Raw genomic sequence first — 121,166 nt, 5'->3', positions numbered from 1 at the left:
GTGGCACTGAGGACAGTGTGGGGGACAGTGAAGCAAGTGCCTGCTACTGTGAAGGAATAGAAAACGTGGGGTAATAGGCAGAATGGAAAAGAGGCTTATAGGCCAGTGAAGCTACTGTTTCATTTTATGAACCAGGATGATGGGGTCCAGTGACATTATGACTTGCTCAAGTCTGACATCAAGTTTTCGGTGGATCCTGAATTTAAACCTGGGCGTCAGGCTCAGTCTTTCCACCTTGTTGTGGAGCCAGACTGTCTGGCTTCACTTAAGAGCTTTGTGACCTTGGCAACTTGCCTAACCCATGCCTTGGCTTCCTCGTCTAAAGTAACAGAAAATACTACCATCTGCTTCATGGGGATGTGGTGAGGAGGGAGTGAGTTCCTACGTGGAGAGTGCCAGAACATTGCCTGGCACACAGCAAACAAATTGGAGCGCCTCGAGGTCCGAGGCAAGGGACTTAGATCTGATGAGTCGGCTAATAAGAGACTCCTGTGGGTTCTTGGGTGGATTGCCTGTTTTAGGAAAATTAAATGGTAGCAGAATGATTTGGAGGGAAGCTGGATCAAAGGCCAGGAAATCTAAGTAGGAAGAAGATAACTGATTTGGACCTAAGATTGCTTCAGAATGGGAAAGCAGCAACATCCTATGAAGAACAGGAAGTTGAAGAAATGATGGAATCACTGACAAAGGGGAGATCGTTGGGGTGGGAGCAGGTTTATGAGAAGAAGAGTTTTGTTTTAGACACTCGATCTCTGCTAGGTCTTGCTTCTTCAAGTGTGGGCTTCAGTCCATCTCTAGCACCTCGGAGCTCGCTGGGAATGCAGACCTCATCCCAGGCCTGCTGAGTCAAGGTCCCCAGCTGATTTGTGTGCCTGTTCAATTTGAGAAGCACCTGTACAGGCAATTCTTTTTTTTAATAGAACTTTCTACTGTCGGAACTCCTGTTACAAAAACCAAGGAAGGAGGAGGGGTCAGATGTTTCAGACACAAACAGAAGAAAATGTTATTGAAGAAAATTTCCAAATCCGGTTTGCCTGCTTGCTTCCTGTCATGAATTTTCTCCCTTTCCTGCCTGGAAGTAGTCAGTGGTGCTCTCTTTGCAAGTGTCCTTGGAGAACAGGGAGTGGTGGTGGGACCCTGTCCTCAAATGAAACGTGTAGTTTTCTGGCCTCCCTCCAGATTATTGTGAGAACAAATAAGACGATCCTACAAACTTCTGTGAACTGTGAGCTCTGAAAGTACATGGTTTCAATAAAGACTGAATTTTGTGTCACGCTATTGTAATTGTGAAGCTGGAGCTTTGCGTTTTGTTTCAGGGTCAGGGATACAGACAGGCTCTAAAAGAACACAGTTATCCTGTGAGTTGTGTTTTCAGTTCTAGAACCTTAGGGCTGAGGACCAGGAAACCTTGAGCATCATATACTTAACTTCTAAATCCTCTCTAGTCACTACACACAACTCAGGATTCCAAACTATCCCATCTATTAGGACGTCATGTCGAAGTTTTTACCATTTCACCTGGGCGAGGTGTGGCAGACATTCAGGCCAGAACAGGGATGATCATCTCCAGTCTCTAGTCTGTGCTGCTTCGTTTCACTGTGATTGTGAGTAATGATCAGCACGAGTGTTTTGCATGTATCAGTAAGGGAGTTTTCCACAATAAATTGCAGACTTCGCAAGCTACATAGGGGTGTCTTCCTTAACACCGCTCAGAGGTGACCCTGAAGGAGCAGACAGTGCTTTCCCAGAGGTAAGTAGTGGTGTGGTGGTGGGAGCGAGCACTCTGGTTAGGGCAGCAGCCATGCATTTGTTCAGGAACACTTTGGGGGAGCAGGCAGGTGCATGGGATTCAGCAGCAGACCAGGGGGTCTGCAGACTTAGCAGAGCCATGTCACAGGCACTGCCTGGGCATCCTCGGGACTTTGAGAGGAGTCAAGCTCTAATCCTTTCCCATGGCAACTATTCCCCAGGTCCAGGATCAGGGCAGATAAGAGTGAAAGCTTCCAGATCTGTCATGGCCGCCACCTGACGTCAGAATCACCATGATTCATTTGAACAAAGGACCTTCCAGCAGTCTCTCAGGTGAGATCCAAAGATTACCTCCAAATAGGATTAAGCTGAATTAAGATCTTTGCAATTTGATAGAAGGGGTGACAGCCGTGAGCACTGAAACCCACTTACAGCTGGGCTTAAAAGATGACATAATCCTCTACAAACTCACGCTACAGTGGGGTTCAGTGAAGGTCAATGATTTCTTAAACTGACTTTAGTTGGAGACTATGGGTAGTTTTATCAGAGCCACTTGGGCTTATGGTGTTGTATTAGTTTCCCACTGCTGCTTTAACAAACCAATAATTCAGTAGCCTAAAACAACACATTTATTATCTTACGGTTCTGGGGATCAGAAGTTCAAAATCAATTTCTGGGCTAAAGTCAAGGTCGGTATGGCTGGTTCCTTATGGAGGCTCCAGGGGAGAATCTGTTTCCTTGCCTTTTCCACCTTCTGTAGCTGCCTGTATTCCTTGGCTTGTGGCCCCTTCCTCCATCTTCAAAGCTAGCAGGCTAGCATGTTCAAAGGTCCGTTTCTGTCATCTCATCATCTTCATTCCAACACCCGCCCTCCTGACTCTTAGAAGGATCCTAGTAATTACACTGGGCCCACATGGATAATCTCCCCATCTCAGTAGCCTTAATCACAATCTACAAAGTCCCTTTTGCCATGTAAGATAAATCCTCAAGGTTTGAGGATTCAGACATGGACATCTTTAGGGACCATTGTTCTAGCTACCACAGGTAGGGAGCCACAGGACATTTTTGAGGCATTTCTGAGAATGGGAATATGATCCAGTCCAGGCCACACTGTTGATTCTGGAGCAGGAATCAGCAAACCTTACCCATAAAAGGCCAGATGGTAAATAGGTATTTCAGGCCATACAGTCTGTCGCAACTCCTCAACTCTGCCATTGTAATACAAAGGCAGACATAGATAATACAGAAACAAATGAATATGGTTGTGTTTCAATAAAACTTTATTTAGAAAAACAGCAGGCCAGATTTGGCCCTTATACCATACCCCTAACTCTAGGTCCTGCTAAAACAAAAGGATTCTGTCCAACATTAATGTTGAAGCAAAGTATGCAGGGAAGAATTAGCCGTTTTGATAGAGGAAAATGAAAGGCTAGCCAAGGTGGAATTGGTTTACAGGTTGGAACTAATAAATGTATCAGCCTGGTAGATATTTCTGGAACTAGGAGGCATCTTTATGATGCCAGAATGTAAACCCTGACAAGCCAGTTCACAGTTTACCTGCTGATGGATGCAAACCTGCAAAGGAGCCAGCAGGCAAGGGTGTTTGTTAGTACCAAGTACCAGGAGAGGCATCTGTGCTCAGAGGTGTAACCAGAAGTCTTTACAGATGGACACCACCATCTTTGTTCCCCAGTGAGGAAGAAGTGGCCATGGGCTTGAGCAGCAAATAAGACTGCTGCTTCGACAGAGCCCATCGTCCACAGGACAAGTGGATCTGAAATCAGTGACCGCAGCTATCAGGCAGGATAGCCTGATGGCTGTCATAGCGAGGACCAAGATGACTGTCCATTCAAGAGATTACCAACATGTCAGCCAAGTCCATGACTGTTAAGAGTTGAAGAAAGGAGCTCTATATTAGCCTATTTTTTTAATTCAGTGAGAACCAAAGTAGTCCTAAGTAATTTTTCTTCCTAAAATTCTTTTATGCTCATTTTACTTAGAAAATACTGTATACTTCTTTCCTCCTCTCTTATCATACTTATCAGATTGACAAAAATGTCTTAAATTGGTATTACCTACTCTATGCATTTAAACACATGCATACCCCCCATTCCTACGTTAAACCCTAAGGAAACTCTTTCTTACATGAATATCTTAGGAGTTATATACCAGAATGTTCATAGCAGTATTGTTCATAACAGGAAAAAAAGAAAGAAAAGACTTGGAAATAATCCTACTGCTGACCAACATAAAATGGATAACTGTGGTGTATTCACACACCGCTGTACCACAGAGCAGTAAGAGTGAACCGGCCTCCTTACGTGCATCAGCGTGGATGAATCCCAACTACAATACTGCATAAAAGAAGCAAGTCATAGAAGAATACTCGCAGGATGAGTCAGGCCACACTGCATGAGTTTAAATAACAGTTTAAGGATACATACAAAGTGGTAAAATTAAAACAAAAAGCAAAGGAATAATTTATCACAAAATACAGGGTGGTGGTTCTCTCTAGCAGGGTGGGTAGGTAGCAAGGAGGTTTGATCAAAGTGAAATCATCAGGTTTCTGATATAGCTAGTAATCCTCATTTTTAAAAAATCTCAAGAGGTGAGGACATGGGTATGCACTCATGATCCTTCTTTAAAACGTACATTTTACACATACTTTTGTATATTTCACAAAAAATAAAATTAAATAAGCAATGATCCTAATAGCCCTTCTCTACCCCGTGGGACTTGCTGTCAGAATGCTGTGCTGCTGTTTGTATATTCAATGCCAGCTTCTTGGGCCATCAAATAAAAGGGGCCAGGGTTTTTCAGCAGTTCTTCGGGGCTGCCGTACTCCACAATCTTTCCTTGGTCTAGGACCATTACCCTGAAACAAGAAAGCAAAATCTCAGATCCTGGCATTTATAAGGAAAACCAGGACTATGTTCATTCATACCAGGCTACTAAGCAGTGAGAACGAATGAACCACAGCTACCTGCGTCAGCACAGATCCACGCGGAATACTGAACAAAAGACCGGTTTAGGAATATATGCGGTCTGAGTCCGTTTACATAGTTTTTTTTTAAGGATACACATTGTTTAAGGATATACTGGTTAAAAAAGGAGCCTGTTCTCACTAGTTTCAAGATTACTGTTGTTACCCCCATTGTGAATATAATCTGTCAGAGTTGGAAGGAACGGAAAGCTCCGCTTACAGGGGGAGCAGCTGAGGCCCCGTTTAGCTGGGAAGGTCTATGGCTCACTATCTACCACTCGTGCCTTGGCCTCCACCTCCCGTACTTGGTTAACAGTTACACATAGGTTCCCATTTTACCCTCACGACAAACCTGTTGGCTTTCATTAGCTTGATGTATAATTTTGGGCAAATTGAGATCTCTCAGCCTCTGTTTCTTCGTCAGTACAATGATGGTGGTTAAACCTTCCACTATAAGGTATCTCACGGCAGGTGCTATTAACGTCAACAAAAGGACTAAGTTGTGTGCCTGTGAAGCGCTGTCCCCCCACTCACTTGTCACTGTCCATGATGGTGTGCAGCCTGTGGGCAATGGTGATAGTCGTACAGTGAGAGAACTCATTTTGGATGGTCGTCTGGATGAGCTGATCGGTCTCTAGATCCACTGCAGCAGTGGCCTCATCCATGATCAGAATCTTGGATTTCCGAAGCAGAGCCCTGGCCAGGCACAGCAGCTGCCTCTGCCCTATGCTGCAGCCAATGGGAGAAAGCAAGCATTAGCCCCTAGGGACCAAGGAATGAGCTGGGATGGGGAGTAGGGGGCAGATTTCACGTTCCAGATCAGGCTTTCAGAACTCACTCCTGAATTCCCCTTTAGAATGCCTTCGCCTCTTCCACCAGCTGTTCATTGTTGCAGAGTAATGTTTTCCAGACTTTCTCAATTACTTGGAAAACCCACCACAGGTTAATTTAGAAATTCATATTAAGTGTTCACTCTACTCCGTCAGAATGGGGAGGAGCTAGGAACATGCACTGTGAATAAGCACCCCAGGACATTTTCGTTTAACCAGGTTGGAAAACACTAGCCCAAGAATAGTGCTTTGCATTTGGCTACAATATCTCAGTACACCATCAAGTTTCAAAATAAGATGGATGCCACCAAGTTCACTTCAGCAACATCTGGCTTGACACCATTAGTATGGAGTGACGCCACACAAGGATGCCCAGAGGCACTTCTTAGTGGCCTTAGCAAATCCATTAGTTATTTTAACGTGTGATTATAGTCTCAAGGCTGATTATTTGTTCGAGGCCTTCTGCCTTGATTAGAGATCGTAGCCATCTAATGAACGCGATGTCTTGGTGTGAGACGCAATGTATGTGGAATTCGAGTATGTCTGTAAAACGCAAATAGCTTTAATTTGCTAAAAGCCAATAACGAATGCTGGCCCTCTTACACAAAGAAGCTTTGGGAAGCGATACGGAGGAGATATTCGGGAATTCGCTAATTGCTCTCTCCTGCTGTGGCCGTTAGGGGACACATTAAACAGGGGCGGCTAGACTAAAGCTCTATAATTCTCCGTAAGAGAATTTCTGCAGGAGATGAGAAGTCACCCAAGATGAACTTCCAGTTCTTCTCTGTAATGTAAGAGCAGAGACGCTGCAAAACTATTTACCTAACTCGTAGCCAGCTCCTACCTGGCTCGTTCACAGTAACAGGCTGTTGCCAAGGCGTCAACTTGCCTTTCAGCTGCTGGCTCTCTCCCCAAGCTGATTGCTCTCCGAACTCTGATCAGAGAATTTGAAGTTTCAGAACTCCCAAACAAGGTCTGAAATCAAGGCGCTGGTAATGCCACGTAAGTGCCTCCCAGCACGGACAGAGGTTTTGTTCTTAGAAAGCAGACGGGTCAAGGCCCCTGTATTATCCTGCCTGAGCACCCCACGTGGCCCCACACACCTGCAGCATTTAATGGCGCACAAGCCGGGTCTTTCCCCATCACGCTCTTAAGTGTGGGGAGGTCACAAGAGTGTCTGCAGCATTTCCCTCTGTAGCTCCAGTGGTGCTCAGTATGTACTTACTTACTGCCTGAATGCCTGAATGGCCTGTTTTATAGTCCTAAAGACTTACTTCGGTCCTGCTAGTTCCTAGGTCTGTTGCTGAGGGAAAACAAACCTGCTGATGTTCTCTACCAAGGCTCACAAGTGATCCCTGGGGCTACCCGCTGAAATCACCTGAGGCCCTGATTCAACCAGTCTAGGGTACAGCCTGGGCACTGGGACATTTTAAGTATCCCGAGTGATTCATGTGCAGCCTACTTAAGAATCACCCTTCTAGGCAGAGCTTCTCGTGCTATAATGTGCACAGAAATCACTTAGGACTCTTGCTAAAGTGCGGATTCCAAATAGTACGACTAAAGCCTGAGTTCCCAGGTGAAGCCAGAGCAGCTGGTCCATTAATTTGAGCTACCAAGCCCGCCCTCCTTCTCTGAGCTCCAACTGCTAATGGTCCTTGCCCTGCCCATTACTGAAGGCACCCAGGGCCGCAGTGAGACCGCCCCTGAGCCACTGGCTTTGGCTGAGAGCTGACCTTCAGTGTATGGAGGGAAAAAACAGATTGTTGTATAGAAAATGCCAAGTCAACTTGTTAACCGACAGGAAGCGTGAAGTTCAACGTATGTAGAAACGCTTTGAAAAGTTAAAAAGGGCTGAGTCTTTGTGCTAGTTTATGGTGTTTCAGCATTGCCCAAGGACCCTGCAGACCACACCTCCATCACCCACATGCCCCTTAGATCAGGGAGGGCTTCTCAAACTGGGGTGCCTGTACAACCCCCTGGGGATCCTTTGGAATGCCTCTGTCCAGTCACTGCCTCAGACCAATGAAATCAGACTCTCTGGGGCTGGACCAGGTTTCCAGCCTGATGGCAGAGTGCAGCTGAGAACCTCACTACATGGGATTTGGAAGCTCACGTTTGTAATGTCTTGTAAGGGTTTGTTGACTAACAAAGGTTTTCAAGAGTTTTGAAGCACATTCACATCTATTTTAATCTTCACAGTGGGTTCGTTTTAAGCATTAAGTGGGAATTAGACCTGGGAGTGAAAATTCTTTGATGCCCAGGCACCATGTTGCATGAGTAATGAGAGGCGTGGTCTCGCCGCCTCCACGGCCTGTGGGGAAGAGGGTTATGAACCATTACCTCAGGTTGTCACCACCCTCTGTCACTTCGTGGGACAAGCCAAGTTGCAGGCCAGCCACAAAGGATTTGAGGTGAGCCAGCTCCAAGGCCTTCCAAATCTCCTCATCTGAGTAGTTGTTGAAAGGGTCTAGATTCATCCTCAGGCTCCCAGAGAACAGGATGGGATCCTGCAAGTCAAGGGACAAGGGGGGGGGGGGTCACTGGGGCTAACGTTGGAAAAGGAACCAGTAGCTCGTTGTGGCCAAGAAAGTGGCAGGACTGGTCTAAGATGGAACGCTGTTTAGTTGTCAAGCTTCCGCACGGTTTCCCTGCTGGAGGCATCCAGCTAAACATGGGGAGCTAAACACAGCAATGAGAGGAGGCCTTGGTGTTTTTGTGAGATTCATTTATGGATTTCCAGATTTGCCTCAGCATCTGTTAAGAAGGTAAGAGGAATGTCCCACACCCTCAAATGAAAACTCATGGTGTGGAGACGGAAGGATGGTAATAATCACAGGAGAACAATCTATTATGCTTCTAAAGAGGCTGGAGAAAGGAGTGTATCAAAAGGCAGCAAACACCAGACGAGCCAAAGCCAGCCCAGAGACCTGCTGCAGCGAGCAGAGCAGGCCAGGTTCTCATGAGGACCCACACACCCCAGAGCAGTCCTGGTTTGGGAGGGTCCAGAGAAGAAGCTGCAGGGAAGCCTTTCTTGCTGATGCACAAACCTTTCCACTTGCTGGCAAAAACCTGCCGCCAATTCCCTCCCCTCTCTTTTAACCACATCAAATGGGGAGTATAAAGCTTAATGGTTTCAAGCTTCAGCGGCGAAACTGCTAATGCTGATTGCAAAGGACCTGCCAACTGTGATGGGCTATAGAAATGCTAAATAATCATCTGCTCTGTTTGAGTTCTGTTGTGTTGCTGCCACCTACCGGTAAGATACTGGCAGTCACACAAATGGATTACCAAACAATGCAAAACTTATCTTTTAAGTTCTGGAAGCAACGTGTCTTAGGAAACTGGCTTAGGTAGCTGGCATAGACAGCGGAAATGACACTGCTCTACAAATGTGCATCAAGAAGATGCACATGTTTCCTGCAGAACAAGCTGTGTGTGACTGCACGTTTCAGAGCTCACCTGGGGGATGATGGTCAGTTTCTCCCGGAGGTCGTGGAGCCCAATGGAAGCAATATCTACTCCGTCAATGGTGATCTGGCCACCTGCAGCCTCCAGAATTCTGAAGAGGCTGTTTGTCAGGGATGATTTCCCAGCTCCTGTCCTGCCCACCACACCAATCTGTAAATATAATTCCTCTGCGTGTTAGTCCACCATATAATTCTTGGGGGAATTTAGTTAGCCTGGGGCATTCACAATCACAGGTGGGAAAAGGCAGTGATTGGCTACTTCATCTCTAAGATGTTAAATTGATTTTGGTGGGGAAAAAAGTGCCTAGATGTGAGAAAAAGGTGTCCCTCCCATCCTAACTCCTAACTCATTGCTTGCTGAGAACTACAGTGACTGTTAGAAGTGGACACAGCAGCAGCTGCCATTGTTATAATTATTCTTCTTGGAAATTATAGATTTTTAAAAATTCTTATTTAGACTTGAGGAAAAGGGCAGGACCAGGCCTGCCATCAGCTGAGAACCAGACCCAGCATCCTCACCCAGAATGATGTAGACATTTTTTGGTTCTACCTACATCAGACCCCAGTTCCTCAGAGAACAAGAACACCATAGAGGGGTGCTGGACTTTGCAGACCAGGAGAACTGGGCCATTCTCTCTGCAGAGACAACCTCCACACTGCTGTTCCCCCCCAGCTCCTTCCCCAGGCTGGTGCCTCCTGACTTCCCCTCTACACACCGTGGCCCTTACAGGAAATGAACCCTGTCAGCCATAGAAGAGGTGGCCAACAGGGACACAGGGAAGGGCTGAGCAAGAAAGCCCTTACAGCCCCCGTAAACCTGTTTAATTCTGTGCCGATCTCCTGCCCTCTGGTGGTGGCACTGTGTCCCTACACCTCCTCAGGGCAGAGGAAGTGTCCTGAACCTCTCACTCCCACCTGGTTAATGAAAGCCCAGAGTCCACTGCTCTCCACCTCTGTGTCCACAAGGACTCACATCCAGGCCTTTCTTCAGCTCCACCTACCTTCTCTGCGCTCTTAATTTCACAAGTGATCCCTCTCAGTACCAGATCCAGTTCAGGCCGATACCGTACTTGGTAGTTGCTAAACTGGATCTCCCCTTTGCTGGGCCAGCCTTCTGGAGGCCTCTTATCAGTCACCCAAGGCGCCTGGCAAGGAGACAGGAGGAGAAGTGCTTTACATGGTGACAACTCGTTCATCAGTCCCCATGGGACTCATGTCACAGAACAGGGTAGCAGTGCCCCAGCCTGTGGACATCTGCATTGAATATACTAAGCTAGACCAGTACTTCCAGAAGGTTCCACATGATTCAATTAAAGAAATCCTATCCCACAAGGTTGTTTCTCTGTGGATCTCCAGAATGAAGCCATCATTTCAACTTGGTGCATCCCAGGACCTGACTTCCCCCAAACCATTTTCTACTTTAAATTTCAAGAAGTTAGGTCCTTTGAGTTAGAGCAAGGAAGATTTTCAGAGAACCTCTATGACCCCTCCTTGATTATCTCCAAACAAGTGAAGTTGCTTTCTGGAAGCAATCACATTTTTCCCCCTTTTCCCTGGGTTCCTCTGATTCCTTCTTACCTCATTTTCTACTTTTATGTACTCATTTATTCGCTCAACAGCCACAATGTTGGTCTCTATTTCTGACGTCATCCTCACTAGCCAGTTCAGGGTTTGTGTGATCTACAGAAAAACCAGAAGACTAAAGATCATCTCAGGCTCAGAAACCAACTCAACTAGTCAAACCACAAGGTCAATCTAGTGCCGCCTTTGTACCCAGTACTATGCCAGACTCTGCAAGAAGGCAAGGAAGCGTGTAAGTGACAAACTGCACCTCCTTGTGGGAGGAAGTGAGGCCAACGCATGGAATGGCTGGAGGACAATTAAGTGCTCAGCTGTGTGGTGCTCACAGGAAACTTGGAGTGGCCTGGGGCCAAAGCTGAGGCTGGTGATTGGTGGGGTGGGACCTGAACTCTCCTGCCTATAAAACTCTTAGTGGGTAGGGGTGGCATTCCACCAACGGGGAAACAAAAGGAAAGACACAGGGTAGGAAAAGGCCTTCCAAAAAGCTGCCTCCTGTCTGCTCTCAATTAACAGCAGCTTGGATGAGAACACAACCCCCAGAGTGGGACATCCACATGGACCCTTGTCCTCCTTTATACCAGTAAACCCCAGGGGCCTTCCTGCCACTACAAAGAGACATCTAACCACCAGGAAGAGAGTTATCATGATCTGGGCCAGTCTAAAGTCAGATGCAAACTTCTTTCAGGCAAAGCCCGTAGGCCAGGCACATATGCACAGCGAATTTTTGTTGAGCTCATGGTGGTTAGAGAGAGGAGAGTGCAGGAGGGTGGGGACTAAGAGTACCACTTTATGTAGGCTGAACTATATGAATTGTTGATATTTGAATGTTTTGGTTTGGTTCAATCTAATAGTTGTCCAATTCTTTGTCTCATCCGTCCTAGGATAATGAGCCTAGAGATGGGGAGATGAAAGGGCAATGGCACAAGGAACCCAGTGATTCTGGTGAATGACAGAGTCCTTCTGGGTATCCGGCTATGATCACCTTGGGCCTTATTAACTCCTACTGAAAACAGCACTATACAGAGCCTGTTGGTAGCAGAAGTTATTTGTTCAAAAGACTTTCTGGCTACTTCTATATTATAAAATAAACTCATCTATTCTCTTTTAACTATAATCAAGCAAACAGGCAAAGAGATAGGAAACTACTAAATTGAATTATATGAAATTGCTTCCTTAACTCTCAAGGGCAACAAAATTTATGTCCATTTTCCCAGGTGGCACTGGTACCCACTTAGAAAGGGTAAGGAGTGTGCCTGTGGGTTACACAATTAGTAAGAGATGGAGCCAGGGTTTGAATCTCAGTCTCCCCTGGTCCCTCTGGATCTAGAAAGGAATCACAAGTCCAGACTCCATGGTACACTCTAGACTCCATTTAAGAATGATGCACTAATTCAATCAAATTCCCAACCTCAGACTCACATTGAGTGAATTGGACAGAACAAAACCCACAGTGTCCCCATCTAGGGTCTTTCTATAAATAACCATCATCAAGGATGAAAAGAAGACGATCAGGTTCCCAATCAGCTCCAGACGAACTGCAAGCCACCTGCAGGGCAACAGAACCAGAGAAAGAGGTGTCACTAACAGGTGTCCACTTCCTTACCTTACCCAGCAACCTAGGTGTTCACAGAACATTCTCAGAGGGCTCGAGTTGGTAGGGCTGTGTTCTTAGGAGGTGCCTCAATTTGACTATACCATGATTTCCTAAGGCCTCATAAGTTGGGTTTTAGAAAATGAATTACATTTTAAAGATAGTAGAGGAGTTTGCTACACTAAGGGAATCCTATAGTTCAGTGTCTCCCAAACTTGCCAAATGATAAGAATCATCCAGTGGCAATTGTTAAAAATACGCAAATTTGTGCAGAAAAATTCCTGGACTCTTCCCCAGGAGATTCAAGAGATGGGTTCCAGAAATCTGCATTTTCAACAAATGTTCCAAGTTATTTTGTTTGATTAGGCAGGGGAACAATGGCATAAAGAATAAACACCACAGGAAGGTCCAATGTACTCTATCTGATTTCATGGCCTTAAAAAAGTGAGGGAGAAGCTGGAGAAAGAGGGAAATTAGGTGAGAGCTGACCACAGGGAGATATGTCAGGGCTTTGTAGAGAACTGAATAGTATGTAGATTGACATAATTTATAAAAACTGACTTTCCTAAGTAAAATGTACTTAAATAAATTTGCACAAATAATTCTAGCATATGTACGAATAAATATGATACATATTTCACAAAAGGGAGGAGTCCTAGAGAAAATTGACTTATACCTGTTTCCTTCTTGGAAAGTATCTAAGAAATAGAAAATCTTTACAATCAATTTCCTGACCTCTTCATATACCAAATAATACTAAGCGTCATTAGCCTTCCCTTCACACCTCAAGACGAAATGGAAGCCACCCAAGAGTTTTCACTCCTGAAAAAGACCTTCCTCCTCCAAGGACACGCCACTTCTTGCCAGGGTGAATAAAGCTGGAGGAATAAAGAATGCTGACTCTTCTTGGAGTCACCTCACAGGATGCGAGCTTTTCATTTCTTGTCATCACTGATTCGACCTAAAAATTCCCAGCTCTCCTCCCTCCCTCCCTCTCTGCTGCTTTCACCACCCTATGACGAGTGTCCTGCCTGGGGAGAAGCCCACATCCGTTCTCAGGGAAGCAAACAGAGGAGGTCCAGTTCACCGAGCACTTGTACAGTACCCGGGCTACAAAATGCTCACAGATGGCATGTGACTTCCTCCGTAAGCCTGTGAGATAGGTTGTGTTCCAGCCATTGTGAAAACAAAGGAGATCTTCCTGAAAGGGGTCAAGAGAGTTTGCCCAGTTTTGTAAGTGGCAGAGCAGGCGCAGGGACCCAGCCTCTGACTCCAAAGCTCATGCTTTCTCTCTACTTACACAACAGTCATGTTTGGCCAGAGTGAATTTCACATCACTGGCCAAGCCTGCCAGCCCACAACTAATATCAAACGTGCAGAACCCCAAAATACATATTTAGGGAGAATACCTAAGGGCAGCCTCACCTGTTGGAGGTGATCCAGGAAAAGACACATTTTTGGTTGGTGTCAATTGACATCTCATTGTGTTTTAGAAATCGCTGCTGGTGCTCAAAGGCACGGATAACAGACAAACCAGATACCGTCTCACTGAAGTGAGAGTAGATTGGGGACCTTGTGACAGAGTCCAGTCGTCTCAGCTGGCGAGAAGTGGCCACGTAAAATATCTGGAGCCAAAAAAGTAAAGAACCAGTCATGCAATCACGTCACATATGCTGGACCTCTTCCTTCATGGCCAGGACCCAACATTCTTTACATGGAGGTTGCAGCCCACATCTGAACAGAGAAGAGGCCTCAGGTCTCATCTCTGACTAGAGGAGTGATGAGAGGCTCAGAGGAAGAGGATGGTGGGAAGAGCTGGGGCTGGCAGAGAACAGAGCAACTTGAAAGTAAGGACACGATACCATAGCCCTAGAGGTTTGAATTTTCCAACCACGTAAGTTTTGTCAGCCTAATCCATATGCTCCCCAAGAACCTGCACACATTGTCTAAATAACATTTTTATAATAGTTAGAAAAATGGTCTCCAAAAGGATTTGATAAATGCAGCTGGGAACGGAGGGGTGTGGAAAGTGGAGATGGGCAACAAATGGCCCGAGAAAGGTATGCTGAGGTTTGGATAAAAACTGAATAGAATCATGTAAGTGACCAAGACTGTGCTTTGATGGCGTGTGAAGTTAAAGATCACTCTGGAGGTGTGTGGAATGTTGAGGGTCTAAGAACTGGAACTGGATGTCACACAAGTGCAGGCAGGCTGTCTGAGATGTGAAGGCTTAGTGGGAGGTTCAGTGGAATGGGATAGTGGTGCTACTAGATTCCAAGAGGATTTGCTGAGACCAGGGAAGAGCTGGGTATTTGAGAGTCAGAATTCAAAATGTTACACCTGGAAGTTTCCTCAAGTATCCTGCCTCTGTTCATTGGTTTGTTACTAACAGATGACAATGTACCTGAGGAACTCAACACAAACACCAGGGGGTGTCATCTTACCAGGGGCCACAAGGCTGCCCTTGGCTTCAGAATTGTTTTCTCAAGGCTCACAGTTCATCCTGAAGATAACAGTGGGACAGAACTTCTAACCACAGCTTCCCTCTCCTCATCAGGTTTTTATCATGAAGCCCCTTCCACTTGCTCCAGTTTTCCTGTGAGGGTTGGCTCTCAAGCAACGTGTGTCCTCAACACACTGGAATTGAGTCTAGGCCATCTACAGACACCCCAGTGGAAGGAGAACTGCCCTGAAGTGAAAAGAGACTGAGCCCCTGCTGAGACATCTCCAAGGAGATAAGCCTGAGTCAACCAGGGAAGCAGCCACAGCACAGCTCTTCTAGAAGCAACCAATGACCTAGCCACTGTGAAGGGTCTTACTGAGCTTCAAGACTTTATTCAGAGCCAACCTCAAAGTAGTCTTGGATCCACATGTAAATCTGCCCCACGTAAACTTGTAGGGGGCAGCAGTTAAGGTGAGATTTGCTGTCAACCCGCACCCATCAGGGCTGACCCTTCAGCTTCAGGGAGTGGCCCAGGGGCTCCTTGGTATGTTAATATATGGCTGAGTGACAAAGATGCTGGAGAGGAGAGAGTGACTAGCAAGAAAGAAGAGAGTCTCAGGAAGGAGCTTGGGCTTCTATAAGTAGAGAGAAAAGGAAACCTAGCCGTTTCCAAACCTACCTGAACAGACACATAAATGATGCCAAGCGGAATGATGATGACAACAAAGACTGGTGTGGCCAGGCAGATCATGACAAGGGTGCTAATTATGCCCAGGAAGCACAAAAGCCAGCTGCGCAAAGACATGGGAAGGGTATCATCCACTGTGGAAATATCCTAGGGACACATAAGGAGAGACAGTGTGCCAATGAGTTCCTATGACATTTTACATCTTCTTGGTTCTGGCAGGGAATTTGCTCAGTTCTGGGTTCCCAGTGACTCCTTCATTTAATCATGTCATGGTTTTCATTTGCAGTACACTGTTCTGCTCACCCCAATAACCAATCTCATTTTTGTAATTTCCTCATCTTTCTAAATCCCTCCAAACAAATTTGGCAGTCATCCTTCACCTTTTTCAACAGAGTTGGTGATAGAATTTCACTCTTCTCAGGGAAATTTCCATTTTTCAAATTTATATAACTACTGTAAGCTAACAGAGCCTTACAGGTAAATCCTCCTATACCTGAGCCAATTCAATTATTCTAACTTTACACAGGTTCTAATTCTGCTGATTACCTAGAACAGAGACTGGCACATAACATGTTTAATAAACAATTGTTTGGAGGCTCCAGTCAACAAGCTCTGTCACCCACCACTGACTGAAGAACCATCTTCTGCGTGGGAAGTTATTTCCTCTGCCGAACATAGAGCTTTCCAGGAGTGAGGTGGAGACTTAATGTGATCCGTGCCTGGCCACTATTCTAACCAAGGAACCCACAGATGATGGGTGGGTCTTAATCACCATAGTGCTTATATATCATATCAAATAAATGAGCAAATGGATGGAAAGATGGATGGATGGATGGATGGATGGGTTTGGTACACACAGGAAGCCTTGCTTATATTTTGAGTTTCCTTTGCCTTAATTTTTAGATTATGTTAATTCTAGGATTAATTATATGTGAGTATTAAGGTAAACCCAAATTATCTCTGGAGTATTCCAAACTGGGTAAGAGATAACAGTTTCCTAGAGAGCCCTGAATAGTGGATGACTCCTGAGTCTAATTTATCCTTCCCAAAGTCACATCAGAATGCTGATAACTATATGTCCAGGGTTGACAGAAAAAAAGAAATCCTCGCAGCTATTAGTTCTGTGCAGAATTTTGACCCTGACCTCGCACAAAATCTCCATCTTTCTTCCTCCACCCTTACCTTCATCTCTTAAGGGCTCAGTCATCAGCTCCAGAGGACACTAGATTTAACTTTCCTTTATGATCTGATACATCTCCCCCCCAAAAAAGTCACCATATAATTAATGACAGTTTCCTTTTTCATGCAAAAGCAGGTAGCAAAATATGACAGTTGCCTAAGTAACTCACAGTAAGATCTCTGTGTTTTCTTTTTCAGAAGATTATATCAGAAAAGAGTGTACGATCCTTGCAAAACTTCTGTGGGGAATCTCCATATCCAAAATTGGGTACTTTTTAAGGTCCTATTAAAGAGCAGGAAGCCCATTTAAGTTGTCACCAATGGCATCACGCCCACCATTTTTGTCCCAGAGGAAGGTGATAAGTGAGGGCCTGTCCACTTTTGAAGCAATCACCTTGTCCCCAGAACCTGGCTTGGGCTGTGAGCTGGACTTTGTGTCTGCTCCAAGACCAAACAAATCAGAGTTCAAGCTGCTTAGATACCTTTTATTTTTTTAAATGTGTGCCTTCTTCTAAAAACAGAGAACTGAAGACTCTGTTGGTGATGGTTGAATATTACACTGAATTGTCTGGTTTCCTCTGTTCCTGAAATATCCATCTCATATTCGCTAAAAATCAGTGAATTCGGTCTGGCCCATGGAAGAGAGCTGTCTATGATCATAACATTTACTGAGCATCCCAAAGCCTAGTACAGTCCTTGACTCATAGAAGGCACTCAATAAATGTTGAATGAATGAATGCCGAGGGTTCCAGGATATATAGTAGATGGAGACAATGTTTCAGAACCCCATTAAAATCGTAGGTGGCTCTCTTCCACAATCCAGATCTCATTTACTTTTTTTTTTCATTTACTTATTTTTAAAGCATCAAAGATGGGAGCTTCAGGAATGGAGGCAGCGACCAAGCAAAGGGTTATCCTGCTGTCCCTTTTACTCAGTCACAACCAGTGATGGTATTTTCACTTGGTTTTTTCTCTCCTCAGAAAAATCCTTCACATCCTGCTTCTACGGCCACCCACCAACCCTAGATCCCCACCATCTCCCTGGCTAACTTCTATGATTTAAGTGTCGCCTTTCCTGACATTTCCCACCCTCAGTCACTGAGGCTGAGCTGGTACCACTTTTCTCTGTCCCTCTTTTGGACTCCTGGAATGCTACTGTACACATGGTGGTTATTGGTTTTCCCGTATTCTATCCTAACCCTTTATTTCCTTGGCCATCTCCCTCATTAGATGGTGAGCTACTTAAAGAGCCAGAGTTGTTCATCCCTATACCCCCAGGATCCTTGGGACCTCAGACAAGTACTCAAGAAACATCTGCATACTGAGTGGACAAAAGCACAGGAACTGCACAGTGTCGCCTAGGGGCACATGGGAATTCTTTCTGTCAGAAACGGAAAGATCCTGAGCACTTAAATACCTCTTACAGTCCTTGAGATACTTACACCAGCAAACCTGTTCACAATCCGACCTGTGGGTGTTGTGTCAAAAAAACTCATGGGTGCTCGAAGGATATTGCTTAGTAATTGCTTGTGAAGGATGCTTGATGCATGGGTGGAACCATGGACACTCCAGAGATTTGATATGAGCACGAATACACCTAGAAATGGAACCAGTTTAGTCAGAACCATGCACAGGGATCCCTGAAGACTTATACCAAGGACTTAATGGCAAACTCTTCTGAGGCCAGGCAAAGTACATGGACCTAGCAGACTCTCTAAGAGATGGCTTTTGTAGCCATCACACATACCTTGTGCTAATCCCAGAGCTCCATAGACGCCAACTCTCAGGTCCCTCCGAGAGGCTGGATAGTTGGTGCTATTGAACATTGTAGAGTCTCTGGTCCAAGCACTGAGCCAGAGGTTTGATCCAATAAAAGCCACAGAATAAAGCACAAGCCCAAAGATGATGAAGAACATCGAATGCCACCCTATTGCTTGTAGGTATTTCAGGTAGATGGAGAACTTCACCTGCAAAATCCCCATATCAATAATAGAATTCCTAATGGATTTTGGTAAGGAATTACCTAAAATGCCAATCCTAGGGGGAGTGCAGTCTCTTAGAAAAGTAGATAGCAGGTAGCAACATTTGGTAGTCTGTGATCACCATTTCTGCACTGAGCCAGGATAATAATGCTGAGATATAATGCAGGGTAAACAGCCATCAGATAATTAATGAGCCTCTAGGTGCAATGAAGAGGGGAAGGTATAAAAACAGAGTAAGAATGATGAGGCTATACCACAAACATTAGTAAAACAAATTCCAAGGTCAAAGTTAAGACCTTAAATTTAAGACCTTGGCTTTAAGTTTTCTTACTTTGAATTGTGTAATAGGAAATTGATACACTCGTGTGCTCTGACTCCCAAAAGGTTCGATCCAATAAAAGCCACAGAACAGAGCACTTTTGTTGTTTTCACCACATCAGAATGGAATCAAACACTCATGAAGTATGGCATGAGGATATCCATAGGAAACTTGTCATTCTTCATGGAAATACGATTTCATAAAAAGTCCAGAGCCTCTGCTAACATTTCAATGATAAATTTAAAGACCTGCAAACCACGTTTAAGATACATCCCTCTGTAGATATGTATTCATGTCATGAAACTTTAAAATGTTTGAATCCCAAGCCTTGTATCACCTCTAATGATACTTTTTACTGTGGTGTTCACCTTTCCAGTTTGTACAAATTCCTTCTTAATTAGTTTTTGTCCTTTGACTACTTCTTCCTCCTCATTCAGGATATTTGCCTTCCGAGTTTTCAAGGAGTCTTTTAAGGACTTCAGACGCCTGCTGTTGGACCTAGAACTGAGAGATTGAGAGGCAGGGGATGCTTTCCTGAGCATGCAGGTGCATCCCAAGGGTCTTCCTGCAAGCAGATATCACAGTCGCTCTGCTTGCCTCCACGTGCATTTCAGAGCGGACAGCCATGGGGGGAACACACCACCTCCACCCTCCTCCCCATGCAAGGAAACAAAGGAAGAGCTGCGAGTGTCCATGGTGTCCACTCCCTTAGGAAAAGTCCACAGAGAATAGCAGAATGATCAAGTGGATCTATGGAAGTGATGGGGGCTGCCTGTTCAATAGATGACCAACCTGCGGCTAAGTGTTCGATGAAAGCTATTCTCTCTTTTCATGGACAAGGAGGCCACATCCTCAGGGATTTCCTCCACACTGGGCATCAACCCACAGTCATCTTCTTCTTCACTGTCCTCATTGACTAGGAGACACATCAAAGGTTAGAGAGAGAGCTGCATAGAGCTCTCAGAGCTCTATGAAGAAAGATAAGTCTTTTCTGATCTTGTTGGACCCCAATCCAATGTCTGATGTCCTCGTAAAAAGGGGAAATTTGGACACAGAAATGTACATAAGGGAGAACACCATGTGAAGATGAAGGTGGAGACTGATGGGATGTGTCTACAGCCAAGAATGCCAAAGACTGCCAGCAAACCACCAGAAGCTAGGAGAGAGACCTGGAACAGATCCTTCCCTATCGCCTTCAGAAGGAATCAATCTTGCTGACACCTTGATTTTGGACTTCTTGTCTCTAGAACTGTGAGACAGTAAATTTCTGTTGTTTAAGCCCCCAGTTTGTAAGGTTTTGTTATGGCAGCTAATTAGGAAATACACAGAGTCAATACTGATACAGGTTACCTTGCCCTCCTGCCCTTCCCTTTATTCTGCCATCTTGTGGTCTGTACCTTGAGCCCCAGAACCAACACAGCACCATGCCAGGCACTGGGGCTTACATCACTTCTCAGAAATGGCCTAGTAATGTTTACAAGAACAAGGGTGTAATGAGCTATTTTGCAAACTGTCTTTTGTACACAAAAGATAGGATTTTTCAAAGGGGCCGTCTACCCATGGGGGTTTATAACAGAACTCAGAAACTCAGATCCAGGCAAATCAGAAAAAAAAGTTTAGAATTAGTACGAGAAAACTGTCCAGGTTACAGTGACGTGGTTGCCTGAGCAGGGAATCCGGGAGATCCAGCATCAGACACTGCCCTTTGCCTGAGACCTTCACTCCCCAGGCAGGTGCTTTTTGTTTTCTCCAGGCCAGTCCCTGGAGCACATAAAGACTGATGGGAAGTTCTGACCCTTTCCTTCCCGCTGGTACCCCTGACCTACTTCCCGGGGCTGGCTCCCAGTCCCCATAGCCCACACCATCCTATTCTTTGTTCCTGCTCTGTGCTGCCAGTGCTTATAGACTTCATGGTTTAGGCTCTTCTGACTCTTGTAGTTTTAAACCACTACATGTCCTGACCTCAAGGCCTATATGTGCTCCCACTTGCAGGCTCTGTAGTTATTGCCTCTTCTGACTGACTTCTGGAATGTCCCCTGTACCCTCCAGACCTTGCTTTCTCAGTCCTGACCTGCTGACGACTGCTACCTGATGCAGATACCCAGAGCCGCGCACATGACTGCTGCTGAGAGGTTCTTAGGAAGAGCCCCGGGGAACTGAAGCCAATCGGTGACCCCAGGGGTAGTGGTGTTGGACAGAGGCTATTCCTGGGACACACTGTGAGACTATGCAACTGCCATCATTTTTTTCTGGTGCAAACCACTTGGTGGTTTTTGGTGTACTAGTCAAGATCCCTTTGTTAGGGCTTAACAATTTAGCGGCACACTATTAGTACTGGGTATCATGAAGATATTCAGAAAATGATTTTAATGGATTTAGGGTAGATGGGGTGGGATGTGACTAGTCAGGGCATTCCCTGAAAGGGGGCCCCTTGTGCCACTGGTGTCTCCTGTAAGAGCTGATCACCACAAACCTCTAGTTGCCTTCTTCAGAGTGCCCTCTGCATGTCACAGACCAGATGAGCAGGGTAAGCCCCCAGTTTGGCTCAGATAAAAAGTTTTTATGTTTGTATTTCTTTATAGAGATACAGAACATAGATTTTAGATCTCTGGATAATTCACTTCCAAGTCTAGTGCAATGGATACTGAACAGATCAGGAGGTAAACAGTGATGTTTACTACTCCTCCCCCTCCCACACGCAAGTGCTATCCTGCTCCAATCGTCTTCACATACCTGTGGCCTCGTCTTCAGGACCCATCTGTTTCATGAATGTCTTCAGATTCTTAGCAAACGATCCTTTCTTGGCCAGCAGAGTGCTGTAGGACCCCTTCTCTAAGATGGTGCCATTCCCCATAACCACAATCTCATCCACTTGGGGAAGAAAGTGAATGCTGTGTGTCACCAAGAGTCGAGTCTGTAAAAATGACAGTAAGCTGACCCTCTGTCCACTACCTTCCTTAGCTTACTCTTAAAAAGGAAAAAAAAAAAAGATTTACTGTGGGGCTTTGCTTCAAAATATGGCCCTGATCACTTGCCCTCTTTTACTTTCTCTTTGCTTCCCAGCATCTTATCCTAAGACCTGACCCCCGTGTGTAAGATGAGACTCCTGTCATCATGGGTATATTCATAGTTATTTTCCTGGAGTGGCAGTGAGCTTTGCACACATTTTCCTCCAGCTTCCAGGGTAGCTAAGAGCTGGGCTAAGGAATGTCACCTGAGATCAAGAGCTATCAATACAACTGAGGCATGCAAAACTAACTGCCCCTCTCACTAAACAGCAAACCCGACTGAACTAACAAGAACTGCCCATATTCTTTTAGCATGTTAGACACACCGCGGGGCAAAAAATTTTGTCTTTGGCCCAGGTCCTCCCCGATGTGGAAGACTTGGCATCCCTTGTATTCCTGTCTATTTATGGACCACGTTGACTCCTGAATCAGGGACTCCACTCAGAGAAAGACAAACACTCACGGATCAGTAATGAGGCTCAGATAGGGGCCATGGGGTTGAGATGGGCCTCTGGAGAGACAGTCCAAGCCCACTGCCTCTACAGGTACTAGGTCCCTCTTACCAGGAAGACTCAGGAGATGCTCATCCTTCAAGTCTCAGCTCAAGGCCAACTCTCCTGGTAGCCTTTCCTGAGTCCTCAGGCAAGAACTAGGTATTCCTCCAATGTTTCCACTGTAGTTTGTATAGACTGCCATTGAACTAATCCCTGTGTCATATTATTGTTTGCTTTTTGGTATATCTGCCAATTAGACAGTAAGTTACTTGAGAGCAGGGACGAGACCTTACCATCTGTGCACTGCCAGTCTTTGCAAAGAACCAGGTGCAGGGTGGGTATTTAGTTCATGAAAGAACAGAGCCAATTAGCCTTAAGAACAGAAGCTAGGACCAGGAATAGGAGGGAGAGTGAGTTCCTGTCGACTCACTGATCCAAGAGAGAGGCAAAGGGCCTCAGTGGGATACTAGCTCACCCTCTGATGGGCAGCTCTCAAAAAATCTTGAAGGGAGGCCAAATACAGATGGCGTGCTGACAGCTCGCACTCTACACTTGCTGCTGGTGAGGAGCATATTCAAACCCTCGAGGGGCTCTATCAGCCCCTCTCCCACTCAGCCCACTGTGCTAACTTGCCTGTGGTAAGGAAAGCCCACGACCTGCTCTAGTGACTTGCTCTGGCCACTTTGTCTGTACTATCTCACAGGGCATTGTGAGACTCCAATGAGACAGCAATCAAAGTGCTTAGCACATGCCTAGGACATAATAAATACTCAGAAAATGTAAGCTTTATTTCTATATTCAGGTCGGGTCATCCTTTCTAGGCACAGTGCTCCTACATCCTGCCAGGGTTTTAGGGAAATGCCTTCTTAGAGTATAGTTCTAATACTTGCAGGATGACCTGTGTCCCACCAGCAAGGTAAACTGTTGGGTCCTCTAGGGTGTTTTCTGACATCAACCGATTCTCTGAGTGTCCAACAATTCAATTTCAATTCTGACACTAGCTACCCAGAATTAGCACAAACCCCACAGCTTAAAGGCTCAGTCCCACAAGACTGCCCTGACTTCAGATGCTGGCCCAAAGTCTTGGACCACCCATACTTCTGGTCAACTAGCTATAAATTGAAGATTCTCATGGCCCCCTCCTCAGGTTTGATAATTTGCTAGAATGGCTCATAAACCCCAGGAAAATAATTTACTTACTGTTTGCCAGTTTATTTCAAAGGATACAACTCAGGAACAGTGAAATGGAAGAGATGAATAGGGCAAGGTCTGGGTGGGGGGAGGTGCTTGTGCAAAATTTCCATGCTCTCATGAGGTGTGCCACCCTCCCAGCACCTTAATATTCTCACCAACCCAGCAGCTCTCTGAATCTTCTCATTCAAGAATTTTTATATCCCAATCTCCAGCCCATCCTCCCCTCCCCAGAGGTTGGTGAGTGGGACTGAAAGTTCCAACCTTCCCATCACTTGGTCTTTCTGAGGAACAGCCTTGTCCAGAGGCTGCCTAAGGGCCCCTCCCTAAATCACTCATTTAGCATAAACTCAGGTGTGACCTAACGGGGCTCATTATGAAAAGCAGAAGACACTCCTAGTGTCACTCAGGAAGTTCTAAGGGTGAGGAGCTCTATGCCAAGAACTAGTGACAAAGACCAAATATATTTATGATACCACATATCTCAAAGGACCTTCTATCATAATCAGTCATCCTAAGAGGCTCAGTGTCGGAGCCAGAGAATACAGCTCAAATTAGCCAGTCCCTGCGTAAGCTATGACCTCAAGATGGAAGCCTTCACTGGGTGGTCTCCTGAAAGACAAGTCCAACCCTGTATCTCCTCAGCAGCCCAGGGGGCAGGTGAATAAGGAAATCTGCTTCAGGACCCAGCAGTCCTAAGAGATATGTGCCCCTCCTGTCTTCATCACTTTAATTTCTCACCTTGCCTTTCAACAAGCCATTGGGACCCAAGACCTTATTGAAAATATGTTTTCCCACATGAGCATCCACGGCTGATAGGGGGTCATCCAGAATATAGATGTCTGTATTTTGATAGGTAGCTCGGGCCAGGCTGATCCGCTGCTTCTGACCCCCACTGAGATTTATACCCTAAAGAAGAAAATAATTTCTATTAAGTACTGAAACCAAGTCCCCCTAAAGTTGAGTTCCTCTATTGAATTTATGATTCACATCACTACTAAAAGTCGATTCCCTTTCTTGTCCCACACCTCTTCCCCTCAAGATGGGGGAGCATCAATGAAAAGGGGGGACTGAAAGCAAGCAGGACTCTGTGAGGCCCTCCTGGGTACAAAAGCCCCTCTGTGTTCTCGTTTCTTGTTGTAGAAAAAAGCTTTAGTCTCCTAGGCCTTCCCTGAGTTCTAAAGAGCAGGCTCAAGCAGTTACTCATAGGGAAGTGCAGGAATGCAGAAACAAAGGAAAAACAATCAAGAAACCACAGTTCAGCAATAAAACAGAGTCCTAGTTCCTCCTCAAGGGGTGTATGTAACAATCTTGACACATATTTTTGAATTGTTCTGCAGAAACTAAGATTCTCACCCAGGTGGAAGATGCTAATTACATGCTAACCACAAGCACTTAGACCTCAAAGTGGTTGGAACCAGAAAGTTGATGATTAAAAAAAAGATTCCTGAAACACCACCCTGTTACTTTACCACCAACCAGTCAGAAGAAAGTCCACAAGCTGCAACCCTCACCCCAAATGTTGCCTTTAAAAACCCTTCCCTGAAAGCCACTGAGGAGTCTGGGTCTTTTGAGCATGAGCTGCCCATTCTCCTTGCTGCACCCTGCAATAAACACTGTAATTTCCTTCACTGCAACCCACTGTCAGTAGATTGGCTTTGCTGCAATGTGGGTGACTGGACCCAAATTTGGTTCAGTAACATAATTCCTTTATACAAATAAGCATCTTTGATTCAAATAAATACTTTAGGCCTAATAATTAAAAGTGTGCCCAACTTACCATTTTGTATCATGTAATTTACTTGTTGCTGTTGCTTCCAGCCCCATGAGAATGTAGAAGTATACCAAGGTAGATTTTCTTTATTTTGTTTCTGGATATAACTCCAGCATTTAAAACAGCGTCTGGCACATAGTGGTACTCAATAAATGTGTGCTGAATTAGTGAACAAAATCACTCTAGAGCTATATCTTCAATAGTCATCTAACATCTCAAGATCCTTCTCCAAAAGACTGCTATTTCATTTTTAGTAATAGAGAAAGAGGATTAAAACATCCTAGATATGTAGTAATCAGGGATTTCTAAACAAATTATGCTACATCCATATAATGAATATAGTAATTCATTAAAAATTAATTTTTAAAAAGGACATCTAATAACATGAGAAAATAATATATACTAAATTTGTAAATGTTCAAAGCAGATAAGAACCCTACTCTGGCCCTCACTAGTATACAGAATAGGATTAGGACAACTAGGCTCTGGTCTACTTCTGCCCCTCCACCTGTGGGGTCAACCTTGGATCTGCCGCTGGCTAGTTAACCTCTGAGGTCCTAGTCTCATCATCTTTCCTTTAGATTTACACAATTCCTATATTTTCTTCCAGTAACAAAATTTTAAATTTCTGAGTTATTTGCACAAAATATTGTGCAAACTCCTATTTTCTGGTGTTTGTTCCAGACTTGGCTACCAAAATTGGTCAACTATTTTATTGCCATGTACTTCTTCACCATCCTCACTCTTTTTCTTCACTGTTTCTTCACCCTTCAAGGTGACCCCTTGGTGTCCCAAGTACCTTCTCTCCAATCTCAGCCAGGTCTCCTCCAGGCAGCACTTCCAAGTCTGGGAGGAGGGCACAGGCCTCCAGAACTTGCTGGTATTTCTTTTCATCCAGCTCTGCTCCAAAAAGGATGTTGTCCTTTATGGTGCCATTCTGAATCCAAGACTGCTGTGGGACGTAGGCTATAGTGCCCTAGATGGGAGGGATCAGACCATGTGACAGTTTTGTACCTCTGGAAAAGCAGGATTGAAGGAGTGGGTGGCAGGAGGTGGGAGGAACAAATAGAACTTAGCTCTGAAAAGGGTACGTCAGGCTGGCTGAGCACATGCTATTTATAAATTACATCAACCAGAGAGAAAGATTCAATATCTTATTCATCACTTAACATTAACTTTTTTGGACTATCACTCTCTAGCTATGATCTAAAAATTGGTGCATGAATGCATATGCTGCTTCCAGAAAGGGTTTTAGACCCCAGTGAGGCTACTAGGACCAGCAGAGGGCTGACACTGTTGGGGAATGGGACAGATGACATCCTAGCAAGCAAGAACTAAGAGACTGACATTTGGGCGCCAGGCTGATACATGAAGCAGATCATGTCAAAGGAGAGATGGAGCCTGACAAACACCTCTGTGAAAGGACAAACTCAGTTATGACTTAGTAAGAAAACGCTTCCTGAGAGGAGTTCAGAGACAGAATTAAATCTATAGAGTCTACTCTGCTATACTGCGTGCTTATTTAATGCAAATTATCTCCTTAGTAAATCAGGGAATAATGTCACTATAATGTGGAAGAAGTGTTAGTTCTTAAAATTTTTTCAAGCATGTCTGTGAAAGCAATTAGGGGCAAGCTTTCTTACTAAAAACAAAGGCTTAGCAATATATGAAGATCTTAAGAAGAAAAGCTAAAAATCCATAGACATGCCTCTTTTTGGTGTAAGTAGTGGCTCATTAAATGATTCCAAGTACCTATAATTTGCCCTAAATTTAGCTCTCAGGGGAAGCTGAGAGTGCTGATAAAGATGCCATGAAAACATTTTTTCTCTATTTAAAATAATCATAATTGATGATGTCTGTATCCTATGTCATATTTTTGTATTGGAAGCAAATGTCCTAAACTCCAACCTCTCAAAGGAGGAGGTGAGAGGCCCAGAACTAATTGTGAAGCTGGGTGCAATTATCAGTAGAGGTTTTACAGGGTTATCGTTTTTATGATTATTGTTGTTACTGCTTTTGTTGGTACCTTGGTTACAAAGTTACATATGTTTTTCAGAATCTATACTGTTCCAGTTCTTTCCCCAGGGTCTTGTTATTTTTATTGTATGGTTTTGCAGAACTTGAGGTTTTCAGAAACGTAGATATAGTAGAATTGCCTATACTTTGAAAGAAGACAGTTTTCAAACTTCAGGATACATATGAGAATTACCTGGGAGAGGAGGGTAAAATGGGAGGGGAGGGTATAGCTCAAGTGGTAGAGCACATGCTTAGCATGCATGATGTCCTGGGTTCAATCCCCAGTACTTCCTCTAAGAATGAATAAATAAGTAAATCTAATCACCTACCCCCACCAAAAAAAAAATCACTTGGAGAGCTTATTAAAAATGCAGGTTTTTAGAATCTACACCAAAATCTGATTATGTATGTGGGGTGGGGCAAAGAATCTACAGTTTACAAGTCTCCCAGATGTCTCCACAACCTCACCTACAGAAATAAGACAGGAGTAGTTATCAGATTCTAGGCCATCCTCCCAGTGAGAAAGCAGCACTGAGAGACCCACATCTGAGTGCCAGCATCCTCCTCACCTTGATGGTGATGTTCCCGTGGATATTTTCCATTTCTCCCAACATGGCTGACATCAAGGAGGATTTCCCAGAGCCCACAGTGCCCACTATAGCCACCAACTGGCCTGGCATAATGTCCAGATTCACGCTGAAAGAGAGAAGTACACTTGAAGGAGATGAGGAGAGTTATTCAAGAGTAGCTCAAGCCACTCCTTAGGTGAGAAGTCTAGTATAGGGGATTTTCCCTCAAGACTGGAACGTTTGCCCTGATATACAAGAGTCCAAAGTATTTCTCTAATGATTATTTTTTTTAGCTCTAAGAGGTTAGAGTGAGCCCTCATCTATAAGTTGTTTGTGCCAAATATGAGTTTCCACTAGAAAAATTATTTTAGAATCAACATGGTACCATTGAACAAGACCTGAGTTCAAGTCCCATCTCTGCCACTGCTGAGCTGTATGATCTTGCAGAGTCACCTCTTTTGGACTCTCATTTCTAAACTAATGAGGTTGAACAAGATGTTTCCCAAACTTGGCCATCCAATAGAACACTTGCTGAAAGCACAGATTCCCTGTCCCCTCTCCTGGAGGTATGGCTGAGTCTGGCTGGGAGGGGCCCACACTGGGCTAGGCTCCTGGAAACTCTCTGTACTGGCCCTATTATTTGAGTCCCTAGAATGTTAGGAACATGGGGAACTTGTTCACAGGCTTTCTCAACCTGCCCATTGAGCCGGTTTCCTTCTAGACTTATATTGCTAGCAAAGTGGGAGCTATGTCTACTTCCTCTTTGCAGAGTGAGACTTCCTGGTTGGGAGGGTTCAGAGGCAGAGCTTCTGGCCTGACACCTGCTGGGGCAAGCTCCAGAATCCATGTTAAAGGATCTAGGAATAGGACAGAAGAGTGGAAAGTCCTGGGTGTAGCAGGGAGAGGGTTAGTTATGCTCAGTTGTGAAGAAAAAGATCTGGCCTGCTCAGGCTCCTGGTGTCCTCTGTTGTTCTGTGCTCAGGGGCTGCTACATGTAGAGCTTAAGGAACACATTACATGCAGCAGTGTGGCAAAAAAGGGTTGGCTTAAGGCAGAGGAGGTAGCCTACAGGGTGAAATGTGAGAATGGGTTATGTAGATGAAAAATTCCAGATATGAGGTTCTCTGGGCAAAGAAGGTCAATTATTCTTTGATTCTTCATTCTTCATGAAGAATTCTTCATGATTACTATTCTTAAATGAATAAGTAAACTTAAATTGAGTTCAGGTTCTTGTGTATATCCTCTACCATACCTAGAGACCCTGGCTACCTGCCAACCCTGCACAACCTCCATCCACCACCTGGACAACCAGTGTCTTCATGGGTTCTCAGCAGGATGTACACTGTCCCACAGTAGGAAAGCAGGGAGGCAGATGCCGTTATAGGGAAGGGGCTCGGGATCTCTGCTGTCAGCTCATCCCTCCATGGGTTTAGCCTGCACTAGGATCTAACTGAACGTGTGCACGTAGCTCATTTTCCCACGTGTTCTATTACATGAAATTTTCCAACAACAAGACTGGCAAGGAGCATCCTAAAAAAACAGCAAGATGCAAAGGAAGCAACTTACTCTCGGATTGTGACTTCCAAATCGTGGTCCCAGGTAAAGGAGGCCTCAGAAAACTGTACAGCTTTGTCTGTTGAGAAAAAGGCCCCTCTTTAAGTCAGATGTAGGTCCCCAAGTCTGTCTGCCCTTTCTCAGCCCTTGTGTGCCCTCTCCATTTCCTCCAGCAGAGCCCAAGATCACTTCTGTCACGTGCTGACTCCTAAGCTGGCAAGAGGCAAATGAAAGCTTCTGAGGTGAGACCAAAAGTTGCCTGGATATGAAGTCCTTTTTGATTTAGGAGTCCCAAGCCTGTTGGTAGCCCAGATTCTTGACCTACAGACACTCTGGGTACATCCCCGGGCCCTCTATCGCCTAGTCTCCTGTATAAATTCCACCTCCAAATATAAACCCAGCCACTCCCTGCCCTGGATTCCAGAGTCACTGTTCACTCTGGCTAAGGATGCTCCATAATCCTTAAACCTTCAGAACCTGTGTGTTCTTTCATTCCCACCTATCTTCCCAATTCCACATGCTTGGCTCCACCCTGACTTCTGTTTTCTAGATCCTTTGCAGGATTCCCTGCTTATCCTCAGAATAGCTGGCCCAGCTTTGCTTGGCAATCTGTTCTAAATGAAAGCATAATTTAAGTAATAACAGTATGCATATTATGCAAATATAGGTGCAAGATAAGTCCCCCCACTTTCTCTCCCCATCAGTTTGCTGCTGCTATGCCCTTGTATATCAAAGTTCTGGCACCAGCACTGTGAATTAGTTTAGGAAGCACTTTCCAAAATCATTTACCAAAACTGCAGTCATGTCGAATGGCAGATGTGTCCAGCTCATCTCCTCCCAAGTACTTCTCTAGCCGTTCTATGGAAACACTGGCCTAGAGAAGGACACAAAAGATATCAAGAATAAAAAATTCAATGACAAGCACAAGTAGAGAGAGGAGTTTGACTTCATCATCAGCCTTGGATGTGGAAGCAGACAGTCAACCTACCAGACTTCTTGCCCGTGATTTGCAATTTGCCATAGTCGAAACCTCTGGCTTCCCACCCCCTGACCCACACCCCTACAAATTCAGCCACACCTCAGCCCCAGGAGCCATCCCACTCTGAACAGAGGGAAATTAAGATGCTCTATTTCAGCCCCTCAAAAACACTCACCTGGAAGAGGGGGAGGTCAATTCTACTATTCTCTCTCCAGTCTTTGGACCTAGTTCCAGAAACAGTCTCCTGCCTTCTTCTAAGACAAAACTGTCTGGTTGTGGTGACTGAGTCCCTGGTGTGCTATTCTCTAACTGAGTCCATACCTTGATGACCCATGTAGTGTTCTAATTGAGCCACTACTAGGATCCTCTGTAGAGGAAGTGGCCATAGAACCACAGTGGACCTTGCACATCTCCACATAGGTCAAGCTTAAATTGCAGTTGATCTAAGCATTGGTAGAAAACCCTGTGGTCCTCCTGGAACAGGTGAACTTTGGAGGATTTACAGGAATGTTTCTCACTTGCCTGCCTTCCAGGAAGGCTGTCATGAGACAGCTTCTCACCACCACCTGCGTTCTGATGAAATATACTTTCTGCCTTGCCCCCTCCTTGGAGTGCAACTGCAGGCTATAAAACTTCTAAGCTGTTTCATGGATCAGCTCCTAGAAACAGAGTGCCTCACTGCCCATGCTGCATGGTCACCTGGCCCCTTTTTACGCAGGGAGAAGGACACAAAGGGTCCCCTTTGCTGATCTTGCTTTTGCTATGTGTTAAACCATCTGAATTTAAAAAGAGCATGTAATTTCTTTATCAGCCAAATCTATCAGGCTTCCTTAACACTCTCCAGCACCAGGAGGCCTTCTCCTAAACTCCAGTTCTTCCTATGGCCTGAGCTATCTGAAGCCAGCCACCTCTGGGATAAATGCAGGTCACCACACTTTGTCATCCTGGCTGCCTCACCAGTCTGCCACCTGCCCTCTGAATGTCCTCCTGAGGTCTGGTGCCTGATCCATCTCAGTGACTGTGCTCAGTTCTCAGGACCCATATACTCCCTCTGGCCCACCCAATGCCTTCTGGACTCCAAACTCATTGTCTGACAGCTTGAGGCTCCTGGTTATGTTAGGTTTTAACCCCCCAGGACTTCACACAAAGAGAAGCCTTTTCTCCCTTTTTGTGCCCCTATTTCTCTAATGCTATATAAATACCCCAAGAGCATTGGGAAAATGTGGAGGAAACTGAGCTGGAAAAAGGGCTTAGAAATGTTCCAGGTACCAGAATCATCAATTTCACTAAATGCTCTCACAAGCCTTGTCTCTCTGTGAGATGGATGAGATGGGTATGGTTACATCCTCATTTTATAGTCAGAAAGACTGGGGTTCGGAGACCTTGAATATACTAAGATCAAACTATTGGTCTCCAGAGACCAAACAAATCTCTCTAGTTGAAAGTTCACCAGCAGAAGCTAGAAATGTTACAGATCAGTCATTCTATAATCTAAGACTTTTAACCCGAGAGAGAGTCAGTTAGCAGTGAGAGTTCCTACCTACCTGGAGCATGGAGGAGATTAACATGGGAAGCATGCTCATAGGAAAGCGCAGGATATTGAAGAGTGTGATGGAGGTGAAGGCCTTTTGTGCATCCAGAATATTATTGCTGTCCACCAGGACATAAACCGAAAATGTGATCACAGACACCTGGAAAAACAAAGCCAACAGTGATTTATTCCTAAAAGGGATCAAAGAACCTTGTTTTAAGTCTCAGGAACAGCACTGTATCAGGCTTGAAGGAGTCTTGGGGAATATCTCAACCTTCCCATGTTACACATAAGAAATCTGAGCCTGGAAGGGAAGGAAATATCTTGCCTGAGGTCACAAAGTCAATTAATGGCACTGCTGGACCAGAGTTCGGGTCTCCTGTATCAGGGTTCCTTCCACTTCAGATTCATGCAGCCTCCCCGAGAAGATGAGAAGCCTTCTCATGCAAACCATGCCCAGATACCACATTCACGCTGAACCCCCTAGAAACTGCCCTGGGCATCCAGACCGCCAAATTGTGCACAATGCTGAGGCTGGATCTAGGGACATGAGGTAGGAATAGTAGCACGAGAAGCTGAGGAGCGGGACAGAGTTCCCTGGATTTCAAGGTCAGGCTGACAAGTGCTGGGAAATCTATCAACACAGACCTTCCTCTCCAGGAAGCTGAGCCAGCTCACTGACTCCTGTCACTCACCAGGACTGGAGTTAAGTATAAGAGAAATATTATCACAGACTGCAAACGCCCGAACATCAGCAGATTTTTTAGCTCTTTCTTCCGAATATCATAGACTTGGTTTTTGAACGAAGGTTCCCAGGTGAAATATTTCAGGATCTAATAGGATAGAAGAGAGCACAGCTCACACTGTTGCCCCCAAAGGACATCAGGTACATCTCATCCACCCAGGTTTCAGGATATGCTCCCCCAAACTGGGGAGGTAGAAATTCAGATTATAAAGTGCGATTACAAAAAGGTAGCTTGTGTTTGTTGACAACCTCCTATGTACAACACGTTTTATGCTCATTATCTTACTTAATCCTAATAACAACCGAAGTGTGACCAACTGTTCCAGTTTGCCCAGGACTAAAGGGTTGCCCAGGACATGGGGCTTTCAGTGCTAAAGCCAGAAAGTTCTGAGCAAATCAGGAAGAGTTAGCCGCTTACTTTTCTAGAATTACTGTATCCATTTTAACAATATGGAAACAGGCTGAGAGTGTCTAGGTAACTTGCCCAAAGTCACCACACTAGCAAGTGGTAGAGTTGAGACTCAAAACCAGGTCTATCTTTTCATTTTGCCACATTAGCAAGAAGGCATATCAGAGCCCTGTGTGGAGAAGTATCAGGATGTTCAAAGGGGCTATTTCATTTTCAAGAGGTTTAGGGTAATATTAAAATCCATGAATTCAAAACAACATATATATTTTACAAAGAACTTATTGGTCACCTTTGAAGGATGAAATGCATTATTTTGAAAGCTGGTATGGAGAGGAAAGACGCATGCATTTATCCTGCCTATCCTGTACAAACTTTATTCTAGGGTAACCAACTAGTTAATTTGAGATCATTCTTCATCATAGAATTCCAGCTAATCAATGCCAAAGGAATAATAGAATTAAAAGATCACTTTTTTGCAACTACTAAGGAAATAATAGACCAGGGCAAGGATCATCAGTGGCTGCTAAAACTTTTATGACAGTAGTTTTCAACCTTGGCTGCATATTAGAATCAATTAGGGAGCTTTAAAAAATTATATATATAATATATATAAAATACATATATTCTCACCACTAGAGAGTCCAATTTAAATGGTTTAAAGTAGGGACCAAGCCTCAGTGGGTTTTACAAACTTCCCAGGGGATTGAAATGTCCTGCAAGGGCCACAAATCACTGCTCTGGGTGAAAGAATGGTTGGAAACTCAATAAGGGATGAATCAGGCTGACAACGCCTGGACCCCGAACACTCATAGCTAAGTTTGGAAGTACACAACACTACCTGAAAGTATCCTTGCCTCCTCAACCCCTACCCAAAAACAAAACTCCAAAACCACAAGCCTAATTTGAATCAAGACTCTAGATCTAACTACCAGTTTAAGAGAAACACAGGATATAAGACAACCTGGTTTCTACAATTAAAAAAAAAAAAGTAGAGGAGGTGGCAGGAGAAAAGGACCATTGTAGATGAAAAGCACTATCAACTAAATGCCAAGTGTGGACAGTGTTTGAATCGTTATTCAAACTAATCAACAGTTTAAAAAAAATAAAATAAAGACATGTATGAGGTGACTGAGGAAATTTAATGGTATCAAAGAAGGCTTGTTAATTTTTTTTAGGTATTATAATGTATTATTAGGTATTTTAGGTATTGTATATTAAAGACTGAAATCCCTCTTTTAGGAATACATACAAAGTACTTACAAGTGAAATGACAAAATACCTGAGATTTGCTCTTAAATAATCTAGCAGGCATGAAGTGGGGAGCAGGGATAGAGATGAAACAAATTAGGTCATGCTGATGATTGCTGGAGTTGGGTGATAAATCCATGGGGGTTTATTATATCATACTCTCTACTTTTGTGCATATTTGACAATTTCTATAGTAAAAACCAAAAAACGATTTAACATGAATAAATAGAAATCATGATCAAAAGAGGGCCTGAGAGGGGTAGCAGAAGAAACAGGAGACTTGTGGGTTGATGAATCAGGAGTCGTGACACACCACAGGCCCAGATGCGGGAGTCCTCAATCTCTTAGCAGGGTTTGTTATGGCCCAGAATCCACTGTTGCTGTCACTGCACCCGGAGGGCCACCCACGCCCAGCTTCTCACCTTGATCCCACTGAGGATCTCATTCATGATCTTTAAACGTTTGTCTTTATTCTTCATATTTTTTACCTGCGGGGAAAAAGCAAAACAAAAACAGAACACACTTCCATGTGAGAGGGTCCAGATTTGCTGCGGATGCTAAGTCTCGGTGGCACTTGTGGCTGTCACTTGGTGAGAACTTGAGGTGCCCAATGATGGGATGTGTCTCTCCCACTCTCCTCTTTGCCCTCCCTGCTCCTGCCACACCCACCTCCTCACTGCGCCTGAACAGCCTTGGCCTGACTGTGCCCACTCCCCAGGGTGTTTTTCCCAAGGCTTCCTCCTTCACACTCAGGTTTGTGTTGTCCAGAGCTCAGCTCAATGTCCTCTCCTCACAGAGGCCTTTCCTGGCCCCATAACCTAAAACAATCACCCACTCATGATCACATTATCATGTTTAATTCTCTGCATAGCAATTATCATAACTGATATTTTTCTTCTCTGCTTTTATTTGTTTATGGCTTGAATCTCCACCCCAAGTAGAAAGTAAGTTCCATAAGAGCAAAAGCCTTGTGTAATTTGCTGTGTTCCCCCAAAACAGGATGTGCAATAAATATTTGAAAAATATTTGTAACTAATGAATGCAAAACAAATGAATGAATAAATCACATACACCACTGAGCCCACCCATCCAATCAATGATTTCTGGCAAGCTAAGGACTATCCATAAGGAGCCCGGCTACCTGGTGGCTATCCTGATTGCCAGGATTTAGGTTTAAAGTTTGGGTTACTCATGTGACTGCTCTGAGTGGTTGGTTTGTAATGCTATGGAGAAACAGGGCCAATATTACTGTTCTAAGAACAGCCCAGCAGAGCAGGGTGGAAGAGTTACATGCAGGGTCCCTGGGTGGTCTTCTCTCTCCAATCAGGAACATGAATAAAGATAGAGTATATAAACCCTAAGAGTGGTCAGAAGATGAAAGGGAAGATAAAGCCAAGTTATTTTGGGATAGTGGCAAGTCTCCTATCAGCTTTGCCTTGCCCAAACTCCGATCACAAGTCAGAATAAAGTAGAAGACTTCAGATTTTGAAGAATGTGTATACATCCCCAGTGACTCTGTTTCTTTACCTGAATAGCCCTATTCTTGGTGGCAAGTACTCCATTTACTGGTATTAGGAGCACCATCACCCCAACACCTGCTAAGACTGAGGGTCCCAGTTCTGCCCATAGGAAGTAGACAGATAAGACAATCTGTAGAAGGTTTGACCACAGCAGGTGGATGAAGCTGGTCACATCCATGAGCTTCTGGGCATCCACAGACATCAGGTTCACTGTTTCTCCAACGGTGTACTGCTTCCTGGCCCGGTTGGATAGGGTCAGCGCCTAAAAATAAAGATTGGAATTGGGATACATGAACAAGGCCAAAGGTACTGGAGAGTAAGAAGGGAAATTCAGGAAGGAAGTGAGGAGACAGTAGAAGGATGGGTTCCATACGGACACAACTTTTCCAAGGGGCTGTGATCTTCTTGCCTCTAAATCTTACAGTGTTCCCTCATTCCTGACCACTCTTTTCTGCTATTCCTACCTTCCCCAACTGCCTCCTCCCCACACGTACTTTTTGTTTCTCAGAAAACTCCTATTTATCCCTTAGTGTCAGCTTAGATGGAACTTCTGCTGAAAAGGCTTCCCTGACTCCCAAGTTTGGGTTAGATACCCCTCCTGTGGATTTTCCTAACATCCCGTGCTCACCTCTGCCATTACATTCATCACACTGAACTGTAACTGTCTTGTTTTTCTGTTTCTCCACCAGTAGTAAACTCTTTAAGGACAAGGGCTACATCTGTCCAATTCACTACTGTATCACATGCACACAGCGGGGAATCAAATACTGAAGGATGGAAGGGACGGAGGGATGAAGAGAGGAAACATGTATTGATTCTGGCCTTGCAGACTTTAATGTGGCAAGGTTATGTGGAGCCATATTATAAGGAGAAGGCAACCATTCCCAAGAAGGACAGATATCTCAGAATAGAGAGGAAGGTTTTATATATTGGAAGCAAAATGATTGTTTATTGTCAGGAATTTGAGGGAAACACGTAGATGCCTGAATCTTGGGCATGGGCCTCCTGTTCTCATGTTAGAGAGATGAGAAGAAGGCTGATACCAAGTCTGTCACTTACGGCAGAGCTTTGTACAAATGCTCCCAGCCAAGGGACTCAGGGAGGAGGGGTAGGGGGCTGCGTGAAATTGGCTTGCATATGCTCGCCAAGCCACCCTCTGGTGTGGGCTACATCTCTCCTGAGGAAGGTCCCAAAAGGCAGTGTATGGGCTACAAGTGGCCCTAGATATGCACCTTCACCCTCCTCCTAGAAGCTCTATCATCTTAATCTATCAATATACTCTTCTTTGGAACATACCAGCATTCTTGGTTGTACAGTAAAAAGAGAAATTTCCTAAAATTTTAGGCTACCAAGATTCTAGAGAAGTCAGTCTATTACTATGCCTCCCCTTTGATACTGAAAAATTTTTTTTAAAAAGTAATATATAATTACTTTTCAAGGTAATCACTATATTTTTCTTTTCTCAAAGTGGAAAAGTTACTTAGTCTTGATAGTCCTTGACTGGGGGCAGGTCCTGGTTATGCGATTCTAGGCATTGAAATGATCTAAGCCCTACTTCTCTATAAACTAGGGGTAACACGGTTACTTCACAGGGCTGTGAATTAATAATGGATGTAAAAAATGTTTTATAACATTATATTGTTATAACATTTCATAAATGAGCATTATCTAAATATATGAAATTAGGCCATTTTAAACTCTATTCTAATAGCAATACTGTTTTGAAAGAAGGTCTCATTAAGGGCTTATTTTACACATTCCTCATTGATTATAACAGTTGGAAAACCTGGAATATATTAAGAATCAAAAGAGTAGGAATGGATCACCACAACTGTAAAAGTGTACGTTCATAGAAATGTCTGAGACAGACTGGTGAGTGACCTTATATCCTGCAAACCAGCAGAAATCCAGTATCTCAAAAAGGAACAAGGGTATTAAAAAATTAATTTTGGAGACGACAAATTCCAGTGTAAAGGTATCTGGGAGTTCAAAAAACTTGACCAGACTTCTGATCTTTTTTTTTTTTTTCATTTCATTTATTTTTTGGAGGGGGAGGTAATTAGATTTGTTTATTTATTTATTTATTTGATAGAGGTACTGGGGATTGAACCCAGGACATTGTGCATGCTAAGCACACACTCTACCACTGAGCTATACCCTCCCACCTAGACTCCTGATCTTAAGACATTTGGAATACCTACCTGTCTGGGTCCCTTGACAAATCAGCATCTACTCAGGGAAGACAAAGACACACTGGAGTTTTAAGAGAGGAAAGTAAAGGAGGAAATCAGGAGCTGTAATAGAGAAGTCATGATGATAGAACTCTCCTGTGGTGGATGCAAAAGAGGAAGAAAAGGCAAAACTGTTTGATGTTCTGCCTATAAAAAAAGTCTCATCGCCTCATGTATGAGTTTTCTCCTCAGGCTTGTAGTCACTCCTCTATTTTCATTTCTTTCTTTTTTATTTATTTTTTATTTAAGATATAATTGACTATTTTCATTGCATAAGGGGACAAAATGAGATTTCACCTTAGTGTCCGGGGCAGGGGAAAATAGAGTTGCTCTGAGAAAGTTAAACACTAAAAGTAAAGCGTCAAAGGGAAGATGGGCAAAATCACCTTAAGGAAATGGAAAAGCTCCCAAGCCTGCAGAACTTAGTAACCAGGGTGAAGGTATTTACAAATCAAAAAAAAGGAATCAGGCAGAGAAAGGGTTGGTCGCCATAGAAGATTTAGAAAAAGAAGTCACTAGACAAAAGTGGGTCTGGGGAGATGGAGCCCTGGTCCACAGTGTGTTCTAATCTACAGCAAAATTGTGATTTGAGATGGACGCACCAGGTCTTACGAGCCCAATTTCAAGTACTATTTGGTTTAAATGTTGGTAGTTTTAGGAGTCTGCCTTTGGCCAGCTTTTCTGACCTTACATTCTTTCCCAAGTGTTCTCAGCTCATGGAGAAAGTTAGGAAGAGAGGGACAGTATGCAAGCCTTCAAGGCTGAAAGGCAGATCCCAGGCAGACAGCAGTGTACCAGTTTTCCCTGGCATTCAGCCTCCTCACACTCCCAATCTGTATAAACACATTCCTTATTTTAATTTCCAGAGAAACATCTAAAGAAGGCTGTACAGTGGGTCAAAATCAAGTGTTGAGGTCAGTTATCATTTCTGTCAAATTTTCCTCAATCTTGGAATAAATGCTCACATTTACTAAGGGGATTTTCTCTGGTGATGCCTGGCATATTCCACTTACCTTCTTATACAAAGAAGCCATGACAGTGGTCCGTACTTTCATGCCCAGCACGAAGCACAGTTGAAAGTAGTACTGAAGGCAGAAAGACTGGATGAGGGCCACAGCGAAGAAGAGGATTGAATAGATATATCCAGCCCACAGATATATGCTACGGTCACTTGCAAAGGAGATCAACAATCTGCCAGAGCAAAACCAAGTAAGTGATGCCCATCAATCCTCTGGGGGCGCCTCACCCTCCTCATGCACAGCCAGCTACCCAACCCTCTCCTGTGGGTAACAAAGGTGATCAGACTTGTTCAATGCTCTCAGAAGACTGAGCCCCACAGTCACACTAGCGCTCTTGCCTTTGTCTGGAGATGAGCAGCAAGAGCTTAGGGCTGATGAGCCATGGCTGTGAGGAGGGATACTACGTGCTCCCCAGAGTGGCCACCGCACTGCAAGGCCCTCTGTTTCCTTACCCTTTGGGAAAAGAGGCTGTGTGGGGCAAGCTGATTTATTCCCAGACAATGTGAGCCTGAAAATGAATTAGGACATTTATCCAGCATGAGTTAGAAGGGTTTCCTCTGGAGGACAGTTCATTCCATAGAGCCTGGCAGCTGTGAAGTCTTGTCATGATTAACCTGAACCTCCCAATGAAGGCCTGTCTGTGGAGCAATGAGGTTACAAATGCTGGGTACATGCCTTCCCTGCTCACCTCTTGGATATAGCTCAGCTCACAGCAGTTCTGTTTCACAAGAAGGTGCCCCTAACAAGTCTCTGGCTTCCTATGAGGGGAAGGATGTGGAAAAGAGGGAGGCTAAAGGACAGATCATTTTAAATCTTGGAAAATGCCTTGTGCTTTTTATGAACACAACATGGTAAGGTGGAAGAAAATTATGAGCATTTTTAAAGATGAAAACTTAAAAACAGGCTCTTGCCTGCATGTACAAGGGGCAAAAAGGAGAGTGGCAGAGGAGACCCTGAAAGGACAGTCTGGGGCTGGGGGAACTCACTTCAGCAGCTGAGGATTTAGAAACGTGAGGATGTCATACACCAGCTTCAGTAGGAATGATTTCAAGAGGATGGCGTAGAAAGTTTTGAAGAGGGCCATGACCAGCCAGGACTTGGGGAAGTCTTCCGTGGTGCCCGATTTCTTTTTTTTCTTTTTAGCTTCTTCCTAGGTACAAAACCAAATGACAACAGTGCTTACAGAGCGGTGTGGTGGAAGACTTTGCCTTGCTCTAAACAGCTCCTGAGTATTCAGCCCTTGAGCCCTGTTGTCTTCCTCGTACAGGTTTTGGTCTTCTCTCCACTGCCTGGTCACCACCCACCCTTTCAGCTGCTATCACTGTTCTGCTCCCCCACTCCTGTCTGATACTTGTGATCTATTTTGGATTAGGAAAACAGACAGACAAATAAGCCAGTGGGAATACTATGTAATAACAAAAAAACAGACTGAGTGGAGGCCTGTGGGGCGCCATGGGAATGAAGGGCATGGACATGATAATATATATTTCAGATGCTTAGAAGCCTTTTCATTCTCTTCTTGCTTGTAGCTGTTGTGGGATGTTATGGGTTGAATAGAACTCCTGCAAAAGATATGAAGTCCTGTTGAACCCCCAGGACCTTAGAATGTGCCCTCATTTGGAAATACGGCCTTTGCAAATGTAATTAAGTTGATATGACGTCATTAGATTGTGTCATAAAATGGTTCCTACTCCAACATGACTGGTATCCTTACAAGAAGAGACACAGACACAGGGAGAAGAGGCCACATGATGACAGAGGCAGAGAGTGGAGTGAAACATCCACAAACCAAGGAACACCAAGACTGCTGGCAAAAACCAGAAGGTGGAAGAGGCAAGGAAGGTTCCTCCCCTCCAGGTGTTGGATGGACTGTGGCCCTGTCAATGTTTAGATTTTAGACTTCCGGCCTCCTGAGCTGTAAGACAATACATTTCTGTTGTTGTAAGCCATGCAGTTAGTGGTGCTGCTTCAGCAACCTTGGGAATTTACTACATGGGGCATCCCCTCCCACTCACCCGCCTCTTCCTTTTCCTGTGTTTTGGCCTCCTCATTTACATGCTCAGGAGTCCTGCCATGCCCCCAGTTTCAGCTTCTCAGCCTCTGTGACATCCTCTTGTCATTTCTCTCACTGAGGTCCCATCTGACCAGTTTCTCTTGCCTGAACAACTGCCCCAGCCTGCCTCCCAGCTTCCACTTTTGCCCTCCAACTGTCCATTCTCCTGGCAACAGCCTAAATGGGCTTTAAAAAATGTAAATTACTCCCCTACTCAAAACTTTCCTCTGGCTTTCCAACAGACTTAAAATAAAATCCAGACCCCTTACCATGGGCTACAAGCATCTGCACTGCTTAATCCTGGTCCACTTCCCTGAGCTCACTGCACCCCTCACTCAGCCTCCCTCTCCATGCTCCCAGAGCCTCTTTTACTTCTGCAAACAAGCCAACCACATTCCTCTCTCAGCCTTGCCCTCCTGCTCCCTCTGACTGGAAAACGCTTCCTTCTGATGGGCTCTTCTCATCATTTGGATCTCTGCCCAAATGTCAGCTCCTCTGAGAACCCTCTCCTCTTTCTCTGTCTAACATAGCATTTCACCCCAAATATATTACCGTGTTTTATTTTCTTAATAGCACTTAGTACTCTGAAAAAGTAACATACGTATTTGGTTTATTATTTATTTTCTAGCTCTCTAAAGATGAGGACTCTTTCAGGCTGTTCTTTATACCTGTGCCCAGAATGGTCTCCGACACACAGTGGTGCTCAATAAATATTTTCAAGTGAATAAATAAATAAATTAGCTGCTAATGCTAAATCCCACCAATGCACACATTCTAGTAATGCTAAGGTATTCTTTTATTTTATTTTTCTATTTCAAAAACATCTTATTGTGGACATTTTCAATATTCCCCAAAGGAGAGATAATAGTGCGACATTATACCCTGATGTAGCCATCACTAAGGGATTATTAGTATTGTGAAAATTACTAATAAAGTAAAATGCAAAGTATAAAGTGCTGTCAAAATGGAAGGACAGAATCACCAGAACACTGATGACCTTTTGCTTAAGACACACAACACATTTGAATGGACACTCATGGTAAAGTTACCAGGACAAGGACATCTTGGCTTTGACTCTGGTTCTTGTTCAGCTCATGCAGCCTGGCTCCAGAGTTCCGCTGGGATTTCTTTCGCTGTCTTCTCTGGAACGCCCGCCTTGCCTTCTGCAGCTCTCTTGTCATGTGTGTTTCAAACTTGCTGACTAGTATCTTTGTTTTACTCTTTTCATCAACATCCCAGACATCGTCAAGTGTCAGAGGTTTCTTGTAGCCTTTCAGAACAACGCTGGAACAAGAGCGACCCACAGACTGAAGCCCTACAGGTGGGGCCAGAGGCTGTCTCCTTGCTGTCTCTATCAAAACCATCCAGTTCTGGATAGAGGAACAGAAGAATAGGACTTCTCCCTTGCCCCAATACCCCATCTCCTAGCCCTTGGACTTGAAAGAGGAGTGGGAGAGCAGAAAAGGGAGCGGGTAGGGGTGATGGGAGGTGAAGGGTGGAGAAAACAACAAGAGAAGGAGAAGGGGTACTACTGAATTAAGGAACCAAAGAGCATCACCTCCCCCTGCTCCTTCCTCCTCAAACACTGGCTGCCTCTCTGCCGCTCTGGCATCTCCTTGAGGAGCCTTCACGATGCCCTTAATGAACTGAGCAGACCTGGAGGCCACCCCTATAGTGTCTCTCTAGATCAATGCTCCTCACCCTGGGATTTGAGAACATGGATGGAAAATAAATCACATCTTTATTTTTACTACCTTCTATCTGAAATTTAGCCTTTCCTTCTAAGATGAATGTGATGCTAAGATATTACAACCACAGTTATAAAAATGAGCGCTTGTGTCGTTGTCACCAGGAGATGTCATAGATGTTTTCATGGCTCATTTACACTCACCACTGCTTTGAAACTATTAAACCCACCACTAGGTCTTGTTATTTAATGCGTTAATAAAAAGCACATGTATTACTACGTCACAAATTTGGTTTTTTAAAAAAGTTTAGGTAACTATATTTCAATATATTTGTTTTCCTTTATACTCCCATGTCTTTTATCATACACATTTAAAACATCTGAGATGGGATTCATGGGTGTTACCAGGCTGCCAAAGGGGTCCATGGAACTTCAAAGGCCAAGAATGACTGCTCAGCTCCTCTGGCAGCCCGGGACGGCTATTTTATCCTTTACCCAAGTCTGTACCACCCACCCTGCCCCCTAATTTCCCTTTGCCTGTCCTATTGCCTCCTTTTCCTTCTGCCCTTTTTTTTTTTGTGGAACCCTCAGGCTACCAAGAGCAAATCCCCCTCCATCCTCTCTCCTAGGTTCCCAATCTGCCCAGTGAAGGAACTGCAGTAAATTGATCTGAATGTTTTAAGAATCTCTAAGTAGAAAAGAAATGGAGGCCACAGGAGGCACTTAAATATTAAGATTTCCATCACCTTCAGAAAAGTGAGGGGGTTGGCCTATAGACAAGCCACAGTCCAGGCATTTCCTACCTGTCATACCAGCTAAAGGTGATCCTACTCAGAAATGAAGCCGTGGATAAAGGATTCTGCAAGACACACCAAAAAAAAATCATAAAGCAAATCAAATTAGAAACAGGAATTCTATGGTACTTTAAAATTAGAAACTGATTTTTCTAAACATGATGTTGTGCTAGCAACTAGATATGATACTGAAGCAGGCTGGTCAATGTTTGTCTGGAGACCCTAAGGTCACCGGTAGAATGATAATCAAGACTTTTGGCATAGATGTATGAATTAACGTGCTGAAGCTTACTGGGTCAATGTAAAAGCCAACATTTCCATATTCTAGTCACTCCATTTCCTTATGTCACAAAATGGTCTATACTACTGTATTCTGGGCTTGTGAGACCTTCATGAGACCTAGACATCACAAAGTTACATTTGTCAAGATACCATCCAATTAAATAATACATGAGGTTGGCATATTTAGAGTTTCACCTTTTTTTAAAACAATTTTTGAGGGGGAGGTAATTAGGTTTATTTATTTATTTACTTAATGGAGGTACTGGGGATTGAACCCAGGACCTTGTGCATGCTAAGCACGTGCTCTACCGATTGAGCTATACCCTCCCCCTCTTAGAGTCTCACTTTTGATGAGTCATTTTTTTCTGAAAATGCTGAAAGGACCAGGACCAGGATCTGGAATGCATAGCAGATGAAGAACACGCAGGAGTAGGCCAGATTAGAATTGTCACCCTGTGAGAGGAGGGGGAAACAAAGAAAATAAGCCTTTTATCTGAATTAAGTCTAAACAGCCTCCATATTAGCAATGCTTGTGATTAAACTTATTATCAAATCCCCTAAATACAATTCTGTACTGGAACTCAATTTACCTTATGTCATTTATTCCAACTTAGAAGCTGCCCAGCAGTACCTCCTCACGTCACCCTCTCTCTCCTCCTTACCTTTAAGAGTGTCCGAATCAGAGTCTGAAATTGAAAAGTGCCACAGAATATTGAGAGAATCCAGAACAGGGACAGGAACCAAGAGTTCTTCTGTACACACCAGAGCCTGCTGTGCTGGACCAGCAGAACCAGGATCTAGAGAGAGATTCACATTATGTTTTGAAAAGTACTGTCATAAACAAAGGACAAGAGGCAAGAAGGATGGCAGAGAACCGAGGGGGAAACAGGGGCTGAAGGAGGAGATTGTTGTAACTAATCTCATGCCAAATAGGACATTTCCTCCCTAATACCATCCAACTGTCTCTTTCAGGGCCCCGGTGCTTTTCCTGGGATCCTGTTCCCTACCCCATATCTACACTTGGATAGGGAGTTAGCCAAGAACGCAAAGGGTCACCACCTGCATCTAAATGGAGTAACTTCAGGAGGCAGATAAATCTTTTCAAGGCCCAAGGAAATAATTTCAGGCACTACAGTAATCAGGTGGGGGAGGCAGATTCTGCTGGATAGGTGCGAGTGTCTGTATCCTATTTTCTAAAAATATTAGGCTAAGCAATTAACAACAATAGCAAAAACTTTGCCTTGCATCATCTCACTTAGTTGTAATTAAGAATTTTTCCCAGACCCAGTGCTATGATAGTAAACCAGCATTCTGAAAACCAAGCCATGACTTGTGGCATTTGCCAATTTTCATGGTACAAATACTCCCACCATAGTGAATTTCAATCTCCTACATGATGTCACCAAACACAGGGTTCGGAAGAGAGGTACATAGTCAGCTCTTTGAGCCAGCTCCAGCACACCGCTGCCTAGACCCTTGTTTGTTTGTTTTATAAAATGGTAACAAAGTTCCTACAGGGGCCAGGCAGACCACGTTACTCAGCCAAGTGAGGATGGAGGACAGTGCTGAGCACAAACCTGGTCTAATGGGAGCAACTGCTACTCAGTCCTAGCTGACTGTTGCCCTATGGGAATGTAGGCCCACAGTTCCCAGGCATTCTGATTTTTCAAGAAAGTTTAGAAATCCAAACAATTATATTGGATTGTCCTCTTTTAAAATGATGCTAAATCAACTGTTTTTTAAATACTGTACAGCTTCCCTTCCCTACCAAAAAAACTATGTCTGCAGGAGACAGAGCAGTTTCTGCTGTCAAGTTTATACAAACAATTCTAGATTCAGTGATCCACTGATTAGAGTCACAAATCAATTTTTAAAAATAACGTTTACAGCATTTAGAAAATTATTTTACATTAAGAAACTTGGGTTTCATCTATGATCCTTAGATGGCAAGATATGAGGCCATAAGGGACACATCTTAGTCATTAAAACTAGTACTTACCCTAGGAAGGAAACATGATAAACAAGTATTAAAAAGCAAATGAAAAGCTAAAGTTTGTTTTACCCTATTACAACCAAGCTTTGCCTCATCATAGGTCCCGTGAAAAAGGCTGATGAAATTGGACTTAATTTCAATCCACCAGAGCAAATTTCAGCTGACTATGAGTAGGGAGAAGATAAACAGGGTGGAAGTGATGATGGGCCTTACCCATGTGGCCAGGTGGAGGCTTGGATTGGTGTATCTAACGGCAGGGACCGTGTCTTCTGTGAGTGCCAGGGCCAGATCTATGGCTGCCAGAATAAGAAGAAGCCCAACAATCACCTGAGAAGGCAAAAAGACCACTGTTAGGAGGATATCATTCTTTAGAACAGAATGGTTCTCAGTAATGGATGGTAAAAATGGCAGGCAGTGCAAGATAACAGTGCAACCTAAGTGTCCATCAACAGATGAATTCATAAAGATGTGGTATAAATATACAATAGAATACTACTCAGTCATAAAAAAAGAATGACAGTTCACCATTTACAGCACCATGGATGGACCTGGAGGGCAATTATGCTAAGTGAAATAAGTCAGACAGAGAAAGACAAATACTCTGTATCACTTATATGTGGATTCTAAAAAAATACAACAAACTAGTGAATATAACAAAAAAGAAACAGACTCACAGATATAGAGAACAAACTAGTAGTTACCAGTGGGAGGGAGAAAGTGGAGGGGCAACAGAGGTAGGGGATTAAAAGGTACAAATTATTAGGTATAAAATAAGCTACAAGGATGTGTTATACAAATGGGGAATATAGCCAATACTGTATAATAACTACAAATGAGTATAATCTTTAAAAATTGTGAATTACTATGTTGAACATCTATCACTTATGTAACATTGTAATCTATCACTTATGTAACATTGTACATCAACCATATTCAATTAAAAAAATAGCAGGCAGTGATTCAGATCACACACTCAATAAATATTTCTGGAATCAATGGATACATACTGTTCAAGCAATAGAATAAAGTTCAACGTGTGGTATGATAAGTGTTGCTAAGGAATGTTGAGTGCGATAGTTTTAAAGTATGTCCACAAATTCTGATACTCCTCCCTTCAAAAAATAGAGTGTAGTTCCCCTTCCCTTGAGTATGGGCTAAACTCTGACTCGCTTATAATGAATGGAATATGACAGAAGTGATGGTGTGTGACTTCCAAGAGAGGTCATAGAAAACAATGTTGCTTCCTCCTTGTTCTCTCTCGTAGACCACTCACAGCAGGGGAAACCACCAGCCTCCTTGTGAGGACATTCAAGTAGCTCTATGGAGAGGTCCACTTGGTAAGCAACTGAGACCTCCTGCCAAAAGCCACATGGGTGAGTCAATTAGAGGCAGATCTTCTAGCCCAGTCAAGCCTTCAGTTGACCTTAGTCCCAGACTACATATTAATTGCAACCTCATGACAGACCCTGAACTCAGATAAGCTGCTCTCGTATCCCTGACCCACAGAAACTGAGATAAAAAGTGTTTATTTTTAAGCTGCTGAGTTTGGGGATAATTTGTTACATAGCAATAGATAACTAATAAAACAGATTTAAAAGGGAGAATTTCTCCACCCCAACTGGGATGGCACTATTCCCTTTCCTCGGTCATTACTGCCAGCCTTTTCTCCATAAAACTTTGAAGTTAATGATTGCAAATATGTGACCCCAGGATGACTCCAAGTTAGTCAGTATTTGTCCTATGATCTCATAAGACATGATACACATTGTATTGTCCTAAAGGACCACCCCCTACCCACCCATCAGGAGGGAAAATTATTACCTCTGCTGAGGAGGTACTCCAGTATCTTAGCCCTCAAAATGAAGATCGTTAGTACCACCTGTCCTATGCTCATCACTTCCTACTCCTATCCGTCTATGCCTACTCGTTTCTGTAAGTCTCATTAATCCAGAATGGCTCAGGCAGAGATATTGAGCCCTTAGTAATGAAAACCAGCCAAGGAGGGAGATGAATGCATCTTTAACTAACAGTACCAGTGCTATTATTTGGCAAGGTGTAGCGTCAAAGACATGTTAATAAGAGAAATGAATTTTTCCCAAGTATATTGCACTTTCCTCATATGAGACATAAGAGTTTTTGAGAAAATTCATAGCTTTTTAATTGGTAGGTTATGTTTCCCTTAAGGTAAGTTAAGAGATGAAACAGAGCAAGCTGGAGCTAAAGCATCCAAACTTAGGACCACTGAGTAAAGAAACTACGAACCTGCAGACCACTCCCCAGGCCAAGGAAAAGGAGGGGACTTTGCCACAATCTTACATATATTAAACTCGTACAAATTGATTAGAAGTACACTGAGCAATCCATATCAAAAAGGACCAACTTACATTATCAGAATTTCCTACAAAGCAATTAAAAGACAGCAACAAACTAACAACCCAATGCAAAAAATGGGCATAGAATACACATGAATAAATTAAAGAAAAAGAAACGCAAATAGCTTTTAAATATATAATAAGATGCTTAACCTCACTAATAATAAGGGAGTAATTTCAAATTGTAACAACATACAATTTTCACTTAACTGATTAGCAAATAGTAAAAAGTTATTGAAACTAAGGAAAAACCTCTACAGAGCAATTTGCAGCCTGAAAATTTTGAGTCCACATGCTCTTAACCCAGTAATTTTATTTCTAGGAATTTATCCTACAGACACATGCACAAGTATAAAGCTACTTATTGCAGCATTGCTTATAACGGCAGAAGGTTAGAAATCACCTCAATTTCTATCATACAGGACACATAAATTACGATATATCCAAATAACAGCACTTTCAAAGTCGTTATTAAAAATAAGCAGGCCTTTATGTGCTAAAATAGAAGTATCTCCAAGACACAGGAGAGTGTATTTAAGATACTAACATTTGTGTGAAAAAAAAATATACATATGGAGGTGTTTGTAAAAGCATACATTATTTCTGGAAGAGTATACAAGGAACTGGTATCAATGGCTGCGAGCTCAGACAGGAGTGAGTGACAAGTGTATCATGTATCCTTTTGTACCTTTTGAATTTGGTAACCCACTGCAAGTTATCTTTCAAAAGAAAAAAGGTGAATACACTAACACCCTCATTTTAAAAAATGAGCAAGCGAAGTGAACAGACAATTCACAAATGAAGAAATATCCTTAACAAATTTTTAAGAATCAACTGCGTTAGTACTTACAGAAATGCAAAGTAAGACAACAGAATGCCATTTTTGCACACAAAATTAAAGAAAAATACATTACTCAGTGCTGGCAACGGAACAGAGGCAAGCACTTGAACACACTTTTGGTGAGACTGTAAGTTGGTAAAAACTTTTCTAAATTATAAAAATTTTCTATTATGTTTTAAAAGCCTTAAGCTGCTCATATACTTTGATATAGTAAATCCACTTCTAGGAAATAATCCGATTTGCAGGCAAATATTTATGTACAAGAATGTTAACTGGCGTCTCATTTTTAATAGTGAAGAATTTATAAAATCTACAATAACCCAAAACAGTGATGGAGGGATTATTGTGTTGACCTGAAACAAAGAGACCGCCAGATATTTCTCCAGCAAAAATGGGGGTTTATTCAGCAGAGAACTGCATTTCCAGGTCTGAAACCACAGTGAGCTAAATGCAAGTCCCCCTATGACAAGGAAAGGAGAACTCATTTTACAGAGAGGAAAAGGAAGTTGGGAAGACTATAGTTAGCAAAGAGGCCATGGCTTTTCTTTGGCTGAGTCCTAGCCAGGAAAGAAAGGAGTCTTTTCTTCTTCCTGTTGGGCTCAGCTATTGTCACAGTGGGTGAGAGCTCCTTCTTCCAGTCTCCCACCTCTATTTCATTGAGGTTTCTGTTAATTATTTCTTTTTACAGTTGGGAGGTGTTGCAAGAGTTGTTAAAATAAGTTATGGTATATTCATGTGATGAACTATTTTGTAGTCATCAAAATTATGCTCAAGAATAATGTTGATAACACTGGGAAATGCTTTTTATATCATCTTAAGTGAAAAAAATAGACTATAAAATTGCATTCAATGAATTCAATTATGTTTTTCAAATATGCATAGAAAAAGACAAGAGTTTCCAGTCCAGGATGCCAGGTTAGTCCACCTGTTTCCCATCTTTCCCAACCCCACTGAAATGATGGTAAAGAATACACAAGAAACAAATCCAAAATAGCACTGAGAGTATGAAAGGGAAAGGGTGAGTTCAGTAAACTGATTACGTTTTAGAAGACAAAAAACAATGTGTCAATGGTGTCAGATAAAAGAGCAGAGAAAACAATGGCCCAAAAGACACACAAGAAAAGGCAGCAGTGAAAGCCTGAGATAGACATTACTGGTTGCTGTGCTTGTGTTGTCTGTCTGTCCCCCCAGATTCACTCTCTACCCTTGTCCCTTAGAGCCAGGAGTGGTAACAGTTCACTGCTAAGCCCCAGGTCCCTTTGCAAATACAACCTCCTGACATCATCCTATTTTGCCTCAGCCATCTGTCTCCTGTTAGGACCCTGACAATTAGAGTTGCCTACTCAAAGCTATGTCTTCTTCCTAACAGAACCCCTCTTTTGTAAAATATTTACCCTACTCGGCTCAGCCATATGCTTGGGTGGATGCTGCACCCATCTCCAACCCTAAGAAGGGAATTAAAACCAATCATGATGGTCCCATTCCTCTGGCCTATGACTGTTTTAGCCATGGGCATGTGACACAATTATGGCCAAAGAGAAATGAGGGATAGCTTGTGGGGACTAACCACCAGGAAGCTGAGAAAAATCAATACTTGCAAAGAATACAGCTGAGATAATTAAACAGAACAACTGATTCTGGGATGAAACAAACAGTAATGAAGTGAGCAGAAGAGAATTTTAAATTATTTTAAAATTAGTGTCCTAAGAGAGATTTGAGAAGATACTGCATCCATTAATATGTTGCTGTTAAAAAAAGTTATATTCAGAAATTAAGATGAATTCTTAGGTATCAAATCCATTATTGCTAAAATAAAGGCTCTTTAGGATGATTAAAAGAAAAAAATTAAGAAACTCTCTCAGAACATAGGGGAAAAGAGAAAAAGAAATTCTAAAAAGTTGAGGAGGATGATCAGTTCAGAGTCCAACATCTATCTAAAAGAAGTTCTGGAGCTATGGAATTTCAAACTTAGAGGAAAGGAAATGAAAAGAATAATACATAAAAATTTATGTATTATGCAGGTAAGAAAGATATGAGTCTTTAGGTTGAAAGTGTAGAACCCATTGAATGAAAAAAAGAACTCATTGAATGAAAAATGTAAACACCCTCGTGAAATTTCAGGACATCAAGGAAAAAGGATAAAAGCTTCAAGAGAGGATAACAAAGAATGAAAATAATTCTAACTTGGTAACACAGGATTTGGGGGAACAACATAGCAACATCTTCAGAGTTAAAAAAAATTTTTTTTTGAGCCTAACATTCCATTTCTAGATCAACATTTTCAGAAAGCAAGGACCTAGAGACTTTACTATTGCTGTCTATGAAAATTTAATTTGAGGCTGTTCTCCAAGAAATGTGGGGGCACTAATTCTCTTGTCTTACACAAAGGGGCATCAAGATGAGGATATAATGTACAGCAAGGTGACTATAGATAACAATACTGTACTGTCTATTTGAAAGTTGCTGAGAAAGTAGATATTGAAAGTTCTCATCAAACACAAAAAATGTGTAACTATGTATGATGATGAATGTTAACTGGACTTATTATAGTGATCATTTCAAATAATTATGTTATGTACTGAAATTAATATAACATTATATGTGAATTATACCTTTAATTTAAAAAAAGAGAGACTATAAACTGAAAAAAAAATCTCATTTAGTCTCCAGAACTTATATTCTAACTACAAGTTTGTCATTGTGATAATAGTCAAAATACTGTTACATACTTAAATTTGCTAAGAGACTAGATCATGTGTTCTCACACAAAATAAGAAATGATAATTAAAGATGATTTAAAGAAATAAAAAGATACCCCATGCTCTTAGATTGGAAGAATTAATATTGTTAAAATGGCCATACTACCCAAAGCAATTTACAAATTTAATGTGATCCCTATCCAATTACTCAGGACATTTTTCACAGAACTAGAACAAATAAGCCTAAAAATTTATCCTAAATTCTGAGTCTCGCACAAAAGACCCAGAACTGCCAAAGCAACACAGAAGAAAAAGAACAAAGCTAGGGGAATAACCCTTGCAGACTTCAGACAATACTACAGAGCTACAGTAATCAAAACAGCATGATATTGGCATAAAAACAGACATATGGATCAATGGAACAGACTAGAGAGCCCAGAAATAAACCCACACACCTACAGTCAATTAAGCTTTGACGAAGGAGGCAAGAATATACAATGGAGAAAAGACAATCTCTTCAACAAGTGGTGTTGGGAAAACTGTAAATCAATGAAGTTAGAACACTCCTTCACACCATATACAAAAATAAACTCAAAATGGCTTAAAGATTTAAACATAAGACCAGACACAATAAATTTAGAAGGCAAAACATTTTACAACATAAATCTCAGCAACATTCTCCTAGGACAGTCTACCCAGGCAATAGAAAAAAAAAAAGCAAAAATTAACAAATGGGGCCTAATTAAACTTGTAAGCTTTTGCACAGCAAACCATAAGCAAAACAAAACAACAACTTAAGGAATGAGAGAAAACATTTGCAAATGATGCGACTGACAAAAGCTTAATTTCCAGAATATACAAACAGCTCATATAACTTAATAACAAAGAAGCGAAAAAGAAAAAAAAAAAACCACCTAAACAACCCAATCCAAAAATGGGCAGATCTAAATGGACATTTCTCCAATGAAGGCATACAAATTGCCAATAGGCACATGAAAAAATGCTCAGTATCACTAATTATCAGAGAAATGCAAATCAAAAAACTACAATGAGGTATCACCTCACACCAGTCAGAATGGCCATCATTCAAAAGTCCACAAATGATATAAATGCTGGAGAGGGTAAGAAGAAAATGGAACCCTCCTACACAGTTGATGGGAATATAGTTTGGTGCAGCCACTATGGAAAACAGAATGGAGATCCTTAAAAAACTAAAAATAGACTTACCATATGATCCAGCAATCCCACGCCTGGGCATATAGCCAAAGGAAAGTCTAATTCGAAAAGATACATGCACCCTAATGTTCATAGCATCACTATATACAATAGCCAAGACATAGAAACAATCTAAATGTCCATCAACAGATGACTAGATAAAGAAGTTGCAGTATATGTATACAATGGACTACTACTCAGCCATAAAAAAGAATAAAATAATGCCATTTGCAGCAATATTGATGGACCTGGAGATTGTCATACTAAGTGAAGTAAGCCAGAAAAAGAAAGAAAAATACCATATGATATCACTTATGCATAGAATATGAAAAAAATGACACAAGTGAACTTATTTACAAAACAGAAACAGACTCACAGACAGAAAACAAACTTATGGTTATCAGCAAGGCAAGGTGCGCGGGAAGAGATAAATTGTGAGTTTGAGATTTGCAGACACTAACTACTATATGTAAAATAGATACACAAGTGCCTATTGTACAGCACAGGGAATTATATTTAATATCTTGTAGAAATCTATAAAGAAAAAGAATATGAAAACAAGTATATACATGTATATGTATCACTGAAACATTATGCTGTACATCAGAAATTGACACCCAAAAAAAGAAATTGCATGATAGGGGCATTAGCTAGTATTATGGTGGTAATCATATAGCAATATGTAAATGTATCAAATAACACATGTTGCACACCTTAAACTTATATAATGTTATATGTTAATTATATCTCATAAAAATAAAATAAATAATAATTATGTGACATGGCAGAACTGTTAGCTAAAGGTATGGTGGTAATCATATTGCAATATATAGTGTATCAAATCAACACATTGTCTAATTGTACACCTTCAACTTATACAATGTTGTATGTTAATTAAGGAAGAAAGAAGGAAAAAAGGAAGGAAGAGTGTAGAGTGTAAAACTGATGGCAGATTTTCTTAGGTACAAAAGGTAACCTACAGAAGAACAGAAAATAATCATACAAAATTAAAAGACTAAGAGAAAGAGGAGGAGAGGAAAAGGAAGCTAGGGAGTTGGGTCAATGAGCTAAATTCCTTGTCTTTCATAGAGGACATAAATAGGTCTTTTTTTAAGTTGATGGATCAAGAAATATAGGTCTAAACACATTATTTGCAGATATGGAGTCAACCATCAAAATAATTTTAAATGGAGGCCTCTAAAGAACAGGACCAGAAAGTAGAGGGGTGAAAAAAGATGTTTTCTTTTCATTTTTTTTTAAAAAGAGAACACAAGGAAACATCTCAAAATGTTAATGGGAGTACTTTTATCATACTGATAAAATTATCAATGAATTTCATTTTTTCCTATTTCCATAGAGTAGACAAACTTTCTACAATAATCATGCATTATTTTTATAATCAGAAACACATGCAGGCTTTTCTAATCAGGGTCAGGGAAATATTGCGGTTGTCTAATGATTACCAGACCCTTAGTCTTTGCCCTTAATCTCTGATTCACTGGAGGAGATGCAAGCACACATGGAGTTTACTAAACTCAACTTCCTAAGGAGACACAACCTCATTGGTATTAAAAAAGAAAGAGTCGTTTGGCCATAGTTAATATCTTTCCATCTCCGCACAGTCCTCCTTTTCTCAGTGCTTTATGAATGTGCTCTGGTTGAACATTCTACCCTTTACAGAGGGTGCCTATTTCTACCAATTCCCTGGCAGACAAATGTCTAACTTCAGTTCCAATATTTTCAGGAACTATATCCACCAGCAGTCCATTTTATTATAAGAGATATTATTATGAGAAAATTCTTCTGTATGTTGGGCTAAAATTGGGTCTCCAGAAACAACTGATACTGCTTACCTTGATCTTGCTGTCTGAAACTTTTCAGAACAAGTTAGGCAATCTTCTAGATATTTTTCTACAAACACTTGAAGCTGATTACCACATCTCACTGGTTCACAACACTAAGTCCATTTTTGCTACACATCTGACCTCAGCATGTCGACAATGTTCAGAACAAAACTCTTTTGTTTCCCTGGGACTAAATATGAGCTCATTCATTCATTTATTTTTTAATTCAATGCATTCAATTACCAACTGTGCACAGGGTCCTTTCAGTAAGGGTGCACCTTTGAACAAACTGGTAGAGTCTCTTACCAGCTTAGTCAAGCAAATTGACTTAATCCAGATGAGGTAAACACTGCACTAATGGCCAAACAACAATGACAGTTCAAGAGACTCAGAGAGGAACAAACAGCCCAAAGGCAGGTAGAACAGGAGGTGGAGAAATGAAGTCAAGTTGAGGAGTGAGCCTAGAAGGTTCTCATAGAAGAAGTGAACTGTTACTTTGTGAGGAATTATACTTCTAATTCTTCCAGAGAAGAAACCAATTACTTTGAAATTTTTAAGAGGAAGCTAATCTGGGCCTGTCACTCTCAAGGTGGAGGACCAAAAAAAGGATAAATTATAAATGAAGCTCCTGAAACTATGAGCAAGGATGAGTGGATTATTAGTTGAGCAAGGGTGAATGGATTATTAGCTGCGGGGGGGAGGGGAAGCAAATTATGTTGCTTTTCTTTTTATCTATAGAGTTTCATCTATAGAGAGTTGTGTTTATAAAAGTTAAACAAAATACTGATATGTCCAAACAACGGAATATTATGGATGAAACTTGAACATGGATGAACCCTGAAAGCCTTACTCTAAGTGAAAGAAACCAATCACAAAAGATCACGTGTTACATGGTCCCATTTGTATGGAACGTCTAGAATAGGGAAGCTATGGAGACACAAAGTGCATTAGTGGTTGCTTAGGGCTGGGGGAGATGGGGAGATAGGGGTTGACAGATAATAGGTTTCTTTTTGAAGGAACAAAATACACTGTGGTGATGGTTGCACATATGAAAATAATTTAAAAATTGTATTTAAAAGGGTGAAATTGTATAGCATGTGAATTATTTCTCAATGAAGCTATTTTTTTAAAGTTAAGTAATAATTATGAAAGAAACAAGACACTGATTTACTCATTACCCAACCTTTTCTTGGAAGCAGAAAATGATAGAAGACCTCTTAATTGACTGACTCTAACCCAAAGCTCTATCTCATCCCTAAGGGTACTGAAGCATGCTGTCCAAGGTTCAGGGTCTAACATATTCTTGATTCAATCCCAATACCTGGAGTGCATTTAATACTAACATTCAACAAATGGGTACTGAGTGCTTGGCCCTCAGGTCAACAAAGGAGACAATGACTCAGCTCCGGGCTCTCAGAGACTGCTCTTTTCCTATTCAGAGTAGACAAAACCCACCGCCACTCCACCTCAGGATGTCAGTGTAAATCCAACTTCCTTTGGCCAAATTCCTTCCTTCTTTTAAGGCTGCAGTAACCTGGAGTCGTTGGTCTGTATGCCCATAGAACAGTGATTTACCTTTCTAAAGCTCTGTTTAATGATCAGGACAAACAGAAAAAAGCCTTGTGAAAAGAAGCAGATGGTAGATTTTAAGAGGCAGCTTTTACAACCTCAGCTGAGAATCTTTCAGTTCCCATAAGACCTTCTCTGCATTAATCAGTGCAGCTGGCTGAGGGGCTCCTACCTTTATTCCTCCTAGGCTTTATCCCACAGCCCCTGTCCTTTCCATTATTTCCCTACTCAGGCATGTCACCTTGAGCACTCACCCTTCCTTCCTCTACTGTGATGATCATCCAGACTCATAGAAGACTTTGGGAAAATGGAAACCCTATTTCAGAGGCAAGTTTTGGGAGATGATGTTTGGATTGCCTGAATGGTGCAGAGGACACAATATATAGTTAATTTTTACCTCATGGTAGATGCCAACTGAATTATAGTCTTCTGATTTATTATAACAGTTTAAAGATAGATAATCCAGTGTTTGCTCCTCAACTGCTGAAAAGACAACTACTTGACTGACTGATTACTCATCATTGGTGTTTCAGGAGTCCAATATCCATAAAACGTAACAGTCAATATTCTTATGCAAAAATCAAAGTAATCTTAACTAAGAAATATGGCAAGGGACCAATGAGGCATAGGGCAGGTAGAGACAGGGACATTGAGAGCATGGCTCTTCTTGAGACAACAGCACCTGGGAAAGCAGATTCAAGAAATGGAAGAAGACACTTTAACTACTAAAAAAATGTCTCTATTGTGCATCACGAAATTAGTCAGGAAAATATAATAGAGTTCCCATACCTGCTTAGCAAGGTAGAGTTTGGTTATAGAAGATCTCTTGGTCCTGGAGCTATATACATGGAGTAGCTGCCAAGGGGCCAGGAGCCAGAGGAAGCCCAAGGGAATCCACACCAGAACAGTTTGCTCAAAACAAAGTGGCAGGTCCACCTCTGGGCTATCCAGGAATGAGGAATTCTGGAAGACAAAAACAAAATGTTTGTTGGATACACACATTTTTGAAGAGAGGAAAGCAGCCTCAGCCTACTCTCACCCCTACCATTGCTTCTAAACAATTATAACACAGTTTTGTTTTTTGTTCTTAATGGAGGTACTGGGGATTATACCCAGAACCCTGTGCAAGCTAAGCATGTGCTCAACCACTGAGCTATTACCCACCCCCCACCCCAACTCAGTTCTATATCCATATTCAGCCTGACTGTAGTAGAGAATAACCTTTATTTTGTTGGAGGTTTACAGGGACACCATGACCTAGCCCACAGGGATGGCTGCAAGAACAAAGAATGCCTGCAGCAAGATTACATCAACTACATCCCCTCCCTCATTTTTTGTATAAAAGGACCCCGTATTCTGACTAGAGCAGGATGGTTCTCCAAGATATTAGTCTGCCATCCTCTCGGTCTGCCAGCTTTCCGAATAAAGTCGCTGTTCCTTGCCCCAACACCTCATCTCCGGATTTATTGGCCTGTCGTGGTGTGAGCAGAACAAGTTTGGACTCAACAACATGACCATTTAACTATTCAACTCCACTGATACAAAGTTGCCATTTAATAACATTTAGTGACCCTTCTGGCCAGTCCAATCTCTAAAAACCTTTCTTTCAGTGATTCTAAGTGAATTTCTCCAACAACTATTCTGAGTAAACTTCACCACATTTACCAAGTTGTGGCAAGAAGAGTGACCATTCCTCAAGTTGTGGGAAGAGGACCAACCCAAAGGGGAGAATATCCCTGGGTTATAAAAACTTCTTTTTCTAGCTTCTAGCACTGATTGAACTCACTGGCAGACATTCAGATAGGCTTAATGCTTAGTTTTGAGCTTAATTCTCAAAAATGCTTAGTCATTCTCCAATAACTAATCTCCTATGGCCCTGAGGGCTTCTGTCAGAACTCAAGGGCCTTAAGTCATGGGAGCAACAATGGCACACTGGAGGAAGACTTATTCCCATCAAGTTTTCTCCCAGTCTTTGCATTCTGCAAAAATAGAAGTGTCTTGTGAGGTGAAGGTTGGGGCACCAGTTCTTATATCTGAGTCATGTGGGGGTATATTTCTCTTTTCTTACAAATAAATATATTTTGCTTTGTACAGCTGTTTGCACATACTCTTAAAGATTGAGGTGCCCTGACCAAGATGATCTGTCAGATGATTCTCAGAGAGAATTCTCAGAAGGCGGCCTGGCGAGATCCTGGGGCAATCTTAAGCCCCACCTTCCTGTGGTATACATGTTTAGCCTTGAGGCCCAGGTTCTTTCCAGGATGGGAAATGCTGCCTGATCTTCTTATCTAAATTATCTAACTTCAGAATCCAAAAGAATTACCTAAGATAGTTAAACTATTTTAACAAGCTCTCTAGGTGATTCTGATGCTGATGCCCAGAGTCTTCAGATCACCCTTTCTCAAAAATCACTAAATTTCTATTCCACTAAACCATCTGGTACTCTTGCTCACCCGGTCTTGAAATTCTCTGCTCTGATGGTTCAAACATTGTCTCAGTTCTCTTTATGCCCAAATTTGCATCCCTAGCCTCAACTTCTAGTCCATATTTTTATTACTAATTACCAGATGCTCTAGAAAATATCAGTATCATTTCAACATCAATATATCTCAACAAGACTCAACCATGGACCTTCTCTTCTCTCTCCATCCTCCACAAACTATACAATTTCCCCGCATAACACTGATGAAACTGGAAGCCTTTCCCCTATTTCTCTTTAGAGAAGGCAGTTTTTCAGTTAGCTAATCTAAGAAGAAAGTCTGGGATACCAATTAAACATATGTTAGAGAATAAATATATTATCTCTCCCACATAAAATATCCTCTGGAGATATGATGACTTTTCTTGAAAAAAAAAAAAAAACAAAAACTGAGCATTAGACCAACTGCACATCTAATTTTTCTGTTTGTTATTCTAGGCTCATCTAATATGTATTCTGAGTCTGAGAAGAGTCAGTGAGGACAAATGTAATTTCTTACCCAAAAAGTAGAGTTGCAGAACTTCTCCAGCATGATTCCTGGATCACTTCTGGAATGAAGACTCCTGTATGACTGTGTTGTTTCTTACTCACTCTTTCCCTCAAAGAAGGTGGAAGGCAAGTAGCAATGTGTTATCTCCCATTCTGATGTCCTGATGTTCCAACAAAGGCGGGTCTTCTGACCTTTCATCCCAACAGTTTAATCATTAACCTTGCTGAGATGTGTATTTACATCACCCCAGTGGATAGATATGTGACTGAAGAGCCCCGAGGACAGGCAGACGCACTAATTCCCAAAGTACCAGAAGCTTCTGCTGATGTGTAGATATTTAAAAGAAGCCCCTGAAAGATGTCGAGCCAGCTGTTGCCAGCCTTTCTGGCTCCTGAGGACACCTGACCTAAAAAGAGAAGCATCACTTGGGAGGGCCTGTACTCCTAAACGTGCCATTTTACTTCTGCTCTCAGGCCTTAGAGTTTATAGAAATGTGAAATATCCTACTTCTTTACATTTTTAATTAAGAACTAGAATTTAAAATATTAAAAATAGTGTAAACTTTGTTTGAATAAGTCAGAGTTTAAAATAGCATATCCAATGTGAACCTACCTATGTATATGTAATTTATGCATTTATGCAATAAAATGTTAATTTAGCTGTTAGGATTGTGAATGAAAAAATACTGTAAGCCATATCAGTAAACAAAGAATGCTGAAGCCATCAAGTCATTGGCCAACTCAGGATGCACACAAGAAGGGAGGCCGGTCTCTGCAGCCATACTGAGAGGACTCAGAATATGAAAGGACAGGATACTGGCCTTAGATAGCTAGGTGCCTGTCAAAGGAATGATTTCAATGAGCCCAGACCTTTGCTCCTTGCCATACATAGAAAAGTGCTAAATTCTTTAACTTGAGATGTCTGGTTTTCTTTTTAATGTTCCAACTACCTGGTCTTTGCTGTAAAACTCCTATATATTCTGGCTTCTCCCCTACCTCTTGGGAGCAGTCCCTCTGAGTGATCTAGGAGGCTGTCATCCCGGGCTTGAAGGGCTTCGAGTCCTCAGAAATGTCCACCGAATAAAATGTAACTCTCAACTTTTAGGTTGTGTGATTTTATTTCAGTCGACAGGACTGTGGACCATTTTATTGTCCTTTTTGCTTGTCTGTATTTTCTGATGTTTCCATAATTGTCAGCTATTATTTTTGTAATAATATTTTTAAAGCAAATTATTTGTAGTGTGGTGAAAAAAACATGTAATGTAAAATTTACCATCCTAACCATTTCTAAGTGTACTGTTCAGTAATGTTAAGTATAGTCACACTGTTGTGCACAATCTCCAGAACTTTTTCATCTTGCAAACTTTTTCATCTATACACATTAGACAACTACCTCCACCCTCCTTAGTTTTTCTTTTAAAATCAGGGCACATTGAGGGGCAGGTATAGCTTAGTAGTAGAGCACATGCTTAGCATGCATGAGGTCCTGGGTTCAATCTGGTACCTCTGTTATAAAAATAAAGTAAAATAAAATAAAAGCAGTGTACCCTAAAATAACAGCAGCTGGACATGCTTGCCAACATATTAAAGTGTAAACACCATCATTTGGAGGATCATGTGGTACCATTTTAGTTGTTAACACAAAAAAACACTCTTCGTTCTGTGGTATATACAGACTGTATCTACAGAGATTAACAAAACAAGAGAGCAATGCATACTTTAATGTATATATACCATATAATTTAATGTATATTTTAATGTCTGGCCAAAGGTTAACTATACCTTTGGTTACCTCAAATTCACAAATGATAAAAATATTTACCACTACTACAGGTGGATATGTTCTGGATTATTAATATCTGAAAGGAATATAAATTTTATTTAGACATTCCTTTAGTTATCTTCTCATAAGATAACCATAAGATGAACTTCCACACTTTTCTATGTGTCTATAGCAGCGTAAAATGATTTAGGCCTTGGGATGAGGTAAGATCCAGGATCAGATAAAGGAATGACATCAGTATAGTGGCTTTGGCACAGACCTCTAACCATACCAACAGAATCAAGCTGGAAAGATGATGTAATTATAGCTTTTTAAAAATCCACAGTGAGGATACAAAGAAATCTAAACGAACCAAATGACAGCTTGGTTTGGCTTGTAGGCCAAATCCAAATTGACTTGTTTTCGTCTGGCCCTGGAGTGAAGAATGGTTTTCACATTTTTAACTATAAAGTGTGAAAAAGACTATTCAGCATGAACAGACTTTCAATAAGAATTTCTCAGTTTTGCCTCTTGCCCTCAAAGCCCAAAATATTTACTATTTTGACCCTTTAAAGAAAAAGTTTGCCAACTAAACTCCAGAAATGACAAGACCTTTACAAGATAGGAGAGGGGCACAGAAGATTTCATCTCTGCCTGGGAGCAAGGAGGAAAAATATACCATAAGGGGGGTTCAGGAGAAACCAGTCTATATTCTAACGAACTTTTCCAGGCCATGTGTGGGGCTAGCATTATAATTTAGAGGAGCCCCAGAAACAGACTGCACTAACCCCAACTCTTTGCCACACTGGACTTACTAAATGCTAAAAACAGTACGACAAAATGGGAGGAGGCAGTTAGGAGAGCTGAGAGTAAACACCTGGCATTCTAAGCTTTCACCTACAGAAAGTTAGGGCAGAGGCAAAAGAGCTGAGAGAAATCCCTCCAATGCAATTACACCTTCACAGAGAGTGAGACAACACCAATCATCCTCAGAACAGCCAAGGGAGGCAGCGGGGCTGATAGAGGTCTCCCAGGAAAACAGAAAGCAAGGAGCAGCAACGAGGGAAAACAACCCAGAGAGCTTTACCAAGATTTTCTCAGCTGGGTCCTACCATCAGAATCAAAACAAGTACACAGCCTCAAGGTGAATCTCGTTCCAGCTTACCCAGATCCCAAAGGTCCACAGCTCACCTTCCCTGACTCTTCTGGTGAGTGGTACAGGTAGTGATGGAGTTTTTTGGCTCTCACTAGCCGAACCGTTTTTCAGAGTTGCATTTATCAAATTATTCTTCCCCTCTGGCATCAGTGATGTGGGATTTTGGCTGTCTCACCATTCACTGGTGGTGATTTCTATCAGGTAGCGTTCAACAGGAATCCATTCTGTGGCAGGTGGCAGACAACAGGAAATTTGGGTTTTTTTAGCCTTGCTTTCTTTTGTCTTTCATAACTCTAATATTGCTGTTACTGAATCAAATTGGGTCTGCTCACTCATGCACAGTAAAGCCAACCTACTGACACGAGGTAGTGGTACAGGAAAGTGCAGCATTTATTGCTGGGGGCAAGCAAGGAGTCCAGGGCAGCCAGTACTCAAAACGTGCCGATGGGTTTCGGGAAGGCATTTTTAAAGCCAAGGTGAGGGAGGGGCTTCCCAGGGTAAGTGATCAGCTCGTGCACAATTCTCTGATTGGCTGATGTTGAGGTAACAGGGCGGTGTCAGAAGGTTATCAATCCTTAGGCGCCAGTAGGTCTGGGGGCTACGTGCTCATGATCATCAAGTACTTAATTTCTTCCATTTGGTGATGATTTTAGCATCTGTAAAACAACTCAGGAAATGTGAATCAGATACTACTATCTAGGTACTTCAGAGAGGAGCTAAAGCAGAGGATATGGGGGAGGGGTCTGTCCCAGGAAGGTCCTATCGGGTCCTGCATAGTTACATTTCCTGGCATTTATAACTATGTTTGAGACTGTTCTTATTATCATGTGCTTCTGATCAGAGTAAGAATACACTGTGTATATTGCATGAACACCAATGTGTAATTCTAAGGCTCAGAGACTTTCTCTTCCCCCCAAACCTCTAGCTTTTTTCATGTCTACCCATTAGTTGTCAATATCTGTTAAATGGAATTCCTACGCCAGGTATGACAAAAATATACAGGAACTTTTGACTCTAATAAAGGACAATATTTAAGTGGACTTAAACAGAAAGGAACAAAAATCACTAGCATACAGGTGTCAGCTTTCTTTGATTAGCATACTAAAGTTTCTAAATTAAAACAGAACTCCAATTTAGGTCCCTTCAGGACTCTTTAAATAAGGCTAGAGAGAGAAAAAAACTATGTTATTAAAATTTAGGAAATTAAAATTTTTAAAATGAGGCTCCATTACATAAATTAAGGTTTATACATTGCCAAACTCTAAGCAAGTTTTATTCTTTTAAAAAATTGAAAAACAATACCAGTATTACAGTTCCCTGCCAGATTCAAAAGGAAACCATGAAATGACTCAGAATCACTGTAATGATATTCCTCCAAGGATCTTTTTGCTGTCAACTGAAAAAAAAATGCGCAACCTAAAAGTTGAGAATTATGTTTTATTCGGTGGAAATTCTAAGGACTTCAAGCCTAGACTTCAGCCTTCCACATAGCTCTGAGGGACTGCTCTGAAGAGGTAAGAGAGTAACCAGGGTATATAGGAGGTATATATAACAAAAACCAGGTAGTTGGAACATCAAAAGATTACTGTTAATTAAAGAAAACCAGACACCCCAAGTTAGTGAATTTAGTGCTTTCTTTGTACAGGAAGATGCAAGAGTCTGGGCTCCTTGAAATCATTCCTTTGATATGCACCTTTGCTATCTAGGGCCAGTATCCTGTGCTTTCCCATCCTGAGTCCCTTCAAGGTGCACCGTTGTGGGTGGCTGCAGTGGCTGAGGCTTGGCAGCAGGCAGCCCACTTATCTCCATCCTGAATTCCCTCAGGGCTCACCATCAGCGGTGGCTATAGTGGCTTGATGGCTGCTACATCCCTTGTTTACTGATATGGCAGGCAATGCTTTTCATTCACAGCTCCTTGAACTCAGTGATTCTCGAACTTTTTGGTACTAGGGCCCTTTTTATATTCTTAAAAACTTATGAGGCTCCCAAATAATGTTTTTATGTAGGTTACATCAATTGATATTTACTATGTTAGAAATTAAAACAAAAAATTTAAAATATTTATTAGTTCATTTAAAAATAACAAATATATTTCATGTTAACACAAATAATGTATTTCTATCTAAAATAACTATCTTTTCCAAATTAATTTAAAAATACTGAAAATTTTTCACATTTTTGCAAATAGCTTTTAATGTCTGGCTGGACATCCAGACAGCTGGATTCTCATATCTGTTTCTTCATTCAGTGTGTTGTGATATCACACACTATGCGGTTTCTAGAAAACTCCACTGTACACTTGCTAAAGAATGAGAGTTTTAAAAGACATATTACTATTATAATGAAAATAGTTTTGACTATACAGATCCCCTGAAGTGTCTCATAACCCCTAGATATCCCTAGGCTACACTTTGAGAACCACCAATTTATCTTACTAATTTTAAATTCCTAATAGAGAAAAGCACCTCTGTTTCCACCTTAAATATGGCTATTTTATCACAATTAGTTCCTCTGGTTTGCTAGAGGAGTTAATTTTTTTTTCATTTTATGAGTATGAAATGTTTTCTGAGCAAAAAAGTGATATATTTTGTCTACCTCTGGAGAAAAGGAATAAAATAGATCATAATCTGTATTAGTTCTCTGTTTTTTAATATAGGTGATTACATAACAATCAGTCTAAGTTTAAACCCAGATTATTACCTCTCAGTTTCTGTGGGCCAAGAATTCAGCCAAAGAGGAAATGTCTTGTCTCTGTTCCATACTATTTGAGGTCTTAGCAGGCAGACTTGAGGCTGAAACATCTGTGGGATCATCACTTGTCTGTCTGGCAGTTAATGATGGTGTTGACTGGTGGCCTTGCTGGGGCTGTTGGCAGAACGGCCTTTTCCTGTGCCTTGTGCTTCTTCACAACATGGCACCTGAGTTCCAAAGGCAAGTGTACTAGAGAGTGAGCAAGCTGTAAACTTGTCATGATCTAGCCTCAAAAGTCACATACCTTCACTTCTGCAATATTCTGTTTTTCAGAAGTACATCACTAAGCCCTACCCACACTCAAGAAATTAGATATCACCTTTGAAGGGAGATATGTCAAATTATTTGTGGACTTATTTTTAAAACCACTGTTACAGAAATGACAGGCCAGCCAAGAAACAAGCACCACTCGGAGGGTTGGAGTACTCAGATTTATTACGCCAGCAGGCTCAGAGGGGCTTCTGCTCCGAAGCTCTGAGCACCTCCAAGATGTGCGCATGAGGTTTTATAGGGTTAATTACAAGCTTGGGGTACTTGGCCAATAGGCATGGAACAGCTTTAGCAGCATCATTATCACAAAAGTAGAGGCAGGGAGGCAGCAAACCAACATTTCAAGGCCAGATATGTCTCTTTGAAAATCCAGCTGGCTAGCAAAAAAAAAACACGAACAGGGAATCAGTAAACCGACACTAATTAACTTAGATTTACGAGTTAGCCCAGCAGAACTCAGATCAGTAATCCGACACTTGTTACACTTAGATTTGTGAGTTAGCTTGTTAGCCCAGCCCGGCTTTTGCTTCACACCACCACATAAGGCCTCTTAAAATTTAATGGAGCTCCTTTTCTGATTGGCTAATAAGACTAATAAGTGTTTATATAATTTTAAATAAGAGAAATTCAAGGATTTATTCAAATAATCTGCCATCACGAATGAGAAAAGATATTAACTATCTCAAAATTGTCTCATACTTCTTGGTGTTGTCCAAAACTATTTCCAGACTTTTTTGGTAGCAGGGGAAGGGAGTAACTGCACAGACAGTAGAGAGAGTACTTATATACCCCCAATTCCCACCCACCTCACACACACAGAGTGTCTCCTATTATAATCTTGCATTAGTGTAGTACATTTGTTATAACTGATAAGCAAATATTGATAATTACTAACTAAAGTCCATAGTTTACACTTTTGTGTTGAATAGTTCTACGGGTTTTGACAAATGCATACTGTATCCACGATTACAATATGTGAAAGAAAAATATTGCAAAGCACATTGTGAAGGAAATTTAGCTGGACTAACTCGTAAATCTAAGTTAATTAGTGTTGGTTTTGGTTTGCTGTTCATGTTTTTTTTTTTTTTGCTAGCCAGCTGGATTTTCAAAGAGATATATCTGGCTTTGGAATGTTGGTTTGCTGCCTCCCTGCCTCCACTTTTGTGATAATGATGCTGCTAAAGCTGTTCCATGCCTATTGGCCAAATACCCCAGGCTGGTACTTTACCCTATAAAACCTCATGCACACGTCTTGGAGGTGCTCAGAGCTTTGGAGCAGAAGCCCCTCTGAGCCTGCCGGTGTAATACATCTGAGTACTCCAACCCTCCTAGTGGTGGTTGTTTCTTGGCTGGCCTGTCGTTTCAGTAATGACATCAGTAAACAAAGAATGCTGAAGCCATCGAGTCATCTGAGGCTGCCGCCAGCCCCCAGTTAAGACAAGCCTTTAGCCCAGCCTCTGCTTCCACTCACAATGGTGCACTCTGAGGGGACTCAGAATAAAAAAGGACAGGATACTGGTGCTAGATAGCTAGGTGCTTGTCAAAGGAATAAATTTAATGAGCCCAAATGTTTGCTTTCTCCCATACATAGAAAAGCGCTAAATTCTTTAACTTGAGATGTTTGGTTTTCTTTTAGTTAACAAGTAATCTTTTAATGTTCCAAATACCTGGTGTTGGTTGTAAAACTCCTATACATCCTGGCTCCTCCCCTACCTCTTATGAGCAGTCCCACAGAGCGACCTGAGAGGCCATCATCCCGGGCTCAAAGAGGTTTGAGTCCTCAGAAATGTCTGCCAAATAAAATATAATTCTAAACTTTTAGGCTGTGCATTTATTTCAGTTGACAAATATCATACAGAACAGTTTCATTGCCCTACAAATGTCCTGTGCTCCATCTATTCATCACCTATCCACTCCTCCTCAATCCCTAGTAACCACTAATCTTTTTACTGTCTCTATGGTTTTGCCTTTTCTAGAATATAATATAGTTAGAATCAATCATACAGTATGTAGCTTTTTCACACTAGCTTCTTACACTTAGAAATACGCACTTAAGAGTTCTCTATGTTTTTTCATAGCTCAATAGCTCATTTCTTTTTAATGCTGAATAATACTCCATTGTTGTTTATCCATTCAACTTTTGAAGGACATCTTGGTTGCTTCCTTTTTTTATTGCAATTAAATCCATGTGCGGTTTTTGGTATGAATGCAAGTTTCAACTCATTTGGATAAATAGCTAGGAGCATGGCTGCTGGTTCATATGGTAAACTCTCCAGATTTTTAAAAATACTTACAATGCAAGGAATAACTCAAAAGACTGAGATAGCATTGCTCAAACTGTACCAAAATATTGATAAAATACTGATGGGAGAAAGTTTACCTGAGAGTGTCAATAAAGGTGAGGCTGGAATCCATGCCTCAAAGATCAGTAGAATATTTACAAATAGATTTCATTCAGTGTCCAAACTGCAAGATTTAGATATATTTTAACAATCATTTATAAATTTTACACTCAGATTAAAGCACTGCTATACAAACTGTTTGTATTAGACTGTAATGAGATGAGGATCTTATAACAAAATGTTAACTGTGTACTACTTCTTTCATTAGAAAGTCTTATTAGAAAACTAAACAGTATGCTTAGTGATATAGCTGATTTACATTTTGAGGCAGACAGTTTGTGTACTGACAAAAGTCCATGCACTTTGTACAGTAATGATCTACTTATACTTCAAAATCCCCTTAAACTCTCACCATGTGGTATCCATGAGACTTGGCTTGACTTCAGTCTGACAGACTCCTCCTTGATGTATTCTGATCTTATCATATTGTAAAAGCAAAAAGACTAATACCACAAACATAGTCCTATACCCAAACAGTAAAAACTGCACTCTGAAAGGAAGCTCACCACATTTACCCCTATAAATGTCTAAATATATAAATAAAACCTGGATAAAAAGAGGGTGCCAATTGTTTCTTATGGATTTGTGATTGTCCTCATACTTGTAGTCTTCCTCCACTGTTAAATATTTGAATGCTTTAATGTTATATGGCCATTATCCCAAGTCAACACCCAACTGATGATACTATCTCAAAAAGAAAATGAAATGCTCATGGTTTAATCCATTCCTTTAGGAGATAATTTTGACTAAAGAGGGGAAATGAAAATTCTGATGAGAGAAATAAATGGTACAAAACAGGCTTACCTAAACTAGTGATGCCAGTGGTACACTGGCAGATGTTAGACAGCTTGTCATGCCTGCACCACAGCCAAACTCCAAGGGCTTTTCATAAAATTCACAAATATCTAAAATGATTTTCCCTGATGACCCAGTTGGCCTTCTCAATACTAGACTTCCCATGCTCACCTCTTTGATGCCCTCCAGCCAATCAGCTTAATCAAGAAAAACCCTCACTCTTCCCAAACTGTGTTTTCCTCCCTTCCTGTCTTTCATAAATCCTGGATTTTGCCTTTGTTTGTTGACAACAGTGTAATGGCAATCTCCTTCTTGTATGAAACAGTTTGCATACAGACATCTAACTAAATACCTGAACTATTCTTTGACAATGATGTCAGCCCTCTCTCTCTCAAGCAGATGGAGGAGGATCTATTGACTGCATTTGTCTCACAAGTAAGTTGGTTAGAGCAAATTGGCTATGCTTGGAAATGTTCATTGGGACTGAAGAGAGGACCTGTTGAGTTAGGATGGTGTAAATGGGATCATTTTCTGAAAATAAAATAGAACTCCTTTGTGGGGCTATTGCAAGTAAAAGGAACCAAAAGTGACTAATAGAAATTATAATCATGTTTGAAAACAAGAAGCATTTGTACTTGTTTGTGCGTAAACATTTTGTGTAGCCAAAAAGGAGAAAGTGGGGGATCTAAATATTAATCAAAATAAATGCTTAGATTATAGAATATGTATTGACATGGATGGAATATACATAAGGTAGAGTAATGACTGAGAACTTCCTCCAAATAATGTCAGATGCCAAAGCACAGATTCAGGAACCCCAGAGAACACCAAGCAAGATAAATGCCAAAATCAGCAGACAAACAAAAGCAAAAACAAAACCACACCTAGTCATATCATAGTTAATTACAGAAAATCAAAGATAAATAAATAATCCTGAAAGAATCCAAAGGAAAAAATATCTTACCTACAGAGGGACAAAGATAAGAAGATAAGAGTTAATTCTTATACCCTGCAAAAGTATCCTTCAAAAATAAAGAAGAAATAAAGACTTTCTCAGACAAATAAAAATTAAGGAAATTTGAGACCAATGGACCTGAAAAGCAAGAATTGTTTTAAAAAGGTCTTTAGGGAAAAGGAAAGTAATATAGGCTAGCAATTTGGATATACATAAAGAAAGGAAGATCACTGGAGGTGGAATAAGTGAAGGTAAAATAAAAACCTTTATTTTTCTTATTCTTAATTGATTTAACATAGAAGTTTGTTCAAAATAATAATAGCAAAAATATATTGAATTTCACTTATGAATGACAGTGAAATGAATGACAGCAAAGATACAAGAGATGGGAGGGAGAAATTAGAATTATTTTGCTATTATAAGGTACTCACATGACCTGTGAAGCACTATAGAGTTATTTGGAAGCGGACTTGGATTGGTTGTAAATGTATATTGCAAACAGTAGCGCAACAATTTAAAAAGTTAAAAAAAAAGTATATCTGATATGCTAAGGAAGGAGAGAAAACTGAATCACATAAAATGCTCAATTATTGACAATGAATATTTGTATGTTCACGTATAACTGAAAAATTGTGCTCTACACTGAAATTTGACACAACATTGTAAAATGACTATTACTCAATAAAAAATGTTAAAAATAAAAAATAAATAAACTGCTCAATTAAAACCAAAAAGGACATAAAAAGAGTAGAAGACAAAAATAGAAAAAAGAACAAGGGCAACAAGTATAAAAAAATAACAAATATGGTATATATTGATCCACTGTGTCAATAATCACTTTAAACATCAATAGTCTAAATATACAAATTGAAATACAGAGATTGTCAGAGTGAATGAAAAATAAAACCCAACTATGTCTACAAAAAACTCATTTCAAATATAAAGACACATATAGATTATAAGTAAATGGATGGATAACGATGTAGCAAGCTAACACTAAAAGAAAGTGGGAATAGCTATTTTAATTTCAGAACAGGCTTCAAATCAAGGAAAGTTATGAGGGATAAAGAGGGACATTACATAATGATAAAGGGGTCAATTCTTCATGAAGACATAACAATCTTTAATGTGTACTAACAGAGCACAAATAAACTAAAAAGTTTATTAAATAAACAAATAAAACAAATAAAATAAAAAGTAACAGAACTACAAGGAGAAATCAATGAATCCACTATTACAGATGTAGACTTCAATACCCCTCTATCAGAAATAGATCCAGCAGGCAGAAAACAGTAAAGATATAGTTGAAATCAATAACCTCATCAATGAACTACATATAATGGACATCTACAGACTAATTCATGCAACAATAGCAGAATACACGTTCTTTTTAAGCTCATAGGAACACTTACCAAGATACTACTTTCTGGGCCATAAAACTCATCTTAACAATTTTCAATAAATAGGAATTATGCATTACTGCTCTCAGACAATTGTGGAATTAAACTAGAAATCAATAACAGAAAAGTAACTAGAAAATCCCCAAATATTTGAAGATTAAACAACACTATTCTAAGTAACACGTGGGTCAAAGAAGAAATCTCAAAAGAATTTTAAAAATATTTTAAATGGAATGAAAATGAAAATACAAATTATCAAAATTTGTGGGATGAGGCAAAAGCAATGCTTCAAGAGAAATTTAGAGCATTGAATGCATATATTAAAAAGGAAGAAATCTAAAATCAATTGTCTTAAGTCTCCCCTTTAGAAAACTAGAAAAAAGAAGATCAAATTAAATCCAAAGTTAGCATAAAAAAAGAATTAATAAAAATCAGAGCAGAAATCAATAAAATTGAAAATAGGAAATCAATATAGAAAATCAATGAAACCAAAAGCTAGTTCTTTGAAAAGATTTTTAAAAATCAGTAAGCCTCTGGCCAGACTAAGACAAAAATCAGAGGACACAAATTACTAACATCAAAAATGAAAGAGGGGACATCACCATGGACTTTAAAAGGATAAAAAAAGAATTTCATGAACAACTCTATGCTCACAAATGTAATAACCTAGATGAAATGGACCAATTCTTTGCAAGATAAAATCTGCCAAAATATGCAAGAAGTAATAGACAATCTAAATAGACCTGGATCTATAAAGACATTGAATCAACAATTTATAATCTTCCAAAACAGAAAGTGCCAGACCCAGTTAAGTTCTATCAAACATTTAAAGAAGAAAACATATCAATTCTCTACATTCTCTTTTATAAGACAGAAGCAGAGGGAATATTTCCTAACTCATTCTATGAAGTCAGCATTTCCAAACAAATACCAAAAACCAAAACCAAAGACTTAACAAGAAAACTGCAGACCTATATCTCTTATGAACATGGATGCAGAAATTCTCAACAAGATGTTAGCAAATCAAACAATGTATAAAAAATTATACAGCACAAACAAGTGGGATTTATCCCAGTTATGCAAGGCTAGTTCAACATTCAAAAATCAATGAATGTAAACCATACACATCAACAGGCTAAAGAAGAAAAACCACATGATCATATCAATAGATGCAAAAAAAAAAAAAACCTGACAAATCCAATATACATTCATGATAAAAAAAAAACTTTCAGAAACTAGGAATAGAGGGGAATTTTCTCACTTGATAAAGAATATCTACAAAAGATCTATACTTAACATCATACTTATGCTGAGAAACTAGAAGCTTTCCCACTAAGATCAGGAACAAAGTAAAGACGTCCCTCTCACCACTCCTTTTCAACACTGAAAATTCATAATTTATCACTAATGAAAACAACAAGAAAAGGAAATTAAAAAAAGATATACTGTTTGGGAAGGAATATATAAAACTGTCTTTGTTCTCAGATGACATGATTGTCTATGTAGAGAACCCAAGAGAACTGACCAAAAAAAAAATATGGAATTCATAAGTGATTACAGCAAGATAGCAGAATAAAAGTTGACATATAAAAGTCAGTTACTTTCCTATATACAATGAACAAGTCAAATCTAAAAACACAATACCACTTATATTAGCACCCCCAAAATGAAATACCTTGGTATAAATTTAACAAAATATGTGCCAGATCTATTTGAGGAAAACTACAAAACTCTGACGAAAAATTCAAAGAACTAAATAAATGAAGAGATATTCCATGTTCATGGATACAAAGACTCAATATTGTCAAGATGTCAGTTCTTCCCAACTCAATCTACATTATTTAATGTAATCTCAATCAAAATCCCAACGAGTTATTTTGTGGATATCAACAAACTGATTGTAAAGTTTTTATGGAAAGGCAAAAGACACAAAATAGCCAACACAATATTGAAGGATAAAGACCAAGGGGGAAGATTAAGACTATCTGACTTCAAGAGCATGATGGAAAAAATAGACAAATAGATCAATGAAACAGAAAGAGAGCCCAGAAATAGATCCATATAAATATAGGTAATTCATCTTCAACAAAGGAGAAAGGTAATACAGTGGAGAAAAGATAATCTTTTCAATAAACGGTGTTGGAACAAATCCATATGTAAGAAAGATGAATCTGGACACAGACCTTACACCCTTCCCCAAAATTAACTCAAAATGGATCATACACCTAAATATAAAACACAAAACTATAAAACTCCTAGAAGATAAAGTTAAAGTCTAGATGATCTTGGGTTTGGCAATGATTTTTTAGATACAACACCAAAGGCACAATCCCTGAAAGAAAACAAAAATTGACAAACTGAACTTCATTGAAATTAAAATTTTCTGCTCTGCAAAAGACATTATCAAGAGAATGAAAAGACAAACCACTTATCGGGAGAAATTATTTCCAAAAGACATATCTGATAAAGAACTGTTACCTAAAATATATAAAGGATTCTTAAAACTCAACAGTAAGAAATAAACTACCCAATTAAAAAATAGGTCAAAGGCCTTAATACCACATCAAAAAGGATACACAGATGGCAATAAGCATATGAAAAGATCATCCATAATATATTCATTAGGACAATGTAAGTTAAAATAATGAGATACTACTATACCTCTACTAGAATGGCCAAAATCTATAACACTGACAACACCAAGTGCTGAGAAGGATGTGGAGCAACAGGAACTCTTATTCATTGCTGGTGGGAATGCAAAATAATATAGACACTTAGGAAGAAAGTTCAGCTGTTTCTTAAAAAACTAGACTATAGTAAGCACGCTTCTTGTTTACCCAAAGGAGCTGAAAATTTATGTTCACACCAAAACTTGTACATGGATGTTTATAGAAACTTTATTCATAATTGCCAAAACCTGGAAGCAACTAAGATGTCCTCCATTAGATGAATGGATAGGTAAACTGTGATATACCCAGACAATGAAATATTATTCAGTGCTAAAAAGAAATGAGCTATCAAGCCATGAAAAGATATGAAGGAAACTTAAATGCATATTGCTAAGTGAAAGAAGCCAATCTGAACAGGCTATATACTGTATGATTCCAACTATAATACATTTTGGAAAAGGCAAAACAATGAAGACAGTTAAAAGATCAGTGATCGCCTAGTGTTAGTGGGGGAGAAAGGAATGAATAGGCAGAGCATAGAGGATTTTTAGGTCAGTGAAACAACTCTGTATGATACTATAATGGTAGGTTCATGTCATTATAAATTTGTTCAAACTCATAAAATGTACACCACCAAGAATGAACCCTAATGTAAACTATGGACTTTGAGTGACAATGATGTAATAATGTAGGTACACTTGTAACTTGCCATACTACTCTGGTGGGGGATGTAGGTAAGTTAATAATGGAAGAGGCGACATAGGTGTGGAGACAGAGGGTATACGAACAATCCCTATGTTCAATTTTGCTGTGAACATAAAACTCTAAAAAAAAATTCTATTAAAAAAAATAAGCAAGTGGCAGAACAGAATGTGTGACTTCATTTTAAATTAAAATTATGTATTTATATGTATATATTCAAACAATATAAATGTCAATTCACATAAACTATTAATATTGTTTATTATACTGGCATGGGAGAGCAGGGGTTTCAGAGACTTCACTGTTTTCCATTACACACTGGAAAGAGTCGAATGGATATCAGAGAAGTTTCTGTGGCCCAAAATAGGTTCTGAAAAAACTTACAGAAGTAAATGCAGAACCATTATCTGCAATGTTTTTGAATCACTGAGAATACGAAAGGTATTAAAAGACTGGATGAGGCAAATGCCTTGATTTTTGAACAGGAAGGTACTGAAAATCATAGGTAAAGTCTGACATTTACCATTGGAAAGATCTAGAAAGGTTTGCTAAATAAATAATGTTTTTGGAGTTTTAAAAGGAAGCTGATCATTAAGAACCAGAATGACTACGAACAAACCAGGGTACCTAATTTAATTTCCTTTTTTGATGTGATTATTACATTGGCAGCAGGTATAACATATCTCGAACTCAGCAAGGCATCTGACAATACGTCATGATTTCTTTCTATGTAGATAATACTAAGAAACTTGGACTGGATGAAAGCATATTTATATGGTCCTTTAGTTGTTTGAACCACTGTATATTCAAATAAATTAACAGAATGATATAAATGATATAACCTGTGGCAGATGTTCACTGGCATTCCAAGAGTCTGCAGTGGCGCCAGCACTTTCAACATTTTTATCGATGACCTCGATCAGGCTGAGAACGAGAGAACTCACATTTCATGGACAGCTTATATCAACCTCACATAGGTTTCTTAAATAATGAATATATTCTACTTTAGAGCACTCTAAAATTTTTGTCTCATTTAATCCTCACAATAATCCTGTGATGTAGGTATTTTTATTTCAATTTTATCAATTAGGAAACAGGTTAAGAAAATTATCCTATATCCCACAACTTACAAAGACTAATACTCTATATCTATACAGCAAAATCATCAACATGTCCTCCCACCCCCTCAAGAAGTAGAAAAGACTGGAGAAAGTATGCTTTGGGGAGAAAGTCCGGCTGGAAGGTCTCCAAGATTTTATGATTTAATGTATATAAAATATACACAAAAGACAAAAATAGTGTGATGTTTCCATTTACCTAAGGATACACCATAGGATTTCTTTAAATTACGAGCATTCTTACTGCTCTGATGATGTGATCTGAATATGTCAAATACATGCAAGTTTTCAGGAATGCTCCTATTCTAACAGATGAAGTGTTCTGTGAATTCTTTTTAAGTGTCATCACTGATATTTAAAGACTGTATTAAGAAAGACTGCAACATGTAAAAGAGTCAGGAAACCTGGATTCTGGCTTCAGCTCTGGTGGTCCAAAGTAAAATGATTTCTACCAGCATTTTTCTCAATGGTTTCTAGAAATCTCTTCTTAATAACTCAGTGTGTGTGTTCTGTAAATAATTGATTGCATAGAGATAATTCAGTAGGAGGGAATGTCTGATTATATGACTCGGGGAAAAAATATGCTGTATCATTTCTACTTAGTAAGCAAACGTTGATTAAAAAGTGGTTGCATTTAAACAACTTTGAAGAATCTACAAAAGTTCAATGTTCAAGATAACCAAAGAGTTCATACTGTTAGTTAATTATTACATATAAACTTAAGAAACGTTTTCTTTCTTCTGCAATATATTAAAATAGATATCCAGATTTAAGTGGTAACAGTAAAAAGATTGTTTTTCCCTTTGTATTTTTAAATTGGGTCTAATATTCATGTTCCAATAGTATAAGCTAAAAACTATAATATGAAGTAATAAAATAATTACTCCCAAACTTACCCATCAAAGAAAATCTGTACATTTTTGTGCTGCTAAAACAAACAATAATTTAGAATAGCCAGGGATGAAAAAGGATGTAAAAGTAATTAAGTAAACATTAATTTTTAATATTTTCACTTATTATAAACCTATTCTTTTATTAGTTATTAAAACCTGAAATACAGTCAAATTTTTCTGAAAGAATATACAAACTGCATAGATTTAAATAATTAGTGAAATTCATTGAACAAGGCTTAAAGATTACCAAAAAGTCAAGTACTAAAATATTTATGTAATTTTAAAAGAGAATATGTACTTTAAAAATAGTAAATCTATAAATGAAACAGAATAATATCCCTGGAAAAATCAAAGGATAATCTTTTAACTTGACATACTAGAGAGAATTGGATGAACAAACAGTTCAATGTTTTTTAGACAAAAGCATATTAGTATAGAAAAGAAGTAATTTAGGTCTTTACTTCACATTATCCCATAAAACATATTCTTGATAGGACATAAAACAACAGAAGAAAATGGGCTAGTATAAAAAAAAATACACTGGAAAGAATAATACTCTTCTGAGTCCTGGGGGTGGAAAAGGTGATATCAGAAAACAGAAAAATGTCTATACAATTTTTTTTTAATTTTCAAGAGAAATTTATAAAATAAATACAGTCAGCCCTCTGTATCCTTAGGTTCCACATTCACAGATTCAACAAATCATGGATGAAAAATACTTGAGAAAAAAATTCCAGAAAGTTTCAAAAAGCAAGCCATCCACTGGCAACTATTTACATAGCATTTACATTGTATTTACAACTATTTGCATTTGCGTTGTATGAGATACTATAGGTAATCTAGAGATGATTTAAAGTATACAGGAGGATGTGCATAGGTTATATGAAAGCGCTATACAATTTTATACAAGGGACTTGAGAATCTGCAGATTTTGGTGTCCTGGTGAGTCCTGGAACCAATCCCCCACAGATACCGAGGACAACTGTACTAATATGAAAGGTGTCAAGCGGGAAATACATCTGACAAAAATAACATGGAGAGGCAATATAAATAGTAATTGTCACATGGAGAACCACATACCTTTACCAGGATTAAATACAAGTAAATTATAAAAATTTCTGGAAGGATACAAAAGAAATTGTTAATAGTGGCTGCTTTTTGGAGAACTGGAGGAGTGAACAAAATAAGCTAAAAGAAAATACACATAAGATGTTGAATTCTGTAGAACACTGGTTCCCTGAAAACAGCACCAAAAGAACATTTTAAGACAAAGCTGAGTTTATTCTTATCACAGTTAGACAAAGCACTACCTTAACATATGTTGGCTTTTTACTTTGAAGTTGTTTAACTTCATAATACCAAATGCATTCTTATAATTTATGGTTGGATCATTATTATTATAGATAATTTTGTGAATTGAGAACATGAAAATGGCCAAATTAGTGAAAATTTGCTGGACAGTATTTTTAAGCCTACTGCTAAGACTGTAAAATATGCATTTCTCTGTATATATATATGTTTGCATATATGTAGAAATTTGGGGAGTGCTTTTACTAGCACTTAGCTTTTTTATTTGTTATTTGGGGATGTATTGGAGAGGGATTACCAAGTGGTATTTGCAAAAGGAGTATGAAGAGGCACATATTTTATTTAAAGGAAAAACCTATAATTTCAATTTTAAATTCTTTTACTATGAAAGTTGCAACCATAGAGCAGCAAATACAGTGCTAGGCATATAGATATGAGCTAAATAAATAAAATGTGCTATTTTCATAATTATTAACTTTTGACATGGGTTCCTCTTTGACCTATAAAGAGAAGGGCCATCTCTTTGGCATCTTGTGAGTGAACCCTCCTGAATGGTTTGAAAGGTCTCCAAACAGTATGACTTATTTATGTGTCCTATCTTCAAATACATAATTATAATTGACTGTAATTGACTTCTGAGCAATTTCAAAGTATAAAGTGCATTCTCTAAGATAGGTGACTGAAGTTCATTGAACTCTATCTTAATTAAGCTGAAAGGACATTTAGAGAACTTTGAGCTCAGTCAAGCCAGTGAGTTACCAATAAGACCGTTTTTCTAAAGATAGGATTTCCCTTGCAACTGTCACACTGTATAAAGATTTGGAAGGTTCTTAACCCTACTAAATAAGATTGCAATGAAACCTTCATACCAACTGCCAGAGGGGAAAATGACTCTCCAATTTCTTTCTGACCACCTTTACTCATTTTGACCACCCCCACCTCTGGCAAACACCAATCCATTCTCTGAGATTGTTTTTTTTGTTTTTAGATTCCATATGAGATCACACGGTATTTGTCTTTCTCTGTCTGACTTATTTCACTTAGCGTAATGCCCTCAAGGTCTATCCATTCCATCTAGGTCGTTGCAAATGGCAGGATTTCCTTCCACATTTTTAATGGGTGAATAATATTCCATTTTGCGTGTGTGTGTGTGTGTGTGTGTGTGTGTGTGTGTGTGTGTGTGTGTGTCTCACAATTTCTTTATCCATTCATCCACTGATGGACACAAGTTGTTTCCATGTATTGGCCACTGTAAACAATGCTACAGTGAACACAGGGGTGTGGGTATCTTTTTGAGATAGTGATTTTGTTTCCTGCAGATAAATACCCAGAAGTGGAATTGCTGGATTATATATTAGTTCTATTTTTCTTTCTTTCTTTTTTTTTTTAGAAACCTTCATGCTGTTTTCCATAGTGGCTTTACTAATTTACATTCCCCTCAACAGTGCACAAGGGTTTCCTTTTCTCCACATCCCTGCCAACAATTATTTGTCTTTTGGTAACAGTCATTCTAACAGGTATGAGGTGATATCTCATCATTTTGATTTGCATTTTCCTGATGATTAGTGACGTTGAGCACCTTTTCATGTACTTGTTGGCCATGTCTTTGTCTTCTTTGGAAAAGTGTCTATTCTTATCAATCCTTCTGCCCATTTTAAAATCACATTGTTTGTTTTTCCTATTGAGTTTAATGGCTCTTTATAAGGATATTAGCCCCTTATCAGATGTATGATATGCCAGTATTTTCTGTCATCCTGTAAGTTGCCTCTTGATTTTGTTGATGCTTTTCTTTGCTGTACAGAGATTTTAATTTGATGTAGTCCCATTTGCTTATTTTTGCTTTTGTTTTCTCTGCTTTTGATCAAACCCCCCCCCAAAAAATCACTGCCAAAATCTCATTCTCCAATTATATTAGGATGCTTATAAAGGGTATGTCCAACTTAAAGTGGCTTGAATGAAAATATTTATTGCTTCAGATAACTGAAAACCCAGAGATACTGCAGTTCTCAGGACTGATTTGTCCCAATACTTATGCCTCATTTCCCTCTCATTCTTTTGGCTTTGCTCTCTTTTAACATCAGTTTTATCCTCAAACATGGCGGTTACAGTTTCAAGACTCATATTCACACATCATAACATATAGCAAGAGAGAAAGGGTCATTTTCAGGAGGTCTCCTAGAAATAGAAGCCATCAGCAAACTTCCCCTGATATCTCAATGGCCCAAATTTCTGAATCAATTCCTTCCAACGAGAATAAGTTTACCTTTACACTATTCCCTGAAGCTGTGGGTGAGGTCAGCCTTTCCTAAATCACATGGGTCACATGGAGAGTGATTTCTACAACAACAATTGGGAGAAGAAAAGAGAGAGAAACTTTGGGTAGGAAACCAATGATGTCCACCAGGAATAAATTCTTGGTTTTGCTCCAATCCAGATTCAGATTAATATGGGAGATAATGCCTACTATTTAGCACCTTATTATAAAAAAGATTTGAAGTGGCTTACAAAAATACATAAAATATAACAAGATAAAATGAGTAAAGAAAAAAAAGGATAGAAAAAGATAAAACAAGGGACAAGCTCATTGCACAAAATGTATTCAACATGGTCCTGTCCACTTGCTATGTGTGGCATGCAAATCTGACTCTGAACTTCCGTCAACTGAAAGAGGAAAACTGAGTTAGTCTGTATCAATCAGGCCTCTTCTCTTTGCAAGTGCCAAAGATCCAAATCAAACACGCATGAATATGAAAAGATTTATTGGCTCATTTAATAGAATAGTCTGTGAATGGAATTAGCTTTAGGCATAGATAGATTCAGAAACTCTAACAAAGCTCTCAGAACATTTGCTTCTGTGTTGGTTTCATTCTCAAGTAGGCTCTTTTCACCTGCTGGCAGAGATGGTCTAAAAAGCTCTATGCTTACACTCTTCTTAGTTAGCCAGTTATCCTAGTGAAAAGAGAGCATCTCTTTTCAGAGAGCTCCAGAAAAATTTCTTGGTTCATTCCATTTGGCCCTGTTTGTGCTGTGTTCCCATATCTGGACCAAATAATGTGGACAAAAGAATGATGCATTCTAATTGGTTGGCCTGGGTCAACGTGCCCTCTCCCATGAGCAGGGGAAGCTATTTGACAGTTCTATCAGGAAAGCATTATCTTTCAAGGGCAGCCAGAAAGAAAAGAATTAGGCAAAGTGTCATGCTAATAACGTAATTCCATACACATAAGATATAAACGTATCAATTGTTCAGAAGCCCAGCTACTCCTCAGAATGACACTTTAGAAAAAATAATCCTCTCTAGGATCTCAATAACACATTGATATAGGTATTTTATACAACTGTTTTCCATTATATCTCCAGTATAGACCAGTGGCACAATGCGAATGTGGGATTGGATTTTTTTTTTTTAATTCTACAAGGGACTAGAGCAATGCCATCCAAAGAGGCAGCTCTTTGTGATTTTATCCAAGAATAAAATTTAGCATCTATACAAGAGCAGATGGAATGAATATTCTTCAGGTGTCTTAGCCACAACTCTTAGTTGCAGGAATCAGAAATCCATTCAAACCAGTGTAGCCATCTTATTGAGAGACATTAAATAGAAAACAAATAAGAAACGGTATTTTGCTTCTACCATCGTCTTCAACCATACTGTACCAAACCTCCTTCCCTGCCTTAGACCACATCTCAGGCAGATCCTATAGCTTCTTTGCTCTCTCTCAGGTTTAAAAGGTCCAAACTAATCTAATCTAACTCTCTCACATTCATTTTTAGAAACAGCTTTATTAATATATAAATTACACACAATTTGCCCACTTAAACTGTATAATTTAGTGGTTTTTTAGCATTTTCAGTTGTGTAACCATCATTATAATCAATTTTGGAACATTTTTAGCATCCACAAAAAAAAAAACCTTACATCCAATTTAAAGCCCCTGTCCTCTCCGGGCTCCCTGACCAGCTACTACTGGGAGGGGAAGTGTCACTCGTTATATCATTTTTCCTTATTATTCAATTTCTCTCCCACTAATTCTTGGACTGGGGCAAGGAGGTGAGGACCAGGGGGGAAAGAAGCAAAGGCAATTTTACTGAACTGGTAGGATGGCCAAATTTCCCAGTTTGCTCGGCACTGAGCAATTTCCTAGGAAATGGTTCTTTCCGTGCTAAAATCAGAAAAGTTCCAATTAAACTGAGATTGTTAATCACAGCATTGAGCTGGTGTTGTTTATAGTTCACTCTTGCTTGATCAATAGTGAGCCATCATAGTTTGTTACAGCCACTTTCCAGGTGGTCCAACTCTTAGTCTCCCTTGAGGTACTTGGGCAACCTCCAAACTGCAATTTCCTAACACAGGTTATGTACACTGGCTGATACCTTCCTCAAATTCTGTCTTTCAGCAGTATACTCTTCCACTGCTAAAAATGCTACATTTGATTACTGGGTTAAGGTGGTAACAACCAGACAGATAGCTCCATTGTAATATCAAGCTTCTACTTTGATGACTAGCAAATAATCCATAGCATGTTATTTTGGCAGCATTTGGATATTCAGCCCCCAATCAACATTTTACCTAATGGTTTCAGCATTAATGGTCTTTGATTTATTTCATTAGTTAGGTTGCAAAATACTCCAGTTAGAGTTAAGTTATACTCTAATTCTGAAAGATGAAAAATGTTGCTAGGAATATTCATGTACAAAGTTTTGCATAGACGTATTTTCAATTCTCCTGGGTATATACCTAGAAGTGGAGTTGCTGGGCCATTCAGCAATTCAGTGTTTAACATCTGAGAACCCCCTAGACTACTTTACAAAGCGACTCCAGCATTTCACATTCCCGCCAGCAGCACATGAAAGTTCTACTTGCTCTATATCCTTGCCAACACTAGGTATGATCAGTCTTTTTTGGGGTATAGCCATTCTAGTCGGTGTAAAGTGATATCTCAGTGGGGTTTTGATTTGCATTTCCTTACTGACTAATGATGTTGAGCATCTATTCATGTGCTTGTTGACCAATTGTACCCCTTCTCTGGAGAAATGTCTATTCAAATCCTTTGCTTGATTTAAACTGGGCTGTCTTTTTATTGTTGAGCTCTAAGTATTCTTTATATATTCTGGATACAAGCCCTCTAATCAGATACAAGATTTGCAAATATTTTCTCCCAGTCTATAGGTTTTCTTTTCACTTTCCTTATGTTACCCTTTGAAGCATTATTTTTTCTTTTGTCACTTATGCTTTTCCTATCATATCCAAGGCTCTGCCTAACTCAAGGTCACAAAGATTTGCTCCTGTTTTCTTCTAAGAATTTTATGTTTTAGCTCTCTTATTTCGGTCTTTGATCCACTTGAATTAATTTTTGTACATGATGTAAGGTCCAACTTCATTCTTTTGCATGCATATATCCAGTTGTCCAGTACCATTTAAAAAAAGACTAATTTAGCATCTATACAGGAGCAGACGGAATGCATATTCTTCAAGTGTCTTTCCCCAGTGAATTACCTTGCCACCTTGTCAAGAATCAATTAGAGGGGAGGGTATAGCTCAGTGGTACAGTACATGCTTGGCATGCACGAAGTCCTGGGTTCAATCCCCAGTACAGTACCTCCACTAAAAAATAAATAAATAAACCTAACCCCCTCCGCCACAAAAAAATAAAACAAACGAAAAAGAATCGATTGATTACAGTATAAAGGTTTACTCCTGGACTCTCAGTTCTACTGTATTGAGCTATATATTCACCTTTATGTCAGAAACACACTGTCTCAATTATTGCAGCTTTGTAGTAAGTTTTGAAATTGGGAAGTGTAAGTCCTCCAACTTTATTCCTTTTCAAGATTGTTTGGCTATTCTAGGTACCTTGCATTTCCAGATCAGTTTTAGGACCAGCTTATTAATTTCTGCCAAAAAGGCAGTAAGGATGCTAATAGGGATTGCCTTGAATCTGTACACCAATTGGAGAATATTGCTTAACAATATTAAGTCTTCCCATCTACGAACATGAAATGTCTTTCCTCTATTTATTGTCAGGTCTTTAAAAATTTCTTTTAAAAATGCTTTGTAGTTTTCAATGTACAGTCTTGCACTTATTTGATTAAATTTATTCCTAAGCATTTTATCATTTTTGATGTTATTATAAATGGAATTTTTAAAAATTTATTTATTTATTGAAGTACAGTTGATTTATAATATTCCGCTGTCCAGCAAAGTGATTCAGTTTTATATGTGTATTTATTTACTCATATATACATTCTTTTTCCATTATAGGTTATTACAAGCTATTGAATATAGTTCCCTGTGCTATACAGTAGGACTTTATTATTTATTTTATAGATAGTAGTTTGTAAGGAATTATTTTCTTAATTGCATTTTAGGATTGTTAATTGCTAGTGTATAGCAACACAATTGATTTTGTATATCAATTTTACATCCTGCAACTTTGCTGAACTTATTTAGTTTTTTTCATGTGGATTCTTTAGAATTTTCTGTATACAAGATCGTGTCACCTATAAATAGAGCACGTTTTATTTCTTCCTTCTTAATCTGGATACTTTTTATTTCTTTTTCTTGCCTAATTACCTGGCTAGAACCTCCAGTACAATGTTGAGTAGAAGGGGTGAGAATGGACATCTTGTCTTGTTCCTGATTTTAGGGAGAAAGTATTCAGTAGATGTCAGCTCTGTGTGCTGCTTTTTTGCAGATGCTCTTTATCAGGTTGAGGAAGTTCCTTTTTATTCCAAGTCTGCGGAGTGTTTTTATTATGAAAAGGTGTTAGATTTTGTCAAATGTTTTTTCTGTATTGAGATGATTATGTGATTTTTGTACTTTATTGTACAAAATTTATTGTACTGATTTTTGGATGTTGCATTCCTGATATAAATCCTACTTGGTCATAGTGTATAATCTCTTTTATGTTGCTGGACTCAGTTTACAGAGTGGCTCTGGATGGGGCAAACTGAAGATATCCAGCATAGTTACCGAAGTCAGTAAGTCCTGACTCCCAATCCAGCGCTCTTTTTCTACTAGAAAAGTAAGTTGATACTATGAATACACAATTTGATGGCTGCAATGAGAAATATATAGAAATATGAAGACATTGTTCCCAAGTCTCAAAATACTTATAATATTGAAAAGACATATACACATGAAATAATAAGTAAATATTTTAAAACAGGACTATGTAAGTAAAATCAAGGTAAGCGGTTACCTTAATGCTTCTTTTATATTCACATAGTGGAGGGCACACAAAACATTGGCTTCAGTACTCAGTGCGTGGCTTCCTGGGAAGGACTTTTAAACTATCAAAGAGTGATACTAGAAAGTTAACCTGGAAGAAAAGAACTAACACTTAATGGGCACTTACTATGTACTTGGCATTTTAATATATCATTAAACCAGAAACTATAGTTTAGTTATTATTCCTGATTTACAAATAAAGGAATTAAAGTTCAAGAAATTAACTTAAACTGGAAGCCAGGATGATTCCAGGTGTGTCTGATTTGCCCAGGAGTACTGCTCTCTGTACCACATCTACATACCAGAAACATCCTAAAGCAGAAAACTTGGAGGTTAGTAGCTTAGCACTCAAGTGTCATAAACAACATTAACTTGTTATTAAATTTTGAGTAATTCACAGAACCTCTCAGATTCTTAGCTATCTGTTTAGAGATGATAACATGGCCTTGTCTCTGGAGGATCATACAGTGAAGTCCAAGCATGGGGGAGGGTTCGGCCAAAATGCTAACTATGTGTGTGCATCTGTATGTGATACTTACGTATCTGTATCTATATTCCAAAGCCAATAGTTAAAACTATTAACAGAAACCACTAATAGAAACCACTGAGGTTATTTTTGATTTTTAAATAGTTTGCCTCTCATTTCTCATAAATTCCTTGGCAAATATTCTATGTTAAAATCACACCTGAAAAATGAGCAATGTTAAGATTTCAACATAAGGAAAGGGACACGTTAAAAAAAGGCAAGGTTTTTGGTATGTACATTCATTAGTACCCAAATCTGTGCATGCTATTTATAGAGGCTCCAGTAACTAGCTTCCTAACCAAAGGCAAACTCTTTATATTATGATTTGTTACTTTCCTAATATAGAAAAAACAGGAGCAGTGTTTGTGTAAAATGAGATTATAAATATGAAAGTAACAGATAAAACTAGTGATGAACTTGAACACTTGGGACCTACTCATAGGAAAAGCATCTTTCATCACTAGAAACCATTCTCCTTATCTGTGGCCTCAGCTGAGAGAAACAGCTATTTTCATAACCTCCCTAACTTCCCCCAATTCTCAGTATAGGTCTTTGTAAATTATCAGATGAATCTTATGGTTAAGCCATTTCTCTATCTGGGGACAGAGGCGGAAGTAACCTGCTGAACAATAGAGATCACTTCTGCCTTCATCTATCTGGGAACTTTTACATCCTGCTTCCCAGGTGTGGGAATTTTTATGCTGTACCATTTTACTCTATATCCTTAGCATCTTGCCCAGGGCAACACATCCAAAGAGTACATAATAAAAAGAGAAAATGAAGGAAAACAACAACAACAAAAAATCTTCCCTTTAACATTTTGCTACAAATTGTATTCAGCGTATGAATAAGAGACTCTATTGTAATAGAATGGAAATTTTTATTTCACAAATGAAAAGGCAAAATATTGCTATTGAATTGACCATGAAGTCACATCTGAATTCATACCTTGCAGCTCAATTTTCTCAGTTCATCAATTAATTCCACTCAAAACAGACTACGCCTCTGTCCGTGGAAGAAGTGCAGACCAGATTTAACCATGATGATGAAGATGGCTGGCAAGGTTAAGCAAAGGAAGTGACTGTATTTCGAGTTCTTTTTTCTTCTTGGAAATATTATCCATGGCAATATGATACTTAAAAACTGACTGTCCTGGCCAGAGAAGAAGGTTAAAGCCATGCCACTAAGAACTGCAGACTATTCTTCCACCTTCATCCTGTGACATCCGTGTCTCTCAGACAGCTCTGGCTAAACCAGAATATTCTTTGCAATAGCATTCAAAGTCCTTACTTGGGTCACATCTGTTACCTTTAGAGAATATTCTGAGCTAGACAGAGAGGCTCCCATAGCAACAGAGGAATTTCTGCAACAGAAATAATAAAGGAACAGATAATTAATTATATAAGTTGTTAAATGATCCCCTCTACTGGCACTTCATCTCAGGTTATTTCATGGCTCAAGAACAAGTACAGGTCAAGGACTCTGGACTGCCGTATTTGATAATTTTTATTCATTACTTGAAACATCTAGTAGCCAAATCTACCAGGTTGTATACTTGATTTTGTATCTGGAATTGTAAATTCTAAGGCACTTGTTTCTTTTATATCTCACTTTCCCCAACTTATAAATAAAAATAATCAGTAACTATTAAATTATAGGAGTCCTCTCAAGTATAATAAAAAACATGTAACAGTTTAAATTCCTTTATAGCAATATAATGTCAAAATAACTGAGAGGAAAGGTGAGGAAAGCCTTAATTAAGTATAAAGGTAGGAAAGATAAACATGACTATGGCCCTTCCAGCCTTACACCATAGTTATTAACTTTGCTAAAGGAAATCACAAATGAGTGGGCATACAGCCAACTGACTCACTTGAAGCTTAGCTGCTGAATTTGTTTATTATTAACTGGTCTAAGTTCAGCAATGACTTAAGGATTTGTAGGTTAGCCTCTGTTCAGAAATGCCTGCATATTTAAGGCAGGATAAGAATCATTCTGCAGTTTAAAAACTTCAAAAATGACACAATACTTACATACTAATCACAACATTCCATTCATTAATCATGCCATCACCTAAGCTTTTCCTATTTGGGGAAGTAAAGATTAATCTCATTCCTTTTTGTATGAGTCAAAGAATATATTTTTACCGAAACTTCATTCCTGAATCTCTGGCTGATCGAGCAGAACAGTGGAACTCTGTAGCACCTGAACCCTCAAGGATCCTTTGTAGGTTTCTTTCTGTTATGCCACCCCCTGTAGGAAAGAATAAGTAATACATCAAGTAGAATAGATTTTTGTATAAAATTTAATGAATAATATGACGGCTTGCTCTACCTGAAATCTCCATACTGAAATTTCTCACTGATTCAAGAATTACTCTCTCCTTATTAAACTAGAATGGATTTAGAAAAAAACTATAAAAGACAAGATTATAGACTCTGCAGAACAAAAGATGAGGTCAAAGAACCTACATGAGAGAACCTTACATGCCCACTGGTTTATATAACAACACTACACATTGACTATTTATTTATTTATTATCTATTTTTCACAAACATTATCTCACTTAATTGTTTTCTTGAGCTAAGAAGATTCATCCAAATAATATTCATATTTGGTAAAAAATCAAATAGCACATAAGAACATTTGATACAAGGCAGTAGTAGCCTCCTCCCTACCATCTTCACCCTATTCCCATTCCCGAACTCGTAACCAGTTCTGTTACTTTTTCTGGTTGTTTTTATATCCGTAACTTTACATGCTATGCTTATACCTTTTTTTCTTGATACGTCAATTTTAGACACCATTTTTATTGACTTCTAATATAGAAGATAAGGATTGGTTTATCTGTATCACCCGCTTTCCTTCTCTCTTCCTCTTCCTAATACATTACTGACTTTAAAAAGGTTACTCTAAGGGCAAGGAAAATCACTGAGTGCTTTAGCCCTACTCCCCCTCAAAGCAAAAAACAAAACAAAACAAAACAAAACAAAAGGTAAGATAGGCTTGAGGAAGAAGTTACAAAAGCGATGTCTCAGAAATGTGTCTCAAACAGAGAAGCTCTAAGGTTCTTTCTCTGATTCAGGATTTGATGAGCACACAGACTTCATTGGAAATGGGAATAATGTATGGTGTCACACAGTTTATTTACTACAATATCAATTTTTTGTTTCATTTTATAGAAGAATCTGGTTCTACTTTGTTAAAACTGCACAATCAAGTATTTTATGACTCATTTGTTTTGATGAATAATCTCTTAAATATCTGAATATAAAAAATCATATTCTGAATTGATATTAGATTATAAATATAAAATTAGTTTGTTCATTTTTTATCCCTCTCTCCTAATTTATAGGATGTATTCAATAAATATTTTTAAATGACTTTAAAATATGTACTCTGTATCTCAAACTATTCAAATTGCTGAAGTAACTTAATTTATACAGTTTTTCTGACTTACTAACTTTTTTTTCTTAATGGTACAGTAATATCAGTGAGCCCTAAGAAGCAGAAAGAACAGAGAAGTCAGGTTTAGATTGGAATCCTGGCTTCACCACTGTAGCCCTTCACAGCTATGTGATCTTAGACAAATTACTTAAATCCACTGAGCCTCAATTTTTTTTCACCAAAGAGGGATAATATTGCCCACTTTACCAACTTGTAAAGATTAAAAGACAAATAGAAATTTCCTTCAAATAAATAACAAAATATCTAGCCACTGAAATATATGCTGCTCAGTCATCAGCAACTTTAGGACACAAGCAATACATTTTCCAAATACAGACTACACATCAGTTGGGACCTGAAAGAACAACTAGTTCAATATCCTCTCTTGATAGATAAGGAAACCGGAGCCTGAATTATACTGTAAGCATTATGAAAGTCCCTAGAGGGAAACTACTATGCTCTATTTATCTTTGTATTTCCAATCAATTAGGCATTCAGGTTGACTTACCTAGAAATTTTTACTTTCTGGAACTCACTTACATGAAATTGTAATAATCGGTTTATAGAACTATTCGGTGAGCTCCTTAAGCAGAAGGAATACTTCCTATTCACGTCTGTGTTTTCACATCTACCTGGCATATAATTAGCATTTGCTAAGGTTTGTTAAATAATCACAAATATTTCTGTATATAACATCGTCTCACCTAAGACTGTACGCCTCCTGAAGAAGTAATTTCTTGTGTAACTCTGCATCCCAAGTAATGCCTTGCACATAGCAGATAACTTAATTACATATTAAGCAAAGGCAATCTTAAATTAATAATTGTTTAAGTCTGAGTATTAATTGTCAAGGCTAAATACATTTAGTCTTAAATGGAAATGCATCAAACTCAATTAAGTCTCTTTAACATTCCCTGATTAACTGATTAAGGGTCTCAATTTGACAGGTAACATATACTTTCTATTTGCTTCTGTTTCAGGGACTTATTACATGTCAAAGCTTTCCTAAATTTCTGACACTATCCCTCTGCCTGGCCTCTTTTTAAAAGCTGGCCTTTATCTGGCTATTTTGACCCCTGGTCAGTCCCGGCATTGTTGGTATTAAGACAACCAGACATTGTAGGCCCTCTGATTTGATGTAATATGAAGCATAGAGAATTAACCACGAAGTATTCCTACCAAAAATATTTAACCAGAATTTAAATAACCTATGATCTAACTAGCAGTTTACGGGAAATACAGAGGTTAGGAAATACATACTAAGGAATATCAAAAGGAAGCAATCTGATAAAACCGAAAATTAGAACATTTTACAAGGTAACTATTTCAAACCTTTTAAATGTCATTTTTTTTAAAGCAGAGAAAGAAAAGGAAAACTTCTATATTAAAAGATATTAAAGATAGATAACAACCAAGTATAATTCTTGTTCCTTGACTGGATCATGGTTTGGACATATGGACATATCAGCTATAAAAAAACATTCTGGGTACAATTAGCGAAAGGAGGGTATTGACTTAGTATTAAATGGTATTAGGGAATTCATGTTTATTTTGATAGATGTGATAACAGTACTGTGGTTATGGTAAAATGCCATTTTGTTTTTAAAGAAGTATAAAGATAAAATGTCACAGTGCCTTTAATTTAAATTTACAATATCTCAGGATAGAAAAAGATGAGACAAATGTGACAAAACATTAATAAATGAGCATGTGTGTATTCATTATTCTATCTTCTACTTTATTATATGTTTAAGAAGTATTTTAAAAATTTAGGTTGTCTTTATGTGTCCTACTTTGATTCTAAGTCATCTTATCCAATTCTTTAGAAATTATTCATTTCTAATGAGCCATTATTACTTAATTGATCTTACAGTTATCATCAGAAGTATATGATCCAACTGTTGTGGCTAGAAGGAAGAGTTTGACGACCAGAAATCTTCAGAAACTGAATATTATATTATAATATCCAGGGATATTACCTAAATGTTTGCTTACGCCTTGTCAACAACTAGGACCTTTGGCCCTAACATACTATAGCAGCATCAAACTTGGTGTGCCTCACCAGAAATGAACATCTACACTCACAAAATTCTATACTATGGGAAAGCAAACATGGAGAAACTCCAATCTTTATTTGCTCCTCTCTGAGTTAAACCCTGCTAGAATGTTCTTTATATAAAGCTTTAAATTCTAGCACAGATCTCCCAATTTTAAAACATTTTTATCAAATTACATATTCTTTCCAAACACCATGTACTAATACTTTTCCCCATATTGTCCTGCCTCCTTTGCTCTTTCTTACTACGTTCAATGTTATACCAGTAAATGGACAGATAAATAAATACCTGGCATTACCACAATCCTGCCTTTTGCCTGAAAAAAGAAAAAAATAAATAAGTAAATTTTAATATCCTTCTCTTAAATGGGATAATAAGGCAGTGAAAATGGAAACATAATATATTAAATTTATTAAATTACTACTAGTATCTAATTTTCAATAGATCTTTTCTATTTCTTTGGGATCTTAGGCAAATAAAATGTTCAGCATAGTAACTCTTTCTATCCAGAAAGGTGACTTTCTTGCATTGCTTTCAAGACTTGCACTATTACGAATATAAAGAATAGGAGAATAAAATATAAATACTAAATAATTACACCACCTTAAGAAAAGGCATTACTGAAAAATAATACTAATTCTGAGTTCTTAGTATGCGATGGGATGGAAGTAACTGAATATAAATAAGATTTCAGCATAAAAGAAAGAGCATAGCATAACTGTAAACTACTGAAAAAAATCTATTCAAATTCTGTATCCTCAACTAAACTCCATAGCTTATTATACCAATTTAACAAAACCATAGGTCCATTTCACTCATTAAGAAATAAAACTGGACTACATGAATTGATTTAATTTCTGATAATTCTGGAAGATATGTATTAAAATTTCCTTACTTTTATTCCATTTTGTCACAGTTTCTAAATAAATTTTGGTGATATACTCGGTATCACTGAAAGTCAAAAGGAAATCACCCCTTTACAAATGTATAGAACTACTAGCAGTAGGTAGGTAACACTGACAGGATAAAAATAACATTATGTCAAGCTCAATAATTTGCAAAATAAAACCCTGATCAAATTGATCTTTCATGAAAGTGTTTATCAAATATCACTTTACTCACTCCTTCATCCATCTAACAAATATTTATTAAGTGCCTACCATGTACCAAGACACTGTTGTAGGCATGGGGAATATAGTGATTAAAGGGGTCCAAAATATAACACTGTGGCATAAAAATTATTTTGAGCTGAAGGCATTTGAGTTCCTGAAATTCCTGATCTGCCTAAAAGCAGAGTCTCCCAAAAGAAATGAAAAAGAATTTAACTGTCATAAACCTCACCCTGGGAGCAACTCATTAGCATCACACCCAAAAAGACATTGTCATAAAACTATCCTATCTCCCAACTATTCTCCTAAGGATCCACTGTCTCTCCAACAAAGTCATTTGTTTTCCCATAATGCCCTTTCTCCTTCTACTTCTAAGTTCCTAAGTGCCCTCTTCCTGTCTCTTCTTCACCTGTTAAGATGGTACATAAGCCCCAAATTCTAAGCACCTCTTTGAGTTACATTTCTTTGTGAACTCTCACACTTACATAAATACGTGATTACAATCTTTATTTCCTACTAATCTGTCTTTTGTCAGTTTAATTCACAGGCCCTCAAATACTGAACCTAAGAGGGGAAAGAATAAGTTCCACCACCTTACATGGTGAACAAGAAAAAGTTCCTACTCTCATGTTCAACATGTTCAAGGAAAACAAACAACAGATAGGTATGTTTATATAATAAAATTTCAGGAAGCAATATGTGCATACAATGTAAAAAATAAAGCAAGTCAATGAAATAGAGAGTAAAAGGGAGGGGGAGATTTCATATTAAATTTCACAAAATTTAATAATTGTTAGAGAAGTAAGTGAAACAAGGATGTTTAGTATCCTCAACTGTACTAAAGCAAAGTATCCACAAAGCTAAGTAATTACTATCTAGAAAGTTGAAATGATTTTAGGAGGAGAAAAAAGCCATATTTAACTGTTTCTTCTAACTGAAAGTTTTCCAAAACACGGACAAATGTTTAAAAAGATGAATTCTATCACTATTTTTTTGGCCTTCTCTAAAAAATTACTTAGAACTACATGGTTACCTAAGGCTATCAAAGTGATTCAGCAATACAGAGCACTCAATAAGTGTCAGATTTTGTGCTGAAGTGATCCACAACTATTCCAGGAGGTAGCTGCTATCATTAAGCTAACTTTGTAGGTGAGGACATTGAAGTTTAGGGTGGTTAAGTAAACTGCCCAAAGTCACTGTTAATACGTGGCAAAACCAGGATTTAAATACAGACTTTTCTAATCCCAAATCCTGTGTTTTAACCAGTATATTATACTGCTAGGTAATTGCTTCAAGAAGTAGTTAGAATAATCTCACTTATCTGTGGAATGTAAAAAAGTAAAACACAGAGAAGTAAAGAATAGAATGGTGGTTACCAGGGGTGGGGAAGTGAAGGAAATGGTATACAAAGTTGCTGTTATGTAGGATGAGTAAGTCTAGAGATCTAATATACAGCATATGACTATAGTTAATAATACTGTATTGAATACTGAAAATTTGCTGAGAGTAGATTTCAGGTGCTTTCATCACACACACACACACACACACACACACAAGTTAACTATAGGAGCAGATGAGCTTGACTGTAAACATTTCATTCTGCATATGTATATCAAAAAAACCTTAAATACATATAATTTTCATTTTTTGAAAAAAAGTAAAGTCAGTTTATGAGAATATTTAACACAGCTCTTCCTGCCAACCAATGATTAATCCACAAATCTCTCACACACAGATATTCTGAAATGCAATAAATGGCCATGATAATTATTTTCTACTCCATACTGAGCAACTATTTTAAAATGGAAACCTGATTCATCAATTCTTTTTTAAAACTGTTCAGACTTTCCCAGTGCACTAAGAATAAAATATTAACTCTAAAATAGTTTTCAAGGCTCTCGACAGTATTCTTTTCACATTCAACATTATAGTCATTCTTCAGTATCTTAACAAGTTGTGCTCATTTTTGTTTCCAGGTCTTTGCATACACTATTTCTTCTTCATGGAGCATTCCCTCAACTCTCCCTCTCTCCACCCCCTTTCCTTTTACATGGATGACTCCTAATTATCCTTCAAATGAGTAAGACATTGCAGTGTGGGTGTCTTTTCTTCTGGATAGCTAACTACTTGCCAGTCCCTGTCCCTCAAATCAGGAGTTGATTCCTCTCCATAGTGCTCATACAGGACTTCTTTTTAATAGCACTTTATTAAAATTGCCTGCTCTATTAAAGGTGCCTGCTGTGCACTAGTTTGTAAGGGCAGTGACTACACACACATACACACACACATCCTTTGGTCACCACCATAGTGCAAATGCCCTGCACTTAATATATACTTAATAAATATTTATAGAATCAGTAAGTTCCAAACTAGAAAAATTCATCAAATCCTTAGATAAAATGTCTGAAAATTATTTTCATGGCTGTAGAATAGTGAACATGAGCAGATGTCTACACAAACACACTAAATAATATTATTAATAACAGAAGTAATAATAATAACACTAACATGTATTAAAATCTATTATATATCAAGCAGTCCACTAAAGCTCTTACCAAGAGCCTTATCTTATCTCTTATATTATCTCTTATCTCTACCAATCCTATTTTATCTCTACCAATCCTCGGAGCAACACTATAAAAGAAGTATTAAACTTATCTCAATTTAACACAGGAGAAAACAGAGGCTTAAAGGCTGGTAATCTACTCAACATTACATAGCAAGTGTCAAACTTGAGTCTCAAATCCAGAACTCTCTTATCTCAAAATCCATACTCACTAATGCCTTTGGACTGGTGTCAGAAAAACACAGACATACTACAACTACAAAGCCATCTTCTGAGTGCTCTACAAATGATGCTAATTTGCAAGGGGAAATCATACAAGAGAAAGAATATATTTCTTCCTGTTGTGACAGATGGGGAAATAAGAGAGAAAAAAACAGGTTTAGTTTTAGAATTTACCTCCAAATGAAAATGTCCTCAAATTTTATATGGGATCCCCTGACTATACATAGGCTAATAAGAAGAAGATGTGGCTTAAACTATGCAATGCTGATGACAGAAAAAAGATAAAACTTGCTGTAGTTATCCAGATTAGATCAGCTATTTAGGCACTGTCTACAATTTGATCTTGAGCCTTGGTTACTAAAAATACTCATGGGAAAGAAATAAAAATTATATAAATGTTACTGCCTGCATGCTACAGAATTACCACAAGGTCAGTAACATGTAGTTTCACAACCTAACTGAACAACAGAATATCAGGAGAAACCACACCAGCCTTAGGAAGAAAGGAAAGAAATAATGTGTACCTGATCTATGAGCCGCTTTATTAGGGGTAGCCCTTCTAGTGCCGAACTATCACATCCACTGGTCAATACTCGTTCAAATCCCAAAGTTAAGAGGGTCTCTAGAGCTGCCATTGGATCATGAACCATGTCAAAGGCTGAAATAAATAAAACTGACTTGAATTTTGAACAGATTTTTCTAATATAGAGCTTTCCACAATGCAGTATACACACAGTGGCCACAATGCAGTATACACACAGTGGTGTGCTGGACCTAACCTGTCTTGGCTTGCAAGAGCCAATAGATAAATATTCAGGAATTTTGCATCATGATTGTTAATCCATTGGGAGCCTAAAATCAGTCAAGGTGGCAGTATTTAAACCACAGAAATCAACAAATGCTACAAATCAGGGCTCCTTTTTCCTGAGAACCAGTTTACTAGCACACCACAGTGTGCACACCATCAGTAGTATGCAGTTATTTTAATGGTACACATTTGAACAGATCATTTACTTACATGCAGATTAGAAGTGAAAAGGTTTCATTTTTCATTAGTTATGAAGTTTCTCTTTAAAATAAATTTCCTTAAGATTTTAAGAAAATTATTAAATAAATCTGTATAGGAAACACTCAGATATGGTAAAACTGTAAATGTGATAAGCAAGTGATACCGATTTGGGAATATCTGCTCTAAGGTTTCAGACAAACAGGACAGAATGAAAATATTAAACTCACTAGTTCTAGAAAAGGCCTTGGTTCATTCTCAATATTGACTAATATTTTGTACTAATTCATTTACCACCTGTACTCAAAGCTCATAGTATAAGGATAGTTTTTTACGACAGACTATATGAAGTTTCCTACTTTCTAAAACAATTCTCTTCTCAAACAAAACTATTTCTGCTTTGGTTCTCAGCACTGCTACATGATACACAAGTGCCAACATATGGTGGCTTTGGTGGTAGACCCCTTCCTTTCACCCTTCAGGGCATGTAGGCAGCTAAACCTACCACAAAGGATTTTCTTCTGTTGGTGGCAGCACCTTCCTACCAGTAATTACACTATCACAGTGTCTCGTTAAATACATGAGTGAAAAGAAAAGTGGAATCCAGGACAATATAAAAATTTTAAAATATGAAAATATTTTTGTTAAATTTATTGAAGGAAAAGAACAGGTGTCTGAAATGATTCACAGTTTAAAGTTTAAGAACAGAAAAATATATTCTATATGATGGGTTTATTTTGAATTATTTAGCACATCAAATTTTAAACTATATATTTTTCAGGTAAATGTCTACTAATTTAAATTATTTCATATTAAATTTTTTTTTTGTCTAGCCTCACATTCTGACTTTTAAGTGATCTAACATCTTTTAGTTATCTCTAGTTTATGAGAAGTGTTGCTAAAAAGCAAGTTAAGAAAACAGTTTTCTGGTGATACCATTCATTTCAAAAAGAAACAATGATAAATGCTTTATACGTAATTTCTATAAATGGATGCACATCCTAGTGTCCACTCTTATCCTAATCTTTGAATGTTGACTCAAAAAGATAGAAAAATATTCAATAATTTCTCATCCATATCATCAAGTCAAAAAAGTTGAAGACTTCTTTCTTTCCATGTGCAATAGCAGTGCTTCTAGAGGCAAAATTCATACTTGTTCCTCCATTTTACCAATGCAGGCAAAAGTGTATGAAAATTATAACTGCCAGATTTAGAGACAGGAAATATTTTTTATGTAAAATTATCAGATACTTTTTAGAAATCATTCTGATGTAGACAAGCTATCAATAATGTAAAATAATTTTGTGCACTATAGTGAACATCTGTTCATTAACTAGCCAGCATCCATTTCTTCTCTCCTTCTTATTAATAGTATCCAGTTCTTCATCAGATATCCATTCCCTCTCTGCCCACGAATCTCATGTTCATCCGGGAAAGCTGACCTCACTCCTAGCTCCAGGAATGACACTGTCTGGCTTAAGCCAAGCAGTACACTTCACTTCACTGGCCATAGTGATTTATTCTTTTTGGGATCACACAGGACCTTAGATAATCTAGTAAAAATGAATCTCAGGATTCTTGCTTGGAATGCTGTGAATGGAAGGCTACACATATCCGTAGGCAATGCTTACTCTCTATTCTATCACACCAACACTGCCTTCCACTTTTAACAACTTTTCATAACTAAAGCTTCATATTTTCTAGAAATTGTGCATCTCTAAATTTACAACTGTTAGTCCCAAGAGCAGTATATAGAAACCAGTAGGTTTCTATACTGTAACACTATAGAATTGTATTCTATAAAAAGGTTGTAGCATTTGGTGAAATCAGAAAACTGACACCGTTCAACAGAACTTCTAAAATGGAAATGACTCACCTCGGTGGAAAGTGACTGGCAGAGGACGGCAAAGAGCTATAAAGAGAAAGTCACACAACAACACGAATGAAGATCATCGCTGATTACTAAGTATAGGATTCTCCATATTAGATGGCAGTTTTTTATACTTTCCTCTCCTAAGTGAAGACAGTGAACTATAATAATAATAAAAAAAATGGCAGCCTTCCAAATTCAAAAGTCCTACGTTCCCATTAATCTTTGGTTTTCATATTTTAAAAATGGTCATCTACTCTTTAGAGGTACCAACTAAAAAGTCATATGATCTGGCAACTATAAGGACAGCATTACATCTATCACTTACCACTCTGAGAATCTTCAAGAAATACTTTGTTCTAGTAATACAGGTAGTTTGGTTCTGTCCTCTCTGCATGTCCCCATCCCCACCAACTACAATAGCTTTTGACGTTTTTGATGCTGTGATTAAAGGAATCAAGGTAAACTTCCCTTGAACTCTACAGGAACAGTAGCAGAACCAGATCTATAATAACTGAAGAAAGTCAGGAGGGCTATGCCACATACAATCTCTGCCCAAAACATCTAAATAACTACTGTTTAAAGCAGGTTAGTATAAGTGCCTGCAGGTGTAACTAGAAAGTCAGTTCTGTGATTGCATCCTTCTGTATTGGCAGTATTAAATGCAATCATTATCAGAGGCTTTTTGGTCTCAGGTATAAATTCTTACCCACAAGGGACATGCACAGTTCTTTGTCAATGTGTCCATCTTCAGTCAATGCCCCAAATACCAAACCATCAGCACCATAAAGCTTGGCAAGGCGAATGTCAGCCTTCATCACCTCAACTTCGCGATCTGAATATAGAAAATCACCTCCACGTGGCCGAATCATCACAAAAACTGGGATCTGGACATACTGCTTCACTACTTGAAGGACACCTACAAGAACAGGGAGCAGACTAATTAAAATTCAAACGTGAGCTAAAAGCTCAATGAGGTCAATAAAATAGTATTTATTATTTATTGATCTTTTACATTTGCTCTGGTGTATCACTTCTGTAAGAAAGTGATACACTTTCCTGACAGAGGAAACCACAGAAAGGTGAATCTAAAGGGAAAGGGGACACTGAAATGAAAAATGTATATATTAGTAGAAGTTAAGTAATAAGAAAATCAAGGGTGAAAAAGAACAATTTAGAAAACAGAAGGAAGTTACTGCATTTTAAAAGCTCTTGTCAGGTGACTCAACAAAATTATTTTACTGCTATGTAAATTTGAAAGTGTAATAACTACCAGATTCAATGTTTTGATAGTGTATTTCTGGTTTCTCCTTTCTAACTGATTACAGTTCTATTTAAAACTTACACTAGAGATAGTTATATAGTTCTAAAGCTTATGACCCCTTAATGGACAAAGATATTTAGCAAAGTCTTTTTTTTGTAAGAGATATGTAAAAGGAAGCAAAGTTGAACTTATTTACGGCCAGCTCAGAAACCCTCAATAGTAGAAGGTCTGTAGCAAGCACCATTAGTGGTTACCTATTGTGAATTTACTTCTTCTTCCTTGCTACAAGGAAGCTACAAGCTAGGGAAAAGAAGTAAATCCCAATTTTGTATAGGACAGCAATATGTCCAACACCAAGCAATGAATCATGATTCCTGTTGAAAAAAAGATTGCACTCAAATTACAGATATGTTCTAGGTATTTCACACAATGACAAGGGAATGCCCTCCTTTAGCAAGCCATGTCCAAAGGGCCACTGCAAATATAAATATAGTAAATATAGGAGTCATAGATTCACATACGGACTTCTGCTTTTGACTGAGACAGAGTAACAAGAACTTTATTTACCCTTCCACCTATAAAACCAAAAAACAGACAAAAATATATGAAATAATGGTTTGCAAGAGATTGGATGTCAAGCAATAAAGGATAACTATGCCTTAAAGATGGGAAACAAATGAGGTGAGCTCTCTGAATGACCGAGATTACTACCATAAGAGTTTTCCAGGCCACAGCATAGGGAGGGGGAATCCAGGTGGAGCCCAGAGAATACTCTGAGTTGAGGAGACCAAGCTGAGAGTTCAGGAAGACCAAGTGGCTAAAGTTCACAGGAGAGAACAGCAGGGAGGAGAAAAAGAGAACTCCGGAGATCTGCAGAGAACCTCCTTTTAATATTCAGTTGAGTACCGACTGGTGTATGCATACAAGGAAACTATACAAGACCAGGGAAAGATTCACTGAAAAGAAGTATCCACCAGCCAGGTAGGAAAACTCCAAGACTCTTGGGGCACTGGGTAGAGTACACAGAGAGAATAATTAGCTCTAGACTGACCACTGTTCCAGATCTGCCTAACAAATTTTAAAAATAAGATCCAAAAGGAACAAACTATTTCCAAGCAACCTAACTGCTCAAGAGTATTTACAGGAATACAAAAATATCCAGTACCCAACAAAGTAAAATTCATAATGTCTTGTACACAATGAAAAATTATCAGGCAGGAAAGTTAAGATGCATCATGAGGTGACAAATCAAATGAAACCAACCTAGAACTGATACAGATGTTAGAATTAGCAGCCAAGTCATTAAAATAGCTATTATAACTTTATTCTCTATGCTTCAAAACGTTAAGAAGTGACATAGGAGATAAAACAACAAACTCAAACATCTAGGGATGAATACTACAGTGTGTGAGATGAAAAATACACTAGGCAGGATTAACAGCTATTAGACATAGCAGAGAAAAGATTAGTACACTTGAAAACAAAGCAATAGGATCTATGTAAAATGAAACAAAGATTTTTTTTTTTAAAAAAAGAGTAGTTCATCAGTGAGCTGTGGAACAACTTCAAGCAGCCTAATATGTAAGTGAAGTCTCTTAAGGAGGGAATAGATGACACTGAATGCTGAAAAGCTTCCAAATGTGATGACAAGTATAAATGCATATGTCCAAGAAACATGGAGAAAACTACACTCATGTACAACATAATCGAGTTGTTCAAAACCAAGAATAAAGGAAAAAAATCTTAAAAGTAACAGAGAGAAGAGACAAATTACATAGAAAGAACAAATGTATGGATGATAACAGATTTTTTTGTCAGAAACAATACAAGCAAGACAACAGTAAAGAAACATCTTTAAAATCCTGAAAGAATAAAACTGTCAACTTAGAATTCAACACTCAGCAAAAATATCTTTCAAAAATGGGGAAAGATGTTTTCAGATACACAAAAGCTAAAAGAATTCATCGCTAGCACACTTGTACAACAAAAAATGTTAAAAGAATTACTTCAGACAGAAGGGAAATGAAATCAGATGGAAATATAGATCTATACAAAGAAATAAAAAGCACCAGAAATGATAACTACACATGGGTAAATATGATTGTTATCTTATCCTTTCAATCCATTTAAAAGGTAACTGTCTCTTTAAACAAAAATAATAACAATGCAGTGTGAAGTTTTTAACATATGTAAAAGCAAAATGCATAACAAAGACTTGGGGGCAGGGGAAATGAAAACAAAAATCAGTATACCAAGGATGGAAAGATTAAAAGAAACCCGGTCCTTAATATTACTGTAGAGCATATAAACATATTAACAGTAACTTAGTCTCTTAACTTTTTGACATATAAGGGAAAAAAACATCTATTTCATCACATCTTTGAAAGACAAGTTTATATGCAACCATAAACATTTCTATACCTACGGATATTTGTATACATGTGGATACATATTCTATATATATGGATACACAACATCCATGGCAAAGTTAACATGCTAGTAACATTAGTCAAGGATCCCAATGAAACAGATTATCAATTGTCTCCAAGCTCCTTAAACTCCTATAAGAAAATCTGAAAAGTGAACACTTACCCATGCTGGGTGTGGTTCCCCCTTCTAATAAGCCAGAACATAATTCAATGCGACCAGCACCTGTAATAAAAAAGCATTACTCTGCACAATAAATTTTTGTAATTTAAAAATTAAGAAAAAATTTGAAAAGTATTGCTCAAAAGTCATTGTCCAAAATCAACTCTTATTGAACAGCAAACTTAACATTTTTTCTAAACATAAAACAAAGAGTCTTAGAAACCGTCTGAGAGATATTAAAATACAAAACTAGAGTAAAACTCTATTTTCAGTCCCAACTATATTCTGTAACCCATATTGTGTTATTGATAGTCAAAGTTAAGAGTTCATTTAAGTTAAAATTTTGTATTATATGGTTGCCTCTTTATGTACGTGGAAGTGTCTCAGAATAAAGAAGTTTGTGGATTAACCACAATGGCATACTGACTTTTCATTGCTAAGAAAATAGCAATCTTTTCCAAGAGAGCCCTTATTACTTTTAAGTAGCTTAAATCAAGATAATTTTAAGAATAAGAAAATACTGAAAGCAAAAGAACTACAGACTACAGGTCATATCAAAAGGTCTCAGGAGCCAGCTTGAAGAGGTTCCTACCAGCCAAAGACAGGATATTTTAAGCATCAGTAAGAAGAATCACTACAGTGGGCTAAAACACATCAAATATGTTTAAAGCTAGGTTCATAATGATAAAACAATACATTGGAAGACGGAGAACAAACTCATTATCCCCAAAATCAGTAAATAACGGAAAAGAAGCAAGGGTTTATCCTGCCTTTCTTGTACACTAAACTTCAGTATAACCAGTTGATGAGAGAAAGGTTTTCTTTATAGAAGTATACTGCTAATACACGAAAAATAAATTTTAGACTTAATATAGCACTATTTTGCAAACCCTACTAAAATATGCATTGCTAAAATTATTATAAAGGATGGATCAGGAAACCTTATAAAGGATGAATCAGGCTGACTGTATTTGAATCTGCTGATCAATCTTAATATTTCTAAAACAGACAAAACTAAGACGTTACAGCCTCCTGATGTGATGTAACAGGGAGTATATTATCTATAGAGTAGTCCTATAAAAAACTGAAACCTGAATCTAATTAAGCCTTTTGGTTAACAAACTTTACAGGAAATACAGAAGTCAGAGGAACATATTAAATAACACTACATGTATAATCCGCAAAATTAAGAATGTGGGATATGTTAAAAGATGAAAGTCAGTTTCTTTAACATATTATAAGGAAAGGAAAGCAAAAAGAAAGGGAAACTTATAGATTGAAACAGACACATCAAACAAATGAAATATTTAGAACTTGATTTAAAGTACAGTAAAACAAAACTGTGTGAGCCAATTGGGGAAATCTGAAAACTGGCTAGATTTTTTGATATTAAGAAATATTATTTTTTAAAGATATGTTAGTTATATTATTATTTTTTAAAGAGCTCTTATCTTTTAAAGATACTGAAATATCTGAGGATGAAATGACATGATGTCTGGGATTTGCCTCAAAATAATTTGAGGAAGAGGGAGAGGGAAGGCAGGAATATAGATCAGGGGTCAGCAAACTATGGCCCACAGGCCAAAGGCCCACAGCTCTGTTTTGTTATGGCCGGCAAGTTTAAAATGTTTTTGTGTCTTTTTAAAAAATAACATCTTCACTGATATATAATTCACATACCATACAATTCACCCATTAAAAGCGTGCAATTCAATGGTTGTTAGCGTACCCCCAGAATTTTGCAACCATCACCACAATCAATTTGAGAACATTTTCATCACCCCAAAAAGAAACCTCACACCCTTTTGCAGTCACTGCCCCTTTTCCCCATGCTCTTCACTCCTAGGCAACAACGAATAATTTACTTTCTGTCTATATAAATTTGCCTATTCTGGACATTTCATATAAATCAAATCATACAATATGCTGTACTTTCCGACTGCTTTATTCCACTTAGAATAATGTTTCAAAATTCATCTATGTTGTAGCTTGTATCAGTACTTCATTCTTTTCTATTGCCAAATTAAGAATGGTGTTTACATTTTCAAAGGATTATTTAAAAAAGCAAAGAAGAGTATACGACAAAGACTAAATGTGGCCAGCAAAGCCAGATATATATACTACATTGCCCTTTACAAAAAGTTTGCTCACCCCCAATATAGATGAAAGATTGCCCACGTGCTGAAAACAACTGAAGCAGAGCAATAGGTACGTGGGGATTCATCACATTGGTCTCTCTACTTTTGTATATGCTTGAAATTTTCCAAAATAAAGTTTAAAAATGTTTCTGATCCTGAGGTGATGGGAATTTCTATGCTTCCTATTAAAGCAGGTTCAGGGTGCAAAAGAAATCTCAAGGTAAAATATATGTTTAAAAAAAATAAAAGTCTTGATGATGAAAATGGCAACAAATCTCTAAAATCTATGGTTTGAAAAAAATTAAGTCTTTGCTAAGTTGGTTAGTGAGCACTATTGTAGATACTTGACTCAAAATGTGACTTACTGAGGGAATAAGATCAGAAGATCATAATTTCCCAGTAGGTTTTCTAGTTGGTTGGTTGTTTTCAAAAGGATTACTGTGATCCTTAGAGATCACAAAGGTTCTGAAGGTCAGTTCACAGGATTCACTTTCAGACTCTTAAAAGGACAGCTGACTGTCATTCATTCTCTAATTCTCTTACCTCCTCTTTCTGCATTTACAGCTGACTCCACTGAATCAACACACACTTCCATGAGAAATCCATTTGCTGCTCCTAAAATACATGGAGAACAACACAATTTCATGATGGTGCTATCCATCCAGACCAATCTACCACAAATATTTCACATTTTGCTGCCAAAATCCAAACGTCCAATAATAGCAAAATAGATAAGTACACTAGGGCCATAAATACCATATTAATTATTAGCGGGATGTCTCTGGACTGTGAAATTAAAACATAGACATATGTATAAGAAATTACACTGAGAAAAATATGCACTGAATGCCAAACTTGCTAAAACACAAACTTCATCACCATATTCCAGGTCAAGATTCTTTCAATGCTTTTCAATTCTGCCTGCAGAATATGCTTAAACTCCTTCATAAGGAATGCGTGTTTAAGAGCAGGGATGGACTTCAAACCCTGGTCCCACAAATTATTTGTGTGATTCTAGACAAGTTATTTAGCCTAAGTTTCCTGTAAAACAGAGTAGGTTTTAGTACCTACCTCAGAGTGGTGAGGATAAAGTGAGGTAATTCATGTAAAGTGCACAGTACCCACTAAGTGTAAAAAAAGTATTAGCTATCATTCATTAACTATACATTATTTCTTCTATATGCCTCTAGTTTCCTCTAATCCCCAACTCTGATCTTGCTTATGCCATCTCATCATTCCTCAGTGCTTCTAGCTTTATCTTTACTTCTTTTTCTTTTTTTTTCTTTTAATTGAAGTATGGTCGATTTACAATATTGAGTTAATTTCTGGTGTACAGCATAGTGACTCAGTTATGCATATATATATAGCTATTCTTTTTCAGATTCTTTTACACTATAGGTTATTACAAACTATTGAATATAGTTCCCCGTGCTACACAGGACCTTGTTGTTTATCTATTTTATATGTAGTAGTTTGCCAGCTCTATCTTTGAACACTAAGGTCTTCCAAGGCTCATATCAAATCACATTTCCATGATGTTTCCTCTCTCCCAAAGTAGGAAATTGTATCTCTCTTTTTCGAACTCATATAACTCTTCATAAGCTACATGTTCCTCTTTAAAACAATTTGTATCTCTTTAAAACACTAATTATTTTCTATCTCTTATTATTATTTATGTAGATAAGTGTCTGATCACTCTTACTTGATCTAAAGTTCTTAAGTAAGGTCTGTATGTAAGAAATCTTTATTATGGCCCACAATAAGCACATTATCTACCATGGTACACCGGAGTCACAAAAAGATTTACTGAAGGCTGAATAATTACAAATTTATTTAAAAAATGCATGTATTTACATTAAAGAGTGTGCTGAAAACAGAGTTTTGAGTTTTTTCTGTAAGTTAAGCACAGACTTTTTTTTTAAATTAAGAATACTGAATGCATACTTCAGGCAGTAATACCTAAAAGAATGTTCACCACATACTGGTAATGGTTACTACTAGGTGGTGAGACTTGAAATTACTTTTACCTTCTTCTTTTTACTTTTCCATATTGCTTAATTTTTTCCTACCCAATATTGATTTTATAGTTTCTTAAATCGATTTTTAATTTGAAAAACAAAGATCTATCATTTGCTAACAGCAAACTGCAACTGCCTCATTTATTTTAAAGACGACTCAATGCATTTAGCCAGCAGCACTACATTAATTCCATGAGTTTCCTGATAGCCACTCACACTAGCTGTCAGATCAATCTACCTGGGCAGTGCTGCAGAGGTACCATTTGCCTCACATAAGGAAAGACCATGCCCAGGAGAGAGTGGGATGCACACAAAAGGCAATGACAGACGGCAGAGTAAGGCAGTTTTCCTAAGAAATGAAGTTATTCGTAGGGATCAAAGAAGACGGTATCTGTTTGGAGCAACAGTTCCTTTAGTGTAGCAGTCCAGTCAGCTCTGGACTAGGGGCCTTTCAGAGTCTGTGCAGTGAAAATTATTTTCATAATAACACTAAGACTTTATTTGCCTTTTTTCACTGTCATTCTGTCACAAGTAGAGGGGAGTTTTGGGGAGGCTACCTGACATGTCAGATTGAATGCAAAAGCAGGTGTAAGAATTCCATTGAGCCAGATATTAAATAGATCTGCAAAGATATAAAACATTGGCACTCATCTTATTATTTTTTGTTTAGGAAAATAATGATTTTTCGTTAAAAATGTTATGTGTGTTAACAAGTAATGGGTTTATTATGGGGTTTTGTTCTAGTTAATAAATGATTTTTAAGCTTCTGTTTTAATTTCTAAACATGGCCAATACCGATAGGTTTAACTTACATAAATTAAAAGCCTTTGAGTTTCCCAACTTTTAGGAGGGTAAAGGGAGTCCTGAGATAAAAACGCTGGTTTGGAGGAAGCAAGAGTTCACGGGGGAGCGACCTGCCAAATTCCCTAGCACCTGCCATGCCAGGAAGAACTCGGGACTTGTGGCAGCCAAGCTCTGCCACTTGGTAGCAGTATGGCTTTAGGGACAATCCCCACCCCCGCCGTAGTGACCACAGGTCCCCACAGGTTAATCAGTGTGGTCAGTACTCGACACTGAACCATCACAGCGATGCCGTAAGAGGGATACTGGTATCCTCGTGTGGAGATGGGAAACGTGAGAATAAACGAAGTTAACTAACTTGAACACGGTCGCATGACAAGACGTGGTGGCGCCGGGATTCGAGTCTACACATCTGGCTACGAAGCCAGGGAACTCTCTCCACCAAACCCCGGGTTTCCACACGTTCAAAGCCGGAATGTCAGAATTATACAGCGCGGGGGGTGCTGCGATGAGCAGGTGAAACTACTCCGAGGGAAATCGCGATTAATCCACTGGCCAGAAACCCCGCCGGCCCGGTCTGCCCTGGCCTGCGCCCAGGAGCGCAGTCTGCCGACCGCCCCCTCCCCGCCCCCTTCCGCACCGGCCTTTCCGGACGGTATCCGCGCCCGTTTCCGCTCGGAGGAGGCTCCCTGCCTCTTCATGCTCCACGCGTTCCTCTCGCGCGCGTCTTCGGTTTCCACTCAAGAGTCTAGGTTCCGGCGCGCGCGACCAAAAAAGCGCGTCCCCAACGCTGCGCGCGTCCCTGCGCGTCCCCGTCCATGCCCCAGCAGCCCTTGCGACAGCTCAGTCTCCAGCGCAGGCGCAGTCTCTGCTCGCCCTGACCTTTTAAGGAGGGGCTTGTTCTGTGTGACCTGGAAGTGCTTTTCCAGTTGGTGGCGGAAAAAGGCGACCGCTGAGCGCGAAGGTGTGGGAGTGGCAGCAGCGCACTGTCCTAAGTATGCAGCGATTACTCTTTCTGCCCTTGAAGGCCTTGATCGGGAGCCCGTGTCTCCGACTCTTGGTTCCTAGGGCGGTGCCTAGAACACAGGTACTGCACTGCAGCGGACTCAGTCACGGAAGGGGGCATGGCGTGAAAGGGCCAGGAGAGAGAAGATAGATCCCCGCACGTCAAGTTTCCGTAGTTCCTTAGAGTCCACCCTGCATTTCCTTGTGTCCGGGTACCCTGAGTTCGGATACGGATCTGCCATATACTAGCTGTGTATTAGTCAAATTAGGTAACTTTTCTGTGCCTCAATTTACTCATCTGCAAAATGGGGATAACAGTGCCTACTTCATAAGGGTTGTGGTAAGGATTAAATAATTTAATATACATCGAGGCTTAGCTAAAGCTCAATAGTTTTTACCCATATATTTGATTTTTACTCAAAGCTCCCAGGTATCAGATTAGAGACTATAACCTCATTATACAGGGAAGGAAATTGAGGCTTGATTTAAGTTGTCTAAAGTTACTTAGTTAATTAGAAGCAGGAAACAGAACATGGGCCTTTGGACTCAGAATCAGAAGAGAGTGTGAGTTCGCTAAACTAATAATTATTGAGTGATTATTATGTGTTAGGACCTGGGAAGTGAAAGAAAATACCAAGTCTCCTGCCCTAGAGGAAGTCAGTTCATTAATTTGTAATTCCCATTTGTCAAATCTTGTTATGTAAGGGAACTGTTTGAAACAAAGGTTGCAGGAGGGAAAGGGCCAGACCCACCAGACACTGCTGTCTCATAGCTCATAGCTTAGTGGGAGGTAGAGACAAATCTCATGTACCGTGTACTGAATGGTACATTACAGGGTGTAAAGGGCTATGATAGACAGGTACAATGTGCTGTGAGAGTGACCTGTTACAGACATGGGAGAGTCTGGGAACACTTCCTAGAGGAGGTGACATCTGAGCAGAGATCTGCAGTAGGTATTATCAGTCTGGGGACAAGTAGTGCCCCAGTCAGAGAAAAATCATGCATAAAGACCCATAGGAGAAAGAAAATGATCCACATTTAGGTGTAGAGTTAAATCTGGGGGAAGTATGCAGATACCAGGAGATTCATATAGTGTGGGCATGGATTAGAGTGAGGCAAGACTAGAGACAGGAAAAGCAGTTGGGGGGTGGTTGCAGTAATCCAGATAAGAGACCATGGTTTACCAGGGCAGTAGCAGTGGAGATGTAGCAATTCAGGACATTCCACTGCAGTGAGATTGAGCATGAGTAGCAGTGGAGTGAGGCCTTTTCTTTTTCTAGTTGTAATTTGTCTCTCTTGATTCTTAGTATGGTTGCAGCTGTGGCATCAGGCACCCCTTGAGGCCAGGGCAATACAGCACAATCTCTGAAGTAGCGTTGCAATCTGGAAGGGGTGCAGTGTCCCTTCCTTCAAAGGCTGCTGAGCGGGTGGTAGGCCGATGGCTCCTGGTCTGCAGTGGAACAGTGGCTGGAGCAGTTATTCTTGGTGGAGTAACTAGGTGAGTAATTTGCTCATAGCGAGTCAGCTATTTGGGTCATCAGTAGAAGTGCAGGATGACAGAGGGGGAAAGGACCTTAGAAAACATCTAGTCTAGCTCCCTCATTTTACGCCTACAGAGGGAACGTGTGTGATGGCTTGCCCAGCTGTAGAACAGTTTAGGGTTTTATTAGGAGGAGACTTTGATAAAGACTTGTTCAGGTCTTAACTGTTAGCTGTGTATTTTGTGTGTATTTTTTCCCCTACACTCAGTTCAAATTTGTCTAAAAATTTTTGTAGTTTGAATTAAGCACAAATGGTTCCTGTGCCTCTTGGGTCTCTTTAAATCTATAAAGAGATTTTATAGATTTGGATTCTACTCCCTCCACCACCCCAACCCCCTTTATAGTATTTTTTGATTGTTGAAGAAACCCAAGTAATTTGTCCTATGGTGTTTCCCACAGTCTGGATTTTGCTGATTGCATACTTGTGGTGTTTAACAAGTTCCATTGTCCCTTGTATTTCCTGTAAACCACTTGTTGCTTGATCAGATTCAAATTGGGGTCAAGGGGCGATATACTTCATAGGTGATTAGAGCATTCATAAATATCTGGTGTCTATTAGAGATGTCATCAGCCATTGATGACCATAGCCTAAATCCATTATTTCATTAGAGTCGTGAAATTGTAATTATTTTATTAGCTCAACTATAAAGAGAAACTTTGATTAACAATTTGGTTATCCGAAGGTACAGTTTGTTAGGAAAGGCAGGACAAACAGTTGATTCTTTCCCTTTATTTACCAATTTTTAGAATAATAAATTGGTTCCCAAGCATTCACCAGAGGTGACCAATAAAGTGTTTTTAAGTATTAAGACCTCATAGGTTTAAAATTTGTAATAGGTTTCAGTCATTGTACTAATGATGATGTGCTCAAATTGTCCCATCTTTAGTCAGTGGGAGCCTCTTCACATTGGCTCCAGAGTCTTTTTGACAGGACCCTAGTAACCTTTAATTCCTTGCTTTTTGGATGATAAGATGTTCCAGGCTTGTCTTGTACATTTCATTACTTGAAATCAACCTTTTACTTTAGGAAGCCTAACCCTTTTGGTGAAAATACTTTCTAGTGTTGTGTAAGTACTGCATGCTAACTGATTGCACCACTGGAGCTCCTTTCTAATGCTAATAAAATATGTATTCTTCAAATTCTCTCCACATTCCTTGTGCCCTTATTTCAAAATACCTATGTGTTATAATAGGCTATTACGGTAAACTGCGACAAATTTGAGTTTTATTGTCTTTAAATTCAGTCAGTAACCTAAACCATTTAATATGTGTAGCAGATCTCTTCTCCCTGTGTAAATAATATTGGTTATGCCTTTAGGGCACATTTCTTTGGCTTGAGGGTTGATTTTATCTGTCACAGAATACTAGTGAAAGAAATAAGGAGAGTTAAATGAAAAAGAACAAAGAGTAAAGAAATTTGTTTATGGCAGCTGTTTCTCACAGAATTCTAAGCAGTAAGAAGAGAGCAGGTTGTCAGAAGAGGAAACAGTGAAACGATGTGTTTACCTTTGGAGGGGTTAAGCTCAGATCCATTTGCTGCTGTAAACCGTTTATGAGTAATCCAGTGTGGTGCCCATATATGCACTCTCAAATTTCTTTCCTCTCTTAAGATTGACAGAGTCTGGCCTCTCAATGGTAGATTGGCATTTAATAAAAGAGATGAAGCCACCTACAAGCCAAGAGGAGTGGGAAGCAGAATTCCAAAAATACCAGCAGTTTCCAGAATTTAAAATGTAAGTATTATAGAAAATCAGGTAAAGGACACACTGGGCCCACTCAGTCTTTGGCTTATTTAAACATTTCAGAATGGTTAGGTTCTATTCTTTCTTTCTTTCTTTTCTTTTCTTTTTTTTTTTTTTTTTTTTGAGTAAAGATAGATTTACTTAGAGAGATACGTACTACGTAGAGTGTAGGCTGTTACAGAAGGCAAGAGAAAGGCCATGAGGTGTGGAGGTTGAGTGTGCTCAAGTTAAACTAAAAGTGGATACACACTCCATAGACAGAGTGTGGGCTGTCTCCAAAGATGAGGGAGCAAGAGAGGCCTATTATTTCTTGATATTTGGCTCAGTTAAGTTTAGCAAGCTCCCTACTCTAAACCTCCAGTTCCAGAGAGATTCTGACATAGCTGATGAGGAAGCGGGCAGACGAATCAAGCTTCAAAACCGAGGATGTTCCTGCATTCCAGCAGGAAATAAACATCAGATAGATGTTTTCTCTTTCTTATTTTTTCACTTCCCTTTTCACCCAGCTTGAATCACAATATGACATTGGCAGAATTCAAGTTCATCTGGTACATGGAGTATTCACACCGAATGTGGGGTCGCCTTGTAGGCCTCGCATACATCCTGCCTGCTGTCTACTTTTGGAGAAAGGGCTGGCTCAACCGTGGCCTAAAAGGACGTGTTCTTGCCCTCTGTGGTTTAGTCTGCTTCCAGGTGAGATTTACTTAGGTTTGGGAAACCAGAGATGTTCTCAGGAGTGTCCTGGTTGGCTTTGTTTTTAAGGAAGTAATCTTTGAGGCAATATAACAGAGAATGTAAAAGGATGGATTTTAGTGTCATAGACCTGGCTTCAAGGCCCAGCTCTGTCACTTAGTAGGGCAAGTTGTCTAACCTCTGTAAGAGGGAGGTGGAAGAGACAAAATAGAGGCAATAGAAACAGATAGTAAAAAGTGAGACATTAAAAGTCTAATAGAAACTAGCGGAGGGTAGGTAAAACAAAATGAATGTTTGTTTTAGAAAACAAAACAAAACAAAACCCAACTTATGACAGATTCCCAGGGAGGCAGAAATTTGAAGGTGGCAGCTAGGGTTATAGGAGGGAGAAAGTGGGGGCTGGCAGATCACACTGTATACTCCTTCGTCTTCCAATGTCCTATGCAGATGAAATCAAGATAACTAGAACATCCAGGGTAATCGTAAAGGGGGAAAGAAATACCTAAAAAGACTTCCTGAAGAGTATCTATTTAGAAGAGGCAGGAGAATCCTCTGACACGATTCTACTGGCTCGGGAGGGTTGGGGTGAAACGGCTATATCTAATCTATAACTGGAACTGACAGTTGTCTGGTTAATTGAAAAAGTCAGTTAAAACGGAATCACAGAATAATAATACCTATCTTAATTAAAGCAACATGGATGGACCTAGAGATACCATACTAAGTGAAGTAAGTCAGAGACAAATATCATATGATACCACTTATATGTGGAATCTAAAAAAATGATACAAATGAACTTATTTACAAAACAGAAACAGACTCACAGACATAGAAAACAAACTTATGGTTACCAAACGGGAAGGGGAGGGAAGGATAAATTAGGAGTTTGGAATTTGCAGATATTAACTATATATAAAAATTACTATATATAAAATAAACAACAAGGACCTACTATATAGCACAGGGGACTATATTTAATATCTTGTAATAACCTATAATGGAAAGTAATCTGAAAAAGAATACTTACATATGTATATGTATAACTGAATCACCTTGCTGTGTACCTGAAACATTGTAAATCAACTAGACTTCAATAAAACAAAATTAAAAAAATTTTAAATAATACATGCCTTAAACTTTTAAATTTAGATACTTTCATTACTTTTTTTTTTTAAGAAGTATAGGAATTTAGACACTTTCAAAGTAGTTTGCCTGAAAAACCTTACAGGTTTTTTACTTCTCCCTCAAAACTTTTATAGTTGTCTATTCCCACCTAATGTAACAGTAATTGTTTTTAAGCAGTTACTTTTGTCATGCTTTTCCAAAGCATTCAGTCTAGTTTTTATAGAAGCAACTCCCTTTTTTATTCTCATTATTTCACAGGTTTACATAATGTTAAATTATGTCAAGTATGTGACGGTTTTGCCCACAAATATGCTTTTGTGTACTTTTCTATGGATTCTACTTCAATAAAATGTTGCTCTAAACAGTAGTTAAGTATTCATGGTGCTATATGTGGAAAATGGATGATTCCTGGGACACTGGAGATAATGGGAGGATATGAAAAGGAGGGGTCAGGTAAGAGTACTCACTTTCTGAGAGAGTAAAGTTGAATAGACAGCTTCAACCTTGTTTTACTGGCCTCTTCTCTTTTTGGTTGTAGGGTCTTCTGGGATGGTATATGGTGAAAAGTGGATTAGAAGAAAAACCAGATTCCCATGACATCCCTCGGGTCAGTCAGTACCGCCTTGCTGCCCACCTGGGATCAGCCCTTGTTCTTTATTGTGCCAGCTTGTGGACCTCGCTCTCACTGCTGCTCCCTCAACACAAGGTAAAAGTCAGTCTGTATTGTTACCACATGTGCACAGATGCTGGCAGGGTCAGAGAAGCAGAAATTCTGGTATTGATGGGAAGTTATACGTCAAAATGTACACATTCCCTTAGTAACATCTATTGATTTACCAGAAACTAGATATAACCAAAGTTTAGAGAAACACTTAACTTTGGGACTCTGAATAGCTTTGAGATCACAAAGTAAAAATTTCAATTATTCTTTTGGGCTGGAGGAACTCATTCAAAGGAGAATTAGTCTCGGAGCCAAATATTTTGTCAGCATTGCCTATCGGGAAAGGTAAAAACATAAATTTTGGAAAAAGAGGGTAAGAGTACAAAAACAAGAGATACCCCAACCACTTTACTTCTGACTTCCAGAGGGATGGTGGATGGAGAGGTGAGGAAGGCCAGAAAGAGAGCTACTTGCGGACCTTCAGTGGTAGAGCCATGTTGGGTTGTTTGTTCTTTACATGGGGACCCTACCATTCATCATATCTAACAATATAGTAAGCCTTAGTGATCTTGCTGAAAAGTATTTTCTTTGTATGCTGCTTAAAGAAAAATTCTAGGTATTTTTTAAATGAGTATTATTTTAGATATTGAAGTCATGATTGGCCTGGATAACGTGTTCATGGAGTAAAGTTTGGGATGACAGTAAGACTTTTAAGTAGAATCTAATAGCTCCCTGGAGTCTGCAGTCTGGATCCCAATAAGGACAGGAGATGCTGACTAGACAGTCCTCCTCACAGGGAAACGGAGGAGGTTGAAATATTGTTATAGTAGACAATCCACATCTGAATAATTCCTATTCTCCTTACTTTCAAAGCCAGACTTCTAAAATGAATTGCCTACATCTATAGCTGTACATCCTGACAACCCATTTTTTCTTTCCAATTCTTGTCATCTGGCTTCCCCACCCACCCATATACATACACATCGACACATTCACCCCGACACTTACACATATGCCCACACTCTCCTAAACCCTCTCTACTAAAGTGGTACTCTTAAAGATTACTAGTGACTTTCTAGTTATCAATTGTTTTTCTTTTTTTGTTTAATTATATTCCACTAATTACAGAAAGGATCTTAGATGATAGTCAATTGTATAAGTGCTATGCTGTCCATCACAGTAGCTATGAGCCACATGTGGCTATTTAAATTCTAATTTAAATTACATTAACTTTATTTAAACAAACTTGTTATTTACTTAAACTTTAAATAAAATTAACTTTTTATCTAACTTTCAGTGGCTTTATCCTCATTTCAAGTCCTCATTAGCCACATGTTGGTCATCGCAGACAGTAGAACATTTCCACCATGCTAGAACACCTGACTGGACAGTGCTGATGCGCTGTCCTATGAAATCTTAGTAATGATACCTAACTCTTCACATACTAGATTGTAAATCATTTGAGGGCAGCATTTTAACACTCCTTTGTATTTTTATGGTTACCTGTTTATAAAGTTATTAACAAATATTTATTGACTCTGATTATTATCACAAGTTGGCTACAGTAAAAATAAAAACAAATTTTGGCTTTACAAAAACACTAACTCCAAGAATCCCTAAGCATTTTATGCAGTTTTGATTCTGATATATTTGCTAAACACTAAATATCACACACAACATGAAAATCCTATTCTGCATCTTAAGTCACCTTTTTAACCATGGTGAAGTATTTTCCCCTGAACAATGCAAATCATTCAGTTACTGAACAAATACATATTGAATACCTATATGCCAAGCACTGGGCTAAGATTACAGTAATAAGCAAGTTAGATGGAAGTTCCTGCCTTCACAAAACTCACAGGACACCAGGGAAGACAGATAGAAAATGTACAAATTTAATACAATATGATGCGTGTTAGATTCTGTCTGCTGGGAGTACTTAACCTAGTCGAGGGCTCAGAAGATCTGATCTCAAACTGTCACTTGAGTGTGGCTCGGGAGATCTTTGCTGCCTCTCATAGTTCCTGCAGTCAGTTTATCTGTGATTTTTCTTCTCTAGTTGCCTGAAACCCGTCAACTCTTGTGGTTGAGACGATTTGCTCATGGAACTGCAGGCCTGGTGTTCCTTACAGCTCTCTCAGGTAGGACTCATCAAAGATGGCCTCGTTACTTTCCAGTCAGGCAGGATCCCTTGCCTATTTCTTTTCCTCCTGCATCCTTGTATTTCCCTTTCACATCTGCCTCTCTCATACCCATCGTCTTCACCCTGTTGTTTCCTGTTCCTTCCTCCCCAAAATCCTGCTTTCCAGTCAGTGGAACAAAAATATTGAGCATCTACCTGGATTTAGACTGTCAAGGTTCAAATCCTGGCTTCACCACCTGTGAACTATATGACCTTGGACAAACTGTGCAATCTCTCTGGGCCTTAGTGACCTCATTTGTAAAATGGGATAATGATAATACAGTACCTGACATGTAGCAAAGTCAATGTAAGTGTTACTATTATTATTATATAAACATGAGTATTATTATTATTACATTGTATCAGGATGGATCAGACAAAAGGTCTGCTCTCAGAGATGGCCTCAGGTGGGGAGTTTATTGGGGCAAAGAGACTAACATAGATCTTTCTCCTTCTTTAAATCACACCTCCACTTCTCTTACTCTAGAACTGCCCTATCCAATAATCACCAGCCTCATATGACTATTAAACTTAATTAAAATTAAATAAAATTTAAAGTTCAGTTTCTCAGTCACGTTAACCACATTTCAAGGGCTTAGTAGCCACATGTGGCTGGCAGCTATTGTATTGGATGGCAGATTTAGAATACTGCAGAAAGTTCTATTGGACAGCACAGCTCTAAGTAAAACCATCAAACCAATGATCATCCAAACCTCTTCCCCCTCTTTTTTTTGGTGGAAGAAAATGAGTTTTGACTTTATAAATGCCATTTATAAAAATAAGGAATGTGATCTATACATACCTGAATCTTTTTTGATCATAAATAATGGATCAGTAATCCATTAAATTCATGGATACCTTTTTTATGTGTTTATACAGGATTTAGTTTATAAGGTTTTTTTGAGCACTTGGGGAAGACAGATAATAATCAATAAAACATAGTATGTCAGATAGTATTTAGTCCTGCAAAGAAAAGTAAAGCAAGATAAGGGGATTCAGGGGTGGGAGAGAGCCATCTTAATAGGATTTGGTAAGGTGACATTGAGTGGAGTGAAGAAGTACATTATGCAGATGTCTGGGGAAGAGCATTTCCAGGATAGATCAGCAGTTCTCAGTTGTGGAGGGAAGGAGGACATCAGAATCACTACGGGATCTTTTCCAAGCTAATATGCCTCTAGAGGTTCTAGTCCACTCCTCTAAGGGAGGCATGCCAGAATCTTGCGTTGGGAGCAGGTGAGGATGCAGCTGTTTGGGTTTGGTTTGTTTTTTTTAATTTCCATGGTGATTGTGATATATATTCCCTATTTGAGAACCCCTGCTGTAGATCTTTCTATTCTCTGACTGTTCCTTTTGTCTAGTTCTGGGATGATAAGCTTTTACTGAGTCAGAACTGGTATTTGGTCTCTGTGTTCTCTCATTTTAATAAATACTATTTACCTTGGAATACAGGGGCTTTTGTGGCAGGGCTGGATGCTGGACTTGTTTACAACTCCTTCCCCAAGATGGGAGAATCTTGGATCCCAGAGGATCTCTTTACCTTCTCCCCTCTCCTGAGGAATGTTTTTGAGAATCCCACCATGGTGCAGTTTGACCACCGGATTCTGGTAAGTCTGGCTGGTGATTTCTGGCTACTGAGCACAGGGAGCCTCTCGCAGGCTCTGGCGTGTCTGGAGCACTGATGGCAACAGTGAGACGGTAGAATGGGAACTAAATTTCGTTTTCTTTTTAGAAGACATTTAGTACCCATTCTCTGATGTGACATTTTTGTTCTAATTTCCCACACCTCCTCTAGCCAAATTCTGACTTTCAGAATACTACCAGCTTCTTAAAGTTCAAATATGCCTTTTACCATCTGGCAAATGATAACTCCCCTCAATCCTACACATGCAGAGGAGAATCATTTTAGCAGAAATGAGGCTGAGTAGAGAAGAGAGTGCAAAGACAGTGGTTGCTGAGCACATAGCTGTCAGCACTGAACCAACACCCCAAGGAGCTGAGAGCACCATTTTATTCAATACTCCTTATTTTATTGAAGCTGATATTTATTAAGGGCTTGCTGGGGGTCATGTTAAGATTGGCTTGGTGGCCTGGGTATGATAAATTGGAGCAGGAAAAGACCAGTGAGAGACAGTAGTGCTGTTGTAGTAATGCAGTGAGAGTGATGGGGTTCAGGGCTTCGTGGTGGGACTGGGACTTGAGAATGGTGACTCTGAGAGAGGTTGTAAGGGATAGAAGATTGGCTGCAGGAATAAAGGTGAAGAAAGATCAAAGGAGGACCCAGAGTTTCTTCTGTGGCATGCTAGAAACACACCAGCAGAAATGGGACTAGTGGAGTAAGTGTTGAGCTAGAGACAGAGGATATCCAGAGGACTCATATCCAAAGGGAATGCTGGGCGTGGGCGTGTTTCCTGGTGTGGGCTCAGTCCCCACGGCCACACAGCATTTTGGAATAAGTAAAGTCTAGTTGAAATTGTCATCATGGGCAGCTCTGAAAAGGAAAAGAAGTGAAATTGGTATGGAAAATGATAGAAAAACATTCTCCTTGACATCGTGGAAGTGGGGCAGAAACCCCATTGCCAGTTCCAGACTCTCTGAAGGGGTAGAAATGAAAATGAGACTTTAGATCTTTTTTAGCACTAGCTGGCAACACGACAACCTCCTCATGTGCTGTTTTAAAAATACAGGATGAGGGCAGAGATAAAATTAGGGATAAGATTGAAAAGAATGATTTAAAAACTGAGGGCCAACCTGGGGGACACCCACATTGGAAGGTGGATAAGATGGTTGAGAGAAAATGTGTATAAAGTGATATGTGCAGAGACTTTAGGTGGAGCCATGTCTGCTTGACATTGAAGTGGCACACAGCAGAGGGGCATGGAAGAGGCTGAGGAGGAGTGGTCAGGGATGGCAGTGTAGGTGGTTCTCTGTGCCTGGGACAGGAAAGTGCTTACTGGTTGCTCAGTGGATCTGGAGGAGATACGTGGAAGGTGAGCAGAAACCAAGAGGATGAGGACATTTCTTCCTGGCACTTGATGAGACTCTCTCCCTGCAGGGGATCACTTCAGTTACTGCCGTCACAGCACTCTACTTCCTCTCCCGGAGAATTCCCCTTCCTCGAAGGACCAAGATAGCAGCAGCAACTCTGCTAGCTTTGGCCTACACACAGGTATAAACCAGCTTTTGTTCTGAAGGTGTCCCCAAAACAAAGTTAGAAAAGAAAGGTGACAGGCTAGGAGGAAATATTTTTAATAATTATAATAGACTGAAAGGTTACCAACCAGAAAATAAGTAAAGGAAATTAATACACAGTTCTCTCAAGAACGATGAATGGCCAATAAGTATGGAAAGCTGTTTAGCCTCACTCATGATCAGAGAGGAGCAAATTAAAACAATGTGTGCCATTTTGTACCTGTCAGATTGGAAAAAAAGATAATCAGGTTTTGGCGTGGGTGTAGGAAAATGGATATCCTTGTATCTTCTTAGAGAATGAGTTGGTATAGCTTTTTTTAGAGGGTGTTTGGCAAAATCTTTTAAAGTGCTAAATGTATAATCCTTTGGTCAAGCAAATTGACTTATTAGTACCTAATAAGTTTAATGTACAAAGAGCTTTGTCCAAGGAAATGCATTGTGGAATTGCTGTGATAGTGAAAAAGTGGAAACAACCTAAATAGCTAAACATCTTTCGGTATATCCATTACTGTGGAATACTGTATGGCAGTTCAAAATAAGATCTCAAGAAATATGTTGTTAAGTGAAAAAAAGCAAGTGACAGAACAGTATATTTTTTAAAAGCAAACAATTATGTTTCTCTGTAAACATATGTACAGAAGTACAAGTGTGTAGAAGCTGTGTGTAGAGCTGGGCTGGATGAAGAATAATTAAGGGGAGTTTTAGGTTTTTCTGTGTTCTTTGAATTTCCTTTGTTGTAAGTACATTTACTTGTGAAGTTCAAAAATATGTATTTGATGTTCTGATGGGAGAATGTGGAGGGTGTGTGTATCTTGTCATCCCTGCCAGTCAGTTCAGCTCTGAATGTGTGGTTCTGACTTTGCTTACTGCCTCCTTTCCTTTGTAACAGGTGGGCTTGGGCATTACCACTCTGCTGATGTATGTTCCAACTCCTTTGGCTGCCACTCACCAGTCGGGCTCCCTGGCTCTGCTCAGTGTTGCCCTTTGGCTCATGAATGAACTCCGAAGAGTCCCAAAATAATTCTCAGAGGATCAGCTTCCTAGGACTGAAACTGCTTTTGGGAGATGATCAGTGAGCACAATAACTTAGGCTTTTCTGAGAGGATGACCTTGGCATACCAAGTGGTTTCCAAATTGGTCGGGTTATTTAAATTCTTTGCCTGTTTTTGGGACAATCACTGGATCAAGAAGGTCATTAGATACGGTTATACTAAAGGTTCCTTTTTAAATCTATTTTCATGTTGAAAATCAGATTTAATGTAAAGAAAGAATTTTCTGCCATTTGCTTAACAGGCTCTGTCTCAGGTTTCTTAAGTTGGCCAGCTGTTGGTTCTACATGCATGATCTCTGTCTCCTTGACTTCCTGAATCCTGAATTCTGCCTAAGGAGAAATCCTTTATGATCTCCACTTCATTTCCATCAGATAAAGATTCAAAGGGAAGGACTGGCACACCCTAAAGTAGCTAGATAGCCTTCAGCAAGAAATAGCTGCTGTCTTATAGTGTCCTGATTTTCAAAAATGGGGAAAGCCCTAACCTTTTGGTATCACTAGGTCAGACAAATGGAATATAGTATAAATCATTTCCTGAAAGGGTTTCTTAACAGCCTCATAGATAAGAAAAATATGGCCTTGATGGTGTAGTACCTGGACATCTCTTCAGATGTTTAAATGAATTGTTGATTAATGAATTCTTGTGATTTTGGCCTCTATTGATATTTCACAGGGCTCTGTCTTACTCAGCTTTGTTTTTTAAATCAGCAATTTGGATGAAGGCACCAGAAAGATCAGATTTGAGGATGGAGCAACTCAGCATTGCTGATATAACATGACAATCACAACTCATACAGTTGCAGAGTGACACCATCAGGATGAAATTAAACAGGTCATAAATTTAACATCTTCATTTAAATTAAATAGGATGTATAAGTTTGGGGTAGAGAAAACTGGCTTCTTATCATTTCATATAAAAAGACTTAGGAATTCCAGTTGGCCACAGGCTCAACATGAACCAACAATGTGATGACACTGAGAAAGATTGGTGGTGGTTCAGATTTTATCAATATCAATATCAAGCCATAGTCAGTCACACCTCATAGTGAGGTGTCAAAACACCTCACTGCAAGTTTTTAAGGAGGATATTGACCAATAAGTATGTATCCAGGGGAAGGGACCAGGATATTTAGGAGTCCAGAACCTGAATCACACAGGGAATACTTGAAGGAACTGGGGGAATTCAGCTGGAGGAGAACATTTGGAGAGAGAGCAAGAATCCTACCCTTGAGAAGTTGAAACCCTTTCATGCGGAAGAAGGAATGAGCTTCCTTTGTGCTGCAAAGCTGGGAGCAATGAGTAAAAGTTGAAGAAAGTTAGTTTTTAGTTTTGGAGAAGGCAAGAGTAGGGTCAGACCGGCACCAACTGGCAAACTGGAGAGCAAGTGCTCAGCTAAGGGGCTCAACCATTGTGAGTGCTGGCCTGCTGCTGCTCTGCAGGTCCAGGGATGTCAGACCTGATTTTTTAAAGAAGCCACACATCTAGATTTTTATGTGAATTTTTTTTTTAGAACACCATACAGACTAAACACATCT

General features: G+C 39.4%; 3 protein-coding genes across 12 annotated transcripts; 1 reads left to right on the top strand and 2 right to left on the bottom strand.

Moving 5' to 3' along the window:
* Positions 1–3,011: 3,011 nt before the first annotated feature.
* Positions 3,012–59,703, bottom strand: ABCC2 (ATP binding cassette subfamily C member 2). Of its 2 annotated transcripts, none has more exons than XM_006210529.4 (32): positions 59,428–59,703; positions 57,239–57,412; positions 46,123–46,236; positions 44,579–44,713; positions 44,262–44,369; positions 43,644–43,699; positions 42,203–42,437; positions 40,087–40,250; positions 39,095–39,272; positions 35,858–36,112; positions 34,753–34,818; positions 32,624–32,761; positions 31,942–32,088; positions 30,208–30,292; positions 29,431–29,497; positions 27,865–27,991; positions 26,079–26,255; positions 24,247–24,414; positions 21,546–21,726; positions 19,605–19,728; positions 19,181–19,316; positions 18,259–18,478; positions 17,954–18,108; positions 15,324–15,479; positions 13,627–13,826; positions 12,030–12,156; positions 10,608–10,709; positions 10,031–10,174; positions 9,022–9,180; positions 7,903–8,069; positions 5,267–5,461; positions 3,012–4,624 (listed from the first exon to the last, which is right to left on the bottom strand). In XM_006210529.4, the coding sequence occupies exons 1-32, from the start codon at positions 59,458–59,460 to the stop codon at positions 4,492–4,494; spliced, it is 4,626 nt and encodes a 1,541-aa protein (XP_006210591.2). In that variant the 5' UTR covers positions 59,461–59,703; the 3' UTR covers positions 3,012–4,491. The 2 variants fall into 2 exon arrangements, with proteins under 2 accessions (XP_006210591.2, XP_015100143.3); XM_015244657.3 differs by having other exon boundaries at positions 19,181–19,310.
* A 3,006-nt stretch (positions 59,704–62,709) lies between these two features.
* CUTC (cutC copper transporter) lies at positions 62,710–107,297 on the bottom strand. Of its 8 annotated transcripts, XR_012077537.1 has the most exons (13): positions 107,083–107,291; positions 104,167–104,238; positions 101,489–101,548; positions 98,342–98,551; positions 97,639–97,674; positions 95,281–95,414; positions 91,148–91,175; positions 87,503–87,608; positions 86,304–86,718; positions 84,801–84,920; positions 75,122–75,203; positions 65,036–65,253; positions 62,710–62,991 (listed from the first exon to the last, which is right to left on the bottom strand). XR_012077537.1 is itself a non-coding variant. In XM_006210530.3 (9 exons), exons 1-9 carry the CDS (start codon positions 107,141–107,143, stop codon positions 86,604–86,606), a joined length of 822 nt encoding a protein of 273 aa, XP_006210592.1. In that variant the 5' UTR covers positions 107,144–107,291; the 3' UTR covers positions 86,216–86,603. The 8 variants fall into 8 exon arrangements, 4 of the variants coding, with proteins under 4 accessions (XP_006210592.1, XP_015100175.1, XP_072827854.1 ...); XR_012077539.1 differs by lacking the exon at positions 65,036–65,253; XR_012077538.1 differs by lacking the exons at positions 62,710–62,991; positions 65,036–65,253 and adding an exon at positions 65,589–65,733.
* A 60-nt stretch (positions 107,298–107,357) lies between these two features.
* COX15 (cytochrome c oxidase assembly homolog COX15) lies at positions 107,358–120,464 on the top strand. 2 transcript variants are annotated; one of them, XM_006210531.4, is made up of 9 exons: positions 107,358–107,529; positions 108,755–108,945; positions 110,599–110,721; positions 111,237–111,423; positions 113,087–113,254; positions 115,269–115,350; positions 116,841–116,995; positions 118,444–118,557; positions 119,470–120,464. In XM_006210531.4, exons 1-9 carry the CDS (start codon positions 107,440–107,442, stop codon positions 119,599–119,601), a joined length of 1,242 nt encoding a protein of 413 aa, XP_006210593.1. In that variant the 5' UTR covers positions 107,358–107,439; the 3' UTR covers positions 119,602–120,464. The 2 variants fall into 2 exon arrangements, with proteins under 2 accessions (XP_006210593.1, XP_072827853.1); XM_072971752.1 differs by lacking the exon at positions 107,358–107,529 and adding an exon at positions 107,569–107,716.
* Positions 120,465–121,166: the final 702 nt, after the last annotated feature.

The sequence above is a fragment of the Vicugna pacos genome, chromosome 11, assembly GCF_048564905.1.
Source record: "Vicugna pacos chromosome 11, VicPac4, whole genome shotgun sequence".
NCBI classification, from domain to species: domain Eukaryota; kingdom Metazoa; phylum Chordata; class Mammalia; order Artiodactyla; family Camelidae; genus Vicugna; species Vicugna pacos.
The sequence above is the reverse complement of the archived record's forward strand: the minus strand, read 5'-3'. Positions and strand labels throughout refer to the sequence as shown.

Bases quoted from the DNA above. Each gene is read 5' to 3' on its own strand.
- CUTC (XM_006210530.3), bottom strand. From the start codon at position 107,143: ATGAAGAGGCAGGGAGCCTCCTCCGAGCGGAAACGGGCGCGGATACCG. The intron at 98,552-101,488 runs GTAAGTGTTCAC...CTGTTCTTGTAG, and splicing joins GGGAACCACACCCAGCATGG to GTGTCCTTCAAGTAGTGAAG. The intron at 95,415-97,638 runs GTGAGTCATTTC...TATTTATTTCAG, and splicing joins GCCAGTCACTTTCCACCGAG to CCTTTGACATGGTTCATGAT.
- COX15 (XM_006210531.4), top strand. From the start codon at position 107,440: ATGCAGCGATTACTCTTTCTGCCCTTGAAGGCCTTGATCGGGAGCCCG. The intron at 107,530-108,754 runs GTACTGCACTGC...CTTGATTCTTAG, and splicing joins GGGCGGTGCCTAGAACACAG to TATGGTTGCAGCTGTGGCAT. The intron at 118,558-119,469 runs GTATAAACCAGC...CCTTTGTAACAG, and splicing joins TAGCTTTGGCCTACACACAG to GTGGGCTTGGGCATTACCAC.
- ABCC2 (XM_006210529.4), bottom strand. From the start codon at position 59,460: ATGCTGGAGAAGTTCTGCAACTCTACTTTTTGG. The intron at 42,438-43,643 runs GTAGGAAATGCC...CTCTTGTTCCAG, and splicing joins ACCTTTAGCTGGTATGACAG to CGTTGTTCTGAAAGGCTACA. The intron at 10,175-10,607 runs GTAAGAAGGAAT...TCTCCTTGCCAG, and splicing joins ACATAAAAGTAGAAAATGAG to GCGCCTTGGGTGACTGATAA.